The sequence below is a fragment of the Muscardinus avellanarius genome (genome assembly GCF_963383645.1).
Source record: "Muscardinus avellanarius genome assembly, chromosome: 12".
NCBI classification, from domain to species: Eukaryota; Metazoa; Chordata; class Mammalia; order Rodentia; family Gliridae; genus Muscardinus; species Muscardinus avellanarius.
Window position 1 is genome coordinate 10,130,399 of NC_137798.1, and position 144,179 is coordinate 10,274,577.

Genomic DNA, 144,179 nt, shown 5'->3' on the forward strand with positions numbered 1-144,179 from the left:
GACCTTGTAGAGCTGACATTTCATGGTGAGGGGCAGTGGGAAAACAGAAGATAAAAACAGACATAATAAAATAAATTATATTTTATGTTAGTAGGTGACAAGGACTAAAGAAAAAAGGGACAAAAGCCAGATAAGGGGAATTGTTTATGTGGGAAGATGAGCGGTTAATAATTAGGGTAATCTAGATAGACTTGTTGAGAAGGTGACATTTGAGCAAAGACTTGAAAGAGATAAGGGAGGGAGGTATTTTGATGTCTGGAGGACAGTCATTTAGACAGAAGGAATAGCCAATAAAAAAGTCTTAAGGCAAGAATACGCCAACCATATCTGAGGAAGTCTGAGAGGCCAGTGGTGAATCTGCTAGTGTGGCCACAGAGAGACAACGTGATCCAAGAATCATAGGAACACAGCTTCTGTGTGGTGGTGTAGACCAGTGCTTCTTAAACTGTTGAGTGCAGCCGGGCGTGGTGGCGCACGCTTGTAATCCCCGCGCTTGGGAGGCGGAGACAGGAGGATCGCGTAGGATGGAAGCCAGCCGTGCTGGCTTAAGAGACCCTGTTTCCAAATAAAAAATATAAAACAGGTCTGGAAGTGTAGCCCGGAGGTAGAAGGTCTTCCAGGAACCCCAGTACCACCACCAATAATAATAATTAACAAATAAATAAATAAACTGTCAAGTGCATATAAATGAAAATTCATATCCACTTGATCTAGGGATGAGCTTCTGCATCTATCACAAGTTTCTTTCTTTCTTTCTTTTTCTTTTTTTCAGTACTGGGAAGGAACCCAGGGGCATTGTGCCTCTGAGCTACACCCCCAGCCCTGTTATTTTAGTTTTTTTAATTTTTGAAACAAGGTCTCACTGAGTTGTGAAGGGCCTTGCTAAGGACGGTCTGTGAACTGTGATCCTCTGGTCTCAGTCTCCCAAATGCTTCCGATGCATCAGAGGTTGCATGTGACCAAAGAGGCAAACACAGTAATGCTAACTTGTCTGAGCCTAGGAGCTAGAAAGCCAGTGGCCATCCACCGAAGTGGGTTGCGGGGGGCGGTAACTAGAAATGAAACAGGCTTTGGAATTTGGTTATGAGCCCTGTTTGGCTGCAAAACATTCAATATTTCTAAGTAGACAGAGTCTGGGCACTAAGAGAGAACTGGGCCGGAAACATAGATGTGGGAGTTCTTGACATAAGATATTTAAAGCCACGAAATTGGATGAGATTGCCCAGAAAGTGAATTTAGATGGAAAAAAAAAAAACCAAAAAACCAGTCCAGTAACAGCCCTGTAGCACTCGGCCAGGCTTATCTCTTGGAGTTTCACTAGTTCCTGTAGGAAATAGAAAGAAAGCCTGGAAAGAGAATTCTTTCTCAAGCTTGGCTGGCAGCAGTGCCTGAGGTGTTTGGAAGCTTCTCCCCAAGCCTTCAGCAATGGCTTGAAGACAAATGCAGAGTGGGTGCAAAGCTGTGCTTTCCTGCCCTCTGGAATCTCACCTTCTGTGGTGCTGTTTCATTCAGCAGCATGGATGACCATGTAAATAGTCAACATTTTTATTAGGTCCAGAACAAGCATTCAGTTAAGATAGCAGCACAAACACTCATTACTTCATTCATAAACAATGAGCATTCAAATGTGTAAGTACTGGCCTAAATAATTCAGAAGTCACAGAGAAGAGTCTTCTATGGATCGTACCTGTTCTTGTTGCTACAGTACACTGAACAGCTGAGCTTAGTTTGATATCCTTTGAGAAAAGCTAACTGCCTTCCCGATCCTTACTGTGCCTCCTGAAATCCATCTTGGTTCAATCAGCGAATCTTCTTATTCCATCTAGCCAAGCCTCTGGTGAAGATTTATCCCTTTGCTATGATTTTTCTCCGTCTCCTACCCTGCTAATGGGACTTTGGGTTGGTATATTTTCTTAAAATACATACTTGCCTCAGTTCTACCCATGCCTAAGGCCAGTTACAGTTCCTAAGACCTCCCAGAGAGGACAAATTTGTAGGCCTTATTTAAAACCAGAGCTGGTTAGTGGTTAGTTCTTGACTCAAGAAAACTGGTATAAAAGAGAGTTTCATCCCCAGACCCGCAAAAAAAAAAAAAAAAAAAAAAGATTGTATGATAAATGAATCAGGGTATTTATGAGAATATATATTTTGAGAATACATGTTTTGATGTATATTTTGAGAATATATATTTTGAGAACACACGTTTCGATGTATACACAGAAATGGGCTATCAGTAGCATGAACACTAGCATGCAACTTATAGATACATGATACATATATCGTAGATACAAGAGAGGGTCGTTTTCTCAGGGGAGAAGACTGCCAACCTATAATAACCAACACAGGTTAAGCATGTGCCTCATAACTTTCTCATTTCTATTAATAGCCCACTCTGGGTCTCTCATCCATGAATTCATCTATACATTCTCCAAAGCTATTGACATTTTAGAATGTACCACCTCCTGGGGGTAATGACACAGCATTTTATGCATCGATGGAAAGTGACCATAAGAGAGGCGTCTGTCAAGACCTGCCTCCATTCCTGCTCTGATAGCCCTCCTCTTCCCACTGCAGGGTACACAGTCCTCTCACCTGTAGACTGAGCCCTTCCCCAGGCTCTGTGAATAAGCCTGTCTTTAACCACAAGGATTTTAAAAGGTCTCCTTCAACATTCAGGTGACTCATGAGCAAGTCACCATAGCCACCAGTTCTGTTAAGACTCCATGACCCGCTTCTATAATCGCACTTCTCCTCTCTTCCCACTTTGCACCCCAGTTCTGGCAGCATAACCATTTTTTTATATATTCATGGCCCCAATTTGGGAACCTGCCCAGAACTCATGGCCTTCTAGGAATAGTTCTTGCCTATTTCTTCTAAAGCCTGCATGATGAGAAACTGTACCCTGATGTCTGAAATTTCCAGTGTCTTTCAAGGCCGTCCATCAGCACACGTCTCTGTGCCATGTTCCTACATTTCTGTGCTCCACCCACTGTCAGGACTGCATAGCTCTTCACGATCTGACCCTCCACACTCATTGCTTGCTGGGTCCACCTGTTGTTGATGGCTTAACTGGATGGATACCGTGGGCGATACATGGATATTTGCTTCGTCATGGGCGCACGTGCAAAAGAAAGAAACGACATTATCTGGGCCGCTACATACTCTTCCGTAGAGCACCCAGCTTTAAGCACTCTCAGTTAAAGAGGGTACCGTAATGCAGTGGAAGAGATATCCATTACTCCGCAACGTGAGTGGTACCTCCTGAAATTGTGCTTGTAACAACCCCGATGCTAACCTCCTCCTGATATCCTGACGATACAGCTCAATGATTGTGCTTGCAGCTTCTCAAGTGGCTATCGGCATATGCATTGAAGTTCAGCACTGAAGTGGGCAGATGTTGACGCAAAGCCCGATAAATGTTAATTATACCCTGAAAGAAGGTCAGATTCAAAGGGAAAAGATGAGGCAGTGTGCCTACCTCGAACACGGATAAAGTGACATAATTTAACAGCATACAAAAACCTTTCCCTAATTATAGTAAACAACAATGTATTGTATATATTAAAATAGTTAGAAGAGAGCCAGGCATGGTGGCGCATGCTTGTAACCCCAGTACTTAGAAGGCCAAAACAGGAGGATCTGGGTTCATGGCCAGCCTCAGCTACTTAGTGAGGCCCTCTGCAACTTAGTGAGACCCTGTTTCAAAATAAAGAATAAAAAATCGGGTTGGGGTATAGTTCAGAGGTAGAATGCCCCTGGTTTCAAACCCCAGTACCACACACACACACACACACACAAATAGTTAGAAGAAAAGATTTTGTGTGTTCCCAATGCAAACAGATGATAAATGTTTGAGATGACGGGTATGCTAATTGCCCTGGTCTCATTATTATGCAGTGTATACATGTGTAAAGCAACACACTGTATACCTCTAATATGTACAACGATTACATGTCGATTTTACAAAAGGCTTTTCTAAATAAAGTAGGAGGCCAGGATAACTGCCGTCCTGGACAGATGGCTTAATCCTAAATAACGACACAATGCATACTTCAGATCGCAGCAGCTCCTGTGGCACCTGTGTGGCCTGAGATGTGCCAAAGGCCGATCTTGCCCTCAGTCAGCTCCTCCTCCCACTAGCAGAGATCCTGAACGCCGCACCACTAAAGCCAAGATTTAGGATCCGTTGAATCGCAGCCCTATTCAGCCTCCTCGCTTTCTCTTCTACCCCTTCCCAGCAAATTTTATCTTGGCCTATTAAGTATTCGTCTCAACACAAATCAGCATTATTGGCTTGATGAGTCACAGACAAGTTCCTGAAGGGCTGTATTCAGGCCAGATGTGCGGGGGTAGGAGGGAAGAGACTCTAATGTCAAGATACAGGGGCCACCTAACCGGTTTGGCAGTGTGGGATAGGGGCAACAGAGTGAGAGGCAGGAGATGTGGGATCAGGCAAATTTTTTTTTTTTTTTTTGGTGCTACTGGGGTTCCTGGAAACTCTTCTATCTCCGGGCTACACTCCCAGACCTATTTTATATTATTTTTATATGGAAACAGGGTCTCTTAAGCCAGCGAGGCTGGCTTCAAACCTGCGCGATCCTCCTGTCTCCACATCCCAAGCGCTGGGATTACAAGCGTGCGCCACCACGCCCGGCCTGGAATCAGGCAATTTTGACCTCACTGTGCAGTCTTGGTCAAGCCATGTGGTCTCCCCTTCAGTTGTAAACGTGAGGAAATCAGTGCAGACAATTTTGGAGGCACTTTCCACAGCTCCGATTGCATTTTCTGCACAGAGCAAAGTAGTAGTGATTTTTGGGCTGCAGGAGAACAGTTAGTTCACTGATACTACTGGAATTTGCAATAAGGATGAAAAAATGCCCCAAACCACCTCTACCTCCTCCACATTCTTCCCAAAGCAGCTCTGAAAGTAGTGGCAAGCTCAGTTGCAAAGCAGAAGCTCGGATAACAGGAGGGCAATTTCGCAGGTGGGTTTCACAGGCACCATTTAAAACTTTAAAGCTTTACACATTGGCCTCCCTTTAGAAGGTGGTACTTGTGAATGCGTGTTATACACCCATGTGTCTCTCTCATAATTAGATTATGCTGTCCTAGATTAATTCTAGTAAAGTATTAATACCACATTAATCTGAGTCATAAAAGTATCGATGGATCTTCTTCGGCCCTCTAAGAACCAAGTGCCATCTGGCAGGTGGCATGAGGAGGCGTGAGGTTTGTAGACGAGTCTCCTGCTCCTATTCAAGGAGATGCAGCTTCGTCCTTCTGGGAGCACTGGCTCCCATCACCCTTCAAGGTTGGCTCAGGTCCCGTTTCTCCATAACCAGCCCCTATGAAGCCTGCTCAGAGTCCCTTCTTCCTGACTTCCTGTGACATTTACTGCTGCACCTCGTCCTGTGCCTCTGCGTTCTGGCCATTTTATTTCATTTCACTAATCATCTCCTCTATGCAAGGCCTGAAATCCCATCTAGATGGAAAACTCCATCAGACTACGATTCCATGGTGCATTTCACTTTTATCTCTGCAAAGGGCCCGGCACTGGAGCCCGGCGAACATCTTGTGCTCAACAAACACACATTAAACAGAATTCATTTCACAGACTTTGAGAATCTACTCCGGCCTAGGTTGGGAGGTATGAAAATGGATTATAGAATCTCTGTCTTAAAGCCTTAATAATGGGAAAGGGAAGAAAGCGATGTTTACAATAGCACTAAGGCACGCATAAAGGACAAACTATTTTGTAATGGTAGAGGAAGGCTGTATGTTCCAAATGATAGACCAAGGCAGGGGTTTTCAAACTTCAGTGACCATGAGAATCATCCGTAGGACACGTCTTGCGGGCCCCACCTCCAGAACGTCCTATTCAGTTTCAACATGGCCTGAAATCCTTCCTGTCTCACTAGTTCCAGGGTGATGATGATACCATCAGTTTAGGGCGCTACTTTGAAAACCACTTGGCCTAAGGAACAAATGGGCCCAGAACAATAAATAGCATCTCGGCAGCTATTTTTATCATCTTCTTTTCAAGGGGTGGGGGAAGGACATTGCCATGTAAATATATAAATAAGAGCCACTATGTTGGTGCACGCTTGTAATCCCAGCCCTTGGGAGGTTGAGACAGGAGGATCTAGATTCACGGCCAGCCTCAGCTACTTAGTGAGGCCCTCTGCAACTTAGTGAAACCCTGTTTCAAAATAAAGAATAAAAAATAGGGCTGGGGGTGTAGCTCAGAGGTAGAATGCCCCTGGGTTCCATCCCCAGCTCCACAACAAAAAATATTAAATATAAATAAAAATGCAGGGACAGAAAGCACCATAATGCTTGAGGACGCTGAGGACCCGGATGGAGAACTTAGCATGCAGGAATGCAGGGCCATTTTGGGGGAGCCTTCAGTGTGCAGGAGACTTAGGAGGATGCAGAGAACATAGAGAATGCTGTAGACGGGAGGCAACGGCAAGATGGACTAGGGGACCAGATAATTAAGTCACTGTCCCAAGCTGTCTTTATTAAGAGGAAACCAAAATAGAGCTGAGACATGTGTTCTTCCAAAAGCTGCTCCATATCTCCATATGTTTCTGGAGTTCATCTGAGTAAGCAGGACAAAGGCCACTGTGCTGGGCCGTGGGAGTCGACTGTTAATATATTCTCTCTCTCTCTCTCTCTCTCTCTCTCTCTCTCTCTCTCTCTCTCTCACACACACACACACACACACACACACACACATGTTCTAGCATTCAGCACATGCTCCCTTGCACACTCTCTGGAAGGAGTATGTAGCTCTGCCATTTAGATTTAGCCCAGCCCTAAATGTGTGAATGCAGAAGCCTTACCAAACACACATGGTGGTATGGTTCTCTCAGCTACTCTCAGGGACTGTCCCGGATGAAACCTAATCTACAAAACGGGGCTGAAGGGGGGAAAAATAGTATCAAACCCACTAGTTGGATCATATTTGAAAAGAAGGTGGGAGAGAGAGAGAGAGAGAGAGAGAGAGAGAGAGAGAGAGAGAGAGAGAGAAATAGAGAGATTGATTCAGCTTTGCTTCTCAAAATAAAAATAACAGCAGGTAATATATAGTACCAGGAGCTATTCTAAACATGATATATTATTTCATCCTCATAAAGGAATAATTATCATTTTTTATTTCACAGATGAGACAACCCAGACACAGAGAAGTCAAGAAATGTGACAAAGTCACACAGCTACTAAAAGGTGGAGCCAGGATTGGAATGCAGAAGGAACGAAAAGCAGGATTTCTATGTTTAACCACCATACTAGGGTTTGCACTTTCAGCTGGATAAGGATCCTGAGGTTATGCATGCGTTTGAAAAGTAAAGTTTTAGCCAGGCATGGTAGTACACATTTTTAATCCCAGCATTTGGGAGGCTGAAACAGGAGGATAGCTTCAGTTATTTAGTGAGGCCCTTTGCAACTCAGTGAGTCCCTGATTCCAAATAAAGAATAAAAAATAGGGCTGGGGGTGTAGCTCAGAGATAGAATATGCCTGGGTTCCATCCCCAGTACCACAAAAAAGGAAAAAAAAAATAAAGTTATCATTTGTGGAGCCCCTCTTTCCTGCTGTCTACCTTCTTCCCTTTCTTCTTCTCTGCCAAATTGTTGGGAAACTATATGCCAAGCACTATGTACATCGTAGATTGAAGCTGTTTTTAAAAAGTTGGGCAAAGAAAATGTTCTAAGCAGGGAAATGATTCTAGCAGTGAATTATATATGTGGCCAGTACATAAGGTCTTCAGAAAGATCAAACCACTCCACGGGGCGACCCTCTTGAAGTGCAGCTTTGGCTACGCTTGCAACTTAATAAAATTCTAGGACCTCATCCCCGGCCTCATTTAGTTTCCTATCACAAACCATACCGAACCTTTTTGCAATTCCAAATAGCATTCAAAACCCCCAGGCAAAAGACAGTGTAAAGAGGGCTTTTATATAGTTTGGGGGAAAAAAAATCTTAAAACACATTCATCTGAAGCCTTCTTTCAATTCTCCCATGAAATGCTAACCTTTATTTGCAGTTTGTGCGATTCATGTCGAAAGCTTACTGTAGCCCGAGGTTTAAACCAGAGAGATTCTGACTTGGTCCTGAGGCGGGTACCTTTGTAGCTGTCTAATCTCTTTCTCAGAAGGTTGGGGGCTTTTAAGAGAGGTTGTGATGCTCCCCGCGGAGGATTTTCTGGCATTTCACAGGCAGGAAGGCATGATGGTGATATTAGGAACTGAAGTTTAAATCTCTTTGCATTTGGCTTAATTGCCCTTATTGGCCTAATTGCAGGTACAGGGCTCAAAGAGAATGCATGTCACCTGCCATCTGTAGCCGGGAGGTACTTGAATCAAACCAAATCTGTTCAGGATACAAAAGACACGGGAGCATCTGCGGATGCCTGAAGTGACTTCACACACCCAGAGCCTTTTAATAAGCCTGAGACAGGCCTGAATTTATTTAAATGTCTAATTCTAAATGTACGTATGCCTGGTAGTAATGTTTACCATCTGTCTGACACTGCCTGTTGAGGTAATTGTCAAGCTCCAGTATGACATATGGCGCACATATTTGGACCTTAAATATAACAGCCTTGGCATGAAACAATTGGAAACCAAGATTTAATCTTTGGTATCATTCAAGTTGGAGTTGAACAAACAGACAGTTCTGGGCTATTACTGTTTTCTTCCTTTAGGATAAATACTCCTCCGCCAGCAGGCCTGGTTTCCAAGCACGCCTTTTCGTCACTCAGCTCTGTCACAGAGGAACCTCACTGGAATGGCAATTTTGAGGTGGAGGACAGCATCGTGACAAATATGGTGGGGTCAGTGGAAGGAGAGAATAAAGAGAAGTGAATGACAGCTTCCAGGATCCCCCTAATGCCCTGGGGGCGGGGGGGAGGCACATGGCTCCCAGAGACGAGAACAACACCCTTTTCAAGTTATTTTGGTGAAATGATAGAGACCTGGAGAGTGACAAATATCTCGGGCACTTTCTCTCTCTCTCTCTCTCTCTCTCTCTCTCTCTCTCTCTCTCTCTCTCTCTCTCTCTCTCTTTTTCTTTAAATACTAGCAGCACTGTAGCATTAGATACAGCTGTGTAGATGCCTCGAGCCTGACTTGAAAGACCTACTTTATGCTCGGATTAGAGGATGAGTACAGCTATTGTGGTCGCAGTCGCTGTCTGGATCTAAAGTGATGTAAATATGGCAACAGGAATAATACAGCTCTTGCAGTAATGTAGTGAAGAATGTGGTCAAGGCGCTTCTCAACGGGCAGGGCTTGTCGTTATACGTGGCACTCCATACAATAATAGCTTCCAGGATAAAGTCAACACAGACACTCTCTCTCTAACCCTGCTTCTGTTCCCGGATATGCTGCTTTTTCCTTTACCAATGGAGTCAGTGGAAAATTCTGAAGGGTGAGCAAGATAGTCAATAATTTTGCCTGTGTGCTTGTGTGTGTGTATGTGCGCGTGCAGGTGTGTTCGTGCACATGAAGCCTTAGACGGTTTTGGGAGTCTAGAAGACTAAAACAGCAATCTACTAGGTCAGTCGCCAAGGTAATTCAGCCTTGGATTTTCCCCCATTCCTGAAATGACGACTTGATTCCACGCTTTGGTATCCTGCCAAGTTCTGTGTTTAAGTCTCCAGCTTAACATGTCCTCTGCTCCTAATTAGCAACCAAGCTAAATTTAGCAAAGGTTTCTCTGGTGCCATCGCAGTCACAAAATGATTCTCATGTCTCACATGAAGGCAGGCTCCTTGATGGACCTAGGAGAAGACAAAACAAACCTGATGGTGCCTCTCTGGGAACTGATGACCTGGGATGCTAAGAATTTTTGAGGAGAAGGGATGCAATTGGCCGCTGAGTATATGTTTAAATTCTGATATGGGAAATTTCCTCCCTGGAGGCCCAGAGTATACAGTGCAGCTGTTCAGGGTTACACTCTCAGTGAGGCCTGGCCCAGGGGAAGCAGTAGGAAGAGGGGTGAGATTGGTTCTCATGATTCTCAGCTCTGTTGTGATTCCCACTGGTGTCTGATCCTGTCTTTTTTTTTTCCTCTGGTATAGTCACCAACATATGCAAGTCCCCTTGTACACTGACACCATTATCTCCTGAAATCCTATATACATGGAGTCTGGGTGGCCCTGCCCTTAGCCCATAGCCTTGCATCCTGATCAGCACCTCCACCCTCCAGTGCTTCCCCCTAACTCCCTATTACTTTTATTTTTTAAAATTTCGAACCTACAGAGGAGCTTCAAAAAATAATACGGTGAACAAGGAACAGGTGTCCATCCCTCCCGGGCAGTCATCAGAGATCAGCCGTCTCGCCATATTTACTTCAGTTTTTCTCTTTGTTATTTAAAAGGGTGTGAGTGTGTATGTACACAACTGCCTATGTAATCTTTTGTTTTTATTACTGAACAATGGGAGAGTCAGGCATCCAGACTCTTTCCTTGCACATATGTCCTGGGAACAAGAACATTACCTAGATAACCACGGTGGCCATCATCACAGCCTGGGGGCTTTAACATCGATGCTACATGGGTAGCCAGAACACGGTCATCACACACATGGCCCATAATGCCCTTCATCAGTCTTTTATCCAGAACACTGGTGTGTATGGGAGCTCTGGGCCAGTTGTTGGCAACAAAGGTACCCACTGCTTGCAAATGGATTGTGCTGTCAAGTTTTCTTCTCCATGAATGTTTTTGCACATTCCTAGATGTGGTTATGGCAGAAGATATTCTCTTTGCTTAACAGATGTGGAGCAAAGATGCCACCGGATGCCCGACAGGGAGGACACACAGCTTCCTGCGGGCAGGCCCAAGTGAGGGCAGCACACGCCCCCAGTACTCAGTCTGAGGCCAGAAGAGGAGCTGGGCCAGAAGAGCACGTGTATGGTCCTTTCTCTTCCCTTCTTCTTAGGTCTCTCTCTCTCTCTCTCTCTCTCTCTCTCTCTCTCTCTCTCTCTCTCTCTCTCTGTTTCTCTGTCTCTCTCACTCTCTGTCTTTATATATCTCTCTGCTTCTGTCTGTCTGTCTGTCTCTCTCTCTCTCTCTCTGCCATAAATCTATCCCCTTCTGCACTCCTGGCTGACCTGTCACTCCAGCAAACAGCTCCATTGAGCCATGGTCGTCCTGCTCTCCACCCACGAGCAGGCTGCATCTCTCCAGGCCGAGATGATGGGAACGAGGCAAATTCTCCTACGACGGGCAAGTCTTTTCTTTTCACGCCTCTTCTGTTTTCCCATGGAGGAGAGGTAATTTTCACTCCCCGCCACACAATGAGAAAAAAAACCCACGGAGACGGCTCCCACAGCCACTGTCCTGTGGCTGGTAAATTTGGAGAGCAGATCTGAGCATGCCCAGCAGAGCCCTTCCTCTTTGCTTCCAAACTGCCTGAGAAGACACACGTACTTTCTCAAATCCTTGCACATGTGTGTGTGTATGTATACATGTGTGTGTGTGTATGCATGTGTGCATACCTGTGGTGAGTGCAGTTAGGGGGATAAGTTCAACTTAGCGTGTTAACGTGCTTGTTTTGTGGCACATCGAAGCCACGTGACATTCTTTAGTTAGCGTTATCAAATATAAAGCTGCTATTTTGATGTTTATCTGCCTGTTGCCTGCAATTCCCTGTTTTTTTTTTTTTTTTTTTTAATCTTAGGAGGGCAAAACGGTCTTATTTATTGGCTTACTGAATCTCACTTTTCCATCAGAGCCTTACCCCAAAGAGAGCAATACAGTTTTCCTACCTCGCTCACACCAGGAGGAAAGAGTTCTATGTTGGCTCTGAACTGTTCCCTCTTCCAAAAAAGAGGGTCTGTCCTCACCGACCCTGCTCTGCCCAGACAGCCCTGAGATGTCCCTATTGTCAGAACTGTCCCGGCAACCAGGCAGTCTGGTTGAGTCCTGACTAACTCATGTGTCTGGAGTCTCCATTCAGTAGGTGGGTAGAGAGGCCCAGGATTTTGGTAAGCAGGTGCAGACATAAAAAGGGATGGGGAGAGACCCCTTTAAAAACTCTTGGGAAGCCAGTGTGGAGGTACATGCTTGTAATCCCAGCATTGGGGAGGCTGAGACAGGAGGATTGCAGTTTGTAGCCAGCCTCAGCTACTTAGTGAGGCCCTCTGCAACTCAGTGAGACCCTGTTTCAAAATAAAGAATAAAAATAGGGTTGGGGGTGTAGCTCGGAGGTAGAATGCCCCTGGGTTCAATCCCCAGTACCACACACACACACACACACACACACACACACACACACACACACACAACCTCTGAAAAAGGCAAACCTGGCTGATGCTGTGGGCCACGCTCTGTCTGTCTCTGGCCTCGAAATGGAAAGCTTCTGGGCCTCACGGGGAGGAGGGCTTCATGCCTAGCTGCCAAAATTGAATGATCCTGCTCGGGAGACTGAACCTCAGGGTCCCCGCCCAGGGCCTCTGGAGGCACCCAGGCTTCTTTACCAGGAGATGACTGGAGCTGTCTTTTCTAAAACAAAGCCTATTATTCAAATGCAGAGAAAAATGACCTGTTGCTAGTTGGGGTTGGGGTAAGGGTGTGGGATAAAATTTAAGTGGCAGTAAATAACAAAGATTAGAGTCTCTTGGGCTTTTTCTTACATCACTAAGACTCTAAATTATTCTGAGTAATGTTTGGTTCTTTTTTTTTTTTTTCTCTTGGGGTACTGGGGATGGAACCCAGGGGCATTCTACCTCTGAGCTACACCCCCAGCCCTAATTTTTTATTCTTTATTTTGAAACAGGGTCTCACTGAGTTGCAAAGGACCTCACTAAGTAGCTGAGGTTGTCCGCGAACCGGGATCCTCCTGTCTCAGCCTCCCGAATGCTGGGATGACAAGAGTGCACCACCACGCCCGGGTCTAGGTGAAATACACTTTGAATGGCACCTGCCATTCGTAGATGCTCAGGAATGTAGGCATGCTTCTCCCTGGTGACAAGCACACTTAAGCAAGGGCTGAACAATACTTCTGGACTTCAGAAGGATGTTTGTCCTTTTGGGAAGTTTACTTGTATGGCAGCAGCAACCATGGCTTAGAAAGAAGCAGGATCATGTGCTGGAGGAGAAGCCAAAACACTGATCAGCAGAAGACCTGGGTTCTAGTCCTTGTATGCATTATTTACTAGCCCCATGACTTCAAGTGCCTGTTCTACTCAATTCAAAAAGGATAGTATAGAGCAACAGAAATATTACTGTCTTCCTGTCCTTTCAACAGCAAGGCTCAATATAGAATACAATTTCAAATGCCAGTGGCCACCTGTCTGTTTCAGAGGCTCCTCCTTCAGGATGGCTACTCTGTAGGAAGATGGTCCTGATTCTATTCTGTGGACACTCATAAAAAGACAGCATAGATGTCTCTCTGACATAAAAACTAGGACAAGAATAGGTTCAAATGTCCCATATCTGGACAAATGCCATCAGCTTCTAATAAATAAGATATTCACACATTTGGAGTTAGTCTGAGTCTAGAATAAAACACCCGGGATCTATACTCTTAGGATAGTTCTTGGTATCCATGGTCATAGACACAGCTAGTCTTATACTCTGACATTCATTTATTATAATTTAGTATATTCAGCCAGGCATGGCGGCACATGTTTGTAATCCTGGTACTTGGGAGGCGGACAGGAAAATTGCAGATCTTGGTCAGCCTCAGCAACTTAGTGAGACCGTTTTTCAAAATATATAAATAAAAAGGGGTGGGTGGGAGAGGTGTAGCTCAGAGGTAGAATGCCCCTGGGTTTAAGCCCTAGGACTGCAATAATAATAATAATAATAATAATAATAATAATAATAATAACAAAATCACTATATTCATTCCCTCAGCGTTTAGCAAGTGGCGGAGGCTACATAATGCAGATCTATCTTCACAGAAGTTCTTAAGTACTATTTATAATTGCCATCTTAAAGATATGGGAACGGCAACTTGTCCCAGCTTATCCAGCTAATGATCAGCAGGCATCCTCCAAAGATCTCCCTACTTTGAGTTCACCACAGATAACGCCACACTTTCTATAAGCCGTAGAGCTGGTGTGGCCCCGCTCACTCCAGGTTTCTATAAGCCGTAGAGCTGGTGTGGCCCCGCTCAGCTCACTCTAGGCTTCTTTTTGGTGAAGATGAATTGACATGTGGGATGAAACATCAGCATGATAAATGGTGGCGTGCTTGCATATTACTTCAAAGAAAACGAACATGGAGAGAAACAGTTCCTCTCCCCCAACAGGTAGCTCAGCAGAGGAATATTTGAATTCTATCTCAGTATTTTCTACCACATATCGCTAAAGGTCAAATTATCCTTAGACATCGAACACACGGTTGGAGTTCCCAGAATTTGGTTGATGCAGATTTTTGTATTATTTTACTTTAACAAAGCAAGTGTAAGATCGTGTACAGTTCATAAAATAGAAACTAGTTGAGGTAGAAGGGACTGTTTGGGCTCTTAAGGCCTATCGACACAAAGAATGAATGTAATGACTGTACTTTGCTGCTATTTGCATCAAGTTTCAAGGTAAAAAAAAATACAAAATGAATTCAGAGTTTGAAAAACAATGAGAATGGGAGGGGCATCACAAACTTCTGTTGGTTTTTATGTAATTAATAAACATGTTTTTTCTGTCTTAGACATAATAGTTTGGATCACAGGACTCAGGAAGATAGAAGTGGAAACACTATTAACAAATGGAGGTAAAAAGCCGGGCGTGGTGGCACAGGCTTGTAATTCCAGCATTCGGGAGGCTGAGACAGGAGGATCTCAGTTTGCAGACAGCCTCAGCTACTTAGGAGGCCCTTTACAACTCAGTGAGACCCTGTTTCAAAACAAAGAATAAAAAAATAGGGCTAGGAATGTAGCTCAAAGGTAGAATGCCCCTGGGTTCCATCCCCAGTACCGCAAAAAATTAAAAAAAGAATAAAATACGTGGAGGTAGTGTTAGAAGATATTTTGTGTCCCACTGAACATTATGGTGGTTTCAAAGAGTTTGAAAATCTGCTACAAATAAAGTTCCATTCCCTGGGGTCTAAGGAACCATCTTTCAAAGACGAAGTGACATGTTGCTGCCATATTCACATGGTTTGGGTCACAGACTTCACCAATTACTGTATAGTCTTTGGTATTTTGGCCTCATATCATTTTTATACCATTTTCACCTCAGGCCCGAGATGGGAGGATAGTATCTTTCTTTCCATGTGGCCATATCCAGGAAGCCGTTACACTTAGCAAGCGGTTGAGGTTAGTGGGCCTAAACAAAGCAATACAAATGATGCCGCTGGTGCTGGAGTCCCAGAGAAGCCCACTCTCTGTAGTGTACTTTTAAATCACAGAATTTATGTCCTCTCTCTCCTTTCTGTGGTCAACGAGATGGGTCAAAGGCATTTAATCAAACCCTTATAGAGAGATGGGTCCCATCACCATGCAACGTGACTGTCTAATTTGTCCTCTGTCGAAAAATATATTTGGGGAAAACAGTCGAATATAAGTGTGATGTCTTTTTTACGGTCACTGCTGAAATATGCGCACGGCACAGATTTGCTAGGCTCATTATTTCATCTGTCGCTGGGTAAATATTGAAATTGTTCTACATGTGGATGCTAAATACTGAGGGAACACAGGGCGATGTCTCCCTTATTCCATTCTGAGTTCAGCTAGCTAAAGCCAAAATCACCTTCTGGTCTCTGAACCAGAATAATTGATAATCACAAAGGCAATGCAATAATGGAAAGGTCTGCAGGCCAGATGCCTGATTGCTATTGGAGAAATAATGATGTAAGTGAAGCTTAGAGTCAAACAAAAATTAAAATAAAACAACTCCTCCAGCCAGTAGAGGGTGCCAAAATTTACAATGCTTGGCCAAGTTTGGGCTTTATGGACAGCTTGCTAATTGCTTTGTCAATTAATGTAAGTGATGTAATTTAATTTCTTTTATGGCATCACAGAGTGGTTTATTAAAGAACTCATCTTCAGCTCCTTGGATCTGGATGACCAGCTCATTTGTCAATGCTACTTACAATTTCCAGGCACCCTTTTGCTGACTTCCCCAATCTTTCCAACAAAGGAAAGGAGACAGTTGATGCCACGTATTAATCAAGTACAGCTAGAGGGCTGAACTAGACTCTAGTTCTGGAACTTAAACCTGAACTTGTAAAGTAAGAAGTCAGAATGGCGTCTCATTTGCAAGAGATTGGAGAAAAATCTACTTTTCATCTCACCTAGCATATTGTAACTTTTTGCTATAAGGTAAAGCACTGTTCAATCGTACCATACTCTCTTATGTATAATTTCTTTCCGTGTATTTGTTTTAGAAGCTGAGAAAGAAATAACACATAAGATAAGGAAGGGAAGTGGAGAACTAGCAAGGAACTCTATGGGAATAGAAAATTCTATCTCCATAAATAATTCTAGTTAGTGATATGTCTCCAAGCACTTAGAGAGATCCTTGTTGAGTCTCAAGCCTGGGGTCCTGGAAGCTAAAGTTCCAATGCAGATTAAAGAGCTGTTCAAAGTGCCTTATCTGATGAAGAAACACCTTATTCCTTGAATTCCCCATTTGCCCAGGTGCAGACATTAATTTTTTGCATAAATATTTTCTTGAAATCCCCAGATCAATACTCCCTTATATTGCATAAAAGCAATCATAAATGAGTGAATTAGAATTATTTATACAAAATAATATACCTGTTTACAGTATAGAAACTGAGGCCTAAGTGTTGACTTTTGCAAAATAAGACCAAAATGAATGTTTAGTAATGGTTCAAGATTATTTCATCTTGGTGGGCATGGCGGTGCATGCCTGTAATTCCAGTACTTGGGAGGCTTAGAATGGAGGATTACAGGTTTGCGGCCAGCCTCAACAACTTAAAAAGGCCCTATTTCAAATTTGTAAAAAAAGCAGGAGTCTGGAAGTATAGCTTGGAGGTAGAACTGGGTTCAGTCCTCAGTACCAAAAATCAATTAAACAAACAGAAAAAGGTTTTCTCATCTCTATAGAATATCTACATGTAAGCAAATTTATAATATCTAACACTGACATGTGGGCAAACTTAACTTTCATTTTATTTATGTGCTTTTACTGGTGCATTATAGTCTTACACCATAATGTAAATCATGTCAACAATGATATACATGCACACAGCATTGCCCCCCCGCCCCGGTCTCCCCATTTCCCTCCCTCCCAATACAGAGTACCAAGATTGATGTTGGTTTATTCACATGTATACACATGGTTGATGGTAGTATTTTCATTTATTAACTTCAGTCTTCCTCCTCCCCTACCCTTCTTCCTTGGCTCTACTGAGATTCTCCTCTATTATCTGGAGTTCCTCTTTTATTCCAATTATTCCCTAGCTTTCATAAACCAGAGAACACATATAACCCTTCACTTTTTGTGATCGGCCAATCTCATTTAAGATAATAATATCCAGGTTCTTTCATCTTTTTGCGTATGGCATAATTTTGTTCTCCTTTCTTGCTGAGTAGAATTCCATTGTTTGTATTTCCCATAATTCTGTAATCCATTCACCTATTGATGGACACTTGCGTTGGTTCCATAGTTTGGCTGTTATGAATTTTGCTGTTATGAACATGCATATAATATTGTATGCATATATTATTGTAGTTCTCTGCTTTCAGCCTCTTTGGAGAGATACCCAGGAGTGGTATAGCCGAATCATATGGTGGATCCATTCCCTATTTTCTAGGGATTCTCCACACTGATCTCCATAGCAGCTGAACTAGTTTGCGATCCCACTAACAATGTTCCTATTTCCCCATCTCCTCGCCAACATTTATTATTTGACTTCTTGATGATTGCCATTCTAATTGGGGTTAGATCTCAGTGTAGTTTTGACTTGCATCTCCCTGATGGCTAATGATGTTGAACATCTTTTCATGTATCTATTGGCCATTTGTGTCTCTTCTTCTGTGAAATGTCTATTCAATTCAGTTGCCCATTTCTTAATTGGGCTATGTGTTTTGCTAGTGTAAAGTCTTTTAAGTTATTTGTATATTCTAGATATTAGTCTTCTGTCAGAGGGATAGCTATTCCCCTCCTGTAAGCTTTCTCTTTATACTCTTGATGATTTCCTTTGATCTTTTATACCAACTCACTTACAAATTACTGTTTTAATTTGCAGAGCTTTGGAGGGAGGTCTTATTGAGGAAGTTACATATATGTAATTTGTTACATACATATAACTTGTGCCTATATGTTACCTATATGTAACCTGTGCCTATTTGTTGGAGTGTTGAACCATATATGGAATATGTAATTTACATATATGTAACCTGTGCCTATATGTTGGAGTGTTGAACCTATGCCCTCCTCTAATAGTTTTACAATCTCTGGTCTAACTTCTAGGTCGTTGATCCATCTCGAGTAGATTCCTGTGCAGCACGAGAGGTAAGAATTTATTTCCATTTTTCTACAAATGGATAGCCAGTTTTCCCAATATCATTTGTTTAAAAGGTTGTCTTTTTTCCAGTGCATGTATTCCCCTTGTTGAAGATCAATCAACTAAGAGTGGGTAGATTTGTTTCTGTATCTTTTCTCCAGTTCCATTGGTCTATGTACCTGTTTTTGTACCAATACTATGCTGTTTTAATTAGTAAAGCTTTGTAACATAATTTGAAGTTAGGAATTGCAATGTTTCCTGCATGATTCCTATTGCAGAGAGTTGCTCTGGCTGTTCTGGATATTTTTGTTTCTCCATATGAAATTTGTGGCTGAATTTTTAGGACTATAAAGGATGACATTGGTATTTTGATAGAGACTGCATTGTTTCTGTAGATCATTTTTGATCGAATGTCCATTTTGATAGTATTTATTCTGCCTATCCACGAGCAAGGGAGACCTTTGTATCTTCTAAGATGTTCTTTGATTTCTTTCTTCAATAGTTTGTAATTTTCATTGTAGAGGGTTTTCAGCTTTTTGGTTAGGTTTATTCCTAGGTATTGTATTGGCTTTGAGGTTATTTTGAATGAAACTGTTCTCTGTATTTCTCTGTGGGTTCATGGTGGACATATAGAAAAGCTACTAAATTTTTTTGGGGGGAGTTGATTTTGTATCCCACTACTTTGATGAATTGATTAAACTGCTCTAGTTATCTTTTCACTGATTTTTTTTGCATATCTGGATATAGGATCATGTCATCTTCAAATAAAGATAATTTAATTCCTTTTTTTCCAATTCAAATACTTTTCATATTCATCTCTTGTCTTATTGCTCTGGAAAGAGTCTCAAGGACCATATTGAAAAGGAGTGGTGATAGTGAGCATCCTTGTCTTGTTCCTGATTTTAGAGGGAATTCTTGCAGTTTTTCCCCATTCAATATGATGTTGGGTTTGGGTTTACTGAATATTGCCTTTGAGGTATTGAGATATGTTTCTTCTATCCCAATTTTCTGCAGTGCTTTTTAACATGAACGGGTGTTGGATTTTGTCAAATGCTTTTCCAGTGTCTATTGAAATGATCATGTGAATTTTGTTCTTAGTACTATTTATGTGGTGAATAACAGGTATTCATACATGTATGTTGAACCAGCCTTGCTTTCCTAAGATAAAACCAACTTGGTCATGGTATACAATTTTCTTGCTGTGGTTTTAAATGTGCATGGATAGTATTTTCTTTAAAATTTTTGCATCTATGTTCATTAATGATATTGGTCTGTAATTTTCTTTTCTTGAGGTAATTTTATTTGATTTTGGTATTAATGTAATATTGACCTCATAGGAGTTTGAAAGAATTCCATCTCTTTCAATTTCATAGAATAACGTATGAAGTATTGGGTTAAGTTCTTCTTGAGAAGTTTTGTAGAATTAAGCTGGAAATCTGTCTGGACCTGGCTTTCCTTTGATGGCATAACTTTTATTGCTTTTTTATTTCTTGTTTTTTATTGGTTGGTTTAGGTTTTCTATATATTCTTGGTTCAGTTTAGGTAGGTAGTATGTGTTTAGAAATCTATCAATTTCTTCCATGTTTTACAGTTTATTAGAATACAAAATTTCAAAATAGCTTCTGGTGATTCTCTGAACTTCTGCACTGTTTGTGGTGGTATCAACTTTTTCATTTCTAATTTTAATAATTTGGTTTGATTCTTTTTTCTTCTTTTGATTAGATTGGCTAGGAATTTGTCAGTCTTGTTAGTCTTTAAAAAAAAACCCAGCTTTTTTATTTGTTGGTTCTTTGTATTGTTTTTATTCTCTATTTTATTTATTTATGCTCTGATTTTAATTATTTTCTGTCTTCAGCTAGCTTTAAGATTAGATTGTTCCTGTTTTTCTAGGTCTTTGAGGTGTGTCATTAGGTTGTTTATTTGGTGACATTCTATTTTTCTTTTATGGGCACTCAGTACTATAAATTTCCCTCTGAACACTTTCTTCAAAGTGTCCCATAGATTTTAGTATGTTGTGTCTCTATTTTTGTTTGTTTTGAGGAATCTTTTAATTTCTCCCCTTATTTATGTTCTGATCCATTCCTCACTCAGAAGTCTCCATATATTTAATTTTTTTGTCTTCCTGTTGTTGATTTCTACTTTCATTTTGTTGTGATTTGAAAAGATGCTGGGAATTATATTACATCTTTTAAATTTGTTGGTGCTTGCTTTCTGGCTTAGGACATGGTATATTTTGGAGATGATCCCATGGGAAGCTGAGAAAAATATGTATTTGGCTGTTGCTGGTTGAAATATCCTGTGTATGTCTATTAGTATCATTTGGTTTATAGTGTTCTTTAGGTCTGAAGAGTCTTTACTAATTTTTTACCTTAAAGATCAATCTAGTGCTGTGAATGGTGTGTTTACATCTCTGAATATTTTGTATTTGGGTTTATTTGAGACCTGAAGTCTCAAGGTTTTTGTTTTACAAATGTGGGTATACCCATATTTGGGGTGTAAATGTTTACTGCATTATATCTTCCTGCTCAATTTTTTCTTTTATTAATGACTAGTGCCCTGCTTTGTCTCTTCTAATGTGTTTCAGCTTAAAGTCTGTTTTGGTAGATACCCCTGCTTGTTTTCCATCTCCATTTGTAGGGTATATCTTTTTCCATCCTTTCACCTTTAACCTATGAATATCTTTGGCTTTGAGTTTTTTGCAAGCAGCATATAGTTGGATTATACTTTTAAATACACATTGCCAGTCTATGTCTTTTAATTGGAAAGTTAAGCCCTTTGATGTTTAGTGTTATTATTGAAATATAATGTTTTTCCTGTCATTTTGTGTTCTATATTCTGTTTGATGTAGTATTATTTCTCCTTTGCTTAATTGCCCATCTGGTGGAATTCACCTCTTCTCTGGTTCTGGAATTTGCTTCTTTTTTCTTCTTTATGATTTATTTTTAAAGTATTTTCTCTAGTGTTGGCTTGGTTGTAATGATTTTTTTAAATTTCTGCTTATCTTGGAATTTCTTATTTCTCCATCAATTTTGAATTATAATTTTGCTCGATATAGCAGCCTTGATTGGAATTTGTTTTCTTTCAGCATCTGGAATACTTCATACCAGTCCTTCTTGGCATTCAAAAATTGAGTTGTGAAGTCTAAGGTGATTTTTATTGTTTTGTCCCTAAAAATCATCTGTTTTTGCTCTCACAACTTTTAAGATTTTTTTTCTTGGCCTCTATGTTAGTCATTGTGATTATGACTATAATCAATGTTAGACATTGAGATCATGATTATAACATGGGGAGGTCTTTCTTTGACCTTGTCTTAGTGGGTGTTCTGAATGTCTCCAGCAAATAGATGTCCAAGTCTTGTTCTATTTTTGGAAAAGTTTCTAAAATTACCTGAAGAGGTTTCTGATATTCTTGGCTTGTGCTTCTATCCCTTCTTCAATACATTTTATTCATAAGTTAGGACATTTCATGTTGTCTCATAATTGTTGGATTCTTAGGTTATGTTGTTGTCATGTCTTCTGTATACTGTTGACTGCTTTCAATTTTGAATGAACAATATTTCAAGAATGATAACCTGTTTTCCATGTGGTCTAGCCTGCTGGAAATTTTTTTATTGTTGTCTTCAATTCATTTATTGACTTCTCCATTTTATTCAAAGCCTTTTTTTTTCTTAAAGACTCAGTTACCTTCTTTATTTCTGTATGCTTACTTTGAGACCTTTCATCATATTGAAAATAAAAATTTGGAATTCTCCTTCTTGCATTTTTTTGTAGATCAGTATTGGTGATCTTCTTTGTTGTTGAGTTGTGTGAGTTTATTGTTTCTTCAGAGTTCCTCATTCTCATATTTCCAAAGTTCTCAGATTTGTGTTTCTATTGTTTTGGTATCTTCTTTGTGTGTGAGTCCTGTGTTTATTTTGTTATCACTTTATAATAAAGTCTATGATGGGTCCATATTTACCCCTATCAATCAGACTCAAATACTCAAAGTTGTGAATTTGTCCCCAAGAGCCTCCTTAACTAAATATAGTTCTTAGTGTGGGTAACTAAGAGTCTCTGATTGCCTATAGGCCACTGTGCTGTCCTGGACTAAACTCCACAAGACCAGAGGCTATGACACTATTCAGGGCCTGCAGACTGCTGGTTGGGACTTAGTGTACCACAGAGACCACTGCTGCTCTGTGGATTGTAGGCCCATGATATTGCAGTGCTGATTTTTGGCTTCTATGACCAGTGGGCTTAGGCTCAGCAAAGCAACAAAACTTATTATCTGGCTTGCTGAACTTTGATGGGCCTTGGGACATCACTCTAGATCTGCTTGTTATGGTCACATGAGGTACTTTCAGTTGCTAGCTTACATGCATGCCAAGTAAAAACTCTGTTTGTGGAGAGAGTATTGAATTGTAAGCTTTTGGCTATGATCAAATGATATTCTGTCCTGGCTTCTTGGTTCAGTCTGGTGGAAATGGTGTTACTGCCTCTCTCCCCTCAAGCCCCAAGGTCTGGCAGGGAAAAACTGCACAGTTCCAAGCCACGGTCTTGGGCATTTCAGTTCCTCTGCCCAAGTGACACCACCCAGTAGGCTGAGATATTTCTTTCTGGCACCATGAGTCAGTGTCCAATGGGTGATCCTTAGAGACTCTAAAAGGACCCCAAGAATTGTGGACTGCAGTTTCCTTCCATCTCTCTCTAGGGGCTGTTTATTAATTCACCTTTCTGCTGTGTCTGATAGTAGTCCCCACTCCTGTCTCCATAGGGGTGGTTTGTAAGATCTCAGGCCCACCAGGGGTCTATTTCCTTACCCCCAAGTCCTTTTGGCCTGTATTGTCTGGCTTCGTCCACTGGAAATGGATTTTTAGCTTACGTTGTTGCTGGGTGCTGCTCCAGTTGGCTGCTTGAAGGGATGGGTTCAGCGGCTGCCACAGTGTCCAGTGGGTTTGTCTGTTCTGCTGGCTCCCTGTGGAGAGTGAGGTGAAATTCCACTCTCCTTCATTGATGGTCTGTAGTTTTCAGCCTCACAATAATCGAGTTTCTTCCTGGAGGTCTCTGAAAGCTGCAGCACTGGCAGCAGCCAGCTCCTCCACCATGGCCTGATCCAGATGAGGCTGCACTGCTCTGTTCCCCAGGTGGTTTTGTGGAACATTTTACAGGTCTCTGCTCTTTTTTCTAGTTCTGGTTCTGCTTCTTTTCAACTTTTATTTTTGTTGTTGTTGAGTTTTTCATTGCTCTTCTTCCCTTGTCAAGAAACAGCCTTCCTGGTGTTCAAGTTGCACGTCTTTAGAGCACCTGAATCCTGCTATCTCCATCCAAGTCACCATCATACCCTCTACCAAATTTAACTTTCAGAATGTAAATCTGAACCAGCTAACTCTGCTTAATGAAGATATGAGAGAAATTGTTTGATTTTTTTTAGACATGGCAGAAGAAACTCTTTCACGTAGGTTTAGGAAGAGAACAGAAGTGACAAGTTATCAAGGTATTTATATACTACACCCCGGTCCCACATCATACTGATTATGTCCAATGCTCGTGAGTGAGACCTGAGCACTGCCATTTTCCGAAAGGCTTTAAGCATTTCTCCTAACTACTAAACCATTGAAATGAAATCCTGGACAGAAGGCTGTTTAGGGCAGTGGAGAAGAAAATTACAATGATGACTATTTTATTAAAATTGGATAATATTGCTTCAATTTTATCATTTGGTATAGAAGTATGAAATATACTCATATGCTTTGATTAATGCCTAGTTGAAATTATTTTAAATTATATGAGTGCATGTAATAAAGTCACAATTATTAGGCATAGAAACATGTAATTTAGGGAATGTCAGCAGATGTTGGTATCTTTTATTTTTCCCATTTATAATTTGGCTGCCCGATTATATTTGGTGATGTTTGTTGAATAGCTTCAGACAAAATGAAAATGTAGTGTGTGAGGGCAGAGTGGCTTCTAACCAGAAAAAAAAAAAGACCCTCTTCTCTTCATAGGCAGGGACATCCTGCTAGTGTCCTGTGTAATCACCTATGAACCTGGCTAAGAAAATGATCTCAGGATAACTGCAGAACCGGATATTATTGCAGCATACAAAGGAATTTTGGTGAGGGGAGAGTTGGGGATGATCATGAGTCGGTCACTACTCTTTAAATAGCCCTGGTGATGTCAAGAACCTCGTGGGTAGAAATATTGGCATTCCCTCTTTTCACTTGACACTGGGGGGAGAGGGCAGAATCATGATCTACTGGAACGATCATTCGTGCCATCATCTGTGAGCCTGGTGCTCTATGGCAGGGAAAATAACAGGCTATAAACACATGATTTACCTGTAAAAGCTTTAGAACTGCAATTTCAAACCTTCTGGACATAGATTTATCTTTTATTTAAGAAGCCTTTGTTTCCATCAAAGAAACCATAAGCAATTTATAGATGCAATTGAAACCCAAGTCTCAGAAAAGATACAATCCTGAGAAATAATATGTGACCTAAAATCATGTAACTGAAGTAACGTATTAAAATTGTCTTAAACCGATCTGGAAAGCATGAGCTAGCCACCATATTTTTGAAGCCATATATTTAAGGCAAAGTATCATGCCATTAATAGTCCTATTCAAAATTTGCTATGAGTTTCAATTTGATAGGACTATAAATAAATGCATCTCTGATTAATTTTTGCTACAAACAACCTCAGTTTTACCTTCCGTCTTGAGATGGCTTTACCTGACTTTGCAGGTAGACTGTGGAAGCTACACAGAGTCAGGGAGAGGAAGCCGGGGGTCCTTCCGGGTGAATGAGCCTATGGAGGAGTACAGGAGCTGGGACAGAAAGACTATTTCTGGGGATAAATAAGAGAACTAGAGAGGCTGAGAGACTTGGTTTTAAGTCTTGGCCATGCTCTCAGCCCTACCATTTATGAGTTGTTCAGTCTTGACCAAATTTCTTAATCCTTTTAACCTTTAGTCTCTCTATATGAAAATAATACATAAAATCTCATAAAATAATTTTAGAGACTGAATTTAAAAAATGATATAAATAAAATGAGAGGCAAAGTGTACAGAAAGTACACAAAATGTGGCAACAACAACAACTTAGGTAATTATTATTAGCTGGTCTTTACTGAGTTACTTGAGAGAATAACTAAGTATAATTTAATAAAGTTTGTCTGTACAAAACACAGCATATGGTATATACATTTGACAATTCAAAGAGCAGAAGGACTACAAATTCACCTGGAATATTTACTACGAGGCCCTTAACTTCTAGCCCAAACTCAAGGCTGCTCTCTTCCCTGTCCTTATCATGATCCTCCTGACTGGTCACTAGGGCTCCTGATACTTCTTTGTGGTGGCTTTTTAGGAGGATGATATTAATATCTTTGAGGTGTTTTCCCAGGAGCCCCCCAAAGTATATATTTCATACATTACAAACACAATTTTTGAGTTAGCCTTTGATAATATGTCTTCCAAATTGGTGAAATTCTATCCATTTTCATAATTTGAGGCAGCATAGAGGTAGAAACCCACCTTTCTTGGCATTAATTGAGAATACTGTTATCTGCTAAATAATTCTAATTATCTATAAACCAGGAGGAGTCAAACTCCTGTGATACCGCATTCTAAAATAAGGTTCAATACTATGGATATGCAAATAAGGTGACCTAACTGAGGGCATGGGAAGGGAAAGAGGGAAATTATCTAATGCACATGAGTATATTTACAAACATATCAATGTCAATCACTAAGCCAAACATGAGAAGAAGGAAGGCGAGGGAATGGGGCGGGAATTGGTGAAGGGCTAAACGGGTGATATGCATGTATGCCTCTGCCATTGTGTACTCCATTAAGATGTATGACTACAATGCACCAATAAAATTTTAAAAATAAATAAAATAAGGTTTAAGAAAGGGCCTCAGTATCTCACCCAAAGATACCCACTTTACGGCCTTGAGACAAGAGTTTGGTAATTTAAAGTATTTATTAAAATGACAGAAAGATACAGGAAATGGGCTAAGAGCTACACGAAAGGGCATAAGAAGTATAAAAATCAAATTTATCTATTTTAGTCTTGTTTCACGCTGGTCCATAACTCATAGTCCTTATGATAGACAGGAGATATATGTTACTTTGGTAAGAGCGGGTATATGTTTTACTGTCCCCAATGATAAGTCTTAGGAATCTAGAATGATAACCACAAGGTAGAAATCTAGGCTATGGCTAGATTATTCTTTTTATTTTTATGGAACAATATGGTCTTAAGGTGCTGTTGTGGGAAGTGAAGTTGTTAACATCGGATGGATCAAATATGCAGACAATAACCGCCACGTCTTGGAGCCTGTACTGTTTTGACTAGCAGTGGGGATAAATCATGCTTTAGTGGTACCGAGTCATACTTTGAGACAATAATCTGACCACAGTGAACAAACTGATAAAAAGCAAGAAGGAGATTTATTATGCGATGGTTCCTATGGGAAGCCTTGAAATCCTGATGGATTGTTTGCCTAAAAAAGATGAAGATAACCTCTGCGGAGGTAGAACCTACTGAAAGCAAAAAAAGTCCAAGAAAGGAATTATGAGAAAGAGAGATGGACGATTCTAAGGCTTCAACAGTAACTGAAAGAGTGGTACTACAGTTACCAAAACTAAAAGATAGTAGTTATTGCAGAAGATGGATTTAATTTTATACTGGGTGAATGTGCTGGGAGAGCTACCATGGAATTGGTTAGGATGCTTATCAGGAGGCTGCAGATATATATAAATACTTAAGAGTCAACTATTGAGATATATTTTCCACCAAGAGAATAGATTAATCTACAGAGAGATATTTAGGGAAGGAAGTATGATTAATAAGAGAATTAAAAAACAAGACAGAATGTAGAAATTTAAAAAGGAACAAAAAAACAGTGTCAAGGTGATATGGAGATATATATATATATATGGTTGAAGGACAGCGAAGGGTATAGATTTTGTTTGGGAAGGAAGAAATAAAACATCAACCCAGGGAAGTGACAGCTGGAACAAAGCACTGTGTGTGTATTTGTGTGGGGACACAGTATATAAATTACACTGAGAATGCCAAAGTAAGGGATGGTTTATGGAGCGAGGGATTAATATACACAGTAAAAAATAGAGCAAATGTAGGGGGAAAAAAAAGGATGGATTTTGGCAAGCAATAGAACCCCTTCTTCCTCACAGACAGAAGAGATGGAAAATGAAGGATATGGTAGAAAATTAAGGGGCCTGTGTCAGGTACGAGGGAATCTGTTAAGAGAGTGAAAAAAAGAGAGAATGGCCTGTTTAAAATCCTTGTTGAGATTTGGGCTGATGCCCACTAGTGGTTAGTTGAGGGACTGCAGTGCATCTCTGCTGGTCCCAGTGAGGAAGGATAGACCAAAGTATTGCTGCTCTGTAAAGGTTTTCTCAAGCATCTTTTAGTACCACAGAAGTCAAAGCATCCAAAGGTTGGCTATATTAGAGACCAACTAAGTGGACGGGTGGAAGGTTGAGTCGGTGAGAAATTATTGTTATCCTAACTGGGATGTTAGATTTTCTATAAAGGGAGACAGAGAAGAAAGAAAAAAAGGGGGGGGGGCAGAGGAGAGAAAATGAGAAGCCAAGTAACTGAGAAAATATTAAGGATAAACATCCGATTTAGGAGAATGGTGGGGTAGAAGATTGCTATCAAGGGTAAATTAGGATTTTATCAGTGATGATAAGAACGAAGGTGTGACCAAGGCATTGGTGTCCAAGGTAGAAAGAAAACATTGTTTCTAGAACTGAAAAACAGTGTGCATTAATTTTAGGGAGAGGAGTTAACTCATAGTAGTGAGGATAACTAAGCACTAGGTTTCCAAAGTCATTGAAGACATGGGGAATTCTGGTGGGTTTCAATAAGATAGAGGTGATTATATAGAGGCACAATGGGGAAATGTGTCAAAAACACAATTTCCACTGAGTGACTCAGTGGATGGATGGCCCTGTGTCAAGAACACCAGCACTCTCAGAGACAACAAAGTATGGCTCAGGTTTAATAATGAAAATCATCAGACAGCTTCATCTTTGACCAGCCAGAGAAAATATTGAATCTGAAAGTATAATAAATTAGCTCCAATGTTCCATTAGGATTCATTAGCATCAGTAATCAGAAACCTAAAAAAGAAGTTTAATGGAAAAATGGAGGTGGGTCCCCAGTGTTTTCATTATACTCCATTTTCTAGTGAACATTGTTTCTCTTTCCCTTGGAGAATTTCCTTTAGGGGACCAAGTGAAAAATGTGTCTATAAAAGAAATATTGATTAGTTTAACAATCTCATTAAATTTGATTAACCTTTTAAGAGTATTAGGTGGATCTTTAAACTATACAAAGCTCGGTGATACTTGTATGTTCAATGAAGGGCACCTTTTAAACACTTAGAAATTTATGAGAATTGGGTATTTCTAAGGCTAAAAGTTGGCATTCAAAAATTTCAACCATATATCATTCTTTTTATCATCCTTTTTATTTTCTAGTTTCTTAGAAGTAAAAATAACTTGATAATTGAATATATATATATATAGTTTGGTGGTACTGGGAATGGAACCATTCTACCTCCAGGCTACACTCCCAGATCTATTTCTATATTTTTTTATTTGGAAACTTTTTTTTTTGGTGGTACTGGGGTTCCTGGAAACCCTACTACTTCTGGGCTACACTCCCAGACCTATTTTACATTATTTTTATTTAGAAACAGGGTCTCTTAAGCCAGTGTGGCTGGCTTCGAACCTGTGTGATCCTCCTGTCTCCACCTCCCAAGCGTGGGGATTATAAGCATGTGCCACCATGTCTGTTGTAAAAATATTTATTTAAAGAGTAATATACCAAACTAAGCTAGAAGAGAGGCCAATAAAATATAGAAAGGTTTAAAAGCACCCAGCCACACATATATTCACATACACATATATCCACACTAAAAAGTCTTAGAACCTTCCTTCTTCCTAGAACCATTCTTCTTTTCTGTATTTACCTTTTCAAAATTCTATAACATTGCATTTGAAATTTTACAGATTAATTTATAAGAGTCTTAATATAGATGACAAAGGATTGAGTAGGGAAAAATACTAAAATTTAGCCTTGCATGATGGCACTCACCTGTAATCTCAGTACTTGGGAGGATGAGACAGGAGGTTCACAGATTCAGTGCCAGAAGAAATTCAGAAATAAAAAAGTTTATGAGAAAAAATGGGGGTCTGTGGGTATACCTTGGAGGTAGAATGCCTCTGGGCTCAATTCCTGGTGACAGGAAGAAATAATTTACCCCTGAACCAGGTGTGGTGACATGCTTATAATGCTTATAAGCTTGGACAACTTAGTGAGACCCTGTCTCAAAAAGAAATTTAATAATAGGCTGAGGGTAGAGCACTTGCCTAGCATGTATAAGGCCCTAGGTTCAAGAAAAGAAAAGAAAAGAAAAAGAAAGAAAGAAAGAAAGAAAGAAAGAAAGAAAGAAAGAAAGAAAGAAAGAATTACCCCCTGAGTTTCAATTTGCTGACCCTTTCTGTACATTCTCAGTTAGGAAAGTAAGTTTATAGGTACTGAATTAATCAAATCAATGCTTCAAGTCTCAAGGCATAAATGGGTGTTGAGAGAATAGAACTTGTCAATAAATAGAGAATTAAAGAATTTGCTGTCTTTTAAAAAATGATAATTTATGGTACGGCAATCTAAACAATTTTCCAGAACGTAGAATTGCAAGAATGGTTGTTCTTTGCAGAACTCCTTTAATCATTCATTGCCGTAAGGATAGTTTTTAATTTTTCATTTTCCCATTTGGAACAGACTTTTAAGACGAAAATGGTAAAGCATCAGAAACTTAGTCCCTCATGTAGCTGACCTTTTTAAAATTCAGTATTTTTATTGACTGTCCACTGTATTTTCTTCCCTTGAGATACTGGTATGATAATCAAAGTGTGGGAATAGTCAAACATTATAAAACTCCAGAGCCAAATGCTCCTTCCATAAGCAGCTGTATTCCTCTTCCAATAATTAGTAGTGATTTTGATTGATTGCAAATATAAATACCAGAAATCAAACAGACAGCTTTGTATCAATGTATAGAATAACCCACACACTAGCATACTTATTGTGCATATTTTCAATGTACCATAGGGATAAGGCAAAAATAAATAAAAAGAATCCAAGTATTATAATTTTTTGTGTGTGCTATTGGGGATGGAACCCAGGGGCATTCTACCTCTGAGCTACATCCCAGCCCTATTTTTTTTTTTTATTCTTTATTTTGAAACAGGATCTCATGAGGACAGCTGAGTCTATCCGTGAACCGTGATCCTCCTGTCTCTGCCTACCAAATGCTGGGATTAAAAGTGTGCACCACCACGCCCAGCTGTATTATGAATTTTAATAGATAATCCTAAACACATCAATAGCTTTGCTAAATAAATATAGTAATTATTCACTGGTCATATACATTGATAACTTTTCATATTATATATTAATAAATATGTCCAAAATACATAAGAATTAACAAAAATTCTTTCACAGTCTGATTTTTGGTGTGCAAGAATGTTTGACATGTTCCATATGTGTGACCTTGATACTGCTTAGAAAAAAATTTAAGGCATTTAAAATTCCTTTGGTGCTGGGTGTGGTGGCACACGCTTGTAATCCCAGCATTCAGGAGTCAGAGACCGGAGGATCACGGCTCACAAACAGCCTCAGCTACTTAGCGAGGCCATTTGCAACTCAGTGAGACCCTGTTTCAAAAAATACAAAGACTAAAAAATAGGGCTGGGGGTGTAGCTCAGATGTAGAATGCCCCTGGATTCCATCCCCAATACTGAAAAACAAAAACAAAACAAAAAACAGAAAAACAACTTCTTTGGTTACTCTTCGTCAGCTGTTTTAGGAACTGCAGTGATGTCTATAATACACATTTTCACTTTCTGCATGGTCGAAGGAATTCATGTGCTGTGTCCAATTTTAAGGTAGAGGATTAAGATTACAATCCTAGAATATGGAAAGCGATGGCTATCCAAGGAACACCGTTGCTGTTTATAGTAATTTGCACTATTGACTGTTTGACAGACATTTGTGAATGATGAATTAGGAGAGACCAAGATGAGGGTCAGGCCACTGTGATAACTCAGAGTCCGCTCTGTCGACTGTAGATGGGTCTGAACCAGCAAGCACTTGGGTACTCCAAACACTTCCAAGCGGGCAGCTTCTTTGCTTATTGGAATGAAACTGACTTTGAAATATATCTAAATATGTGAAACATCATCCTGGCTGGCTTTTTCTTTTGTCTTTATGGAGGCTTTCATGTGGCATAAATTGAGGATGTGATTTTCCATTGCAGACTTTACTCAAGTTGAAGCTTTGGAACTTCCCTTGTTTCCAACGGTCTGGCCATGAATTTTATAGGTTTTCCCATGAAAGTATCAAACTCCGAGAATGGACTCTTGTTAGCGGGTGTCTCCCACTGATGCGCCCCCATTCCCATTACACATTGCCAAGCTTGGAGGATGAGAACCTCCTATGGGGAATTGGGGCTTCGCTGGACATTTGAATAATTTGATTATGATGGTGTTTCGTACACTAACAGCTCAATGTCTGTTCTGTGGCCAGTCCTTTTTCATTTGAAATCCGTATTAGTTTTGTTCTATTTCAGCCTGACCTGTTGGATGCCAAGAGTAAGTTCCTGCTTTCTTTTCTTGCATCCTTTGCTCAGAGGACTGGGCTAATAAGTAGGAAGGAATTTAACATCCCAGGACTCTTCAAAAGTGTCCTACGTGCCAATATCTAAGCCAAGGTTGGAACTAAGACAACTATCAAAAATATAGCAAAATGTGACGACTCCACTTCCTTTGTGGTTCTGGGAGTCAAACCCAGGACTTTTATTCGTGCTATTCTCTACCACTGAGCTACAACCCCAGTCATTACCTTCTCTCTCTCTCTCTCTCTCTCTCTCTCTCTCTCTCTCTCTCTCTCTCTCTCTCTCTCCCTCCCTCCCTCCCTCCCTCTCTCTCTCTTTATTACTTTTTATTGTGAACTTGTTGTAACTCTGTGCTGCTTGCATTTGAGAGGCATCAGTTAAATTTATGGCTACAATAAGAACTCTCATAGCCTGGCACTGTAAGCTACCTAGGAAAACATAGATGGATATAGAATATGGCACTCCAAATTTCATCGTCAAAGTATATTTTTAAAATGCATTTAAATTCTTTCCAGAGTTTTAGAAAAGTTTCAAAGAAACAAAGCCACATTCAGGTTCTCAAGAGTTGTTTTTCAAAACATCTTTATATGCTGGTTGGATATATTTAAAAATATGGGCAGGGCTATGTAATAAATACACACATTTTAAGATCCTGGCCAAAGATCAATTGTTCAGAAATCTGGAACGAGCAATTTGTATATTTGCCTCATAAATGTACATTTCCTTCCTTCATGGACTGGAAGTGGGAGAGAACTTTTAAAGTATTAATCACTTTTTTTTTTATTTTTACTCCCTTTGCCAGGAATTGGAGAGATGATTCTATATTTCAGTAATGTGGCTCTGTGGTATCTTACAGAAAGCAACTCTGTTTTTTCTCCCTCTCTCCTAAGTTAGTCTAATTTACATTTATCTGGTTTTCAGTTTAATTTGGAACTTCTCGTTTGCTCTGGTTAACTTCATATAAGAGCATTTGGATTATTACTAATTAGGCTTCTCTTATCCTTCTGTAGCAAAGGTTACCTACCTGCTTCCTTCCTTTAGGATTAATTGCCTTTAACCACAAGAACAACAACAAACTGCCTTAACTACCTTTACTTTCTCAAACACCAAACAAGAAATTACATGCTCTTAAAATTCTACATCTTTCAGGACCCTAAACTCTGAAGCTTCATGCACCGGACTTGTTATTGTTATCCACCATTTAACTAGCCCAAGAACTGACTGTAACAGAGAGTAGAAGCCAAATGCCTAAGTTTATGAATTGATTTAACCAGTGGGCTTCCTTTTCTAGCTGCTCTCTGCTCCAGGGAGAAACAATCAGCAGTTATACAAATGGAGAATAATTAGGACTCTGATAAAAGCAAGGATGAATGAGAATTCTTTGGCAGAAGTTAGTAACTAAACTCATATATTTTTTAGGTATATTCCCATATACATCATCAAGTATACAGACTTAGATCAATTCTAGTCTTTGTTAGTATAATTCACTTAGGCATGGCCCGTTTTTTTTTAAATCTTATTTTGATTAAAAAATGCAACTAACTCATCACCAATTCAAAAACTAAAAACACTACTATTCGCTTATATTTATTAATGAGAAACTCATCATTAGTTCCATTCCTCTAATAAGTAAGCACTGTCTTTAATTTTTCATTTATAATTATCTTACTTTGTGTGTGTATTTGTGTGCGTATGTGGTACCGGAGACTGAATCCAATGGCATTCTACCACTGACCTACACCCGCAGCCCTATTTCATTTTTTTAATTTAAAACTGGGTCTCACTAAGTTGTAGAGGACCTCTCTAAGTTGCTGAGGCTGGTCTCAAACCTGTGATCCTCCAATCTCAGTCTCCCAAATACTGGGATGACAGGCCTGAGCCACCATGCCTGGCTTATAATTTCCTTACTTTTTAAAGGACTTATCAGTTTTTATAAATACACGTATGAATAAAATATTGCTTATTTTTGTCTATTTTTTTTTACATTTGTGATAAGAAAGCTTTACTTTATGCAGTCTTCTGGCACTTGCTTTTCCCACCCCAAATCTTGTTGCTGAGAGTGACCTGCTGTTCTGTTTTATCATCTGTTATATTCCATTGTGAGGATCAATCACAAGTGACTTATCCACTCTATCAGTCTCTTATCAAAAGTCCTCTTCATCGTTTCTCTTTGTAAGGTTACTTGGCGATTGGGAAATGGAGGGTGAAGGTATTGCGGGGTAGTAGTGGAATGAGTAGAAAGATTAGAACATTTTGTTATTTTACTGTTAGAAAATTGTTGACTAAGCCTCCTAATAGTACTTATATGCAAATTTTCATCCCCATATGTATGTGTGGTTGCATAGTGTATGTGAATGTCCCACTCTATGAAATAAAGCAAGATGATTTCCAAGATTTGCTTCTGTTTATATTTCTATTCATGATTTTTAAAGAGCCTCAATAAACTGTATCTTCTTAGCACTCCATTTGGTCAGATTTCTTTTTTTTTTTTCCTAGTCAAAAGAGTATAAAATAATATTGTGAATTTGGATGGGTGGTACATATTTTCAAGTGTTGTTTGACTAAATGTATTAAAATTTTTTCTACAATGCCTACTGAGTTTTTAACTCTATTTTATTGTGTCATTTGTGTTTACTTGATTTGTAGAATATTTTAAAATTCTGAATACAAATTCTCTGTCATTTGTGTGTTCTAAAAGTCTTAGCTCAACAGTTTTTGGATTGACTTTTCATTTTTTAAAAGGTGTCATAAAGAAGATAAAGGTTATTTTGTGGTAGTGAGGATTGAACTCAGGCATATTATACCTCCAAGTTATGCTGTCAGCCTGCTTTATTTTTTTTATTTTGAAACAGGGTTTTATTAAGTTGCCTCAATGAGTATCTGAGGCTGGCCTTGAACCAGCAACTGGGACTCTGTCTCAGTCTTCCAAGCATTGGGATTATTGCCGTGTGCCTGGCAAAAATAATTTTTAGCTAAAGTCAAATTTACCAGTAAGTTATTTTGTAGTTATAAGTTTTCAAATGAAGTTGAAGAAATAGTGATTACTCACTATATGCATGGTTATTCCAGACCCTGGAGAAACAAAAATGAAAACAGAAACAAGTCCTTTCTCCCAAGCTCAAAATCTAGGGAGAAAGACAAACAAATAAATAAGCGTAAAATAGTGTGATATTTACTATAATAGAGTCAGGAAAAACTGACAACAACTAGAGAAGCTTCATAGGAACTGCTGAAATGTTTAAACCACGACTTAAAAATTGTAGGAAAGAAATTTGATCATCGTGTCCCAAGGCCTAGAGATATAAGAAACTATAGTGATGATTGTGAAAGTAAAATTTCACTTAACACAGCAAGTGGTAAGACTGAAGGAAGTGGAGCCATTAGAGCCTGCAGCCCCCAAACCCCAGGTCTCACTCTGCTAGGCCATGCATTGTGAAGGAAGGTAGGTTATGGGGACTTCTTGGATGCTTTAGTCACTGCTGCAGTTCTAATACAGTGAATACTTCTTAGACATTTGCCAAATATGTGAGTAAGTGACTGAATCAGAAGAAAAAGGAGGCCCTGTATAAGTTTCTTAAGGGATTGAATCAGTATTAGTTTCTTAAGGCTGCTATAACAAAGCACCGCAAACTTGGTGCCGTAAACCACCAGAAACTTGTTCTCTCTTGGTTCCAGAAACTGGAAACTTGACATCAATAGCTTGCTCCTTCCCTTCAAAGATTCAGGAAGATATCCTTGCTTGTGTCTCTTAGCTTCTGGCGACTCCCTATGCTGCTTGGCTTTTTCACTCCAATCTCTGTCTCATCTTTACATCCTCCCACCCCCTCCAGGTTTCTCCTTAACTTATAAGGACCTTGGCATTGGATTTAGGGTCCTCCCAGGTAATCCAGGATGATTTCATCGCAGGCTGCTTTCCTTCAATGTATCTGCAAAGATATTTTTTTTCCCTTTTAATAAGGTCACATTCACAGGTGCTGGGGGTTAGGACTTGGATGTATCTTATTGGGATTCACAATTCAATTCACTGTAGTAAGTGGCACTCTTCCATTCTAGGGTAAAATATGAATCCCTTAAAATAGCCTACTGGTTCTTCAGGATCTGAGCACTGTCTCACTCTGTTTCCATCTTAACTACCTCTTCTTCATTAACTGCATTCTTCTTTTAGAATTTCCTACAGGCCTGCTTTTTCATGATTTTTTGTGTATTGGGTCCTCCTCCTCTTTCTCTACCTAATCCCATCTCTCCTCTAGTCTCAGGTTCTCTCCTCTGATCCTCAAATAAAAATCATTCTACTCTTGTCTTGTGCATTTAAATGCTATAAAGTTACTTTCACTAAATACCATAAAGTTACATCCAACACTTTTCAGAAAAAGTCAATATCTCATAGTATTTACATATTGTGGAATTCTATGCAGTAGTTTTTTAAAAAAAAGTGTTGGGCTATATACATTGACATGAAAAGACTTCCAAGAGTGTTAAAAGACAAAAGCTAGTTGAAAATCATATGTATAACACGACTCCATTTACTTATAAAAGACCCAAGCCACACATGTTACGAGGTTTCATGTATATATGGTAACACATAAAAAGAAAACTGGAATAATGTATCCCAACTGTGAGAAGGACAGGGCGAGTAATGAGGGGAAGAAAGGGTCTTTTATGTTTCCTAGGGATATTTCTGTACTCTTCTGACCAAGCGCAAAGAAAATATTGTGTATTGCTTGTGTAACAAAAATAGTATTGACAGAAATAAAATGGAATTAAAACAGTATGACTGATTCTAGGATGTACAGACTAACAGAACAGGATAGAAAATCCAGAAATAGGTATATGTTTATCAGAAATTTAGTATTTTATGGAAGTAGCCTCTCCTCTCAAATCAGCCAAGAGAGGACAACTATTCACTAAACAGTGCGGAGACTCATGACTAGCAATTTAGTGGTGGGGTCTTGGGAAAATCAGACAATAGACTCCTGCTTCAAACCGCCCTCCAAAAACCAGAATCAGAAAAGAGATAAACATAAAGATAAAAACTATACAAATATTAGAAGAATATACAAGGTGATATGTTTTATAACATTGGAGTTGAAATAACCTTCATAAGCAACACAGACTAGATGACCACTGTTGGATAATTGCTTCAGAAACATACTTGCATGTGTGCATACAGATGTATTTATAGGATGTTCAGTTAATAATTATAATCTAGAATTAGAACCTAAACAGGCATAGGGTCATAGATCTTAACTGAGGCGTGATATTCAGCAAACAAAGGAATGAAGTAGATTCATATTTAGTGGCATGAGAAAGTTTTTAAGATATGTTAAGTTATTAAGATATGTTAAGATATGTTAAGAAAATTATAAAATAATACATATGATATAATCTTGTGCTTTTAAATAGGGAAACCATATACCTATGCATATATGCATAGATTATATATGCACACACACATATATATATATATATATATATATACACATGTATGTAAATATGCACAAATTTGTATGCACATATACATGTACTCTAAATGTGTGGATAAGGGATGGAAAAACTAATTTTTTTATGTTGGTAGCTCTCTTGGAAGGAGTGGGGAAGAAGGAATAATTAGAGAATTAGAGATTAGAAACCAATTCCTTTATTCTGTAGGAAACTAGTCTTCCCACAGTCGCTAGGGCGTATGTGTGGATGCCATTTATAGTACCTACTCTCTTGCAGATGAATTGGTAAGGACGTGACCGAAGATGGCTCAGTCATGTCGACCCTGAGATTTAAACGTGAATACTGGGAGGGGAAAGCATCTTTGTATTTTAGGGGCACTGCCAGAGTAATTAGACTACAGCTGTCTGAAGCCATGTTCACAACCCTTGCCTTCCCACACAAGGAGGAAATGAGGGGGAGAAAGAGAAAAGGAAAGGAGGGGAGGAGAAGAGAGGAGAGGATAGTAAAGGAGAGAAAAAAAGTTTGCAAAGAAGAAAACATTTGAGTTTTTACATCTAATTATATTTGACTGGCCATTTTTTTTGTTTGTTTTTTTGTTTGGTACTGGGACTGGAACCCGTGGGCATTCTGCCTCCAACCTACAACCCCAACCCTAGCTTTTAATTTTTATTTTGAAACAGGGTCTCCCTGAGTTGCAGAGGGCCTCACTGTAGGTCAGGCTGTCCACGAACCATGATCCTCCAGTCTCAGCCTCCCGAATGCTGGGATTACAAGTGTGCGCCACCACGCCCGGCTTGACTGGTCATGTTTAAAAGCCAGCCCCATCTTTGGATTGTCCAAGTTGTATTAACCAATAAATTCACTTTCCTTAATTTGTATTAGCTTCTGTTGCTTGCAACTGAAAGTCTTACCTAGGCTCTTTCATTTAGATTCCTTTTGTATATTGTTTGATAGTCTCCACATAAAGAATATATTCATGTGTCACCTGCATGAAAAGACCACACTTTGACTTCAATATTTATCTGTGTGCTTCTTTAACACTGCTTTGCTCTACTAGACTTGAGGGAATGGGACAGTATAAAAACGGAATCCTTACCTAGCTTATAGAAGTTACTCAGTGAATATTCATTTAAAACAGTTTTGTGCTACAGTTTTTGTTTAAAGCCATATTCATAGCTTGACTATGGGATTTTTAAGACATGGAAGGCCTAACGAAGGTGGCGAGCTTGTGAAAGAGAAATTATGAAAGACCTTTTAAGCCATGCCATGTATCTGTTGTCTCTCAAAGAGAGTTTTCTAAGGTCAGAAATTCATTAGAATGGAGTTGTACTCTCCCCTCCTTTGGCCAGGTGGAGAATCTGATGTCATCAGGGTGCATATGAGGCCAAGTCTGCAGATGTGATTCTTCACGTGGCCTGTTTCCTTCATTTTCACGCACGTCCAGCTGTCTGGCAACCTTGTACTTGAGCTCATAATGAGAACGGGTGAGAGGGTGCCTCTGAGCTGGCACAGATGCACAAAGAGATCAACATGCTGTTGGGAGGCGTGGCATCTTCCCTTCATCCACAGGAGGCAATTGCCTACACATAAGACCTTGGTCTCCAGTGCCTTCCCACCCGCAGCATCAACAGCACAAGTCCAGTCTTCGTGAAACCTACGTAAGTTCTTTCCTTGTTCCTTCTTGTGGTCCACATCTGTTTGTTTTCTTGACATTAGCTGCACATTACAAATTCACTCGGTACACGGATGGAAAATATTAGTGGGAACATTGACTGCAGCTGTCCCTTTCATAGTCTGATATTGTTTGAACTCTGCTTGTATACTTTTTGCACGCTCTAGCTAAAAATGAGTTCTTATGCCTGATCACAGGGGATGAAAAGTTCCATTTTCCCAATAGCCATGATTCTGGATAGCAGCTCGCTTTGGTCCTCAGTATATACCCTTGACATATCCCCTAACCGTACCCTATTACCTGGTCCTGCTGCCCTGACTCAGCTTAAGCCAAAGAGTTTCTTTGGTAATCTTGTCCTTTAATTATCTACACGGACATAGTCCAATCGCACAGACTTGTGATGACCAGTGTCATTGGCTCTGTGAGATGAATCTTCTTGGTTCCTTTTGGAAAATAACGTTGCTTTATGGTATCATGTTTATAGTAAGGAAAAAGTTCACAAAGTTGGGCGCACTACAGAAAGCCCTGCCACAACGCCTGGCTTCATGAAATGTGGCATCTACGTCAACGGCACTGTGGCTCAATGTCCACCTGCATGCTCACGAAAGAGTTAACTACCAGCTTGCTTCCGTTTTCTTCCCATTTGTCTCAGTGTCTCATTATTTCTAGACAGTGGTCAAACTAACCCAATTTAATGACGTCATTCTAGGAAGCTGGACACATGATATAATTGAGCCTGACATAATTCTCTTTGGGCTATGTTTGGTATGACTCTTTTTGGTATAGATTTAATTGTAATTAAGCCAGAGCATTTCACCCGCTGCAAAATATTTTATTAGGTACTCAATCTTGGTGACCTTCATTTTGCGAGGGGGTGATTATGTTTCTATTTAATTATGGTCACTTTGTGTTTATTCTTTCTTCCCAAATATTAACCACTTCTCCAAAATTAGACCGTGTTTAAAAACCCTGCAGAGCATGAATATGACCAAAACATGTCAGTGTGACTTATTCCTTTAAGGAGGACTGAGAAATATCGATCTGTCCTTTGCCTGCCTTGCAGGTCATGAGGACTCAGATTTTGACCACATATGTGATCATCTTCAACTGAGTCATGGCGATACAAATAAGGCATTTATATCAGTGAGAATTTAGTGGATCAACCTCTTTTTTTTTTAGCATCAAAGCTGCAGCCGTATAAATTCCAATTTGAAGTGCTCTCAAAAATGAATATTCATGAGTAGTCATAAATCATCGCATTATTCTAATTCTAGAAGGTACTGGTCCACTGTGATATGCTATAGCCATCCCTGTGTAGCTTTAGGATAAATGGGAAAGGATAACCTTGTAAATCAGCCGACTGGAGTTGGGATTTATCCCTCAGGAAAACACGTGGTAGTCACGCTCTTCCCCCGGCCCCCGAACTGCACAATTTGAAATTGTTCTTTAATTGGCTATTTTCACTACAGTGATATAGTTCAGATTGTATTTTTTTTATCATTTATTGTTAAGTCATGGGGAATAGAATAAAAAGCACGCAGTCTATACAAAGTTGTAGTCTTTGCTCCTTTCTTGAATGCAATTATGAAATTAGAGATTACTGGGGTCTTTAAACCTGATTGGGTTCCATCATTTTTATGTCTACATTTCTACAGCTCAAATGATTCAGACAAGGGAATGAAACATTAAACCCAGCGTCTATCGAGTAATAGTATATTATATGTTTGTGAAAGATTCCAACATTATTGGAAATGAAATGATGAACAAGGATCCTAAATGGCTGTGTGGTCTTTGCAACAAAATATTTAATCAAAACCTCTTCCCACTACTGCTCTTGGTGCGGGGATCTCTAATGATGCTACGTAGGAAGTCATCCTAAAATACTGCGGAAGTACCCTCACGTTGTTACTGTTGGTGCAGGAATTTTATGGTGCTATGCAGGAAGTGTCCCTGAATGACTGTTGATGGAGCAGGGGTATTTAATGGTGCGACACAGGAAGTAGCTCTGCACTGTTACTGCCGAGATAATGTCAGAGTACTGAACAACAGGGAATGCTTTCAGCATGAAGCCAGGCAGAAGATAACTCTTACTGCCAAGAAGAGACTGCAAATGCTCTTCCTGCTGCCAGAGTAGGCTTAGCATGCTACAAAACACACAGAAAATGCTGCTTGTGGCATAAAGCGTGGAGAGAGCTCTCCTGTGTGAGCAAAGTTTCAGGGCCAGGCCATTTGTGAGGTTTGCTAGCAGAGCAGACAGTTAGCAATTTGATGGACTCGAAAATAACGACAACAAGACCCACATTGCTGCAAAGCTTCAAGTGAAGTGGACTTTAAGCTGTTGCATATAGGGAGCTATGTTCATCGATTTTTTTTTTTTTTTTTTTTTTTTTTTGGTGCTGAGACCAAAATGCCCAAGGAGAATGACTTAGAAAGTTTATTTGGACTCATAGTTTCAGAGGTTCAGCCCATGGTTGGCTGGCTTCAAGGCATTGATACCATTGCATGGTAAAGGAAAGCCTGGCAGCCTAGAGGCAGAGTGAGGGTGAAGGGAGAAAAGATGGATACAGTCCCCAGGGCCGCACCCCATGTGCCCCACTTTTGTAAGCTTATGCCCCACCTCTGAATCTTGCTGCACTGGAGACCAAACTTAAAACGCGTGAATTCTAGGGGCATACTCCAGATCCTAACTATAGCAAACTCCCAAGAATGCACACAAGGGCCCTGAAATCAGAAACTTACATCCTGAAATAAAGGACATTTTCAACAAACCAAAAATTCTCCAGGAAACAAGAGGAAAAAAAAAAGAGAAGAGTTGAGACTGAGCCAGCAAAGACACCATTTGTCACCATGACACTTAAGAGACTGTCACAAATCCTTACTGAGAAGGGCATTAGGATGAAAAAAATGAGCTCCACTAAGTGATGCTCATGGTCATTCCACAGTGAATGTAGTTCCTTGGTAACCGTACAGTAAAATCTCCATATTGTAATTCTCTTATAGTAGAGATAAGTTTAATCCCTCAACAAATCCTTCCATGGTCTTTGAAAAGTTCTGAATTAAAAATTGCTTCCAGGTATAGAAATAAATTTGAATGGACTCTATACTTGACTGTTAGTTAAGAGTGCTGTCCTGAGTGGAAAATAGCAAGAAAATGGCCCTATGCGTCCTTTGTAATATAAAATTTCTTAATGAAAGAAACACAGAATGCAATGAGCTCAACTCTTCCTCCTTTTCAAGCAGGACAGGCTTGGACATTTTTTCCCTTTTCCTTCCTTCCTTCATTCCTTCATTCCTTCATTCCTTCTTCCTTTTTGTGGTACTAGGGTTCCTGGAAGCCCTTCTACCTCTGGGCTATACTCCCAGACCTATTTCATATTTTTATTTAGAAACAGGGTCTCTTAAGTCAGCACGGCTGGCTTCAAACCTGCACGATCCACCTGTGTCCGCCTACCAAGCTCGGGGATTACAAGCATGCACCACCGCGCCCGGACCCTTTAGTTTTTTTTCTTTTTTCTCTTTTCTCCTCTCTTTCTCCCTCCTTCCTTCATCCCTCTCTTTCTCCTTCCTTCCTTCCTTCCTTCCTTCCTTCCTTCCTTCCTTCCTTCCTTCCTTTGTGTTGTAATTTATCCCAGGGGCATTCTTCCTCTGAGCTATACCCCCAGCCTCTTTCATCTTATTTATTTATTTATTTATTTATTTATTTATTTATTTATTTATTTATGTTGCTGGGGATAAAACCCAGAGGCTTTACTACCTCCAGGCTACACTCCTAGATCTATTTTATATATTTTTTGGAAACAAAGTCTCACTAAGCTGCTGAGGCTGGCTTCGAACCTGTGTGATTCTCCTGTCTCAGCCTCCCAAGTACTCGGATGACAAGTGTGCACCACCATGCTTGGATTTCATCTTTTTTTATTTTATAACAGGGTCTCACTAAGTTACTCAAGACCTTATTAAGTTATTCAAGACCTCACTAAGTTGCTGGCCTCAAACCTGTGCTTTCTGTGTCAGACTCCCAAGTACTGGGATTTTAGGTGGGCTCCACTACACCTATTTTTTTCTTTCCTTTCCTAAAGGTGACAAGATCAGAACAAGGTTTAAGATGAACAATCCCTGTCTTCTTTAAAGTCCAGGCATGGCTGGGCGTAGTGGCGCACGCTTGTAATCCCTGCGCTTGGGAGGTGGAGACAGGAGGATCGCGCTGGTTCGAAGCCAGCCTCGCTGGTTTAAGAGACCCTGTTTCCAAATAAAAATATAAAAAATAGGTCTGGAAGTGTAGCCCGAAGGTAGAAGGGCTTCCAGGAACCCCAGTACCACCAAAAAGTTAAAAAAAATAAAGTCCAAGCACGTAGCTCAATAACCTGAAGGGTCTATGGCTAGTGAATCTCTAAGATCAGAGGTAAGGAAATCTATTACTGTTTCTTAAGTTGTATAGAGTTATCCTAGCAAATATTCTTCCAATAGATCAAATTATGAAGATTTAAAGGAGCCAGGCATGGTGGCACACACTTGTAATCCCAGTACTTGGGAGGCTGAGGCAAGAGGATCAAAGGTTCCTGGCTAGCTTCAACAACTTAATGAGGCCCTCTGCAACCTAGTGAAAACCTGTTTTAAAATAAAAGAATAAAAATTAAAGCAGGGGTATAGCTTAGAGGTAGAATGTCCTGGGGCTCCATCCCCAGTACCACACACACACACACACACACACACACACACACACACACACACACAATGATAAATGAATAATTCCAAATTCCCCTATGCTTTTCAAATTCCTGATCAATGTTTTTGCTATAAAGTTTTCTTTTACTGAATTTTCTTCTAATATATACATATATTATCATTTTTCTAATGATATATAGACATATACAGTATGTATACTTTCAATATAGTATCCATACTTTTATAACATCATACTCTCTATAATAAAAATGTTTAATTTTATATATATATATATTGATACCTATAGTGATATATATATGTACAAATTTTTGGCAATAGGTCAAATGTTGAAGATTTATAAATTTTACCTATTGCAAAAGATATATATATATATATACACATATATATGTATATATATGTGTGTATATACACATACATATATAATATACACATATACATTATACATATATATTTATATATCTTCTGACAATATGTAAAAATTATAATTATAAATCTTCATATATATACACACACACAAGAGAGAGAGAGAGAGAGAGAGAGAGAGAGAGAGAGAGAGAGAGAAGGAGGGAGAATGTGTGTGTATGCTGGTCACTGTTGGAATTTATATCCACACAAGCATAAATATCTATGTATATTTAGTTTTCTGATGTATCTCAAATACTCAACAGTAGTGCCTTTTTTTTTGTAGTAATGGGGATTGAATCCAGGAGCATTCTACCTTCGAGCTACACCCCCAGCCTTTAAAAAAAAATTATTTTGAAACAAGCTCTTACTAAATTATGAAGGGCCTAACTAAGCAGCTGAGGCTGGCCACGAACCTGTAATCCTCCTGTCTCAACCTTCCAAGTACTGGGATTACAAGTGTGCACCACCATGTCCAGCTCAGAAGTGCCTTGTACAGAGTAACTTCTCAATCTCTGACTTTCAAATACATGTTGAAAGTGTTGATCAAGTAGTTATTGTTCCTAATATCTCCGCCTTTCTCTAAGCCATTTCTGTCTAGTTAGCTATTTTTCCACTGACTTAAGCCTAGTGGATCAATAAGTAACATCACCTTTTCATCAAAACAAGAATCCCTCTCTTATTTCACTGTTATATTTGTGGAACAACTCTGTAGTTCCTTGGGTTTCTATGTTTCAGTCATTTTCTGTTCATAAATTTCTTATCCCCTAAGCACATGTCATTTTAGTAGAATAGCCTGCGTCTGCCTCTTACATAACGGCTCCTGTCCTATCACTTCTGCCTGTTACAACATAGTTCAGGCATCATCTTGCCGGCCAATTCAAGTTGGTCAGTGGAAGTATCTGAGGGATTGTGTTAAGGAGCTTCTGGTGCAATTCTGAAGGCACTCTGTATTTGAGTAGTGATGCCTGTCCTGGAAGACGCAATGAAGTTATAACGTCATCTTTAGCCAAACTCTTCATCAGTTCATACATTTAACATAGCAAACTCCTTCATGGTGCCCAAGGTTTAGTTTGTTCCCCTCTTTAATACAAAAATCTTATAGCTATCTTCCTAAAAAATATTTGTATCACATTCCCCTTCCCCTCTCAATAATTCATAATGACTCCCTATTGTCATCATGTCAAGACATATCTTTAATCTAAAATCTAGATTCATTGATTAGTGGACTCACATTCTCAAGATTTAATTCTCTGTTTTCCTTACACAGAATCCTTGCTCTGGTCAAAGGAGTTGCCTGTTTTTCTTGCAGGCTTTGCTCAACCCTCTCCATGTGTCTTACGCAATACTGCATGCGGTCCCTGAGATGGCTGCCCTCCGTTTCCTTGCTAAATACTTCTCTAATCTCCCTAAAAAATAAAAATAAAAAACTCTCTATGGCTAGCCACACTTCCACTGAATCCCTCCTTAGGGCTTCTATGCTCAGCTTTAATTTTTTCACTTGTTTTTGTATATAAAAAGTAGAGCTATATCTTAGACATTTAGGGCTGAACTATACATAATATGCATCTCTGTTCCTCTCTAGCAGTAGGGTTAGGGTCTTCCATATATAGGGAAATAATCCATCCTGATTACAGACTAAGCCACAAGTGCCTTTCCCTTTTCTCCTTCTGTTCAGAGAACTGCAGACACTTAGTCATGGAGCTCCACGTACTTGTGAGTTGGAGGTGACCGGCCTGGGCAGTGCCCCAACTTCAGGGCTGGGCGTCTAGAAACCAACGGGCTGTGAATTAAAACAGGCTTGTATTCATCAACCTTGAATACTTGGAAATACTCAGTTAAGGCCAGTTGGAGAGGAATCATGGGAAATATCCCACTGCAAATAATTGGAGCTCAGGTGTCTCAAAAAGCTCGAGAGTTTAAAACGTCTTTCTCAAATCCATCCAAACTCTTTTCAGTTCTGCCAAAGGTACTTATTCTCTTCATACACTTAAGCACAGAGCCACTTTGTAGCCGTAAAAGGGGGCAGCTGTGGAGTGCAGGATGACAAAGCCCAGGCTGCCCATGATTTTCGAATCTGAAAACTGGAAGTGCTTTGTGGCTGCTCACTCCAAAAGGGCTCTCTGAATCTTATCTAAACTGCCCTCATCCACTGGAGATCTGCTTTTTTCCCCCAGCCCGACCAAGAAAGCTATTATGGATCTGAGCCTTTAAAGAATCATTCAGAAGGTATGGAGCGCCTTCGATATGATAGCCATGATTTAAGGCTCAGGAAATTTATAGTAGATAGTTCCTTATGGGATTTTTTTACACAATTAATTATGACACTACTATAATTAGACAATATTATTTCAGTGGTGTAGATCTAAGATAAAATTTGGAACAAAGAGCAATGAGAAAGTTCACAAACGTACATTTGGAACAGACTGAAGGATGTCAGAAGGGTTTTCTGGAAGAGGTGCTATTCAAACTGGGTCTTTACATCTAAGTAGGAGCTCACTAGGTCAAGGAAGATGGCTGGATCAGGGAAACGTGTTTAAGTTATACTTTCATTAAGAAACTATAAGGAGAAGACGAGACTCATCTCTTCAAGGATCTTACAGTATTATTGAAGAGATAAAATGAACCTTAAAATAAATAATAAATAAATAAATAAATAAATAAATAAATAAATAAATAAATAGAGATGGCAATGGTTCTGATAATAGTGGCAGACGCAGGAGGAAAGGGTGCATATTAGGCCAGGTGTGTCAATTAATGTGACATGTTAAGTGAATCTTGACATAAAGGCAGAATTTTCACATAGAATAATACTGGAGTAGCACAAGCCAGGAAGGGAGATGGAAAGGCTTCGGGGAATGAGCAGAACACATGAAGAATGCCACTGAGATTGAAATGGTGGATGTTTGCAGGAGAACCATGGGCCATGAGTTTCAAAAGACAAGCTGGATCCAGCTCTAAGTCACCTCAACTGTTAGGAGAAGGTGATCGGACTTTGTCTCATGGACAATGGAGAGCCACTTGTTTTTAAGTGGGACAGTTGTATGATCTGAGTCAGGCATTTTATGTGGGAGGTAACCATGGGAGAGGAGAAGTCTATCAAATACGTTAAAGCTAGAAAGAGACAGGACTGAGGGAGCTGTTTGGGAAGTTGCTGATTTCTTCTAGGTGAGGATAACAAAGGGCACAATAATGCACTGAATGGAAGAAAATCAAGAATTCAAAACACGCCACAGTGCGTGATCAGCAGAACTGCACACCGCTTACATTTATATTTAGATGTATTTTCATGTGGAGGGAGAGCCTCTCTTTTTATTTCTGCAAACTTCTGGCTGCAAATGACCCACAGACCTGGTATATTGTCCACACTCACTTAAAAATAAAAGAGTTCTCATCTTGTTCAGCCCAAAGGGCTGGTTTCCAAATTACTACTCGAAAACCTCAATTTCTTTTACAGAGATAACACAAATAAGAATCCCTCTGCCTTTTGTAAGAAAAGCTCCTAGAGTTGTTCCGATAAGACAATAAAACATATAATGTATAAAAGACAGTGTGAGTGTGGTGGTTGTACATTTACTAGTGCTATATTTTGTATAAGTCTTGAGTATTGCTCTAAGTGCTCATGTGTTGGGAGCTTGGTCCAAGTGTGTTGTGAAGGCAATGAGATTTTTAAAAGATAGGGCCTAGCAGAAGGCAACCAGGTCATGGAGGCGCCGTGCCCTCAGAATAGATTAATGCTGGTCTTCTGTGCTCCTTCTCTCAGAGTTCTTATAAACCAAGATCACCCCATGCACTTAACCTCTCCTACTGATGGCCAGTTTCCTTTCTGCTTGTCCACCCTGTTATGACACAGATATAAGAACCCTCACCAGGATGTCCCATGCTCTTGAACCTCTAGAACTGTAAATGAAATAAACCTCTTTTCTCTGTAAAGTACCCAGTCTAGTATTTTTTTGTTATGGCAACACAGAACAGACTCATACAATGAGTATTTTGAGGGAATTTTCTCTATATCAGTGATTGGCTGTAGGATTCACAGCAAGTCAATCTTAATAACTGAAATAAGATTCTTGGCACTGAGCATCATGTCTGCCTCTCTTTGAACGTGGCATACAGAGACGGCTTGGGGTTGGGTGTCTGAATGAGGGATTAAGGAGGAGTCTACCCACCAAGTGACTCTCAGATCCGTGGATCTGTACTGAGTATGGCGGAAGCTATGAACATTTCTAAAATGGAGCTCTTATCACCCAGGAGTTCATAACATATCTGGTAACATCTCACACAAACGCACGTATGTGCACACATACACACACATGCACACACATACTTGCTATATAGTGACCATTGATCAAGATCAACAGGGCTCAAAAATACGGTCCTTGCTTTGAAATAAGTAGGAGTGAAGAAAGGCTTCTGTGTTCATCATTCCCTTTGTGTCTGCTGCCGTCAACCCTCCTCGAATCTCTGACTAAGCCGCCATGTCTTAAAGCCTCACTGTGGTTCCGGCTCCCTTGCTTGCAGCCCCCACTGTCCCAACACCGTTCATAACTCTTTGTTCCTCCTGACAGCTTTCATGGTTTCATCTGGTGATCTGATATCACAAAGGTCTAATATCCAACCATTCCCGCCAGCACCACTCTTTCTTGATGGATATTTTCAGCACTTAAAGATGAACCATACTGTAGACAAGAACTTCATACTCTGTGGTTACCCTTTGTTGACATTTCCAACAAGTTAATTGTCTGTTTGCCTTTCTATAATTACCTTAATTATATGCCATTAGTGACCACTAATAAATGCAAGTGCGTTTGATTTCCACAGACCTCACTTTCTCTGGCCATCTGCAGAACTCTGTTAAATCCTTTGCATTTGATCAAAATGGAGAGCAAAGAAAACAAGTAAGTTTGCATTTAACCTTTGGGGCCAAAGTGAAAAATAAAAGAAAATTCATGAATGGGGTAATGGTTTTCCCCTGCTCCTAACAACGAACAGCCTTGCCTTGACAGTGGTTACACAGTTATGCCATGTCCTCATTTATAAGACAGCAAAAGTTAAAGAGGTGGAGAAATAAAAGCTACCTAATTGCTGCTATTATCTCAACTCAAGGAGAGAATTGCCGGGTGATATTATGACGATCGAAACACCATTGAAGATTTTATTGATGGAACACTTTAGCTCTAACTTCAAGCCACAGAAAATGAAGGTCATAATTCCAGTTTTTATGAGCACCTGATTGGGCATCTACATGGAAAGAACCGGGGTATGAGGAGACCACACCAATATTCTCCCTGCTACAGTTTTCTAGATTACGTCTCTGGTATCTCACACAGACCACTTTATCCACTATTTTCTTTTGGGCAGCTTTACCAAAAAAGTCAACTGCAAGCCTGAGAAAATCACTTGTACAAAGAAAGGCTAGTTAGCTGCCCTTAATCTGTCACTCCATCAAATAAAGAGGAAAAGAACGGCCAAAAAGTCAAATTTGGGGGCTGTTGGCTATTTAGAAACTTTCAACATGATACTTTTCCTTACTAAAACATTACGCATTAAATGTCCTTCTAATGATAGCGATGTTTTTCTCTAAATTTAAAATAATGATTTTAATTCCTTACGACTGGAATCTGTGATTTGAATGTGTTCTTGTAGGGAACGTGGGTTACTCTGGGTCATTCATAATCTTTCCCTGCTGTGCACTACTGGCAACACTTGGCAGGGCTCTGGCCAGAGCTAGGCAGGTAGGTCCTCTGTAGTTATAGAAGGGCATTTAATTAATTAATTAATTTATTTATTTATTTATTTGATTTGCATGTGTGGTGTTGGGGATTGAGCCCAGAAGCATTCTACATCTGAGCTACACCTCCAGCTCTATTTTTTATTCTTTATTTTGAAACAGGGTCTCACTAAGTTGCATAAGGCTTCACTAAATCGCTGAGGCTGGCCACGAACCGCAGTCCTCGTGTCTCAGCCTCCCGAGAGAATTTTTTTTTTGGTGGTACTGGGGTTCCTGGAAACCCTTCAACCTCCAGGCTACACTCTCAGACACCTATTTTTTATATTTTTATTTGGAAACAGGGTCTCTTAAGCCAGCGCGGTGGCTTTGAACCTGCGCGATCCTGTCTCCACCTCCCAAGCGCAGGGATTACAAGCGTGCGCCACCACGCCCGGCCCAAGAGAATTTTAATGTGTCCAAAATGGATGGCTCCATCCAAGTCAACCCAAGAAGATGGTGTCAGTGGACCAGGTGTTTGTCATTTCACACTCTGACCAGGGTATACGCACAGGACTGAGCAGAATCTACACATGGCTGCTGGCATGAGTTTAGATGATATTTAAAAACCTTGTCTTTTCAAAGGAAACAAGCAGACCAACAAAGATCCAACACCATGTAATGCAGGAAGAGGAAATCCTTTCCTGAAACTTTGAAGCCATCTAACTTGTGTCTCTAGCCAAAACCTTTTCATGAAATAAAATCACATTTTTGTGAAAAAATATATTCCACATTATGAAAGGTCAGCTTGTGACTCACCAACCTTGTTCATACACCATGAACCTTTAATCATGCGATATGGTCTTTGTACATGACTATCAAGTATTATTGACTCCTTTTCTTCCCCCAACACCAACACATTTTTGGATGAAAGATTTGTACTTAAACATATGACCTGCCCAAGGCCTCTCAGAAAAGGAGGAAGGTTGATAGCATCCTAAGAAGATGAGTGGATCAAAGTTAGGTCTAAACACCAAGACATGGAGGAAAAAGTTCTTAGGCTAGGGGGAATAGAATGTGTTCATGGAAGGAAAGATCCCTGACTGATTAAGTCAGACAGCATGCTCGAGGTGTGTTAGCACCAGGCTGTCTTCACTTTCCTTCACAGTGTTGTTTTCTAAAACAATTTCAGGTTTTCATTAGAGGAGACAGCAGAATAAACAGGGCTCTAAGCTGGGTATAGATGGTAGAAGAAAGAGTATAAAATTCTAAGTTGTTCTAAGCTCTACCATTGATTTGTGTTAATTGAACTTGGATATAATGTATATCAACTTATTAATATAATACAATAAGTTTATCTCCTTTTATCAAATACAAATTTATATGTTAAAATTGCAAAAATAATTTAGAATTCCCTGCAAGGGAAACTTCCCAGTTAGCAAGATAAAGTTCTTCTTGACTGGATTCTAACTAATTTTTTCAGTTCCTGTCTCTACCAGTCTTCCCACGAAATCAATGCTTCAACTAATCACCAACATGAAGCAGAGCTAAGTGAATAAATAAATGAATGAATAAAGTATGAACATATCAAATATAAAGTCATTTCCTGTCTTCTTGCCTCTGCCTAGAGTACAGAAAACATACCCAGGTCTCCTTTCAAGATCTAGAATAAATTTCACCTCGCCTGGGGCACCGGTTTCCCTTGTCACCATCTTTGTACAAACTCCATCGTATAGTCCCTCCGTTCATCAGTTACTCAAAACAACTCAAGGGTAGTGTTGCTGTGTTCTTTCTTTGGCTAGCCAGGGCTGTTTTTCTGAAGTTCTATTGGTGCATTATGATTATATATAATAATGAAACCCGGGTGATACATCCGTATATACCCATGGTGTATTTGAGTCTATTTTCCCCCTGTAATTACCTTTTCCCTGCCTCTATCCCTTTCCATTATACTACTGGTTAATAAAGAGACAATAAATAAAAGAACACAGAGGCATCCTTAGGCTGTTACAAAGGAGATAACTGAAGGGAATCAAACACATAGCCCCAAACTTGGGAGGTGGGAGTCATTTTTTAAAAAAATTTGTGGACAGATACTGATCTAACATCATGTTTTTAGACTTAATGTCAAACCAAATGATTAAGTTCTAAGAGGATTTGGCTTAGAGTAACTCGGGATGCTGTCGACTTTCTTGACTGTCACTTTCCACCTCAGTTTGAACTCTGCCCTGCCATCCTTACCCACGACCGCAAGCTTTTCTATAATGATTCAAATCATGAACACCTGTTAAATGCTGGAATACGGACGGGGTATATGGGGCTTTTCAGCTAGTGTTTGGATTGTCTACACAAACAAAGGAAGTGATTAAGGACCCAAGATATACAAAAGTGAAAATCAGATAGGCAGAAAAGGATTCTACAGTCAGAGTCCTTGGGTTTAAACACAGTTTTCAAAATATTCTGTGTGACAGTGTCTAGTGGTTCTGGCCTTTATTTTCCTCATCTAAAAAATGGAGATAATACCGCATTCATTTGTTGAAGCAATATAAATGAGGCTGCACATATAAATAACTTAGCATAGACCTGGGCATACAAATATATTGGCAATCATTACAATTATAATTTGGGAATTTTTAGCTTAGGTAAAAATTATTCAGCAAATATTCATTGAATATATGCAGCCTGATTTGTGCTTATATTAGTGAGGCGAGGCTCCATTATTCAAGTCACAAATTGGGCCCTGAGTCGCAGTGACTTAAAAGCAAGAAAGCTTATCTCTTCCTCATGCTTCACATCCCATGCGGGGTCAGGAGAGATTCTGTTGCACAGAGTCAGTCATGGATCCAAATTGATGGAGATGCTCTCAGTCTGTAGTTGGGCCAGAAAGCCTATCTGTAGATTACCATGAAGTCATGCCATAAAGTCATGAACAACTGCCTCTGGGCATCCACTGTGCCTGGAACTGATCCACACATTACTTCTGTTCCCAGGTCACTGTTCAGAATTCATCCCAGTGCCCTTCCCAATCACAAGGAGGATCAGGAATAGAATGGGACAGGGGTCGTCTGCTGAACATTATTGGCTTTGCCTCAATACTCTGTTAAGCACTGAGTAGGAGGATGGTTAGGACTTAGTGTCTCTTTGCCTGTAGCAGCCTGTGTAAGTATTAAATGCTTTTAATCAACCCAGTACCTACCAGAGAGAAGCTACATAAAAGAACATTTCATTGAGATGACACAAGTCTCTGAGAAGATTCATGTTTTAAGATAACATTTTAAGTTGGGCGTGGTGGCGCACACTTGTAATCCCAGTACTTGGGAGGCTGAGACAGGAGGATCACAGTTCGAGGACAGCCTCAGGTACATAGTAAGGCCCTCTGAAACTTACCAAGACTCTTTTTCAAAATAAAGAATAAAAAAAATCAAGCTGGGGGTGTAGCTCAGTAGTAGAATGCCCCTGAGTTCAATACCCAGCACCATAAAAAAGAACATTTTGAACTGAATGTAACATTTGCAGTATATATATTTTAAATATATGATATATATTAATATTTATAACATATATTTCTAAATTTGACACTCTATGCCACATGGTTCTTGTGCAGTAAAGTTTATAATTGCTTAGAAATAAAAAAAATGTAGTTTGTTTATCCTAATTCCATGGGAAAATAGAAAAGGGCTTCCTAGTATTGGACAAACATTTTAGGACTAATTAGGCCATTTATTCCTCCATCGACTTTGCTAAATTGAAAGGGGGGAGGTTTCTGGCTAAGTCATTCTGATCCCAGTGGTGGTGGGGGAGGGTTTGTCTTCCTCGGGGCTCAGTCGGAAGGAGCCTGTCTCAGGCAGCCCTCAGCTTCCTCCAGGCTCAAGTTACTCCTGGAGCCCCAAAGCAAGATGACAGACAGACAGGAACTAAGCCAGAATTCTTGGCCTTCTACTCTGCCTCATGAGCCAGAGAAAGGAGGCTACCTTCTCAGGTCCAGCCAGCTAGGAATTAAGCCTCCTCTTGCTTTCCTCTTCTTATGCCTTTGCTAGACAGCCTTGGACAGCCTCTGCAGGCTTCTGTCCCGACTCTCTTGGCCAGCTGGGAAGGCACAACCTCCCCACACTACCAGGAACTTGCCAGCAACTTTCCTCGCACGCACAAGCCAGAATTGGGAGGTTACAAAGCCACCATTGCACATTGTCCACTGTGAGATATTTTCAGAGGCCAAGGGGAGGGGGAAAGGTTTCTGGGTTAAAAGAAAAAAAGAAAGAAAGAAAGAAAGAAAGAAAGAAAGAAAGAAAGAAAGGAAGAAAGAAAGAAGAAAAATGGCAAATTTCTAGCAATAAGGTTGTAGCTTTTTATAGTTTTCTGATGATCAAATCAAACCTTTTTCTTTCAGGCAGTCTGGGAGACATGTTTCTGTAATTTGTCCAGAGCTACATTTCATTAGCTTTAACTTTTTGAGTATTAGCCCCAATTCTCTAATGCCTGAAAATTTCAAGTTGATACTCTATGAAGAAGCATGAATGTTGGTACCAAATCTCTGTTTTACATACAGATGTCCCAGGGAATAACTAAAAAGCAGCCATAGATTTCCTTCTTTCAGACTGTTTAATGGGCCCCAGGAGACTCGAGCATGATTACTGGATTCCACCTGTGATGGAGAACTTTTCCAAGGTTGGTCTTGGTGTCTCTCAGCCCAGGGACCTCCCTGGCTCAGCCACAGACCAGCTCAAGATGCCAGCTCTCTGATTTGGCTTCTTAAGGGTCTGTTGAACTCCACAAGTCTAAGATCTTATCCCGCACAAGTATTGGGCCAGAATCAAAGTCTCTTCTGTAGTGGCCCAGGGGAAAGGCCTAGTGAGCAGCAGGTATTTTAAAGCTCCAACGCAGTGTGAGACCACCTCTCCTTCCCAAGCAAGCCTGTCTGCCTCCTGCTCTCATTCTTCTCCCTGTGCCCTAGGCTGCCAAAGGACTAGCAAAGTAATTTTTGCCACGGGCTGACCCTGTCTCCTCCCTCCACCTCCTGTGACTCTTACAGGATTGGGGCACCCATCTAACTTCATTCACTTAGAGCTTAAGTGCTAGGCTTCAGACAAGGCAAAAACATACTCTTAAGCTCTTTTCCAGGAAAAGTACATCTTCATTTACTCAACTGTCTATACAACTACAAGCAACCGGGAAAGTGTCCCTTGACACATTCAAGCTATGAACGTGGTTGGCCCTCCTACTTTAGACTGCAGAGTTCAGTTCCCATTATGAGACCAACATACTCCACTGTAACTACTTGAAGACCCCTTCTTTCCCTCGCTCTCCTTATATATATATGTGTGGTTTACTTATTTCCCAATTGCATTTTATCATATCAATGCTGTTGATACTTCCTAAGTGAAGAATCTGAAGGTCATAAGAAACCAAGACATCCAGATCACAAGATCAATGTCACACACATTGTAAAAGATGGAGTCAAGCTGGGCTGGGTGTGATGGTGCACGCTTGTAATCCCCGCACTTGGGAGGCAGAGACAGGAGGATCGCACAGGTTTGAAGTCAGCCTCGCTGGTGTAAGAGACCCTGTTTCCAAATAAAAATATAAAAAATAGGTCTGGGAGTGTAGCCTGGAGGTAGAAGGGTTTGCAGGAACCCCGATATGACAAACACACACACACACGCACGCACACACACACACACACACACACACACACACACAAAGACAGAGTCAAGGTTGACTCCAGGTTTCTGGCTACAAAGTCCCAGTTCCTTCTACTATATCAAAAGATTCACATTCCTGCAATCCAATGCTGGGGCCATTTTAGATGGTAAAAGAGAACAGCATTGTTAGAAGACAGATACTACTCTGGAATCCTCATTATTTTTTCAGGTTTACTTTTTGTTCGTTTGTTTGATTGTTTACCAGTTTGGCTTTCAGAAGAGATTTTCCTTGAAGAGAAGTAAAGTTGGAACATAGTATACTAGTTGGCTTTCTATTTCAGGCTTCCTACTTTGAAAAAAATAAGAACTAACAGAGCCATACATAACTGTCAAGGTATCTTCTACGGATGAAATTACCCAGTGATCTTGTGTTAATTGCCATGATTATCATATTAACTTACTAGGCAATCAGAGACGATACCCTAGACTCCTTTGTGGTTCTAATTTTGTTTCGTAGGCCAAAAAAATTAATTGGGAAGTATGAGATTCCCTGAATTTCTGACTCCTTTAAGATCTTTTCTGTTGGGGAGAAATATCAAATTTCCCCCACTCTTGTGGTTTGGAAAAGATGGTCTGATAATTAGGACAAGTGAACTTGTTTTTAATCCTAATCCTGATGAGAGTTAGCAAAGTGAACTTGGGCAAGATGTGTCATTTCTTGGGTGGCAGTTTTTTAAAATGCCATCCATCGCCGGGCGTGGTGGCGCAGGTTTGTAATCCCCGCACTTGGGAGGCGGAGACAGGAGCATCGTGCAGGTTCAAAGCCAGCTGTGCTGGCTTAAGAGACCCTGTTTCCAAATAAAAATATAAAAAAAAAGGTCTGGGAGTGTAGCCTGGAGGTAGAAGGGCTTCCAGGAACCCCAGTACCACACACAAAAAAAATGCCATCTATCTTTTCCATGTTCTGATTTCTCTTTACACTAGGGCATATAAAAACAGACAGAGTTTTAGATCCCACCCTACTGTCTGTTTCAGTGACACTTTGGTCTCTTGAAGGATGAGGATGGACCAAGCAAGGACAAGATAACGTGGCCTCAAGGTTCAGCTGTCTTTGGAAGCACCGTATTAGTCACGGTCACCTTCTGGCTGCTTGACAATTTCAGTTTTGTTTTTATTTTATTTTTATTTATTTATTTTTTTGGTGGTACTGGGGTTCCTGGAAGCCCTTCTACCTCCGGGCTACATTCCCAGACCTATTTTATACTCTTTTATATTTGAAAACAGGGTCTCTTAAGCCAGCGTGGCTGGCTTCCTTGTCTCCGCCTTCCAAATGTGGGGATTACAAGCGTGTGCCACCATGCCCGGCTCAGTTTTGTTTTTACAACAGTAAAATATTTGTGTCCCATTTCTCTTCTTTTCCTTTTTATTCTCTTGTTTTCTTTTCTCTCCTCATTTTTCTCCCTTCTTTTAATTTTTCATCTGTCTTCTAGGATTCTTCTCTCTCTGTCTCTCTGTGCACCCCTCCCCACAACCACCTACTCAATGCTCAGAGTATGTGTGTAGCCAGGCAGACCTCTGCCCACCTGACACTGTTAATTTCGAAAATTATCTTCCTTTTTCCTTTTGTTAACCTCGGATGTTACCCCTGAGACTTTGACAATCACGTCTAGCATCCTTTATAGAAAGACACCTTCTAATTAAACACAAAGAAGAAAAGCAGGTGGGAAGTGTACCTACTCCCTCTTTCCTACTGCATCTAATGGCGAGCCAATCTTTTTCTGAGAACTAACCTTTCAGTCTGTGCAGACACAGTTATGAAGGGTCATGTGGGTTATACAACTGTAGTCTTTTTAATAAAATCCTTAGGACACAGAAGCCGAAAATATTAGGAGAATCACTTAATGCGTTGTATGTAGGCTTAAGCAAGGTGTATATCAGAGCTTGATTTCTAGCAGTAACAATTTAAAAATATTGATATAATTTAATCCTGAATCAGAAAGTCCTATCTTTGGTGTAGGGGGAGAAATAAGAATTTTTAGCATGCTAGAATCTTGGAGATACCTCTCTAGGGGCTAACAGACTCAAAGGGTACTAAGTCAAGACAATAATGGTGACAGGTACGATGGTCTTACAGGGTGCGCACAGGCATCTACAGTTACCATGAAATCCACTCAGTCACTCTACAGGAGAACAGCAGGAGGAAGAACACTTCTTGCTGTGTTAACCCTGTTCCCTCCAATACCAACCCAGCCAAATAATTACTTGTTCCAGTCAGTTAGCAGCATTTCTTTGCCATTTGACTGTTTTTCCTATCAGTTGCCCACAATCAAGAGTATTTCTCTCTATAGATACCACACAACTTGCCCTACTGTATGGAATGCCAGCCAGTCATGGCGATGACAGTAGGTATATGTGAAAGAACATAGTAGACACCGAATAAAATTTGGAAACATCCCACGAAAGCCGTTCTGTGTCGGCACACGAAAAACTGACCTAGATTCTTATTCGGTGTGCTGTAAGCTGTGCCTTTATTATTTATTTTTCTCCTATTATGCTTTTCTAAGCTGACAACGAGGTCTTTAAAAAGAATAAGATCACTTGAATTTTCATCTGCACTAAATTGAGAATCCCTTCTGAAACGCTTAGTCAAGCATATCTAACACCAGTTTGATGCAAAAATCCAGATTATGTTAAGTAGCTCCCTATGAAGACTGGATCTTCCAGGTTCAGACTTAAATGGAATACGAGTATCATTCCATACAAAAGAGGCATTATAACAAAAACAAAACAAAACAAAACAAACTCATGCCTTACTGTTAGGAGTCTTGGGCTTCTCAGAGGTTCCAAGCTGCCAATCTATGACCAAGAAATCCAAGTCTCTGCATTCTATGAGAAATGGGGAAAAGAAAGAAAAAAGATATTGGGATGGTCATAAATGTAGTGAAATACAAAATACATTGCGTGCAGATTACTAAAGAGAACAAAATAAATTGAAGTTAAGATTCATAATTCCATTTTATCTAAGCAATTCCAGGCCTGCAACCAAGAGGATTTCTTTTACGGAGCTTAACAAAGCCTAGGGCAGGCTCACTCTGGGTACACACAATGGTGACAGGTGAAATGAAAGGGGAAAGGAGGGACCCCAGGGACACAGCAGCGACCTTGTGTCCCTGTCAGTGATTCCTCCGAGATCATGGAACAAGTTCTAGGGTGGCCAAAGTGTGTCTCTAACCTTTGTTAATGTGCTCTGTGGTTGTCTGGTGCTGGGGTTTTAAACCCAGGGGCATTCTGGCTCCAAGCTATATCCCCCAGACCTTTTTATTTTTTATTTTGAAACAGGGTCTCACTAAGTTGCTGTGGGTATTGCTAAAATGCTGAGACTGGCCTTGAACATGCAATTCTCCTGTCTCAGCCTCCCCAGTACTGGGATAACAGACTTGTATCACAAAGCCCTGCTATATTAATGTGTCTTTAAATTAACTTTGATATTGGCAGGTAATGACTCATCTATAATTTATTAACAGGATTTTGTTTCCCTGTTATTTATATTTACGTTTTCTGTTTACCCCATGTTACAGGCATCTCCATATCTTTACATAGAGTACAGATAAAAATTTTACATATCGCAGGCATGGTGCCGCATGCTTGTAATCCCAGCATTTGGGAGGCTGAGATAGGAGGATCATGGTTTGCCAACAGCCTCAGCTACTTAGTGAGGCCCTTTGCAACTCAGAGAGACCTTGTTTTGAAATCAAGAATCAAAAATAGGGCTGGGGGTATAGCTCGGAGGTAGAATGTCCCTGGGTTCCATCCCAGTACTGCAAAAAAAAAAAAAAAAAGCATATATATATATATGACTGGAGGTGTAGCTTGGAGGTAGAATGCCTCTGGGTTCCATCCCCAATACTGCAAAAAATACAAATATATATGTATGTATAAATATATAATTATATAATTTATATATATATTTATATATAATATATATATATAATTTGTATATATAAATTATATATAATTTATATAAATATAAATATATATATAATAAAAAGGGCTGGAGGTGTAGCTTGGAGGTAGAATGCCTCTGGGTTCCATCCCCAATACTGCAAAAAATATAAATATATATGTATGTATAAATATATAATTATATAATTTATATATATTTATATATAATTTATATATATATAATTTGTATATATAAATTATATATAATTTATATAAATATAATTTGTATATAATATATATAAATTACATATAATTTATATAAATATAAATATATATATATATAATAAAAAGGGCTGGAGGTGTAGCTTGGAGGTAGAATGCCTCTGGGTTCCATCCCCAGTACCATCCCCCCCAAAATGCTTATAAAGTGATTTTAAATTTAAATGAACACACTGAACAAAATGCTTAAGCAAATAATGTGTTTAGATATATCACTGTAGAAAAATTATAAAGGTAATAGTGAGTGAGGTGAGGTCACGATGGATATGAACAGGAGCAATCATCACTGATGAGAGACCGGGAGCTACGTGAGGAGTTTTGCTGCTGTCAACCTTCCCTCCAACACCTAGCGTCATGGGTAGCAGCGATAATCTAGGTATCTGAGGTATAAGTTGCTATCAGGCACGGGACAGGGCTCGTCTCTTATTGTAATTCCATTATCTAACACAGGTCCTTAATCTACCAGAACTTTCTGAATACTTGTTGAATGTATAAGTCAACAGATTTAAGCATCCTGACTTAAAATTTCTAGAAGGAAAAATGTAAAAAATCCCTAAACACTGTATTGATGTTCTCCCTGCATCCCGTTGCCCCGATATCTTTAAAAAGTAGTTTTAAAAGTCTGGGTCTAGACACTGGTGTTTTAAGGTGGATGATTTCCATGGTGGTGTGGTGGTTTAGACACTAAGGGCAGGCACTGCCTGTAGAAAAATTTTAAAATAATAAAGTTGATCTGCTTTTGACTACCACTAAGTACTGGCAACTCTCAATTGTTTCAGTAATAAAACACACCTCCTGTCTACAAGATAGCTCCTACTTCTCCCTACTTTGTACAACACTGGGTTTTTAAAAGGTGTGCTATTTCTCTAAGGCAGGTAGGAAATTTTGCCAGTATGAAACTGGGCAGTGAAACATTTTCTGTACCCAGAAACCCCGAGAGTTCTAGGTGGATGGAAAGAAACATCTAGAACCTTTCTACATAGAGAATCCCAAGGAGTCCTGGCTGCCCTGTGTCTTGGTGAGGGATGTGGCGCCGCCCAGAAGGGATGGAGCATGCATGTCTACCAAGAGTGGGCAAGTTTATGTGAGTTTTTCAAACCTTGATACTGGATATTGATAGTTTCTTCCTTTTTTCTTTTTCTTCCTTCCTTCCTTTCTTCCTATTTCTCTCTCGCTCTCTTTCTTTCCCTTTTTCTTTCTATAATTCTTTTTTCTTTTATCTTTTGGTAATAGAAGCTGTGCCCAGGGGCATTCTACCTCCAAGCTACAATCCTAGCACTTTTTTATTTTTTATTTTTGGGGCTGGCCTTCACCCTGAGATCTTTTTGCCTCAGTCTCCCAAGTACTGGAATTATAGGCGTGTACCACCATGCCTGGCTTGATCTGTGCTTTCTTGGTATCTTGGTTGAGAAAGTAACCACAGAGAAGGGCTGCCTTAGTACTCACACAGCCTGTCAGCAGCACTGCGTGTGAAATGAGGGTCCGTAGGTGGTCTTGTGGGAACCTGGAGTCAGTACTCGGGATACCTCTGTGGTGGAGCTGCTCGTGTCACACCCAGTGCCCCTCTGCCGGGGTCAGCATCTTGGCTGGCTGTGGCTGCGCTGACCGGTCTCCCTTCTCAGATACCACACTGCTCACTAAAGCAAGTGTATGAGCCTGATGATAACTGACTTCTCACTGTCGCCTCCTTGCTGGGCTGCTGCTAAGGGTTTAACTCACTTATTTCCAGACCATTTTAGTCTCTGGTTACAATTAAAGAAAACTGGTAGACTATTTTCTACTAGTGCTGTTAACTCCAGACAAATTCTGATATCATATACTGTACAGACAAAAATCCCTCGAAACTCCCAATGATGGAATTCACTTTCAGCTGCATTCACTTTTACACACACACACACACACACACACACACACACACACACACACACAGGACTCAAACAGATCTTGAAACTAACTTGAGTGTGCTGCGCTTTCAATGAGGCAGTTAGGTAGAGCGGAGTAAGTAAACAGTGGCTGCCCCGTTATTTACATGACATGTGTCGCAGCCCACGCTTCACCAAGCACTGTGACATTCACTGTCTCATCTGAACCTCTCAGCCCTGTCGGCGTGATTATTTCAGTAATACAGATGGGGAAAAGCACGAGGCCCACAGAAGCAAGGAAACTTTCCCCAGAGCACAGAGCTCAGAAGCATCCAACCCTTTCTTCTTTCTACTACTTAGTCCAGTAGGCATATCTACTAAATTGCACCAATGCTCTGGTTTGGGTCTTAGGGGAACAAATATCCACTGTGATACAAAACTCTGGCAATTTTCTCTTGGAATGCTGGTAAGGAAAGAAAAGAAGCAGTGTGCTAATCCCAAGCAAATGTCACGACGTGTCAAAGGATGTGATGGGGAGGGAAACAAGGTCACTCCCGTTTCATTTCTTATATATCCAGATCCACGCTTACAAGTTTATCCCTAATTCAACAGCCAGGTTATTTTTCCATCTCCTTCCTTTGCTTCTGAATTTGCCGTTTAACACTTTAAAATCAACTTTTCCTACCAATTTGCCAACCGTTTGGAGTGTCAGCCATCAACTGTTCAATGAGAACACACTGGGCATATGGCCTTTTCTCAAATTACCTTCTCTAGGTTGAATTTTCCAGCAGCACCAGCAAAATCCCCTACGTATTTATGTCATAACCACTTTAATTCCTTTGGTCCCACTCGGAACTAAAGAGTGTCCTTCTACAGTGATTTCAGGGGCTGGGGATCATTACTAGTTTATGCAACAGAAATTACAATAACTGGAGAAATGTGGAGATTTTGATCAGAAAGTACATAATGTCAGTTATATACAAATAAACTCTGGATTTCATGATATTAAAAAATGGATATTATTCATTATTTATTTATTTTTTGTACCAGGGATGTAACTCAGGGGCATTCTATCTCTGAGCTACACACCTAGCCCTATTTTTTATTCTTTATTTTGAAACAGGGTCTCACTGAGTTGCAGAGGGCCTCACTAAGTAGCTGAGGTTGTCTGTGAACCCAGATCCTCCTGTCTCAGCCTCCGAAGTGCTGGGATTACAAGCGTGTGCAACCACACCTGGCTGAATATTATACTTTAAATTTGATGAAAGAGGCTGGGCATGGTGGCACACACTTGTAATCCCAGTACTTGGGAGGCCAAGACTGGAAGATGGCATTTTTCCAACAGCCTCAGCTACTTTGCAAGGCCCTTTGCAACTCAGGGAGACCCCATTTCAAAAAATAAAAAGACTAACAAATAGGACCAGGTTTGTAGCTCAGAGGTAGAATGCCCCTGGGTTCTATCCCTAATACCGCAAAAAAAAAAAAAAAAATTAAATAAATAAATAAATTTTGATGAAAGAGTAGATATTAAGTGTTTTTCAACTTAAAGTAGTAAGTATGTAAGGTGATGTATATGTTAAGTAACTTGACTGTACTAATCATTTCATAATATATATTAAAACATCACTTTGTATATTTAATTATGTATGGTTTTTATTTTTCAGTTATACCCCTTATAAATCTAGAGGGAACAAAAGTATGTTATTTTCCTTATCTTATTTTTGTCATGAAAAGTGACAAATAGAAACATTTTTGAATTGGAAAAAAACACAGCAGTTTCCTTTGAAAAACTTTTTTTTTTTTTTTTTTGTCTTTTTTGGAACCGGGGATCGAACCCAGAGCTCCACAATGCAAAGCAGGCGCTTTGCTACTGAGCTACATCCCGGCCCTTTGAAAAACTATTCAACATATTGTGAAATTGGCAAGACTCGTCGTGGGTTTAGAACATAAAATCAGGGACCTTTCTCCTTTATAAGTTACAACAGACCTTAGCACAAGTGGCAACGTTGCAAAGCAAGTGTTTAGGCAGTAAGAATTTTATCTGGTACATAGATGATTACTTAGACACATATGTGAGCATAAAGGGAGCTATTTAGGAGCTATTATTAGTAACCCGGCAACTGAGTGTGGGAGAAGTTAAAGTTCTAGGCCAAGTTTAAATTATTATGATCTTATGAGACATATTTCCATTTTTCCTTGTACAATAGAAATTCAGAAATGCATATACTGATTACCTACTCTGTGCAAAGCAGGCAGAAGACCTTCCAGAAGAAGGCCTTGTGTTTACTGAGCACTTACTGTATTTGAGTTGCTGAGAAACGCATGCATACTTCTGTGTTTTGAGTGACAGGGGGCGGAAAAGAGTCTAGCTTGAGGCTTTTACTCATCACTGGGATTCCTATGTGTCTGGAAAACTTGTGGAATTCTCGGGTTACCTGCAGAGCTTAAGAGTTTGCTGTTAAGATGGGCATGGTGGTGCACAGGTGTGATCCCAGCACGAGGGAGGAGGAGACAGGAAAATATTGCAAGTTCAAAGCCAACTTCAGCAACTTAGAGAGGCTCTCAGGAACCTTGTGAGACCCTGTTTTAAGACAAAAAATAAAATAAAAAGGGGAAAAAGGGATGTGGGTATAACTCAGATGTAGAATGCTCCTGTGCTCAAACTCTAGTACCACACCACACACACACACACACACTGTGTTTTCTAATGAGAGTACTGATTCGTAGAAAACCACGTAGTCCCTGATAGTATCTCATTTATCCCCGGGTGGGGCAGTCCATAGGAATGTTACCTCAATTTGTATTCTGACTTAACTTTACATGGACCCACACCCTTGGTACTGGTGTATTAAAGAGGTATTTAAATTAAAGAGGGGAGTATCCATTTTGGCAAAAGTGCAGGGCAGCTTTTGCACATAGAAGACTGAAGAGAACACACCACTTTAACTAAACCTTCATGGCTTAAGCAGATCGCTCATATTGCAGTGGAGGCTGCCATGGCCTGCTGTGGGAGTGTACCAGCCACTCCTCAAACCAAGAGTCACAGAGTAGGAAAAGCAGCGGGGCCACGAGATGCAATGCTGTCAGGTCTGCGAGCATTGGGAGGCAAGGCCTGTTATGGACCTGGGTGCCAGGAGCCAGTCACTTGGCAAACGCAAAGACAACAGGTATCACCAAGAGCCCTGGAAGCAGGATGAGGGGGTCATGTTAGATTTCATATCATAACTGATGCATTTATTTTCTGTTGTTGTGGAACTGGGGATGGATCCCAGGGGGCATTCTACCTCCGAGCTACACCTCCAACCCTATTTTTTATTCTTTATTTTGAAACAGGGTCTCGCTGAGTTGCAGAGGGCCTCACTAAGTAGCTGAGGCTGTCCGTGAACAGCGATCCTCCTGTCTCAGCATCCCGAATGCTGGGATACAAGTGTGTGCCACCATGCCCGGCCTGATATATTTCATATGAGACACTTCAGTATAGAGGGTTGCAGGGGCTCAATTTATTACAATAGCATCCAGGGAGAAAGTTCTTACCATTTGTGTGATCCTGCAAATCTTGTTCTCCATGGAAAGCGCATTTTACTTTTTCTTTCCAAACAGCAGACAATGAAACTTTATTGTCCTCATCCTACTATGGCTGAGAAACAACAGAATTCTCTTCCTAGCTAGATGGGGTCTCACGTAGCTGTCATCTCAGTACTTGGGAGGTTGAAAGAGGAGGATGGGAAGTCTGAGGCTAGCACACGGTAACGTAGCAAGATCCTGTCCCAAAATTCAAAAGGGTTGAGGATGTAGACTGGAGGAAGAGTGTCCTTGGTTCAATCCTTAATACTACACATATAGAAGGAGGAGGAGGGAGAGGAAGAGGAGGAGAAGGAACAGGAGGAAGAGGAGGAGGAGGAGGAAGAAGAAGAGGAGGAGGAAAAGGATGAGGAAGAGGAAAAAGAGGAAGAGGAGGAGGAGGAGAGAAGTGGAGAAGAAAAAAGGAGGGGGAGAAGGAAGAGGAGGAGGAGGAGGAGGAAAAAGAATGGAAAAAAGGAATCTTTTCCTATCTTTTCCTCAGGTCACTCTGAGTTAAATGGTGACCTCCAAAGAGTGCCATCCAAGTCCTCATCCCCACGATCTGTAGAATTTAGCAAAAGACGCAACTGAGTTAAGGAGGAGCCCTTTCTGTATTACCCAGGTGGACTCTAAAGACAACTGCATATATCCTTGGAGGAGTGAAGCGAAGGGATTATGGGGTACATCATCGAGGGAAAGATACACAAGTGAGGGGCACAGATCGGAGTGATACAGAAACAAGTCAAGGTATGGTTGGAGATTCAGGACCAAGGGGAGGGAAGGTAAAATCTCTTCCTAAGGACGTGTGAGGAAGCACAACTCTGCCAACAAATTGATTTCACATCTCTGGCTACCAGAACAAATGTCTGTTTTAAACCACCAGGCCTCTGATAATTGATTACCACAGCCATAGGAAAGAAATGCGGTCATACATCTAGCAAGAGGAGGAGATGAGATTCTCATCTACACTTTCCATCCTTCAGATCCGCTCTTTCGGGCCCCTCTGGGGGGCCTCCCTGATATGATATCACCACCTGCTGCAGCCAGGCAGCTAGTGAGCCTGCCCTGTGGTTCACGCAGTCTCTGCTGAAATTGCCATCGCCTCTTATTTGGAAATGCACTGCAGAAGGAGGGATTTTAAAGACTTAACCTGTTTTCCTTTGTACATTAAGAACTACTGGATCAGAGCCAGGCGTGGTGGCGCACGCTTGTAACTGCAGCATCTGGGAGGTTGAGACAGGAGGGTTGTGGTTCAAGGACAGCCTCAGTTACTTAGTGAGGTCCTTTGCAACTCAGTGAGACCGTTTCAAAATAAAGAATAAAAAAAAAAATAGGCCTGGGGGTGTCACGCAAAGGTAGGATGTTCCTGGGTTCCATCCCCAATACCACAAAAAAGTATATTAAATCGGCTGGGATTTGGGTGAGACTGTTAGGCAGCCAGGATTATCCGTGGCAGTTGGGTGAAGAGAACTTCTGGGCTGAGATGACCAAAGAAAAGCTTATGGAGAAGAAGGATTTGAATTGTCAAGGAGGGTATAGGAACTTGGATTGTTGGGAAGAACCGGGCAGAATATTGTCAGGTCTCTGCAGGTTTTAAAGACCATTTAAGCCCCATGCAGGGCACAGTGTGTGATGTGTGCATGTATGCCTCCACCATCTTGAACTCCATTAAGATGTATGACTCCAATGCACCAATTAAAAAAAAAAATTAAACAAAAGAGAAAATCTTGTACCACAACAAAAAACGTAATTAATGCAGATCCTGGTTGTTTCTGCCATTGCTGTTGTGGATTGTTATTATCCCTTCTGGAATCTGAGGTATTCTTGTTTACTTACTGCAGATCTTTCTCTTATAAAATAAAAAAAAAGTTCTTCCCACATTCAAGTTCATTACTGAATTGGTTTTATGGCTGCCTGTCTTTATGCTCAGACATTTTCTTTCTGTCCACGTGCCTCTTTCAAAGCCAGCTGTTTTGCTAAGGGATTCAATGAATTACAAGCTCTTCCAGGAGCAGGCCAAGAAGGGAGGCTGGGTTCTTAAACAACAGGCTTTAGCTCTACTTTGGTTTCTCCCCCCTCATCCAAGGTGAATTACATAATCTTTACAAGAGATAAAATTACCTGCACTCTTGCCTAACCTTAATAAGGAGCAAGAGAAGGACTTTTATCTATTCATTACAAACAGAGTAATCACAATTTGCTATGGCTCACAGAAATAGAGAAAACACAGTAATAAGAAACCACTACAACTAATGTGGTTTTCATTTTATCTGAAAATCCAAAGAACTTGGTAGTTTTAATTCTAGTTCATTACAGTCAACAACTTTATCTCTGATGCCAGAGAAGCAAGAAATATGTGTATGTCCAGGATAGTAACAGCATTGTTCCGGATCGATACTTGCAAGGACTGCAGGAAAGAGAGGCTCAGTTTTCTCAGAAACATGTCTATATTTCTCACCTGGGTGTAGGGGGCCAAAATGGACATTTGGGGTGTAGCGCTGGCCCTCGGTCATCACTCACAAGGCAGCATAGGTACTGTTTGCCTCTACGTAAGGCACGGCGCTAAAGACTGCGAGAATAAAACAAGGTTTCAAGCATCATCATTGCCTTGAAATTCAAGCTGAGATGTAATGTCCTAAATTTTGAATAATAGCCCCAAACAATGGAAACAAAACGAATCCAAAGAGTTCAAGACAACAAAAATAGCACAAGGCAGGACACATTTAATTATCAATAATTGCTACAGGATGTTATAGGAAGAGAGAGAGCATACCCTGTCGGGGTGGTCTGGAAAAGAGCCCCATGACATCACCCGGATAAGAGAAGAATCACGCTAGATGGATGCGAGGGAATCAACATGGATGCGGGGAGTCACCAATTGGTACTTATGAAAGCTTACTGATGACATATTCTATGTGATCTGGGAAGGCACAAGGTCTGTCTTGCTCGTGTGGCAGGATCAGATCCAGTGCACGCTGGCTCCAACAGAGGCACATCTGTAGCGCTCGTCTTCCTCAGGCTATGAATGTGAGCACACACACACAGAAACGTACTCAGGGCTCGTGTCTTTTGCCAACGTGTCCTCTGAGTGCAAGTTCCAGTGCTGTGGATTTATTCCTTCGGGACTGTTTGTGTGTTTGCATTGGCCTCGGCCCATCCTTCTGAAATTAACATATGAGGACCAGATTTTTCTGTTCCCAACTGAGTGACTCATGCAAGGGCAGAAAGCAATTACGTTTCCAGAGAGAAGCTTTCCCCAATATCCTGTGCTCCTCCCTTCAACAGTAAGACTTTTCTATTGGGTATTATTATTATCATCACCACTAATTTTAATGCTGAGAAGACTTTGGCTCCGTGCTATCTGTAATACTTTCATAAAACAATCAAATCTGACAGACAAACCTTAGATCTTCCAGATTCGACTTAATCATTTGTCAACAAATACTGTGGATTGCCTGCTGCATGCTAAGGTAATGTTTCCCTCACGGCAAGCGCACAGGGTTGGGAGGTCTGGGGTCTTGAAGCTTCCCTTCAAGAGTGAGTGCAGTGGGGGATGTTGGGGGGGGCTGCGATTACAGACAAGTACCTACCAAACAGAGGCAATTCCAGATTGTGGGGCATCTACCATACAGAAGCAATGAGACATAACGGCCACCAAAGACCTCTGAGAAGGTCAGATTTGAGGTAAAAATTGGACGAAGGCAAGAAATGCAAAGAGCCAACCGAAGGTGGTCCAGACTGAGAGGAAACCAGGTTCAAAGGCCCTGGGGGTGGAAACGAGCTTATTTAGGGAGCCATAAGAAACCGGGTAGGGCCAGACCAGAATGAGAGAAGGGGCGTGCTCAAAGAAACCAAGAGGAAACAGGCAGGAGTTGGACCATCTGGGGCCTTGTGAGCCATGAAAAGAGCTCAATATGCCATTTTAGAGCAAATATCAACAGTGATTTCTCAAGATCAAGACATATTTAGTTGAATTAATTTCTAGGTCATTCTATCTGTTGTTGTATATGGGGACACTTACTGGTAAGAAACGTGTTAAGTACTTAGGAATGATATTTACCAAAAATACAATGTTTACTCAGTCTGGGAATTTGTTATTTATACAGTTTGAGATCTTATCGTGGCTTACATAAAAAATCAGGAAGATTTTATTGTATGTGGCAATACTCTATCTCCCTTCAGCGGTATCATTTGCACAAGTTCGGAAAACAAAGGAAAAAATTTCAATCATATCAATATAACAAGTTATCTGCATTAAGTTGGCTTCCTTCCTTTTTATACCCCACACTTAAACACACAGAATCATGATGTAATTTTAATTATGGCAAAATATGTGTTTGAAAGCACAATTATAGTGGAATACTTACTATTTTGCAAGTTTGATCATAGGCAGGAGGATTTCTCAGGCAACCCTAAATAAACCTGGCTAACCCAGTTTTATTGATCACCGCCTGCAATGATCCCCTCCACCCCCATGGCTAAAATCTTCACTTCTTATCAAAATTGGCCTTTCATGATAAAAAAAAAAGACTTGAGAGAAAAAGTAATTTCTGATAAGCAGTAATGAGCCTTAGTCCTTCTTACTGAGCTCCCTGGATATAAAAGTAAGATCCAAAGTAATTTCTAAATGATTTTTGAGAATCCACAGGAGGAGAATTCCTTCTCTTCACTGAGTGTCATTTGGCTGTAAATGAGGAAACACAGCTGTGGGGCAGCTAATTAGAAGACTTTAACCTCACCTAACTATGTCTTAACAAAACCTAGAAAACAGGCATTTTTCTCAGTCTCTGTATAAGAATTTAAAACTCCTTGACTCGGGGATTTGAATATAGGGAACTAGAGAGCTTAAAAGGTCAATGGAGGTGTTAGTGGAATTGATTTTTAGGAATGGATTTTATTCCATAAATTCGTGTGCTATTTAGGAAATTGAAGCAGGAGAGCTAAATACGGTGTGTTCTAAACACTCCTCACTCCACATTCTCCCCGGGATAGCTATCTCTGTTATCACTACAGAGATGAAATCATTTTAATAGAATTTAATAGATTTTCCACCAGAAACTCTTAAAAGAGTCTAGTATGGGCTGAAGTGGAAGGCTGCAGGGAAAAAGAGGATGAAGGCTATTGTTTGTTTTGCAGTAATTTGAAAGTTTCCATTGCGGTATCAGAACATCTCAAATTTATTATGTTCAATGCAGAATTTTGGTCTGCTGCCCCCCACTCTCCAATCCTTTGTCTTTTTGCCAGACACTCAATACAGAACCAAGCTATGTCTGTCTGTCTGTCTGTCTGTCTGTCTGTCTGTCTCTCTCTCTCTCTCTCTCTCTTTCTCCTTTTCTTTCTTGTTTCTTCTCTCCCCCCCCCCCCGCCCCCCGTATAGAAAATAGAGCCCAAGCGCATTTTACCCCTGAGCTACACATCCAGGCTGATTTTATTTTGAAACAGGGTCTTGTTGAAGCTGGCCTCAAACAGCAATCCTACTGTCTGAGTCTCCTGAGTACTGGGATTACAGGTGCCACCATGACTGGCTAATCTACGTCTTTTATTGATTTTCTTATTTATCTCAACCCAACCCCCATTCAGTATTCAATTTATCTTCACGTCAGTCTACAAAGGATGCCACATGGCTGTGAGCAAGAGGTTGGTGGGCTGCGATCTCAGCTGAAGGCTCAAATGGAAAGACTCTGATTCCAAGCTCATTCGGGTTTTTGGCAGAGGTCAATTTCTTTGACTGAGGGACCTGGCCCTACTGGCCGTTGACTGAGAGCTACTCTCAAGTCCCAGAAACCACTGTATAAGTGGGATTTTACCTCATGCAACACAATGATTGGAGATGCAGCCTGTCATCTTTGTCTTTTAACAAAACTGCATCAGCATCATAGAACTGACCATCTACCACCTTTCCGATGGTTAGTTGGTCAGGAACAAGTCACAGACCCCAACCGTATTTCGAGTGAGGGGAACACAGAGACCTGGACAAACGAGGTGGAATTATTGGGATTTGCCTCACCTACATTTATTAATATTCTTTACTATAGTTTTTGTTTTATTGATTTATCTTTTTGTTTCATAACTTCTTTTCTTTACTTTCTTTTTTTTTTAAAAAATTTCTGGTATGAGAGATTGAGCCCAGTCTATACCTGAGCTGCACTCCTAGCCAGATTTTATTTTTTCTTTTGAAAGAGAGTCTTACTAAGTTTTTGAGGCTGGCCTCAAACTTGTGATTTTTTAAAATATATTTCAGTTTCTCTATCCTCTCTCTCTCTCTCTCTCTCTCTCTCTCTCTCTTTCTCTCTCTCTCCCTCTCCTCTCTCTCTCTCTCTCTCTCTCTCTCTCTCTTTCTCTCTCTCTCTCTCTCTCTCTCTCTCTCCTTTCTTGGTAGATTTTGTAAATTGCTTCTGTCCACCTAGTTTCTTTAGGTGGAGGCTTAGGCCATTCATTAGTATATTGGTATATTTTGAATCTCTTTTTAAATTAGGCAACCAGTTTTATGGCCTTAATACTGTCTACTTTGGTCAATGTTCCAAGAGCAATTGAAAAGAATATGCATTCTTCTATGGTTGATGAAGTCCGATGCCAACTAGACCTTTAAGTCTTATGTAAATTAACTTTAAAGATACCAGTCCTCTATCTTCTGGCTTGTTCTGTTCCCAATGAGAAACTGACATCTGCAGTCACTAGCACCCTTTCACCCCCCATATTTACTGTGTCTTTTTTTCTTTTGGCTACATCTAAAATTTTCTTTTCATAACTAGTTTTAAATAATTTGATTACAATACGTACTGGTTTCATTTTCTTTCTGTTTCTCAGCCTGGGATTTACTGAATTTCTTGGATCTTTGGGTTTATAATCTTCACTGAATTAGTAAGTTTTCACCCATCATTTTCTCAAATATTTTCTCTATCCTCCACTTTTGCGGATTCCAGTATCAGATATATGAGTTTTCTTGAAAAGTTCCTGTGTTTTATTTTGTTTGGATTCTATTGCTATCTCTTTTAATTTGCTAATCCTTACATATATAATGTCTGAACTTCTGAAAATCTCACTCATCTTATGTAGTTTTAAATCTCAGAAAATTATTTTTCATCTCTATAAGTTTGCTTTAGGTATTTTAAAACATTATGTATCTCTCCTTAGCATGTTCATGCTCTATATTTCTTGAACATATAAAAATATATTTATAATGCTGTTTAAATATCATTTTACCTATGTCTTTTCTGAATAATTTGTAGTGATTTTTACACTAATAATTGTTGGATTTTCCTGCTACTTCACATGTATAAGCACACTTTAATAGGGGCTTAATATTTAAATTATATGTTTTTTGAAAATATAATTGTATAATTTATATATTTGTATATTCTTTTAAATATGCCAGGCATGGTGGTGTATGCTTATAATCCTAGTACTTGGGAGGCTGAGGTGGGAGGATCTCAAGTTCAAGGTCAACTTCAGAAACCTAGTAAAATCTTCAAAATAAAAATTAGAATAGAACCAGGGGTATAGCTTGGAGGTGGAATGCCTCAGGTTCTATACCTTATACCATAAAAAACAAATAAATAAAATAAATATGTTTGGGCTGTGTTTTGAAGCTCAAATAATTTTTTTGGTAAGCTTTGCAAGATTTGCCTATAAAGTTTCATTATAGGGGACCAGAGTAGTCTTTAGGTCTAACTTTTGGTTGCTACTAAGGCCATACAGTTCTGAGTACTTCACCCAATGCCCTGCGTATTATAAAGGTTTTCCCTTTGGCTAAAAGAAACAGAAATTATTATCAGCCCTGCGTGGCCTCTTGGGACGGTTTCCATTACCCCTTTACTGGTTCTTTCTAAAGATGTAAGTGTGGGCAGCTTCTTTGCACGTTTGTGCTGATGATGAAGCAGGAGAAAAATTGAAGAGATAATTCTGGATGTCTCAAAGGCTCTCTCTTTCAGTAGCTCTTTCTTCTCCAGTACTCTGACCTGAAAATGCTAGCCATTCTGATGTTCTTGGTTTCTCAAATCTATCTCCTAGGTGCTGGGAGACCCCTGGGATTGAGATTCTCCTACCTGTAGAAGCTCTTGAGGCCGGGAGCTGAGATGGTGCAGAAATGGCCTCATTGGTCTCCTCTTGTTCATATCTTAACCTTGTTTTTTTTTTCTTTTTACATGTTATTTGTTTCAAGTGAGTACAAAAATGTAACATCATTTTCTTCCTCATTACTATGTGTAGAAGAAAGCAGAGTTCTTTAATCTTTTCATTTGTGCCTTTCCTGCTATTATTGGCAGTTTGCTTAACTCTACAGACTCTTCTAAGAATGTTGTTATCCATGTAATCCATGTAATAGTATGAATTCAACAATTAATTCATAAAAAGGATATATATTATTCTGAAACAAATGTACTAAGATATGCTTTAAATAATTATGTTACTATGATATGTGTGCTTCTTTATTAAAATTCTAAAATTTCTAGCAAGAGACTTAATAATTACAAAAATTTGAAGCAGTGTTGAACACACATTAGACTTCCAGGTATTTGCAATAACTGTATGTGCTATGAAAATATTTGTAATTTCTATTAGTGACAAAAATCACAAGAACAGCTAATCCTGCTGAGCTCCAAATCTTGCATTTATAGTTGCAAGAAAATCAAGTTTTAATTAAAGCCTAGTGAAAATGAAGATGTAATTTTTCTATCTAGGTTCACGGGCTTCTGGACATCCTTGAACATTATGGAGGTCCATGTTCCCCATGATAAGAGATACTTTTGTAGAGGAGCCTGCTGATTCTTCAGTTTGGGGATGAAGTCGTGTTTCACAGAATGTTCTGGTTCCAATACCTTGTTTGCTAAAGCGTTTTAAATCTGCATTGTTAAAATGAGGTCCTAAAGAACAGTAAGAACAACTGAGATGACTGGCAAACCTCTTACTTTTGAGTTTGGCATCCAGCAAGTGCACAATAACTATAATAACATTAGCTATTAATAATAATCACCATAGGATAGAGAAACCATTTGAGGGTGGCAAATCTCATATTGTATGAGGATGTCTTCTTAAGTAAACTCAATAAGGTATTTTCCTTTTGCAAATTTTAGGAAAATCTTTGACTCTATGAACCCATTTCCAGGATCTATCCCTGGGTCTTGAAGCTACCCGGGCAAGCGAGGATTCCTGAAATTTCATCTTCATTAACTTGATGATCTATCTCCTGGGGAAATTGTTCCCTATTTCCCAGCAGCAGGTGTGTCAGAGTGAACCAGAGGCAGAGAGCATCTCTCGGGAAGAAAGAGGTCCTGTCACTGTTATTCCTTACTCTATTCTCATCGCCCAGTTAAAATAAAAGCACACAGTCAATGCTTCATGATGGTGAGTGTAAACAGCACATGATTGGACAGCACAGATTGGTTTTCCAAGCATCTTTTGGAAAAAATTAAGTAAAAAAGGAGAAAAAAGAAAGTACTGACTCTAGGCGTTGCTACACACTTTAGACTTTTAACTACTAAGTCAAATATTTTCTCATGCTTTGGCTGGGAAAAGAGGGAGTCTGAGTGGCTGACGGAGTGATCTGCTGCTTCTATGTGCCTTTCCCACCGCTCCTACTTATTCTTGTCACCCCTTCCCCTATTTTCCACCCTCGCCCTTCCCACTCCTAGTGTCTGATTCCTATCGCTCTTTGTTTTCAACTATGGTGTCTAGAACCAAACACTTCATTACTGAGCCTTTCCATGTACCAGGTAACAGGCTGCTTTCTAGCTGTATGATCTCACAGTCCTTACTAATCCCCTGATATTGTTATAACTATCTTCTATGCTAGAGTCAGAAAATGGTGCTCATACAATCCAAATGATGTGTCCAGTGTCATGGAGTGAATGCATTGTGGAGCCGAGATCCAAACTGAGGTATTTGGACTCCAGCAAGCAGGCTTAACGCACTTACTTTACATAACATCTAAGAGAGGCTTCATATAGAGAGCACCAGATGTTATAAGGGGTCACTCAATAGCAAAAAGACTTCAGGACTCACAGGAAGATAAATAAAAAGTTAGCATATTAGAGACTGAGATAAATGACAATCTTTTCATATAGGCACCAGTGTGTCTCATGATTAAATAATGAAGAAGTTCTACGTGTGTGGATGATCAACTCTCAACATGAGAAATCCTTAGCTCACAGTGGTTTAGGTGGATCTATCTTAAAGCCCCATCTCAAGATAGATCCTTGCTTTCTTGGTTGGTGGTTTCCATGTTATGTTAGGCTGCCCTCGTGGGTAGCAACCTGTCTATCGCTCCAGATATTTGCTTAGCAAAACATTTTCAGTACACATTTGTGGAATAATGAAATTGTATTCTGGTATAAAAGCAGGAGGTTAAAGGAGGGGTCATCAAAAATGACAAGTTGCAAAATTACCTTAGAGATTAAGCACCATTGGGGAAGAGGGGAAAGAGGTTTTACTCTAAAAATGACTATTCCCAAGAATCCAGTTACCAAAATGAGACCATAAATTCTTAAAGTGTATCATTAACTCTAAGAAGGCAGAGATTCCTATCCTTTGATTTATTCTTGGATCTAAATAGCACATAACCTGGTATGTATCTACAAGTCTGTCCATAAATGTGCATTGAGTGTGTGAAAAAGTAATGCATCATTTGGATATATTTTCCACGGTCTGCATGACTTTCCTTGTGTTATGTAGAACACTTTCTGGATGGCAGAATGCTTTTGCTGATCTATTCTTGAGTTCTATGAAGCAACGGCAGCCACGCTCTTGGGGAGATCATAGGTCCATGGCCCAAGAGGGCATCAATCAGGAATGAGCTCTGTAAATACCATGGATTCTCTGAGCCTCACATGAGGAAGGACCCTATTTGTAAGGTGTTTGTTTGGGATGGCTCTATCTTGCGGCTTCATCCGCAGTAACTTTCAAGTCGGTATGATATATCAGAAATTCAGGCCCTAGGATGAGACTTGCATGGTCTCTTGTTTCCCCTTTTATGACTTTTTTTTTAAAAAAAGAATTGCTAGAAGTAGTTCCTATAATAAAGCAAGATGTTTAGAAACTGATCAAACAGGTGATATTTGATTCTGCCTCTTTTTGGACTAGGCTATTTTTTTAGTTCATAGCATAAAACCTAAAAACTTGTAGGCTTGCTGTTACTTAAAATTGGACTCTACTCTGAACTTGAAATACAGATAGATCCTCAGTACCATCCCCAGCTGTTTTTCTCAGTAGGATACAACGTCGTTTTAGGCCCATAATGAACTCAGACATTTTAATAGCTGATTTGAACCTTTCAGGCCACTGTTGTTATAACCTCTGCTGACACATTGTGGATTATTATGTGGGGCTTAGCATCGTTGATTTACCTTGTTCATATCTGTTCTTTAAATGATAGAAATTGTCACTTTCATTTAAAACACATTTGTTGAAATGGCACTTCTTTTCCCCCTAAAGGGCACGTAAGTCATTCTTATTTAAAATAAATTAATTAAATTTATCTTCCTCATTTGCCTCCACATGACCTTTTGGGAACTTGGAAATTAAATTTTCTCCTAATATTTTACTTTTCAGCTTGGCAAACATTGATGCTATTTTAGATTCTGAACAAAGTTGAAAAAGCACAGATTTCTTTTTAAAAATTACTCTAGCTTTGGAACAAAAAAGTGATAATGTTTCTGGAAATGTATCTGTTATAGTATGAGCTTTAGTTTTTCCTTTCAAATGATTACAAACTAGAGGGTAATGATGAACATAAAAAATAATGAGATCATAAAAATCAACTGAAACAAACAAATTAAAAGACACTCATGGGAATGATTTCAACTGTAAATATACTCATTTAAAAATGGAAAAAATGTTTATGTTGCTCTTTCACAAATACCATTATTCATTGTTGACAAACATAATACATTACTGAACAGAAATTAAAATATCCATTTTGGAGGAGGCCAAATTAAAACGTTTATTAATGGTAATAATACAAAATAAAGATCTCCAAAATGTTCCTAAAAGAAGAAATAAATCAAACAGAATTTGCTACTTATAACTTAAAGTGTTTTTCATACTTGATCACACAATTACATAATAGAAGTATTCTGTGAGATTTAGAAAATACTATTTGAAAAATAATACAAAACAGAAACTAACTTTTCTTATTAAAAGTCAATAATGAATATTTTTTCCTTAAAATATCAGTATTTTTATGCAAGAAGAAATAATTCCCTGATTAAGCATCTCTAACACAAAAATTTTAAACCCCAAATGTTCCAGAATTCAAAATTGTTTGAACTCTGATGTGAGGCTAAAAGTAGAAAATTCCACATCTGGCCTCATGCAATGGTTGTAGTCAAAATGCAAGCTCCCTAAAAGTATCACACAAAATCTCCTTCGCACTGTGTGTACGAGAGACATGAATGAACACTGTGTTTAAGAGTTGGCTCTGTGAGATAACCAAATAGTTATATGTGAATATTTCACATCGCTATTTCACATCGCTGGTTCCGAGCATTTCAAATAAGGGAAAGTAATACATATTATACTAATTATACACTCTAAAACCCTAATTGCATACCTTATAGTTTATACTCTTACATACATCTTAAAGAGTCAGATGAGGCAAGTTCTTCTCCTCCTCCTCCTCCTCCTCCTCCTCCTCCTCCTCCTCCTCCTCCTTCTTCTTCTTCTTCTTCTTCTTCTTCCTCTTCCTCCTCCTCCTCCTCCTCCTCCTCCTCCTCCTCCTCCTCCTCTTCTTCTTCTTCTTCTTCTTCTTCTTCTTCTTCTTCTTCTTCTTCTTCTTCTCCTTCTCCTTCTCCTTCTCCTTCTCCTTCTCCTTCTCCTTCTCCTTCTTTTTCTTGTGGTACTGAGGGTAGAACCCAGGTGCTTTCTACACCCAGGCTATACTCCCAGACCAATTTTATATTTTATTTGGAAACAGGGTCTCACTAAGTTGCTGAGAGCCTCACTAAGTAGCTGAGGTTGGCTTCGAACCTGTGCGATCCTCGTATCTCAGCCTCCCAAGCACTGGGATTACAAACATGCCACACCATGCCTGGCTTCTTATTCTTATACTTAAAGATCAAAAGTAGAGTTAGACAAGAGAAAAACTTACCCATGCTAGTGTTAAGGCTGGGGTTTGAATACAAGTCATATTCTGTGGTAGCCACTTTTCAGCTGACCAGGAAATGTGCCCTTCTTCAATTCTGCAGACGCTACGAGGACAGTTTTCTATATAATTTAATGAACTTAGAGGGCTCCCTTGAATGAACTATTTCTTTTATTTGCCTTGTCATAATTATCATTGTGACCATTTCATTAATGTAGTGCTTGCTGCTACAGAGAACTCAGAAGAAGGATGAGAATTAAGTCCTGGCCCAAGTCTGCAGGAACTGAGCTAGCCAGGAAAGAAGTAGTGGCAGGTGTCTCTATCTACACAAACTAAGGGTACCATTACGGAGCACAAGTGGCCTTCAATAAAAGTTGTGATGAACTGGAAACTCTTGTGAATAATGAACAACTGAGTTTTTATTTCTTGTCCTAAATCAACTCTATTAATGTATAACTTACAAACAATAAAAATATCTCTTTTCAGCATACTGTTGAATGACTACTATAAACAAGATCAAGATTTTTCTATCACCCCTTCCCCAATTTCCTCCAAGTTTCTCTCAGTCAATCTCTTCTCTGATGCTTGACTCATATGGCGACAGACAGATCCAGCAGGGTTTAGGTCATTTGGAAAGTACAAATGAAATGATGAGAAGCAAGGGAGGTCTTAGATGAATTCAACTGTTAGAATTCTAAGCTATGAACCTAAATAAAAATTTCATACAGGAAAGTATGCAATCGCATTTCTTCCCCCCTGGTCTTTTTCTCTTTCCCGACTCTGCATTCCATCACTGACCTCGGGCTCATGTATCGTTGGTACCTATGGAATGCACATGGCACCTGAAAAGCCCTGTGCTGCTGGTGGGCTGCTATCTGGACCATCCTGGATGTCTGTGCATCTTGGCCAAGATTCTACTCAAGCTCTTCTTCACCTTTTGAGGCTCAGATGTCACTCTGAGAAAGCTTTAGATTCTCTCCCCAGTAGCATGCACGCCAATAAATAATGATGTTTCTAATCTGAGGTGATTCACAAAGCCCCTGATGACTATCCCTGGGAACTCCAGGTTATCCTTGGTGTTTAGGATAAAATCCTTGCCATAATTTACACATTTTTCTGTATCCATGCAGGTGACAGGTCAGGAAGTTCAGGGAGAAATATTTCATACCAGATAAAAGAAAACAGCAAAGCCTTCACATCACCCCTATTAAGCCCTATATTAGCACTTTCACAGAAAAGCTTTGTTTTATTTTTACTTTTTACAACACTTTGTCCATTGAAGATGGAGATTTTCCACCACTTTACATAAGAAAAGATGGCTCTGGGGAAGGGAATGATTTGTGATCTGGACAAAAGAGTGTAGCAGAGGCGGAAGAGAACATGGGTAGTTCAGGGGCCCCTTGGTCGTCTTCTTACCTAGTCACTATGGATGTAATGCCCAGGAGGTCTCAAACCTCTCTAGGTATCTCCAATCTGTTTGTCTTTCAAATTGAAAGAGATTAGATTGGATTGTGTCTTCAGACACAATATTCTAAGATTTCATGCCTCATATCACCCTTTCTTTTTTATAGCCAGATCTCTTGAGGTGACCGTATAAGATATACAGTATATATAAGATATAAAGTCATAGTATAAGATAAAAAGCATCTGGAATTTGGAAAGCCCATAAAACTGAGAAGTGACCTCAAATGTCAGTGGCCAGAAGGAGCCAGATACTGAAAAGAGAGCCAAGCTCCTTTAAGACATTCTCTCATGGACAGTCCCTTCCATAGGGACTGTCAGACAAACAGTTGCCTGCATTAGTGATCAACTGGCTTTAACACACCAGCAGGGTGCCATGGGTTTTCAAGGACTACAGTGACTTTGGGAGGTGTGGTGGTGATGTCGTGGCCAACGTACTGGGCTGAGGTGGAGGGGGTTGTGTTGAGTGTTAGGGCTCAATATCATTTAGTACCTCAATCCATCAATAGATCAACCGATCAATAAGTCAATAAAACACATGTGCCTTGCATAGTTAGTATGCACTAAAAACTATAATAAAATTTGGTGGGGAAAATATTTCATGAATTAATGCATGAAAAGAAATAAATTCGATTATATTATCTGGGCCCCAAAGAGAGAAAACATGGAATAAATTAGATATTTTGGTTGATTTGAAATGGGAGTATCTGGTTCATTAATACCTTTATAAGGTGAGCCCACCTTGAAAGGTTTTATGCCTGTTCATTGAGCACTGAACTAATTCTATTTGCTTCACTTTTAGTCTTATTTTATTTTTTATTTTTTGGTGGTACTGAGGTTCCTGGAAGCCCTTCTACCTCCGGGCTACACTCCCAGACCTATTTTTCCATTTTTATTTGGAAACAGGGTCTCCTAAGCCAGTGCGCGTGGCTGGCTTCAAACCTGCGCTATCCTCCTGTCTCTGCCTCCCAAGCGCAGGGATTACAAGCGTGCGCCACCACGCCCGGCTTAGTCTTATTTTTTTAAGACAATTAAAACCATGCCATTCATCCCCTATGTACAAAAGGTCAGCCACTTCTCAAAATAACTCGCACTGGCTTCATGCTTGTACAAACGCTGATGTGTCTCTAGGAATCTCTCTAATTCTTTGTAACATATTAAAATAAGTACTCTGGGAGAGCTAAATACATAACTTGTCATCTAAATATGCATTTGGAGACTTCTAATACATATTTTAAATATGCATTTAGGGATTTTCTTCCAAGGAAGAGAGAGCTTTATAATAACTTCTTCAGAAAGAGTATGCTCTATTAGATTATATGTGTTTGGTCTCTTTAAAAATTCATGATATTTTCCTAATAGACCAGGATGTCTAATAAGAGATAGTAACGAGATACTGCTAGTCACACGTGGGTGGAGAGTCTCAGATTTCAAATATGATTCAAAGCCCTTTTCTTTATTATAATTAGGTATGTGCTGGGAGTTCAAGGTACTTTGTTTTTTTTTTTTCTTCTTATAAATAATGCAGTACAGTTGCTCACATGTCAGCTCATAAATGGGCAAATACAATGGACATAAAGTGGGTCATCCAGGTTCAAAGCAATTTGTGAAAGGAAACCTTCCCACAATTCCAGGGCGGGGCTGGAACCTGCCTTTAGATGCAGGCAGCGGAACAAGGAGAGTTCCTACATAGAATCCCGCAACCATTCCCCAGTCAGACCCCCTTGGCTCAGAGCGCATACACCTCATGAATACCTCCAGCAATGGACACTGATGTCGTTTGGTTATGTAACCCTCAGCAAAGCAGTCTTCGTAAACCTATCCCTAGCATATTTACTTTTTAACTCTTTTACTACAAAAGTTCAATGTTGGTAAAACCTAACCCATGATTCGTTTTTAAATGAAATGTGAGTATAAGTGCTACGACTGTGCCCATATTTCAGTCCATCACCGTGTTCCTGGATTTGAGAAGTCAGCCTGGACAGGGAAGCAAGTTCACACACTGTATCCTGTCCACGACATTTCTTGTTTCATCAGTATCTCTTCAAAACATACACAGAGGGGGATCCAAGCCTACGGGCACAGCCGCGGTACTGCCCTTTGATGACTACTGAACAGCTATGCACAGGGGAAGAGAGTGAGTTATCATATCTGTTTGCTAGAATGAGCTTCCAGATGGATGGTGAACCAGAACTCCCAGAAAGCTTTGGCCAGAGTAGAAGGATGGAGAAGATTTTCCACAGCCTTCTGCTTAAGGCACTGGCAGGGCTGCTCCTGATTAAAGAAGACCAGAGTCTCCTCCCTGGAAGACGGTGCCCATCTTTGTGGCTTATTCAGGCAGGACAGGCTCCTTATCAGTGAAGGTTCTCTTGGAAACAAGACAAAATTCAGAAACAGGACACTCAGTTCAATTCTACTTGCTTCTCTCTCTGCAACCTTATCTCCTCTCTGATAGCACCGAATCTCCAGGGCCCGCATTTCTTTTTCCTTACAATACTAAGGCTCTGCTACCAGGAATACAGTATAATAAAAAGATTCATCTCTCAGTTTATTTCGCAATACCACTGAGCGCTGGTCAGGTTGGCCAACACAGGATTGATCAGGCAATACTCATCTGAGGCCTCTCTGCTTAAAGTGTGCCCTACCTCCAATGGCCTATGAGTCAATCACTAGTCCTCCCATGTACTGGGGAGGCTGTGCTGCAGATCACCAAAGCCGCTAAGCAGAACCTCTGTCCATGGGCTGGCCAAGATCAACTCAGTGCAGATCGTACTGAGATTATTTTCTGGAAAATACTAACTTATTGTATTCACAAAGGCAAGAATAGAGATTAGAGTTTGTGCTACACTGGGATGAATGCCTGGGTTAAGGAGTGTGTAGAAAGTCCAGAAACACAGGAGAGAGGTAAGTAACTGCAGAGGCAGCATGAAAAATCAGCAAAGCACCTTGCAGTGAGCTAACGGCAATACATTTATTGGCAAGCCTAGCCTCTACGGGCCCCCAAATCCCAGTGTAATTGGATGGCTTCACCAGTTTCTCTCAGTGTGTCTAATTGTTTTATCCTCACCCTTTAAAGATAACATCTGGGCACATTCTTCTGGAGGAAGAAATGTTCTATGAAGCTTGGAAAGGATTTGTGTTGGGGAGCATTCTACCTGCTAAGTGGACGTTGGCTTTAGAATACCAGCTACATTGCCAGGTTATTAATTCATCAAATATTCATTAAGGAGTTTCTTTGAGCCAGGAATCATACCAGAGACCAGATGTAAATAAAGCCCAGGCTGTGCCTACAAAAATTTTGCAGTAATTTGATAGAAGTTTCTCTGTCTAAAGACAGATCTACATGATTAGATAAGCTAGCTAAGATGGTAGGAGGGGTCGACCTTCCTGAAAGGAGACACCTTGCCACACCTCGCTGGGGGAAGGACCTTACAAGGACTTTTACTATGTCAGAATTATGTAAACAAGATGGAGGTCACGGGTATAAAAAGTCGGTCCACATGCTATATCTTTGGGTGGTGAATTGGCTCGGACCACACCCCACCATGCCATTTGCATGGGGCTGTAACTATCTTCTGTATTTCTATCTTTTTAATAAACTTATTTAAATCTTTAAAAAAGAAGATAAATAATAAATGCAGGATGAGAGAGAGAGAGAGAGAGATAGAGAGAGAGAGAGAGAGAGAGAGAGAGAGAGAGGTGCTCAGTTAGAGATGTAAGCCATGTTTGGTAGACGTAAACACGGAGGATTCATTATACACAACAGCTCAAAAGAAGATGCTAGCACGTTAATGTGGGTGAGATATTCCCCTGAGGGAAACAATATGCCAAAAAAGTCATCAATGAAGAAGTGTGTTGTAGCTCAGCAGGGTTACAGCATGGGCGATATGTGCACAGTCAGCCGGAGAACCGGGTCAGAGATGTGGTAAGGAAAAGACCGAGCCATGCTAAGACTTCCCGAAGGATCTTGAGGAAGGGAATGTCATCTTATGAGAGATCAGGACTGTTGACCTCCTTATGTTTTTGCTGACCATTTCAAAACAAGAGCTCTCACGCTGACTAAGACACACGTGCCAAGCGGTATTTCCACTTGCGGCACTGTGTACGTGAGGTAGGTGGTGGTGTGATTTGTAATCTCAAGCACACTAGCTGTCACCCTATTGCCTCCCTCCTTAATGAGTTTCAAGCACAGCAGGGCAGATTTTTTATAAAGGTAATAATGAACAAGGGAAATAGCTGTGTGTGGTGGCCCGCACCTCTAATCCCAGTACTTTGGAGGCTGAGATAGGAAGATTGTAGGTTTGAGTCCAGCCTCAGCAACCTAAGGAGACCCTCTTTCAAAATAAAAATAAAAAAGGGTGGCCGGGCATGGTGGCGCACGCTTGTAATCCCAGCATTCGGGAGGCTGAGACAGGAGGATCGTGGTTCGCGGACAGCCTCAGCTACTTTGTGGGGCCCTCCATAATTTAGTGAGACCCTGTTTCCAAATAAAGAATAGGGCTGGGGGGGTAGCCCCTGGGTTCCATCCCCAATACTATAAAAATACATACATACATACATACATACATACATACATACATATCAAAAGGGCTGAGAGGTGTAGCTCAGAGGTAAAATGCCCTGGATTCAACCCCCAAATAAAAAATAAGCCATTTATACAATTCACTCCTGAATTACTACCAACACCCTGTCCTTATCAGATGGGGGCCTGCCAGGGGGTTATGACAATTAGTAGCCACCATTGTGTTAGACACATATATTTGCTAGTAACTCCTCTTAAAAATATCCTAAACATTCATTTCATTAGTTAAGAATCTAGAATATACACACAATTCTCTATGTGGTATATGCATTTAACTTAGCAATACAAGTTCAGAAGATAAGAATATGTACACTAAGACAAAGATATTTCTGCTTATCCCTGGGACCTGCGGGGAACAGAGACTTCCATGCGAGCACCCAGTGGTGTAGGTGAGCACCCCCAAAGCTAGGTGCTCTTTCTCCCAACGGCCCCACAGAGGTGGAGGAGGAGTCACCTCTTTCCTGGGTGCCCCAGTTGCCCCCTCATCCACTGATCAAGGGAGTGGGTGGGGGACCGGCTGTCAGTGAGAAGCGACCAGCAAGCCGGATCATCCAGGAACAGATGCACAATTCCAAGAAAAGAAGTGGGTGAGAGATGGAGGAAATTTGCATGCAGGAAAGAAAGCTGTTGTGCACAGCTATTTATTTTCTCTTGCACAAGGTTTACACATTTTCCTTGAGGGGGAAGGAGAGAGGTGATCCTTCCGCACTGCTTGTGGGTCTGAGGTATTTTTAGGTTTCTCTTTCTTCCAGACGGCTTTGTGTTGCTAGCATGGGGCTGATGTAATTGTCAGGGGTGAGCCTCCTCGCCCTTTGAACATAACCTTTGAAAAGTGGTGATATTTGTCACATATATGGAGCCTGAACAGAGTTCATGAACACATGCTGAGGGGGAGGAGGACATGCCTTGACTTCTGAAATGCCATCTGTTTTTTTTTTTTCTTATGTTGAAATTTGAACCAGAATAGTAAAAATTAAAAAGTGGGAAAAATACACTTGCTGAACTGAAAGTAATCGAAACACCCTACAAAAAGGCTCAATAATAGGTCACAGGAAAGAAGGAATAGTATGCTACAGAAAAAACTAATAGTAAGGAAAATTTTATGTGAAGTCTACAAATGTAGGATACAAGCTGGTACACCCCATACAGTGTGTGAACAGATGCAGATATGGTTAATCCCTGAGTAGGAATAGGTTAAAATGAAAACAATTGCCATATGACTGTACTATGAGTGTTTTACTTCTTTTTCTATAATTTTCAACAAGTTTTCTTTAGTAACAGTAACATAGAATAATGAAAATACCATAACAAAAGTTTAATTTTTTTTTTTTTTTGCGGTACTGGGAATGGAATCCAGGAGCCTTCTACCTCTGAGTGACAACTCCAGACCTATTTTATGTTTTATTTGGAAACAAGGTCTCACTAAGTTGCTAAGATCCTCACTAAACTGCTGAGGCTGGCTTCGAACTTGTCATCCTCCTGTCTTAGTCTCCTAAGTACTGGGATTACAAGCATGCACCACCATGCCCAGCTTAAATAATATCTAAGGCACTGAAATAGAAATTTAGTCCCACCCAAAGAAACTTTGTTCTTTTTTCCCAGTAATAAAAAACCAAAAACCGGTCCAGCTCATTCTAAAGACAACCAAGCATTTTGCCCATTATCTGTGAAATGACATGTAGCTCTGGTCCTCACAGGATGCTCAAAGCAGAGTGTGCCTACATCCTCGGAAGCTTATCCCAGAATCCCGTGCCTTATATGAGCTTAGTTAAAGAGAACCAGCGGACCCCAAGGTATCAGCTCGTCTGCTTGTTAGCACTTTGTGGAAGGTATAAAATCTCACATCTCCACTGAAAACATCCTTGCCCGTGCCAGCAGGCTTACACTCTCTGCCAGCCCAGCTCCCAATACTACTCATGTGAGAGGCAAGACCTACTTGAGTTGTTAGTGACCCTGTGATTTGATGGTAAACTCCATGAGACACTCTTCTTCTTTTCATGAGTTACTCCTCACACATCCTGCAGGCAGTCAACAGGCACTGGGAGAAGGCTGTGGACGCATTTATTGTCTGGGTACACTGAGCCACATTAAAGCCGGAGCAGACCACCAGGAACTGGGGCTGACTCTGAAAACTCGGTGAGGCTTTGGCTGAGATTCTGACCACATCCCCCAAACACTGCGACTCTCTACTAAGTCAGGCATTTGATATCACCCTTATTTGCAATCTTTGCTTTATTTTGGCTTGGCAATGGTAAGCTGCTAGTAGATATCCTAAGAAGACAGTTTTTCATGGTAGGTGGTCATAACTGATTAATGTCTTCCAATCATCTGTCATGAGAATATACCCCTGTACCATCAAAAAGCTGAAGAACTGCTGAGCGTGGTGGCACACGCTTGTAATCCCAGTGCTTGGGGGCTGAGGCAGGAGGATAATCGCACAGGTTAGAAGCCAGCCTCGGCTACTTAGTGAGGCTCTCTCTTAGTGAGACCCTGTATAGCCTGGAGGTAGAAAGCCCCTTGGTTCCACCCCCAGTACTGCAAAACAAACAAAAACCAAACAAACAAACAAAAAAACAAAAAACTTCTAAAATTGCTAAGATTTGATGATGATATATCTTGAGGAAATCTTTATAACTTTTCTTTAGGAGTTTATATTAATTTATATTAACATTCTCTAGTATTTTCCAGTTATTTATTACTGTATAAAAATAACCCCAAAATATCCTGAGATACTTGAAGCAGTAAGTATTTGTATGCCAGCTTTCTTTGTGTGTGTGTGTGGTACTAGGAATTGAACCCAGGGGCATTTTACCTCAAAGTTCCACCCCCAGCCCTAAATTTTTATTTTTTATTTTGAAACATGGTCTCACTAAGTGACAGAGGGCCTCACTAAGTAGCTGAGGTTGGCCACAAACCTACAATACTTCTGTTTTAGCCTCCTGAGGACTGGGATTACAAGCGTGTGCCACCACGCCTGGCTTGTCTGCCAAGTTTCTGAGAGCCAGGAATTGGGGAAAGACTTGGCTGGGTGGTTCTTACTGAGGTCACTAATGAGGCTGCAGCTGGATGGTGGCTGGGGCTGGGTAGCATGCACGAGAACAGCCGGACACTGAGGAGCATCACTGTCTGTTCCTGTGGTGTGATAACCTGTGTCTGGTCACTCCGCGCGGGCTAGTTGGGCTTCCTTGCAGCATGGCATCTTAGAGCAGTCAGGCTGTTTAAATAGCAGACAAAGACTTTATCTACACTCGCTGAGCAAAGTAGAAGCCTCACTGGTTTTTAAAACTCCACTTCTAAATTGGTTTCCCTGTTCTTTATGGGCTAACTCAGTCATAAAGTCTTTCCAGCTTTCAGGAACAGGCCATACGGATCCTCCCCTCAATAAGAGGAGTATCAGGATGGGAGAGGTATTTTGACTCTTTCTTGAAAATATCAAGTGTCACAGGGTTGTATCTACCACTGCCTTTTGTGTGACTTGAGATCGCTTTCATCTGCTAAACTGGAACACAGTGGTTTTCTACCATGACTGGCACAAGGAAGCTAATTCTCTAGTGGACTCTTCTGTAATCATCTGAAACTACTCCTGGTTAAAGAAGGAATCAGCCTACCTGTTTTCATTCTGGAGAATGATATTTGATACACGTACCTATGCCTTAGAAGGAAGGGAAGGAGAGAGTAATACTCTAGTCTATTTGGAATTTTTAGGGATTTATAAGTTCGAGGGCTCTGCTGTGTATCAGCAGGGTTTTCTTTATTTCTTCTTTTTTGTGTGTGTGCATGGTACTAGGGATAGAACCCAGGGGCATTCTACTTCTGAGCTACACCTTCAGCCCTGTTTTTTATTCTCTTTATTTTGAAACGGGGTCTCACTGAGTTGAAGAAGGCCTCACTAAGTAGTATAAGTAGTAGCTGAGGCTGTTCATGAACTGCGAAGCTCCTGTCTCGCCTCCTAAATGCTGGGATTATGAGCATGCACCACCATGCCAGCTCAGTTTTCTCTATTTCTTAGCAAAGCTTTTAGTATATGGAAAATCAACACCTTTGATTGAAAAGGTGACTCTTATGTCGCAGCTGAGAAGGGGTCTATTTCTGATTTTTGACCTGGATGATAACTGCTATGTAGACATGATTAGCAATTTCTACTCTGGAAGATACCTAGTAACCCAAACAATGTCCACAGAATATTTAGAATTTTCAACTATGGGTAAAAGACTTGAATGGAAATATTGTCATTGAATCACGAATACAACGTTTGCTAGTCATTCAACTATGGGTAGAACTTCCACGGGGGGTGGAGAATATGAATATGTGTGTGTGTGTGTGTGTGTGTGTGTGTGTGTGTGTGTGTGTTTAATTGTGGTGGTCACTATTGAAAACATTGTCCTTATTTGGATGATAAGGAAAGAAAAAGGCCCAAAGACATCGAGTGTCATAGGTGGCAGAAAACTGTAATAAGGACTCAGGATCTCCAACTACAAGCTAAGACTCCTTTCTACTTAAGACTAAAGAACAGGAATACAATATTCTGCACCTTCAGAGACATGCAAGAGGCAGCCAAGTTTCCACTTCATGCACATTATAGAAGGTATCCTTCCAAAGGAGGGATAGAGCCCGCTCTCCCTCACAGGAGAAGGGTAAAAGGGGAGTTTATGAGCTCGATATGTCTCAATGACTGCCAAGTAGGTCACGAACCTTGGAAACACTAGTAAGTCTCAGAATTTAATATGTAGCTTATAAAGCATATTATTCATGGATTTAAAAGACTTGAATGGAAATATTGTCATTGAATCATGAACACAGGGTTTGCTAGTCATTCCGAATCTCTTTTCAAGACATTTACTCTAATTATAATAAACAGAATAAAATCAGGATGAATGTCAGCTGCTTTTATAATGCTAGAAATCGTGCATGGCGAGGGAGGTGCGGAGAACTCACTGGAAAGTGCACACAATTTGTGAGTTGAAAATCTGGCTAATTATCTCTTTGGGTTAGAATAATATCAATAATATACTCAGGAACTCAGGTCCTAAGTGATGTCTCAGTGTAGAGCTGTATCAGCTTCCCCCCTGCCCCTCCCCCGCCACTCTCCATCCATCCTGACCTAAAAACCATATGGAAATCAGCCATAAGTAAACTGCACATGCTTTCTCTGCTCTACTCCTTGGATGGAAAGAATATCAACAGATATTCAATTATATTGTGGTTTGGAAGTTATTCAAATCAACCTTGTTACAAATATAAAGCCAATTGGGTATGATTCCATGAAACATTTCAGTATAGGGAATCTTCTAAGGCCAGTTATTTTCAGTCAACTGGGATCTGTTATTGCCAAAAATTCCTGCAACATCTATGGTTGAAAAGACAGCTGTGCATTTTGAAACTCCTGCCCATAAACATTTAAAAGACAAATGGTATATCAAGCTCTTGTATAAATGACACTGTGTCTACATTCCTCTACGGCAATAAACATATCATTTGTCTTGCTTGTTGTAACAGGAATATTTTATTTTACCATTTTTCGCTACACCTTGTTCTCCCTCCTAACTTACATTTTCCTCCCTGAATTTTGTCCATTTTAGTCTCTTTCCAAAATTATTTTCTTCTCTGTTTGTCTTTCACTTTCCAGATTTATTTTTAAATTAATTGGAAAATACCAGGTGAAGAATGTTTTTTTTTTATTTGGGGGGGGAGATATAAATGATTGTCCAGGAACTAGACACTTTGTCTAGAAAACCACAGAGAACATGTGGCCAAATTAGAGAAGATGGCTCATATATACATCAGAAGGACTGAAAGAAACTTACAGAGAAACAAATAGTATTAGGCAAAATGAGCATCTGAAACCCAACAGGACACTGTTTAAGATTAATTTCCTAAGACCACCATGAAAAGGTTAAGTGTCAAGCAAAGTGTCACGAGATCATGGCATTTCAGAGACAAGAGAAGCGAATTACACATGAGGTATGACACACAGATGAATTCGGTTGCAGTGTTTAGTCTCCTAAAAGTCAAGAGAAAAAAAAAAAGATAAATGTGAGTCCTGGTAGCGGATGTTCCAGCAGGTTCCATTAAAATATGTCACAATTCTCATCTTATTTTTCTCGGTCCGTTTTTATGTGCTAAGCTACCCAAAGGCATGTATTCTAAATTGCTTGGGCGTCCTTCCTGCCAGTGTTTTCCATCCCAGCAACCTGGTGCATTTCGTATTAATCAATAGGAAGTCCTCTGAGCTCATCCATGACCTGGCCTACTTTTCTATTTCCTCTTTTTGAGCGCAGCCTGTCCCGTCTTAGACATCATTCAACATCATTTCCTTGACTTCAGTTTCAGGACCACTATACATTTGCCTTTCGAATTTGATGTCCCTCGGGGTCATTCTTAAAAAATGACTCCCAGCCGGATGTGGTGGTAAACACTTGTAATCCTCGTACTTGAAGCTGAGATGGGAAGATCATGGTTAGCAGACAGCCTTAGCTACTTAGTGAGGCCCTTTGCAACTTAGGGAGACCTTGTCTCAAAATAAAGAATACGAAATTGGATGTTTTGCCTAATATGCAGCAGCAAGGGAGAAAATGAGTCATAGGAAGAACTCTAGACGAAGAAGGAGATACTATAGATGAGCAAATAAAGTGACCTGAGAGGATGGGAGGGAGGAAGAGGGAAATTCTCTAATGCACATGATGTACGTTCACAAACATCAATGTCAATCACTAAGCCAAACATGAGAAGGAGGGAGGGGGACTTGGGGAAGGGCCAATTGGGTGATGTGTGCATGTATGCCTCCACTATCTTGTACCTCATTAATATGTATGACTACAATGCACCAATAAAATTTAAAAAAACAAATAAAAAATAGGGCTTGGGTATAGCCTGGAGGTAGACTGCCCCTGGGTTCTAGCCCAGTACTGCAAAAAAAAAAAAAAAAAAAAATACTCTCATCCCCCACTTGCACGTTGCATGGATGGCTGTTCCTTTCTGAGCTGAGCTGGGGGGTCCTGCATTCTTTCTTCAGTGTTCTGTTTCTTTGCAGCCCACGATTCCCGCTTATCCACTCAACACACACACTAGCACATGACTCTCCCAGTGGAATCTTCAGCCCAATATTTCTTCCTAACTAAAGCTCACTGTTACACAGATTTTTTTGGACCAGTGTCAGTGAAATATAACCATGGCCAAGATCATTAAAAAAAACTCCTATCCCGAGTTTGCTGCAAATATTCACTTTCATGATAATTTTGTTTGGTTTTATGGATGGTGGAGCTAATCTCTAGCCTCCTGGGTCCTTACTCATTGGGAGGCCATATTTAAGGGCCTTCTTTCCTTTCTTCATTCTGCCAGGTCAGTATCTTTCCCTGTCCCTTGTATATCTTAGAATGTCTCTTCATTTGTTTCTAAAACCACTGTCTCCATCCAACTTTATTTTTTTTTCCGGTACTGGGAATGAAACCCAGAAGCATTCTAACTCTGAGCTCCACCCACTAGCCCAGTTTTTTGTTCTTTATTTTGAAACAGGGTCTCACTGAGTTGCAGAGGGCCTCACAAAGTAGCTGAGGCTGTGTGCAAACCGCGATCCTCCTATCTCAGCCTCCCGAACGCTGGGATTACAAGCGTGCACCACCACGCCCGGCTTCATCCAAACTTGAATATGAGTATGGCAGCCCTAGCATATCCCCTTCCTGCCTTCCTGGTTTCTCTCCCTCCCTTTCTTTTCTAACTTCAATCTGACCTCATGTTAGTACCTCCCCAGACTCACCATAAAGTGGGTGCTTCAGGTTTGTTGGAGGCCAATGTTTCCTGTCGCTTGAGACTCTATCTCGGATGTGCTGTATTCTTTCCTCATTTTCCTTAATACCTAAAGTGCTTTCTCATATGAAACAGTCCCTCCTTTGTGTTCAGATCCCTGGTGGCAATTGTGATCTCCTGAAAATCATTTTAGTAGTACCCTCTAAACTCACAGGCAGAAATTAGGTATGAAATGTTGGGTCGTGAGAATAGCATCGGCACTTGGTCAATAATACGTCGTCTGCTTTCAACTCTGCCTCAGCAGAGGGAATGGGAAATCTTGCCCATGGGAAAGGCTATAATGAAAAGATGCGCCTCAGCCAAGAGGATATTATAGATCATATCGTCACTTGGGTCACGTGCTAGATTCTATGAAGCAGAGTTGGCGCATCCAGGGAAGGAAGTACGTCCGAAATTAGAGTGTTGGCGCAGGGCAGGCCAAATGTATCAGTTGTTTCTAGCAACTATATAAACAGAAGCATAGCATCTTGAGTAGCTTATAATTAAATACTTCTAGAGACCTGAACTGTATAAATACAGAGACTGTGAGCATTCCGTTTATGTAGGTTTTTCTTTGAATAGGAATGATCTGACTCACAAACATGACATATGTACGCAAACAACTCACTTCTTGGTACATAGCGATTGTTTGATTAGAAAAAGAAAGCATTGCTAATGCAACAATTTCCTGGTTATATGCTTGAATTAACTGGTATACGGCTCTAATTATAACATGGAAATAATAGAAGGTGATTCCCTTCTTTTTCCATGGAACAGAACTCAGAAATTAAAAATTTACAAATATTTTAGTCCCCCAGTGGTCTTCGGCTTCTTTACGTTGGCGCTCAAATAATTTTCTTTCTCTATCTTCTCTTCCCTGAAATGTCATCCAGACACTTGATTTACTTATTGTAAATCAAGTGCCGGGATGTGGCACCTTATCAAACCCATTCCTTCACTCTATATTTATAGTGTGTCTACGGTGCGTCACACACAGCTCTGGGCATTTTAAATAAACAGGAAGCCAAATGAGACAAAGTCTTCTCCCATGAGGAGTTTACATTCTAATGGGGACCGGGAGTAGACAAAAAATGAAATAAGGAGAAAGAAAGAGAGGATGAAGTCCAAAGAGCGTGGTAGGTCTTAGTAAGGTGACATTTGAGCATACTTGAAAGGAGGGAAGGAGTTAACTATGTGTGAAAAGATCATACCCAGCAGAACAACAGCAGGTGCAAAAGTCCTGGGACAGGGCCATGCTAGGTGATTTCAGGGAATATCAAAGAGACTGGTATAACTGGAGGATAGTGAGCACGGGTGGGGTATTTTAGGAGAGGAGAGGATGGAGATAAGGAAGAGTCAACTATCTTAGGACAGAATAGGTTGTAAAAATTTTTATTTTTACTGTGTATGAGATGAAAACCTGCTATGAGATTCTGAGTTGAAAAATAAACAGCTGGGCGTGGTGGCGCACGCTTGTAATCCCAGCATTTGGGAGGCTGAGACCTGAGGATCCTGGTTCGCAGACAGCCTCAGGTACTTAGTGAGGCCCTCTGCAGCTCAGTGAGACCCTGTTTCAAAATAAAGAATAAAAAATAGGGCAGGGGCTGTAGCAAGGAGGTCAAATGCCCCTGGGTTCCAACCCCACCCATATCTGCAAAAAAAAAAAAGAAAGAAAAATAACATGATCTAATACGTATGTTTTATAAGCATATATGTTTTATATATTATATTGTATGGTATATATTACATGATATGTTTTATAAACATATGTGTGTGTGTATTTTTTTTTTTTTTTGCAAAGGCCTTACTAAGTAGCTGAGGCCGACCATGAACCTATGATTCTCCTTTCTCAACATTCCAAGTACTGGGATTACACCGTGTGCCACCACACCTGGCTTAAATATTTTAAGAGATCACAGGCTATGGAATTCAGAGATTCTTGGGGACCAAGAAAGGAAGCATAGACATAACTTAGAAGGCTCCTGTGTCGAGACATGATGTACCAGAGTGGCAGCGATGAAGGTGGAGAGAAGTATTCCAATTGAGGATGCAGTGTGAATACAAGGTCAACAATATTATCCAACAGAGCAGAGGCAGGATATGAAAGAAGACAGGAGAATTCTAATAAATTGGGTCTAAGCAATCAAGATGGGGAAGACTGCAAATTGAATAAAATTTGAGGGGAAGAACTTTAGAATATGTGAAGTTGAACAATTCATCCATACAACTAAATCTGGAAACAGCTGGATCTCGGAAGTCCTAGGAATGAGACTGCATTTATAGTCTGCCTCTCCTTCCTCTGAGATCCTGTCAGAGGCTTCAGTTACGGCAAAGGCAGTAGGTAAGAAAGAATAGCTACAACAAGCTCGTGGATAACAAGTTTCAGGAGGTTATTTTTGGTACTTTAAGGAAAATTGCAGAGAGATAGAGAAAAATGAAGAGAGAGAGAGAGACAGACAGAGAGACAGAGACAGACAGATAGACAGACAGGGCAAATTGAAGAAACACTAAGCCCAGAGTCTTAATTCTACCTCACTCCTAGGAAAAAGAAAATTCAAAATTACAGCAAGTTAGCTGAGTCATCCTTCCCAGGCTATGACTCAGACAAATTAGTGCTGACCAGGCCTCTGGGAAGAGGAAATAAGAGTGATTGGAAGCCAGCCTGGAAGGACAGTTTTCAAGGTGAGAGAGATCCCTTTTTTTTAATAGTTAAACTAACCAGACACTACTTAGATTCTCCGCTAATTCCAGACTGTTTGGGGTGGGGATAACAAGGGATGGAAAAAGGGAATTAAAATGATATAGAAAAATGTTCTAAGATAAATTTACACAATTTATTTTGGTCAGAATGGAGCTTAGTACTTCAAACTTTTCTGACACACTCATAGATGGCTAATAATTTTGATTGTCTTCCATTCAATAGTACGTCTTTGTTATTGATTTCTAAGGATTCTGGATGTGTTAAAGATGGAGGTCAATCATAATAAGATGTGATCCTCGCCCCTCAGCATCCTTGTGGACTTTCCAAGACTGAAGAAGGTTAGATGTTCATTCCATAATTTTAATGGACGTGTAACATGGTTTGGAAAGGGCAAAAGACAGTAGCTGGCTCTCCAGATGTTTGTCTGTATTGCTGAGTAGAAACTCCTCTTTTAGAGTGAAGAATGAAGTCTTCATTTCAGTGCTAATATAGACAGAGAGCCAAACGATTGATTTTTAATGTTGATACCAAGTGAAAATTTTTTTTTCTCTCAAAGCATTTTATCATTGGATTCAAAAGATTAAATTTCCACTTTAAATATTTAGAGTAAGCCGAAAGTGCCTGTAATCTCAGTATTTGGGAGGCTGAGACAGAAGGATCACAGATTCAAAGCCAGCCTCAGAAACTTAGCAAGATAATTGAGAGCCAGCCTGGAAGGACAGAATCTAATCTAAGGTGAGAGAGATCCTTTAGCAAGCTGCTGAGACCCTGTTTCAAAATAAAAATAAAATAAAATAAAACAGGGCTGGAGGCGTAGCTCAGAGAGAAAACGTCCCTGTGTTCAATCCTCAATACCAAAAAATTTAAAGCAAGATAAAAATAAAGCAAATATTAATCACTTTGGTAAAGCATCACAAATGGTATTTATATTAGTGATGTTGGTTTAACAGTGACATGGTGACAAACCCCAAATCTCAGCACCTTAGTATCTGTCACACTTTTCTTTCCCTCTATATTTAATATGGTAGCGGCTCCTTTCTATAGTCGCTCTGTCTCTGCAGGATTTAAGAGACTGGTACCAGGAGCATGAGATTCTTACTGCCACAGACTGAACGTAGCTGGGAAATAGAAGGACTATGTAAGGAACATTTGTCTTTTTCACACTGTCTTTGTGGTTCCTTAATACTATAAATAGAGATAGGGTCTTAGTGATCCCAACATGCTTCTTGTCAACGGAAAACCAATTAAGAAAGGCTCTCTAAACGCTTTCTTTTTCTTCCTTTTCATAGCACTGGGGTTTGAACCAAGTACCTTAGGCTGCTAATGTCCTTGATCTCTCTACCCCTAGATCTTTTCTGAACTCTTAACAAAAGTGAGAAATTGATCCTCTTGATCAGTTTCTGTCAGTCAGTAGAACATGTACTCAGAGAGAGCCCAGTATGAATCTTTTGTGTGTGTGTGTGGTACTAGGGATGGAACCCAGGGGCATTCTACCTCCAAGCTACACCCCCAGCTCTATTTTTATTTTTTATTTTGAAACAAGGTCTCACTGAGTTGCAAAGGGCCTCACTAAGTAGTTGATGCTATCCGTGAACCTTGATTCACTTGTCTCAGCCTCTCGAATGCTGGGATTACAAGTGTGCACCACCACGCCCAACCCCTGTATGAATCTTACATCTCTCAAGGACTAAGATAGAATAAACCAAATAAAACCCAGCATTCCTGAGCACCAGTGGGCAGCTGCTTCTGACTTTCCTTAGCTTAAGGGCTCAGAAGGAAATGACTTCGGCTGATGGGGTAGGGAGCCAGATACAACCAGGCTTGCCATATACAATTTACTGCTTCTCATCGGGGCTTTTGACAAGAGAGTCCAGGACACGAGGTGAACACAAATTTTATCACAGAGGTTGGTGGCAGAGAGAAGGGACAGCATGTGTTATGTTACTAACAGTGTGAAGGACTATGGGATCAGAGAAGGACGGGTGTTTTACAAGTCAAGCTCCTTCTACGGTAGCAACCTCCCAGACATTTCAGCCTGTTGTTTAGAGTGTTTCCTTCACCATTTAGAAAAATGGTCTTTTCAAGTATGATCTTTCAAAAAAAAGGCTGGTTTCCCATCACCTACTACTGACCCCCAGTCTAAAGAACAAGCCAAATTTCAAAAAGGGACTGAAACCTGAAGCCAATGTGATGTTTCCAGCATGTTTAAGTTGAAAATCATGGATGTGTTAAAGATGGAGGTCAATCATAATAAGATGTGATCCTTGCCCCTCAGCATCCTTGTGGACTTCCCAAGACTGAAGAAGGTTAGATGTTCGTTCCATAATCTTAATGGACGTGTAACATGGTTTGGAATGGGCAAAAGACAGCAGCTGGCTCTCCAGATGTTTGCCCGTATTACTGAGTAGAAACTCCTCTTTTAAAGTGAAGAATGAAGTCTTTGTTTCAGTGCTGATATAGACAGAGAGCCAAAAAATTGATTTTTAATGTTGATACCAAGTGAATTTTTTTCATTTTTCGATGAATATTTAGTCAGCTGATTTATTTTTTAATATCTATCTTCTTTCCTTAGGATCAAGATAAAGCTGTCAAAGAAATGCAGTTCATGATGTGTGTGTGTGTGTGTGTGTGTGTGTGTGTGTGTGTGTGTGTGTATGAGAGAGAGATGAGCTGTGTTTAGTCCCTCTGAAAGGTCAAAGCAGGCCCCTTTCTCTTCCCATCTGGCCTATTTCTTACAAAGCACTCTGATATAGACACATGTATTCCTCGTGTGTACTAGGTCTCGTCCTTGGACTCCTGGTGGATTCATCAATGGCCCTCACGTGTGACTCAGAGGGAGCTCTGCCACGTGGGAACCGCACATTCTCCATTTGTAGAATGGCTTCTATATGCCAAACATTATTTCTGCACTGTGTACAATATAAAGTTGCTTCAAACACAGACCTGACTCACTACTGCTTCAGTCCAACAGTCTATCACTTCCTGGAATCCATTTTTCTCAAGACAGAGAAGAAAAAAAATAAAAAGAAGAGTTCTGTTTATGTATCACTGTTGGTAAAAGCAATCCAAACAAGGAAAACAGGAGAAAACTGTGAGGACGGCACAGAGCTAGAAAAGAGACAGAGGGATGGAGGTATTTATATTAGTGATGTTGGTTTAACAGTGACATGGTGACAAACCATGGATGGAGGGAGGAGAAAGTATCTGCGTTGCTTCAGAGCTGGGAATTTGCTCCTATTGCTCTGTTCACCTTGTCATTGGCCTGTGGTGCGGTAGTGTATTCCAATAAGCATAGTCCAGGGTACACTCATTTCAACAGGATTAAACTCTGCTCCCCAAATGGCTGCCTGCTGGTAATCGATTATTTGATATTTATCAGTAGGCTTGAAAAGACAGTTATCTTGTTCCTCTCTTTCTCCTTCAGCCCTCCAATCAAATCATCCTGCCCAATTTTATTGCCCATCATTTTGATTTCCTATTACCACTGCCACACTCGTGGTGGAGAGCCCATTGTTTTGCACCTAGATTGTTGTCTTGTTTTCATTTGGCTTTCTCGCTTTTCATCCCCACACTACTAGCTATGATTTTAACTGATTTTGTTGGGATGTTGAGATTTAGTGAGATGCTAACTTTTGTGACATGTTGCTACCGAGCTTAACGTTCAGTGTTTTGAGTTCATTGCTGAAGGCTCATCTCCTAGTTTCCATAAAGAAAGCCAGACATGGTGGTGCAAGCCTGTAATCCTAGTACTTGAGAGGCTAAGATGGGAGGATCTGAAGGAACACAGGTTCAAGGACAGTGTCAGTAACCTAGGGAGACTCTCTTCAACCTATTGAAACCCTGTGTATTTTTTGTTGTTGTTGTTTTTAAAGGCTGGGGATACAGCTCAAAGGCAAATTGCCCCTAGGTTCAATTCCTAGTATCACGCGCACACACGCATACACACACACACACACACACACACACACACAACACAAAACAAAAACATAAAAACAAGCATTAATGGGTCTCTGGATAGATTATGGCTCTCACCATACTGGTGATCTCTTCCCCTTCATCTCGCCCACACCTTATAATTAACTTGATTCAAACTTCTAAGTCATGTTTTCCATCTGTCCTATTATGCTTTGGAAAGAGACTAAGAAAAGCCCAGGCCGTCCAAGGTTTTAGTGACTTGTTTCTATGTGTAAATCAGTTACCTCCCTCCGTGTCAACCTTGTTGTTTCATTGCTGTTATTACACACAGAAATCTCTATTGTTTAGAAGACATATTTTATAATGATATATACTTGGTTATATGTCTAATAGGCAAATACATGGATATATGTCTAAAGATAAATGTGAAACCTTTTATTAGTATTCCAGTAATGCAAGTAACTGAAGAGCCTAATTCAAGCTTATGTTTGCATTGTCCAGAAAAGAGCTTAGTAGAAGAAATTAAGAGTATAATTAAGAAGGAAGTGGCAAAGTCTAAAAAGACCCCATCGTATTTATCGCAATTGGTAATTATAGCTGTAGTTTATTTATAGCTTCCGCATCGTGATATACCAGTTTCCCAGCATTTAGTAGAGCAGCTGGTACCAGGGCTCAGTACATTTTGTGGGATGAATCAGCTTTTTTTTAAAAGCACCCTACAAATATTGGAAGAATCCACTCACCAACAATAGGTGAATCATTTCCCAATCTCTTTTTAAAAAGAAACAAAAAAGGGCTCATTACATTTTTGATGAATCACTGCTCTCCTAGATGGTTTCAAGGACTTACATTTGATCTTTCAGATTTTTAGCTTTTCTAAGCTGAATTATTTTCGTTTTGAAAACTATAGTGGTTCCCCCGAGAGATGCCCGGACCAAGACATAATTTGAAGTGGTCAGGGTATTAGAGTGGCTTTTTCATCTCAAGTGTGGTTACACGGTCTCTTCAGCACATCGCTCATTATTCCTCCTCTCAGACCGAGCCAAGTGAACTCCTCCGCCATTCTTTTTTGCATTTTTGGATGGTATCATACTAATTCTATAACTGTGTATATACGCACAAAATGCACAGACATATAAATGTGTGTCTCCGTGTATGTATTTGGAGAAAGAGAAAAAAAAAAACAGAGTAAGAGAGGGAAGAAAAGGAATCAGAAAACTCTCAGATTTTAATAAGAAAATAAAAATCCCCCTCTAAGATTTAGCTAGTATAAAGACAAATCACTCTCCACTTTTTTCTTTTGGCTCATATTTATAAGTCATGCTTATTTGGGGAAACGCTTCTTGTCTTCTCTATCTCTTTTTTTTCCATGTTGTAAAGAGAGAAAATGTAGCTGGACATGGCAGGACTCACCTGTAATCCCAGTATTCGGGTGTCTGAGATGGGAAGGTTGCAGGTTCAAGGCCAGCCTCAGAAACTTAGTGAAGCAACTTATTGAGCCCCTGTTTCAAAATAAAAAATAAAATAGGGCTGGAGGTGTAGCTCAGAGGTAGAACACCCCAGGGTGCGATCCCCAGTTTCAGTCACAAACGATCTAATGATCTAATATGTGAGCGCACACACATACACAAAGATAGGAGATATAAGATGCATGATTACAATGTAATAATAAATAAAAATATAAAGATCAAATCTATGCATTTTATAGAGTGAAAACTGGCTCTCCTGCCAGTTGTGTCAGTGAGGGCATTAACAGGTCTGAAGCCATTCTTGAGTCTTCTCATTCATTAGTGATTTTGTGAGTGTACATCTCCTCTTAAAGAAGAGCACATCTTTTAGGGTTCTGTGGCCTCACACCTTGCTTAAAGCCTGGAATATCACCACAGTGCTGCCATGTATTATTGCTGGTGGTTGGAAGAATGGATATTTAGAAGAAAAAAAAGGAGCCATTGATATATTTAACACATTTCAAGACTGTCCCCATGAATGTAAAGTCTTATGCATACACAGAAGACACTTATGACAAAAATAAGGGGCTTATTTACTATTATGATCCTTGTTTCAGCAGCGACACTAAGATATCTTTCAGTCACATACGATGGGTCTTGATGTCAGAGACCTTCTGCGCCACACTGGATCTAAGGCTACACTGTACATTTCCTTTGTACCCATGGATGAATGGGACACATTCAAACCAGATCACACAAGCAGAGTTTTTGTGGGTGGCCTTGGGATCGAGGCCAGCATGATTCACTCATGTGTTCAGACCGCACCTCCAAGGTCAATGGCAAAACAGTGTCCCTGGTATCCACCCTATCTGCAGCCCTCAGAGGCCTCCCTGCCAACCAGGAAGCTGTGGTCAGTGGGCAGCTTGGGCACTGTGGGAGGATATGTAGGAAGAGGGGCAGATACAAAACTATGTTCTTAAGCAGAATAAAGAACAAGGGGTACAGATTCGAGGTTGAAGCCCTTGAGTCTACAAGCAAAGCTTGGAAGGGAGGGGGAGAGTGTTTATACTGTGGTGTTATGTTCAAAGGATAATTTGAAATGTTAATTTAAAGGCAATTATTTTAAATAGATTTCATTTATGTTCCTAATTGTTTTAAGTTTGATATATATATATGAGTAACAATATCCAACTTAATAGCAAAGCTAGAGAAAACAAAGATCTTAAGATTTGCATTGCCAGATACAGTGGCACACACCTGTAATACCAGTTCTTAGGGGCTGAGACAGGAGGATCAAAGGTTTGAGGTCAGCCATGGCAATTTAATAGGAAACTCAGCAACTTACCAAGATTCTGTTTCAGAATCAAAAATAAAAAGTGCTGGGAGTGTAGCTCAGAAGAAAAACATCCCTGGATTCAATATCACTCTCACAAAAGAGAAGCCAGGCATGGTGGCTCACACTTGTAATCCCAGTACTTGGGGAGGCTGAGACAGAAGGATTATGGTTTGTGGCCAGCATCAGCTACTTAAGCCCTCCACAACTTAGTGAGACCCTGTTTTAAAATAGGAATTAAAAAAATAGGAATAAAAATATTAGGCCTGAGGGTGTCGCTCAGAGGTAGAATGCCCCTGGGTTCAATCCCAAGCATCACACACACACACAAAAAATAAATAAAAGAGGCTATGAACCTAGCAAGTTTCAACCATGTGGGCTTCAAAGGGGAGGGGGTAAAAATTTAATTCAACCAAGATGATGACAAGAATCATATTTTGAGAGTCTAATGTACTAAACTACTAACCATATTTTGAGAGTCTAAATACTCAATGAAAGGTCATTGAGTCGTTAATGACTATAAAAATGGCCGCCACCCATTACCCGGAGGACTGGCTGGCATGGCTTGCCTTGAGAGAGACATCCATGTCTGGGACTCCTGGCCAGCTGAGCTTCGCTGGTCTGAGGTCAGAGAGCTTGCATGTACAGTTCAGCACCCCCACCCCAAACTCAACAGAAGCTACACTGATGAACTGGCAACGGGCTGGTGGGGACTGGGTAGGGATGATAGCACCTGACCTGGTCTTGGTAATCTCTCCATGAGATGCTATTCACTCTTTTTCTATGCTTTCTTTTCTATCTTGCAAATGTTGCCATTTTACAGATAGCAAATGTATAACATCTTTATACATTTGGGGATGTCTATATCTTGTTCTTTTTTTTTTTTTTTTGCGGCACTAGAGGTGGAACCCAGGGGCATTCTACCTCCAAGCTACACACCCAGCCCTATTTTTTATTCTTTATTTGGAAATAGGGTCTCACTGAGTTGCAAAGGGCCTCACTAAGTAGCTGAGGCTGTCCTCGAACTGTGATCCTCCTGTCTCGGTCTCCCAAGTACTGGGATTCCAAGCTCCTACACAGACCTTTCTTACACAGACCCCTGTACCCCCTTAGCATTTCCAGGCTTAGATGCTGGATTATCCTGCCATTCAGGAGACCCAGCTCACATTAGTCTGCTCTGTCTCTTGTTTCTGCCCTTCCATTTCCCTTAATAAAAAAAAAAAGACATATTTTAATTTGGAGAGGCATGATTAACTTGTTTGTCCCAGTATAAAAGCTTTTAGCCTGATTAGATGCCAAAGAAATGAAACCCTGCCTGGGTGGTAACGGCCCATAAAAAATATACACCAAGCAGCGAGAAAGTGAGAAAGTTTAGGCAATCCTGCAAGTAGAAATGGGCCCAAGGCAAACTGTGAGTGCTTACCTCTCCTGTGCTAGAAGAAGGGCATTCTCTTGCTTTTTTCTCTAGAGCATGGAAAATGGGAGTCAATATCAAGGGTGGCTGGTGCACTGCCTTTTTTTTTTTTTTTTTTTTTTTTTTTGTAGATTGGAGAATGAACAACCCAGGGGTTATTTTGCCTCCATGCTACACTCCAACACCCCCTCCCCCTTTCATTTTTATTTTGAAACAGCATATCACTAGGCTTCTGAGGATCTTTGCTATGCTGCTGAGGCTGTCCTCAAATTGGTCTTCCTTGAGTCTCAGCCTCTCAAGTCCTAGGATTCTAGGCACGTGCCACCACACCCAACCACAATATACTTTTATTCCTTTCCCTTGATTCTGGTGCCTTGGGCACTCAAGGGCATGGGTACCCAAGTGGCTGGACAATGGAACAGAAGATACAGAAACAAATCCACACACTTATAACCAACTGATTTTCGACAAAGGTGCCAAAAATATACGATGGAGAAAAGACAGCCTTTTCAACAAATGGCGTTGGGAAAACTGGTTATCCAATTGTAAAAAATTGGAATTAAATCCCTAACTCTCACCTTTCACAAAAGTCAACTCAAGATGGATCAAATACCTGAAAGTTACAAAAGAGACTTTCAAATGACTAGAGCAGTCCATGACTCAACAACTCCAACATACAGGCTCAGGTAGACACTTCCAGCTGAGCGATGGGTGGATGTATGCCTCTCCCGTCTTCTCCTCCATTAAGATGCATGACTACAATGCACCAATAAAAAATTAAAAAACAAGACCACAAAAGCTTAGGAAATTAAAACCAGAATTAATAAATGGGATGATGTTAAACTAAAAAGGTACTGTTCATCAAAAGAAACCATCAAGAGTCTAAAGAGAGAGCCTACAGGATGGGAGAAGATCTTAGTCAGCTACTCCTCTGATAGAGGACTAATATCTAGAATATACAAATTACTTAAAAGACTTAACATTAAGAATTAAATAACCCAGCAGGGTGTAGTGGCACACACTTGTAATTCCTGGACTTGTGAGGCTTAGGCAGGCAGATTGAAAGTTCACCATCAGCCTCAGCTACTTAGCAAAGCCCTCGACGACTCAGTGAGATCGTGTTTCAAAATAAAGAATTAAAAATAGCGCTCAGAGGTCATAGCTCAGAGGTAGAATGCCCCTGGGTTCCAACCCCAGTACCTAAAAAAATTAAATAAACCAATCAGAAAATGGGCAATTGCACTAGACACATCACAAAAGAAGAAATGCAAATGGCCAATAAATATATGAATAAATGTTCAATATCATTAGCAATCAGAAAGATGCAAATCAAAGCTACGCTGAGATTTTATCTAACCCCAGCCAGAATGGTAATCATCAAGAAGTCAAACAACAGTAAATGCGGGTGAGGATGTGGGGAAAGAGGAACTCTTCTACACTACTGGTAGGATTGCAAATTAGTGAGACTGCTACAGAGATTCAGTGTGGAGATTCCTCAGAGAACTGGGAATAGATCCACCATATGATTCAGCTAGACCACACCTAGATATCTTTCCAAAGGAACTGAAATCAGAATATTATAGTAACACATGCACAGCCATGTTTATAACGGCATAATTCACAATAAGCAAATTATGGAACCAACCTAGGTGTCCATCAACAGATGAACGCATTACAATATTATGGGATATATGCACAATGGAATTCTACTCAGCAATATAGGAGAACAAAATAATGTTATTTGCAGGAAAATGGATTTTCCTGGAGATCATTCTGTTAAGTGAAAGTAGCCAGTGACAGAACGTAAAAGGGTCATATGTTTTTCTCATATGTTTGAGCTAGGAACTAATTGGGATACAACAGGGACTTTAAATATTGGAGGAGAAACCCCAGTGGAACGAGAGACGTTGATTCATATCTGTTTATACCATATATAAATGCCAATCTCAATATCATGTATGAGGAAGGGGGAGATGGGGATGGACCCTGGGGGAATCTACCAAATGCTGTATGCATGTGTGTCAGTATCACTATTTACTGCAGTATACTGTGAGAGTCTTATATTATAATGCAACAATACAATTATAATGAAAGAAAAATAATTACAGTGCACCAAATAACAGTTTAGAAACAATATAAAAATAAGAGAAACTTAGCACCGGTGGTCATTCAGTCACTACCAAATCCCCTAAGTTCAGTTTCCTAGTCAGTGGGGAGGGTCACCTAGGTTGGTCACAAACATCTGAGAGCTTCCGAGAAAAATCATAGACACACCGTTAAAAAAAAATAAAGAAAAAGAAATAAAGCAACCTTGAACCATTTTAATTATCCATGGACTTTGGCAAGACAGAGTCTGTGGCTTTGACCACACATACAATGAGGGTGGGTTTAGTAGAGTCCCATCTTTCCTAATATGTGCCTTCTGGGTGGTTGTTTTCTGTATATCCAAGTGCCTATGGCCAACACAATCTTGCCAGTGTTCTAAGGCCTTATCATGAAATATGCAATAGAGTCACAATGTGATATTTAAAAAGATATCGCCAACCTAAGTCAAATAAAATCCCTCTTGACAATTCACATGGATGAATAGATTTTTTCTGAAAAATAAATAAATAAATAAATGTATGATAGTTTCACCTAAAAAAAAAAAGAAAAAAATATTCTCTGGTAAGAAAGAAAGCAAAAAGAAATATTGAATTGTTATCTTTAAGTCATCAGCAGCTTGGTATCAGACAAATGAAACTGTTGTGTGAGATTATCATTGTTAATTTTGGATAAATTGCTATAATACTAGATGTCAACCACTAAGCCAAGCATGAGAAGGAAGGATGGGGAGGGAACAGGGTGGGGATCAGGTAGGGGCTAACTGGGTGATATGTGCATGTATGTCTACAAAAGTTTTTTTTTTTTATCCCATTATGATGTATGAATACAGTGCACCAATTAAAAAAATAAAATAAATAAAAAATAAAGGACTGGCTAGATTGGATGTTCTATGACCTCTTGGGGCTTCATTGAAGTTCTGTATGTAATACTACTAATGCCTAACATTTTGCTGATTTCCCAAACCTTTATCTAATCCTTACAAGCATGCTGTGAAGAAAGCACACCAATGTACAAGAGAGTGGAAGGAAGTTAAGCAACTTAACTGTGGTCACACAGGTGGTGAGGAACAGAACCAGGAACTGGCCAGCTCCTGAATTCTATTGGTGATCCTCAATCTGTCTACACTGCATCGCTGGGGCTATCTCCCTGCGAGTGACTTATTTCTGGGAGTTGGGCAGGACCCAGGCTCACAAACCCTCTGCAGGAAGACTCACACTCATAACTTGTCCTGGTCTTAGCAGGTGGATGCCCTATTTTATTAGGACTTCCTTCCTTCTTTCTTTCCTTCCTTCCTTCTTTCCTTCCTTCCTTCCTTCCTTCCTTTTTTCCTTCTTTTCTTCCTTCCTTCTTCTCTGTCCTTTCCTTCCATTTTCTTTTCTCTTTATCTAATATATATAGCACATCTGTGTTGAGTATCTGATTAACTACTATATACAATGCACATAAATATCAAGTCAAGAGAAGAAAAAATATCATAGATAACCCTCTTACCCACTTTTAAGGGCCAGTTCAAGGCCAAATTTGCACTTAAAGACTTTTCTGCCTCTCTATTTCTAAACTTCTCTTGTTCTTGTAATTACAATGTGCAGTTGTAACTAGACATCTTTTGGTATTCTGCAAAGTTGGAATTGATTGATGTCTGTTTATACCAGATGTTCTTATTAGCTCCACCATGAGGATTAAGGCCTTTAACATGCACACAACATACTATTTCTATATTTCAAGGTGCTGGGTATATATTATATGCTAAATAAACTCTCGTGGCTGATTTATTGGTACTTCTTTGTCATTATTGCAATATAAATGGATAGCTAGACTCTTTTACACCCAAATTCACCTATTTATTGTGGTTATTAATAAGGCTCTCTTCTGTCTTTTACTAGATTTTTAAAAAGATAAATCACTTGTATAACATGATGAAACACCTGAATTTTGGACCTTTATCTGGGGACCTACCTATTTCAAAGTAATTTGTTTGAAAACATTTTTTAATTAATTAAGTATTTAATTAATTACTTTTTATTTTTTGTCGTGCTGGGGTTGGAACTAAGGAGGTTTTCTACCTCTGGGTTATACTCCCAGACCTATTTTATATTGGAAACAGGGTCTTACTAAGTTGCTGAGAGCCTCACTAAGTAGCTGAGGCTGGCTTTGAACCTGTGCGATCCTCCTGTCTCAGCCTCCCAAGCACTGGGATTACAAGTGTGCGCAACCATGCCTGGCTAAAATCATTTTTTTTTATTATCTTGTTCCGTGTACCACATATCATTTCTCTGTTTCCTAAGAAGAATATATAATTTCTCTCAGCATCCTCATAGAGGGTTGGTAAAAAAAAAATAGCAAATTAGAGAGGGAGTTAGAAGTAAGAATTTGTTCACTGTTTCTGGAACATAGCATAGTTAATAATAATGATGGTAATAATAAATACCATAAATGAGAACACTTCATGGTTTACAAAACGTTTATAAAGCACGTTTATAAAAGAGTTTAGAGTTTGGATTCAGCATCCACCTCCGAATTGAAGAAAGAAACAATAGTCCCACTCTACAGAAAATTTAAATAGCATCTCTAAAGTCCTTGATGTACCAAAGGGCAGACAGGTATTTAACAGAGTCTTCTAATGTCACATTCAGTATTTTTTTCAAATGTGTACCATTCTCTCCTTTTTTTAAAAAAATAAATTCATTTATGTTATAAAGAACAATAACACAGAGATCAATATTTCCTGAAGCATTCAAACAGGATGTTATAAAATGAGACAGGAAGAAAAGAAGCACAAGTTTAGGAAATGGTAGGTTAGAACACATTAAAACACAATGATTCTCGGAGTACTTAACCTGAGTCGTGGATTCTTGCAAACTGAGATTCTATGGGGAGTGCAGGTTTCCCAAGCCTCACACCATGGATTGTGGGTTGTGAAGGATGCAGCAGGTGTATGTGCAGTGTTTCTCAAACTTAGTGACCGAGGAAGCATTATATTGGAAGACATTGCTTTTAATTTGTGTCCCACATTTGAGACAACAATGATTTCCGTCAATGCCTGTTCCTCTCTGTTAAAGTGGTTCATATTGGGGATAATTGCAATGTCATGTCTTTAAATTAAATGGAAGGATGCTATCACTAAAAATGGATCTTACCTCAATGCCATCACAAAAGAAAATGCAAATATGTCTTATTACACCCTACTGGCATTTGAAATTGCATTTGATACCTGACTTATTAATTCCTTTTTATAATAGTTTAACCCACATAAAGAAGCATGTGATTTTCTACCATTTAAACCCTATCAGTAAAATGATCATTATGTCTTTTTAACTGAAAATATTCTCTTCAGATTTATGACTAGAATCTGACAGAAAAAACTATGCAATTTATACAGCTCATTGCCACAATGGTAACAAGAATAAAAAAAAAATCACGGCAGCTCTTAAGATATTACAAAACATATTCAAAACTAGTCCTTTCTAGTGTTGGACTGCTCTTGGGGAAAACAAATTTGGTATTATGTATCTGTGTGAAAGAGAATTTGAGTTTCTATATGCTGTAGGAAGTACACATCAGGAATATGCTTTTATATGTTAAAGAAAATGTTTATAAAAGCTCAAAATCTATATTCAAATATTTTTTTCTGTGTCCCCATGCTTTTTAACTACTTTTGGAGAAGAGGATTTTATGAGCAATGGTCCTAGGCGCCCATCCTTCTCTATATAAAGACCACATCCTCATATGTCCCCATCTCCCTCCCCAGTAAAAGCAGAAGAGAGTTGGTTCCATGAATCCCAGTACTTTCACGCAGGGCACTGATTATGTGAACTGAATCCACCGTATTTCACTTCACATAAAAAACTCCGCAGGTTGTTGTTTTAAAACAGGCAATCATTAGACAACGCTATCAAACAAAATTGGAAAAATAACTTTTAAAACTTTTCTACTCAACTACTCAAAGTCCTAAGTAATACAAAATCTGCATGTATATATATATATATATATATATATATATATATATATATATACACATGTTATAAAATGAGACAGGAAGAAAAGAAGCACAAGTTTAGGAAATGGTATATATATATATATATATATATATTAGGGAAAGGCTTTCAGGTGAGCCAAGTAGACACAAAGTGCATATTTATTAGTATATATAGAATAATGAAGGCGTCTCTTAAAGGATCTTTCCCCCAATTATTATGAAACACCTGCCAATAGCTAATAAACACACAAAAATCTCCAGCAGAGAATGATTAAAAGTAATTAGAACACAGGTGTTTATTGGGCTGGGAAATTAGAAGGGAGACTTTAGATTATACACTGAAGAGAAGAAATCTATTCACAGCCCCCAAGTGTCCTTGGATTTTGCAAAATCTTAGAAATGGAAAAACAGGTTTCTTTACCATTCAAGTTCAGTGAAGTGTGGTGCTTCAAAAAGAAGGAGCCAAATACCAAACCACATCAGTACTATGTTAAGGGATAACGTGCTAAAGCACCATACAATGAATTATCGTTCTTCCTGTGGGGGCCCTAATAAGCCCATCAGGCGTGGAGGCCAAAGTAGAGGTTAAAGATAAGATTTGTATAGGTTATCAGATTTTTTCCACCAATGTCTGTAGGACCCAGGTCTTGTTTTTCTACCAAGTTTCAGAAGCCCTAGCACTTGTCTGGCAGCAAATCCTCAATGCACTGTCAGAAAATGAATGGAAGAAGAAGCAGATGAAAACACAGAGAATGGTATCTCCCATTCTTATTCTGAACATATTTTTCCAAGTAATTCTCAACAGATAAATTCTAATTTGACCGAGGCTTATGAAAGATCAAAAATTTATTTAATTAAAATCTGTTTAATTTCAGTAGGAATGATCTGTAGAGGCAATTAAAAGCACACTGCTCTCTGCCTTTTTAAAATTAATTTCCTTTTTTCTTCTATTTAAAGTGTGTACAATAGTTCGTATTTCTGTCTGTACTCCAAATCCCTTTCTATATATTTCCATAGCAGACATTTATTTTTTAATTCCCAGCAGAAATTAGAGGTATTGGTAAATAGTCATTAATTATTTTTCTAGACACGGGATCTAAAAAAAAACTTTCTCTTTTTTTTAAAAATTATTGGTACAATGTGATCGTTCATCCTAGTAAGATTTAAAGTACTGATTCATAGAAGCCCACATCTCTCTTTTTCTTTCACTTTTTATTTTTCATGTGTATGATACTAGAGATTAAACTCAAGGGCATTCTACCTCTGAGCTACACCCCAGCCCTATTTTATTTTATTTTAACTTTGAAACAGAGTCTCACTAAGTTGCTGAGGCTGGCCTCAAACCTGCTATCCTCTTCCTCTCTCAGCCTTCCAATTACTGGAATTCTAGATGCACACCACTGTGTCAGACACACTATCTCTCTCTATTTTTATTTTTTTTCTTTTTGGTGGCACTGAGGTTCCTGGAAGCCCTTCTACCTCCTGGCTACACTCCCAGACCTATTTTTATATATTTATTTGGAAACAGGGTCTCTTAAGCCAGCACGGCTGGCTTCGAACCTGCTTGATCCTCCTGTCTGCCCGGCCACACTATATCTCTTTATCTCTTATAGTGTTTCCCTCTGCACCCCACCTGACTAGCCTCCTCCTTTCTCCCTGTCCATACCGGTGAGTTCATAACATTGAACATAACCAATAGACCAAACATAACATTGTTTAGTCTCTTTCCTTCCTCAAGCTTCCTTTGTTTCCTCCTTTTTCTTCCTCTTTTTCTTCCTCTTTTTCTTTCTCCTCCTTTTCTTCCTCTCCCCAACCCACCCACTATTTTACCAGTCTCACCCCATATTTTCACAAAGTTTCTTATTTTCTTTCTAGCTTCCATAGACAAGAGAAGAAACAAAGACAAAAACAAACAAAAAACTTGCCTTTCTGAGACTGGCTGGTCTCGCTTAACACACTGTTCTCTAGTTTCATCCATTTTCCTGCAAATGGCACAATTTTGTTCTTTTCATCTCAGTTAAACCCCACCGTGTGTAGACACCGCGCGTTCTTTTTCTACTCATCTGTTGGCAGACACTTAGGTTGGATCCATAATTTGGCTCTTGTGAGTTGTGACGCTATACACTCAGATCTCACGTATCACTAGAGTATGCTGACTAATTCTTTTGGAAAGTTGCTGGGAAGTGGAAGAGTTGAGTCATATGGTAGTTTAATTCCTAGTCTTCTGAAGAACCTCCATACTGACCTTCATAGTGGCTGCACTAATTTACAATCCTACCAACAGTGTGTTAGGGTTCCTATTTCCCACACCTTTGCCCCCATTTTACCATCACTTGTACTCTTGATGATTGCCATTCTAACTAGAGTTAGATGGAATCTCAGTGTGGTTTTGAATTGAAATTCCCTGATCGCTACAAATGTTGAACACTTTTTCTTATATTTGTTGGCCATTTGTGTTTCTTCTTTTGAGAAATGTCTATTCAATTCAGTTGCCGACTTTTTGATTGGGTTGTGTGTTATTTTGCTGTTAAGGTCTTAGAGTTCTTTATATATTTAGATATTGGTCCTATCAAAACAGGACGGTTGAGCCAGGTTTGGTGGCGTACACTGGTAATCCCAGCATTCAGGAGGGAGAGACAGGAGGATCGTGGTTCGCGGATAGCCTCAGCTACTTAGCGAGGCCCTTTGCAACTCAGTGAGACCCTGTTTCACAAAATATAAAGACTAATAAAATAGAACTGGGTGTGTAGCTTAGAGGTAGAATGCCCCTGGGTTCCATCCCCAGTACTGTAAACAAAACAAAACAAAAACCAGGATGCTTGAATGTACTTTGCTACTTAGTAGAGTTATTCTCTTGGCAGATCCAATGAATAACCTGACAATTTATTGATTCTATACATGCTGTGCACCAATTGTTGCTTTAGACGGTATTTCCCTCCTCAGACCTTCACTGGTTTCCTTTTTTAAGCTTTATTAGAGTTGCAGCCTGGTGTGGTGGTGCATGCCTATAATCCCAGTACTTGGGAGGCTGAGACAGGAAGGTCACAGGTTCAAGGACAGCCTAAGCAAGCAGTGAAACTCTCAGCAACCTAGTGAGACCCTGTTTCAAAACAAAAAGCAAAATCGGGCTAGAGGTATAGCTTGAAGATAGAATGCCTCTGAATTCCATCCCCAGTAAAACAGAATCATCCTATGAGAATATTTATTTCTATTATAAATAAACAGAGAATTATATACCTTTTCTGTTAATTATGAACAGATTCTGCAGCATTCCTATAAGGGTGAGTATTATTGTTTTGGGGGAAGGGGATCATTTAAAATCCAAAGCATAGTTTTGGTCTCTTTCCAATACCATGACAAAGTTCTGAGACTGGCTAGTTTATAATAGCCAGTTATATAACTCATATAATTTCTCAGAGTTCTGGAAGCAGGGAAGGATGAATATTAATGTTTTAAGTGACTTTTGTTTTATTTAATGCTCAAAACAAAAACAGCTCTTGGAAACAAAACTGCCAAATTCCAGTTGTTTTTAGACATACTCCCCCCACCCTTATGCGCACACAAACACCTGTCCTGGTAAAACAACATTGAACGAATAAAATTAGAGCTTGCTTCCTGGATCCCCTAAGTCTGGAGAAAAATCCATACTTTAATTTGTAACTGCAGTGGAGAATATTTCCTATATATCAAGACACGCTATACTCTATCTAAAACATGAAGTATAATTTTTCACTTGAGGGAAAAAAATTGATTCCTCTATCCGGTGGATTTATAGTTACTTTTTATTTAGCATGCTGTCTAAAGGCTTAATTGTAGTATTTGTTTCTTTGATGATGACAAGGACGTTCATTAGACAAGGTCCCAGGTGTCCTATCATGTGTAGTATTAGATATGCTTAGGCTGATTCAGAACAATTGTTAGCATTGAAAGAATTTTTGTAATGAGAAAGGTTACTTGCTAACAATCCTTTTTTTTTTTGTGGTTGAGGATGGCTAACAAGGAGTAATGGTAAAGATTACTTTTCAATGGAGGTAGTCCAAGTTCTAGGCAGCTATATGGCTCCAAAATACACACATGTACTTATAAAACCCACTTTTGGCTGCAAAGGAGGGGCAAAGAGGTTGTTCTCTCTTAGCTAAGTGTTCTTTTGCTGAAGGCTAGAGGTAAATGTTCCCTGAGCAGAAGAGGTGTGTCCCGTGATTCTATAATGCTTGGGGTACCACACACATCATCACCGGGGCAAAGTCTACGGAGGGCACAGGAACTCCGTTTGCAGGCCCTTGTTTTAGCAAAGGACCAGAACTCACCTCTTTGTTTATACATCCTTGTTAATGGTCCTTTTTTAGCCCAAGGGTCTTTTTGTCTTACTCTTACCAATCTGTTTTTGAGGGTTAGCCTTCTGTTTCAATTGAGTTATTTTGATGATAATGTTTCCTTTAAGATGATTATTTGTTTAAAGTTCAAGTTAATAAAAATAAACTTATCCCATTAAAAATATTCTGGGGAGCAGAACAACATTTCGGGATGTTAATTGCTTGGCTTACCAGTCACCCATGAAACATATGCCGAAAATGTTCTGAAAGGTTCCAAAATGTCTCTTGCAGCTATAAAGCTATAAATCTTTTACAGGTACAATTACGTGGAAACCAAAATAAGAAAAAGTGCATCCAACATCTGGAGTCAGATGGTTTACTGAAATAAAATTACAAAATTAAATTTAAATGAACTTAATTAAAAAGGGGAGGGGAACCTGATTTAATATGGACATCCATCATGTCCTCATTGAAGCCTCTCTCAGCCCTGGATAAAAGACGATCAAGTCTGAATACAAAGGTTGAATAAAGACTCTAAAGAGTCTAATGGAGTGTGAAAAGATGGCCAAAGAGACGCAGCAGGCAGAAGATATTCACATTTTCTCTCTGCTGTTTTAATGACATGGAATATCCAATTGTTTTGAAAAGATAGCACCACTTAAGAAACTGAGCTTGGAAACTTATCAGTTTCAACTCTCTCTACTCTTTGGAATTTCATTATATTCACTGAAAGATAATGATTATTAAGTTCAGTTTTTTAATTCTACAATAGCTTATCCAAAATTCTAACAGTGACAGGGAACGTCCAAATAGGAAAGTATTAGTTTCAAAACAACTGCCCTTTATTTATTTATTTTTCCCTCTTGAAGACAAAGAAATAACCATAAAATGGATCCTTTTAACATTGTAGGGTTGAATTCTTGCTGTTCAGTGGCCATTTTCCATGTTCCTAAGTTTTAGGTGGTTTTGTGCTCTGCCTCTGTGCTGAGGTTTAAAGCAGGTTAAGAAATAAGATTAGCTGGGTGTAGTGGTGCATGCCTGTAGTCTCAGTACTGGAGGGAGGCTGTAACAGGAGAATCAAAGGTTCAAAGGTAGCCTCAGCAATTTAGTAAGACCCTTAGCAACATAGTGAGACTACTTCAAACTAAAATATAAAAGAGGGAGGGGGAAGAAAATGGCGACTGTGGTATGTAGCACATCTCATTAGCTTTAAGAAAACAAAATCAACTACTGTGAAGGGAGCTCCTTGACAAGAAAAACAAGACAGCAAAGAAAATTACAAACAAAAAAACAAAAAAAGGAGCATGGTGGAATAAAATCCAATGCTCAGAATTCACAATCCACAGCAAAGAGCCTGAGCGCATGATTGACCTGGTATGGCAGCCTGCACCATCTTGGACCACTTACCCAAACCACGACCTCTGGCCCCGCAGCCCCAAGAAATTCCACCAAGTAAACCAAGAACTTAAAGTGCAGAAAGTGGCGGCAGAGCTCTAACATCTTAAGCAACCAGCACCATGCTTCAGGGACGGAGAAAAAGATCCAAAAGCTCATGTGCTAGCCAGAAGCCAGTGCTCGCAGTGGTACACTGTGCCCTCCAGAGACCCAGGCCCACAGGACAGTAAGGTAACTGTGTTTCTCAGTGGAAACTGCCCAGAGAAGCCATAGGAACCCTGCTGGACTAAGATCTGGCGGCCCAATCCACAGGTGGTCAGGTTAGACCCTACAGACACAGGAAAGGCCCATAGTGCTCAGGGTGCAGCACCTGCACAGGGTCACTGGGGTTGCTCCGAGATTATACTGGACACTCTTGGCTGGTGCAGATCCAGGGCAGGAAGGCAGGAGGAGGTGTAGAGCCCACGGCCAGACAGTGCCCAGCCCAGATCCTGAAAGCACAGACCCAAGAGCTGAAGAGTGCAGAACCCAGGCCCAGAAAGCTTAGAGGCAAGTGCCTAAAAGTGCAGAGCTCAGGGCTGGAAAGGGCAGAGCCCAGCACAAGAAAATTCAGAACCCTGAGCTTACATGGACTCATGTGCAGTGACACACATTGCCCTGACACCTGAGCATGAAGCTTTCAGAGGTGAGAGAGGAGCCCCAACACTCATAAAGTGGGTCCAAAAGTTGACAATAGGTTATGGAGCAAATGAGAGATATTGGAATATACTAAGGAATCTACTACAATGAGCAGACATTACATGAGCCCTACATGTGTAAATTAGCAGTACTGCTTTTTTTTCTTTCTCACTGTCACTAGTTTTTATTTTTTGTTTTTTTTTGTTTTTGTTTTTGATTTACTCTTACAATTGTTTGATTTTGTTGCTTGTTTTGTCATTATATGCATGTTTGCTTGCTCCCTCCCCCGTTCATTTTACAAGATTCCTCCCTTTATCCTATTTACTCTCTTCTCTCAAAACTTTTTTTCCTTACTGTATCTCCTTGCTTCACATTCAAGATATTTCATATCTCTATACCTAAATACTCTACACTGACTACAAGGATCCTACTATATCACCATCTCTCATTTCAACCAGATACTATCTTATTATACTCAAATTCTTACTCAACTTAATCATATCCTCTACCCTACTCTTGTGCCCATCACTCCAGCTCCTCCCCTCTCACCTGTCTCTCACAATTGAAAACACTACTTACCTGTGCATGAAACTTCTGACACCTCTAAAACCCTACTGCTAAGACTGGATCAGATGGGTGATCCACAGGAAAGGACAACCAGACAATAAAGATAAATGAACCACAGCTGATAGAGGGAAGCACTCAACAGCCCACACATCAAGGTTTGAAAAATGAATAGGTCACAAACTATTCTGCCCACACCACTGAGCTGACGTTTTATAAAGATAATGGCAGAAAGAACACCTAACCTTAACACCTGAAGCCCATCAACACCACCATAACAGCAAGCAGAAGGCACCCCAGAGCAACTCAATTTGATGCTCTACAGGTAGAGCAACAGTGGAGGGGTGGTAGATATAGTCTTTAGGGTTAATATCAAAGTGTGAGAAATAGCTGGAACCATCTCCCCCAATAAAACCAGCACACAGCAGAAATAATTAAAACCAGAGCAGAAAAAAGTGAAATAGAAAATAAAAAATAATACAAAGGATCAACGAAACAAAAAGCTGTTTCTTTGAAAAGATTAATAAAATTGACAACTCCCTGACCAACCTAACCAAAAGAAAGAGAGAATTAACTCAGTTTATTAAAACCAGAAATGGAAAATGAGACATCACCACAGACAGTGGGGAAATTCAAAGGATTATCAGAAACTATTTTGAAAATTGATACATCAATAGACTGGAAAACATGCAAGAAATGGATATATTTTTAAGCACATATAATTTACCTAAGTTGAAGCAAGAGGACATAGCAAGCATAAACCAATTGAAAGCAAGCAAAGAAACAGAAATGGCAATAAAATTCTGCCATCAAAGAAAAGCCCAGGCCCCGATGGGTTTCCAGCTGAATTCTATAAAATTTTCAGAGAAGAACTAATCCCAATACATTACAAATTGTTCTCAAAAATTGAAAGAGATGGAATTCTTTCAAACTCTTTCTACAAGGCCAATATAACATTAATACCAAAACCAAATAAAGATAACTCAAGGAAAGAAAATTACAGACCAATATCTTTGATGAACATAGATACAAAAATTCTAAACAAAATGCTAGCTATACACATTCAAAACCATATTCAGAGCTGGATGTGGTGGCACATGCTTGTAATCCCAGCATTCAGGAGCCTGAGACCGGAGGATCTCAGTTTGTGGACAGCCTCAGCTACTTAGTGAGGTCCTTTGCAACTCAGTGAGACCGGGTTTCAAAATAAAGAATAAAAAAAAGGGCAGGGGGTGTAGCTCAGAGGTTGAATGATCCTGGGTTCCATCCCCAGACCCGCAAACAAACAAACAAACAAAAACATATTAATAGAATTGTACACCACGACCAAATTGGTTTCATCCCAGAAAAGCAAGGCTAGTTCAACATAAGCAAATCAATACATGTTATTCACTACATAAATAGAACTGAGAACAAAAAACCACATCATCATAGCAATAGATGCTAAAAAAGCATAGACAAAATCCAATTCCCATTCATGTTTAAAAACACTGCAGAAAATTGAAATAGATGTAATGTATCTCAGCATCATTAAGGCAATATACAATAAACCCAAAGCCAACATAATAATGAATGGGGAAAAACTGCAAGAATTCCCTCTAAAATCAGGAACGAGACAAGGATGCCCACTATTACCACTCCTTTTCAATAGAGTCCTCAAGTATCTTGTCACAGCAATAAGACAAGAGAAGGATATCAAAGGAATTCAAATAGAAAAAGAGAAATTAAAATTATTTTTGTTTGCAGATTACATGATCCTTTATCTAGAAGACTGCAAAATACTTAACCAAAAGACTACTGCAGCTGATTAACCAATTCAGCAAAGTGGCAGGGCAGAATATCAACCTAAAGAAATTAGTTGCTTTTCTATATGCCAACAATAAATCTGAAGAAATAAATAATTCCACTCACAATAACCTCAAAACCAATAAAATACCTAGGAATAAATCTAACCAAAGATGATGTAAAAGACCTTTACAATTAAAACTATAAAACATTAAAGAAAGAAGTTGGAGAAAACCTTGGTAGATTGAAAGATCTACCTTGCTCATGGATAAGCAGAATAAATATCATCATAATGGCCATTCTGCCAAATGTAATCTACAGATTCAATGCAATTCCCATCAAAATACGATAGATGACCTTCATAGACCTAGAAAAATTAGTCATTAATTTCATATCGAGAAAGAAAAGACCCAGAATAGCCAAAGTAATTTTCAGCAATAAGAACCATGCAGGAGGCATCATAATAGCTGACTTCAAATGATACTACAGAACAATAGTAGTAAAAAACAGCATGTTATTGACACAATAATAGGCACACAGACCAGTGGAACAGAATAGAAGATACAGAAACAAGCCCACACACTTTTGGTCAATTGATCTTTGACAAAGGGGCCAAACTTGTACACTGGAGAAAAGACAGCCTTTTCAACAAATGGTGCTGGAAGAACTGGCTATGCATTCATAGAAAGATGGAACTAAGTCTTTACCTCTCACCATGCAAAAGAATCAAATCAAGATGAATCAAAAACATGGACATCAGACCAGAGACTGTGAAGCTATTAGAGGAGGGCATAGGCTCAACACTCCAACATATAGGCACAGGCTGTAACTTTATCAACAAGACCTCCAAAGCGCAAGAAATTAAAACAAGAATTAACAAGTGGATGCATCAAACTAAAAAGTTTCTGCTCATCAAAGGAAACCATCAAAATCTGAAGAGAAAGCCTACAGAATAGGAAAAGATCTTTACCAGCCACCACGGTGATAGAGGGCTAATATCCAGAATATACAAAGAGCTCAAAAGACTTCACACTAGGACAACAAATAACCCAGTTCAGAAATGGGAAACTGAATTGAATAGACACTTAACAAAAGAAGAGACACAAATGGCCAATAGATACATGAAAAGATATTCTATATCATTAGCCATCAGGGAGACGCAAATCAAAACCCCAATCAGAGTGACAAGCATAATGAAGTCAAATAACAGCAAATGCTGGTGAAGATGTGCAGAAATAGGAACTCTTTTACACTGCTGGTGGGAGTGCAAACTAGTTCAGCCACTATGGAGATCAGTGTGGAGATTCCTTAGCAAACTGGGAATGGATCCACCACATGAACAAGCTATACCACTACTGGATATCTTTCCAAAGGGGCAGAAATCAGAGAACTACAGTAACATATGCATACCCATGTTCATAGCAGCACAATTTGCAATAACTGAAATATGGAACCAACCTACGTCTCCATCAACAGATAAATGGATTACAGAATTATGGGAAATATACACACTGGAATTCTACTCCGCAATATAAAAGAACAAAATTATGTCATTTGCAGGAAAATGGAAAGACTTGGAGAATATTATGTCAAGTGAGATTAACCAAGCACAGAATGAGAATTAACATATGTTTTCTCTAATATGCTCAAGCTAGGGAGTATTAGGGATACCAGAGAGATTCCAGATAATGGAGGGAAACCTCAGCAAAGCCAGGAAGGGAGGGGAGGAAGAAGGCTGAGGTTCATAAATGGAAAAGCTTCATGTGACTATGTGTATACATGTGAATATAACATTGTTAACCTGGGCATACAGTGTTGGGAGGGAGGGAAAAGGGGAAAGGGGGGAGAGGGTGCCAAGTACTATTCCATTGTCAACATTATCCACATTAAGATGTGAGACTATAGTGCACCAGTAAAAAAGAAAAAAGAAAATAGGGCTGGAAGTGTAGCTCAGAGGCAGAACAACTCTGGGTTCAACCCCCCTCAAAAAAAATAAAAGAAAAAGAAATAAAATTACACACTATAAAACTATATAACTAGGGCCAGCGTGGTGGTGCACGTTTATAATCCTAGCATTCAAGAGGCTGAGACAGGAGGATTGCAATTGGCGGCCAGGCTCAGCTTCTACTTAGTGAGACCCTTTGCAACTCAGTGAGACCGTGTTTCAAAATAAAGAGTGAAAAAATTGGGCTGAGTGTGTAGCTCAGAGGTAGAATGCTCTTGGGTTCAATCCCCAGTACTGCTATATATATATATATATATATATATATATATATATATATGTATATTCCATAATTATATAAAAACAAAATAATTTTATTTTATTAAATTGATTGATGGCAAGACAGTCAAATGCTGTTTTGTCCCCTGGTAGTCTAATACAGGTGGACATTGCTAGAAGTTGAATTTATGAAAACTTTATAGTATCAGTTGATACTCAGATTCCTAACATCTCATCTTTCCCTTCAACTCTAAATATTAAGCTTTTGTCACAGTGCCACTGGTACCTTTCGCTCAGATCACTTAACTGAATGATAGGATGCTAACACCCTGCATCCCATATGCAAAGCTAACATCATATGGCACACACTCATTGGTGCTCAAAGGAATGGCAATAAATTCTTAAGCAGAAAAATGGAGCAAAAAGTTGAGAAAGCCACAGAAACACAACCTAGCAGACAGGAAAACTGACCCGGCACCTGAAGCCAAAACCACAAACTAGATGAACACAAAGAACATTAGCATGCATCTACTGTGCACCTATTATCTAATTGTTCTGAGCACTTCCAAATGCATTAGAGCAACCCTATGATGAAAAAGCAGAGCATAATAGAGCACTTTTGTAACTTTTTCAACATTATATAATTGGTAAGTAGAAAAAGTCTGAATTTTTTATTTTTTTAAATTTTTTATTGGTGCATTGTAATCATATATCTTAATCTGGTACAAGACGGTGGAGGCATACATGCACATATCAATCATTTAGCCTTACCCAATTCCTGCCCCATTCCCTCCCCTCTCTCTCCTTCTCATGTTTGGCTTAGTGATTGACATTTATATGTTTGTTAATGTACATCATATGCATTAGGGAATTTTCTCTTTCCCCTTCCCATTCCCTCAGGTTGACTTGTTTGCTCATCTATAGTATCTCCTTTTTGCCTAGAGTTCCTCCTATGACACATTTTCTCACTAGCTTCCAAATATTAGGGAGAGCATCCTATTTCTTTTTTTTTTTTGATTGACTAATATCACTTAGCATACTGTTCTCCAGTTCCATCCATTTTCCCATAAATGACATAATTGTGTTTTTCTTTTTTAAAACTTTTTATTGGTGCATTATATTCACACATCATATTGGGGTAAAAAACTTGTGTGTACATACATGTACACATCACCGATTTAACCCCTACCCAATTCCCACCCTATTCCCTCCCCATCCCTCCTTCCCTTGCTTGGCTTAGTGGTTGACTTCGATATGTTTAAGTACATTGTGTGTTTTAGAGAATTTCCTTCTTCCCCCCTCCCATCCCCTCATTTAGATTGTCTTGTTTGCTGCTCTATAGGATTTCCTTTTTCATCTAGAGTTCCTCCTATGACCCATTTCTCCTTAGCTTTCACATATTAGGGAAATCATCCAATTTCTTATTTTTTTGTGACTGACTAATCTCGCTTAGTATAATGTCCTCCAGTTCCATCCATTGCCCTGAAAATGATGTAATTCTGTTTTTCTTTATGGCTGAGTAAAATACCATTGTGCACATATCCCCAAATTTTGGAATCCATTCATCTGTTGAAGAGCTTCTGCTCAGCAAAGGAAACTGTCAAGAACCTCCACTGAGAGCTATCAGAATGGAAGAAGATTTTTGCCACCTACACCTCCGATAGAGGACTAATATCTAGAATACACCGAAAACTCAAGAAACTCAGTACTAAGAAAACAAATAACCTAATAAAAAATGGGCACATGAACTAAATAGACACTTCACAAAAGAACAAATTCAAATGGCCAATAAATGCATGAAAAAATGCTCAACATCACTGGCAATCAGAGAGATGCAAATCAAAACTACCCCAAGATTTCACCTAACTTCAACTAGAATGGCAACCCTTCAAAACACAAACATAATCCCAGCATTCGGGAAGCAGAGATGGGAGGATCATGGTTCCTGGACAACTCTGCTACTTAGTGAGGCCCTTTGCAACTTAGTGAGACCATTTCTAAAATTAAAAAAAGATTAAAAATAATAGGTCTGGGGGTGTAGCTTAGAGGTACAATCCCCTGGGTTCCATCCCCAGTATGGCAAAAGAAAGAAAGGAAGAAAGGAAGAAAGAAAGAGAAAGAAAGGAAGAAGAAAAGAGAAAGAAAAGAAACACAAACAATAACAAATGCTGGCAAGGATGTGGAGAAGTAGGAATTCTAATTCATTGTTGGTGGGATTGCAAATTAGTGCAACCACTTTCGAAAACAGTATGGAGGATCCTCAGAAGAATGGGAACAAACCTACCATATGACCCAGCAATATCACTTCTGGGTATCTACCTAAAAGAATGGAAACCAAACTACCAAACTAATGCATGCATATCTATGTTCATAGCTGCACAATTCACCATAGCCAAACTATGGAACCAGCCAAGATGTCCATCAACAGAAAAAGCCTGAATTTAAACACCAGTCCTTCAATGCCACATCTCGTGTTCTTTCTCCTACATCACAACTTTCTCCAAGAGCTGCAGGTGGGGGGAACCAAGTTAAAGGAGATTGGGGAGTATAATACGATTGAATGTTGTCTTGAAATGGGGACAGAGAACTAATCATCAGTAGAGAAGAAAATGAATAATGAATAATTTCAACTGTTAAGAATAGTTCATTCATCTAAATTATATGTTCTTTGCTGACTCATAGCATTCACTTACCATGAAAAGTACAAAAATATTACACCTTGAAATCTTTCTACTGTCTACATTGTAAGAAAAAGAAGCAAATGGTAATTTTATGGTTTATAACAACCCTGATCGTACCGATGGTCTGTGTCGCTAATTGTGATCCTGATTTTATTCACATCTATTTTATGTGTGCACTTCTTTTTTTTTTTTCCCTCTAGAGAACTGAATAGCTGCCCCTTAGGCCACAAACAGAAAACAGTTTTACTTTTCAGATATGGTGGGTTTGACATTTTAGATTTCCTTGCAATTTGCATCGTACACTTTAGTGCCCTGGAGTGTCTGATCATTACACCTGTAGGCATATTACCATTTCTTTCAAAACAATTTTGGTTTCAGAAGTGGCTTCAATGGAATGAGGAAAAGCCGAGTGTTATTTATGATGGGGCTGCTGTTTTCAAGTGAGTTCCGCAAAGGCAGGGGCTAGAGGAGAGTCACTAGAGTTTATAAAGCACATGCGTGCACCTAGCTCAGGATCCCCATTAAAGACGAGCAAAATGGGGGCAACCGGTATTTTGGAGCAAGCATAGAGAAGACAATGAGCTGCCCCCTGGTGAAGAGGAGAGAAGGCAGTCTGTGGACAGTCACAACTTCACTCATCGTACCCAAGAATGACACCGAATAGGGAAGGGGGAAAAGAATTTACAAACAGGGAAAGGGTCATGGAATACAACAATTTCTCCAGTGGGTCTTCATGTGATGAGCCAGATCATAGGGCCTCCTGCTAATCAAAGGAAGCCAAAGGAAGTTAAATGGTCCTTTGGCTGAAGATGGACCCAACTGACTATGAAATGAAGAATTCACACGGAGCCAGGATGCTCAGGGGAAGATGACTCAGTTGAAAGCCACTATCTGACTCAAGTTCAGAAAGAATCCCTGCATTCTGTTGTCCTTCTTTTCTCTTTTTTCTTTTCTTCTCTTTTCTCCTTTCTTTCTTTCTTTTTCTTTCTTTCTTTCTTTCTTTCTTTCTTCCTTCCTTCCTTCCTTCCTTCCCTCTTTCTTTCTCTCTTTCTTTCTTTCTTTCTTCCTTCCTTCCCTCTTTCTTTCTTTCTCTTTCTTTCTTTCTCTCTTTCTTTCTTTCTTTGCAGTACTGGGGATGGAACCCAGGGGCATTCTACCTCTGAGCTACACCCCCAGCCCTATATTTTTTATTCTTTATTTTGAAACAGATCTCACTGAATTGCCAAGGGCCTCTCTAGGTAGCTGAGGCTGTCCACGGACTGTGAGCCTTTGGTCTCCACCTCCCGAATGCTGGGATTACAAGCATGTGCCGCCATCCCCAGCTCCTTCTTTCAAAGGACAACCCTCTTCTCACCTGAGAAAGAACCCTCTGTGGGGCTGGAAAGGTTTACCTTGCCACTCCCAAACCTTGCAGGTAAATGTTCTTCCCCTGGACACTCACAGCATTATCACCACCGTGAGCTCTGGAGCCGAGGGAAGTTATCATTGCCTTCTCTGAATCAGTCATAACATCTGCCTGGACTTCCAGACAGACCATCTTCTCTCCTTTTCTCCAAACCCAGAATGGCCTTTTACTGATCTTGTGCCTTAGTTCCTGAAAACTTTCACTGTAACCCCCTGGGGCTTGGATCAATCACCAGTAAACTTGTTCACTCCCAACGCTCTTTGTAAACTTTTCTTTTCAGCCTTTTTGGCATCAGCTGAAATCCAGCTTTCATGAGCAACACTGATTTCCACTGAAGCTCTTTCAACAGGCCACTTTACTCTGCTCAGTTCTGCTTAGCAAACAGCCTAGAAGCTGTGGTAGGCATCTGCCTTCCTCCTCTTTGCCACGTCTAGACTGTCCCCCTTCTGCCTCCATAAAAACCCAGCTGTTTATTTCATGCCACTGGGCTGTCTCGTCCCACACTGATGCTGGGGTTTCTTTTATCATTCTCCAGTTCATTCCACCTCTGTTCATTGGAGACTCCAGCACCTGCCTCATGATCACTCCGAAATGACTCCTGTTTAGATTTTGGCTATTTTCACATCCAATGGCATGAGCCTTCAGCATCCAACTTCTCTGTTCCTGCCCTACTTCTGTTCCTGAGATTTCTTTAGGCACTCACTTCTTTTCACACCCTTGACCTTCTGGTTATCAATACCTGCAGCTCCTACAGAACCTCAATTTCAAATATTCCTTTCTCTGATTACGACTCTGTTTCCTGGTCACGCCCTCTACTACCCTATAATTATAATTCCTATAATTTGATAACCCGTCAAGGTCCTAAAATCTACTCTATTTGTATCCCTAAGCCATAACAATCTCCCTTCTTTCTTTTCCAGGTCAAATTCATGAATGAACACTCTATTTTATCTTAATGCCTTTGTTGTTGAGTTAACTTTCCTGGTAAAAAGGCAACTCTTCTGTCAGGGGACTACTTTCTGCCTGCTCTCATGCGGCTTAATGTGCCTGACATTTGACAGATAATCAGAACATAATCTCCATGTATACTGTCACTGCCACATCTGCCCACCCATCCACATCTCTCCTGTTCCTAAAGACAAGTTCTTCCTCTCTTGGTCAAGGTCGCTTCTTCATCCAGATAGAGGCTCTTATCTTTTCCTCGCTTGCCAAAAGTTCAAGTTGCCTCCTACCGTGGTCTACCTCTGGTGCTTTTCCCTGCCACTCCATAGGTCAACTCCTACTCTGTTACAGTCTCAATGTCTTGGGTTACCCCTCCCCAATTTATATGTTGAAATCCTTACCCCCAAAGTGACAGTATTACAAGGTGGAACTTTTTGGAGGCGATGAAGTCATGAGAGTAGAGTTCTCAAGGGTACTTCTCCCCTTATAAAAGCAACCCCAGAGAGCTAATTTGCACGCCCCACATCTTAGACCATGAGAAACTTGTCTGTGAACCAGGCAGGATGTGGGCTCTCACCAGACAATGAATTTGCCAGTGCCTTCATCTTGAACTTCCCCGATTCTTGAACTATGAGAAATACATTTATTTGATTCACTAGCCACTCAGTTGGTGGTGTTTTGTTATAGCAACCCAAAGCAGACTAAGACACACTCAACCTGGCAGCCAAAATGATCCTTGTCCAAACAAAAGTCAGGTCAATCATGCTCCTTCACAATTCAAACCTCTCCAGTGGCTTCCCATTTCACCAAGTAAGAGCCAAGATCTTCACGGGGTCAAGATCCTTTATGATCTGGCTCCACATTACCTGTGTGACCTCATCTCCTGCCATCTTTCCCTCTTTGACACATACCCAGCCCAAATAGCTTCTTTGCTGTATTTCAAATATCCTGGGCACTCTCTTGACTCAGGATATTCACTCTTGCTCTGCTCTCTGCCTAGAACAACCTTTTCCTAGATACAGGTGTGTCTTGCACCCTCCCTTTTACCTTTCAAGTCCTTTTTTTAGAAGGGATCTACATAGAAAATTGTTACCAGGCCATCCTATTCAACCTCTGTCCCCATGTTGCCAACTCAATTTTTCATCTTTTGGGCTTATCTACATATAAAATATAAAAATGGATATATAAAATGGATAGATACTATTTATTTTAGATATTTTTTCTTGTCTGTCAATCTTCTCTTCCACTAGAAGATAACTTCTACAAAGGCAGAATTTTCATCTGTTTGATTTATTGCAGTATCACCAATATAAAAAAACAATACCCTGTACAAAAGTCAACTCACGATGGATCAAAGACTTGGAAATTAAACCAGAGACTTTGAAGCTCCTTGAAGAGAGCATAGGTCCAACACTACAACACATAGGCACAGACAAACATTTCCTCAACAAGACCCCAAAGGCACAGCAAATTAAAAGGAGAATCAATACATGGGATTGCATGAAACTGAAGAGCTTCTGTTCAGCGAAGGAAACTATCAAGAATCTCAATCGAGAGCCAACAGAATGGGAGAAGATTTTTGCCACCTACACCACTGATAGAGGACTAATATCTAGAATATACAGAGAACTCAAGAAACTCAACACTAAGAAAACAAAACATCCAATAACAAAATGGGCAAATGAACTAAATAGACACTTCACAAAAGAAGAAATTCAAATGGCCAATAAATGCATGAAAAAATGCTCAACATCACTGGCAATCAGAGAGATGCAAATCAAAACTACCCTGAGATTTCACCTAACTCCAACTAGAATGGCCATCATTCAAAACACAAACAACAACAGATGCTGGCGAGGATGTGGAGAAGTGGGAACTCTAAGACATTGTTGGTGGGATTGCAAATTAGTGCAACCACTTTGGAAAACAGTATGGAGAATCCTCAGAAGAATGGGAACAAATCTACCATTTGATCCGGCAATACCACTGTTGGGTATCTACCCAAAAGAAAAGAAACCAAATTACCAAACTAATCCATGTGTATCTATGTTCATAGCTGCACAATTCACCATAGCCATACTATGGAACCAGCCAAGATGTCCATCAACAGACGAATGGATTACAAAACTGTGGGATATGTACACAATGGAATTTTACTCAGCCATCAAAAAAAACTCAATTACATCATTTTCAGGGAAATGGATGGAACTGGAGGACATTATGCTAAGTGAGATTAGTCAGGCACAAAAAATAAGAAATCAGATGCTTTCCCTAATATGTGAGAGTTAGGGAGAAATGGGTCATAGGAGGAACTCTTGGAAGAGGATCAGTAACTTTTAACTCTGTTTACATTGTCTTTGGATATACAATTTTTTTTATTTTTTAGGGAGTTTATTTACCCTTTTGTTGCCTATGCCATTGAAATCATATCCAAGAAATCACTTCCAATTTCAATGTTGTGAGGTTTTATGACCCAGATTTTCTTCTAAAAGCTTATAGTATTAAGATTTATATTTAGGTCTTTTATCTATTTTGAGTTAATATTTGTATATGTGTTAAGTAAGGGTCCAATTTTATTCTTTTCCATGTAATTATTATTTTTCAACAATATTTAATTAAAAGACTAGTATTTCCTCCACCAAAAATTCATGGAAACCTTGTCAAAAATAACTTGACAATGTATGGAAGAATTTATCTCTAGGCTTTTATTTAGCTCCAATGGTTTATATATCTGCCTTTAGAACAGTACTACACTGTTTCAATTATTGTAGCTTTATATGGTTTGAAATCAGAAAATATACATCTTCTAGCTTTGTTCTTCTTTGAGATTGTTTTGGGTATCTAGTGTCCATATTCCATATCAGGATATATTTTTTCTGAAAAATAAATAAATAAATGTATGATAGTTTTACCTAAAAAAAAAAAAGAAAAAAATAGTCTCTGGTAAGAAAGAAAGCAAAAAGAAATATTGAAATGTTATCTTTAAGGCATCAAGAGTTTGGTACCAGACAAATGAAACTGTTATGTGAGATTATCAATGTTAATATTGTATAAATTGCTATAATACTAGATGTCAACCACTAAGCCAAGCATGGGAAGGAGGGATGGGGAGGGAATGGGGTGGGGATCGGGTAGGGGCTAACTGGGCGATATGTGCATGTATGTCTACAAAAGTATTTTCTTTATACCACTATAATGTATGAATACATTGCACCAATAAAAAATAAATTAATAAAAAAAAATAAAAAAAAAATTAAATATGCTAAAAAAAAAAAAATACCTAGGCCAGGTATAGTGGAATACACTTGTAATCTCAGTATTTGGGAGGCTGAGACAGGAGGATTGTGGCTCATGGACAGCCTCAGCTACTTATTGAGGCCCTTTGTAACTCAGTGAGACCCTGTTTCAAAATAAAGAATAAAAAATAGGGCTAGGGGTATAGCTCAGAGGTAGAATGTTTCTGGGTTCCATCTCCAGTACCGCAAAACAAAACAAAACTAAAAGAAAAACCTGACAGTGCCTAGCTATGATTGATAAATATTTGTTCACTGAATGAATCAACAAAAAATAGATGCATGGATATTTAGGGAAAGAGAAAACATAAAGTTATATTTCAAATGGAAAATTAATATTTAGAGATACCTATTTTTATTCTGAGATCTCTTTATGAAATGAATATTTTAGGGGATACAGATACAATAGTTTGTCATGGTAGCACCTGACAATATGGCTATATTCTCAATGAATTGTCACAATAGTACGAAGAACAAAAGCAAATATAATTGTCACTCCTTAAGGAAATAGGTTTTTGGTATATCTAATTGGTATGCCCTTTGAGGTAACCTCTAAGAGTTTCACATTTAATGATGTTGTCTTCCTACAAATCATATTCTCTCTCTCTCTCTCTCTCTCTCTCTCTCTCTCTCTCTCTCTCACACACACACACACACACACACACACACACACACACACTATAAGCCAACAGATTCTAAAGGTAAAGCACATAATCCCTGAATGGAAAATAAGAACGTGTCTTCCTGCCCGAGGTTAGGCTGAAGTCACAGTATGCTCAAACAATTTATGTTTCTTAGCTTCTATCACCCTCTGCATTCCAAAACAACAAATATTATATTTTAAAGCTCTCATAAAATGTTTTCCAGTATCATCTTTGTGCCTTTAGATATTTAGACTTTGTGCAGATGGTTGATAAGACAACTGACATTATTAAAAACTCCTTTCTCCTCTTCCCCCTTAACTTAGAACCCTTCAGTGATGCAAAAATTCCTTTTTATCAGAGGATCCAAATCTGCCCAAATTTCCCATAAGTTAATATCCTCTAATGACTTTTTGACAGATGCAAAACTTGACAATAGAAGAAAACTAACTTTTGACTGCATTATGCCAAAAAATGTCTGAATGGTAGATGAGACGACTGTGGATATGGTGGTTCCTAGGTTCCTACTATCAGTCAGGGGTTGTTTAGATCAGCTGCAAAGTAAAAGTAGGTGACTGGAATAAAAGATACCTGAAGTTTTCTGGAGTTTCACTGAAATTTTAATGAAAATGGTGGATGTTTGGGAGACTCTAAACTTCTATCAGTTCCGGTCACTTCATGATCCTGTTTCTGAGAAGGGTCTTAGAGTTCTTTTTGCTGATTATATCTCACCTTTAGTTTGGCTTTGGGGAGAAGGTGAATTGGCAGTCAATGACTAAAAAGAGAAAGTGCCTTTTGAGTTGGGAGGACTATAAATAAAACTGTTTCACTGAGTTCTTAGTAGCATGATCTGCTATGATGACTCCAAACTAATTTTCCAGCTAATTGGGTCAGTTAAAAATCACATGGAAAGCTGGATAAAGCATCTTAGGACAACATTTCCCCCTACTTAACTTTATTCTTATCTTAATTCTCTTTCATTATTCTCCCAGATTAGTCTCAGAGTTTTGTGACCCAAAGAATGTTCAACTTAGGTCTAATAAGAAGGTAGAATAGACCATGGCTAGACTTAAAGAACCCGTTATTGATTTTGTTCTATTGGGAGAATAGATTTGTCGAAAATAGGTGAATGTCAATAGTCCGAGGAGGTATAAATGATGATCCTGTGTGTTTGGGGTTATGAGACTGAGGAAGGGTGTCATGGGAGGATGGGAGTGCAGGCAGGAAAGAATCTTCACAATAGTGACCTTGGGATCGTGTGAAAATTTTATCCCTAAAAAAAAGAAATGCCATTTACTATGTCAGCCAGTTTCTCTGACCCACATCCATTATGCTAACATTCCCCTCTAGCACTCTGGATAAAACTTGGGATCACTATGCTTAACTTCATCCATTATTCACAGTCTTTGATTGTTTCTAACATTAGTGCATGAACTGAGAGGTCTGGAAGAGTTTCCATGTTGTGGGTAATTGTTGGGATTTCCTGTTTATTATTTAGGCTATGTTTTCTAACAACTACAGCTTTATCCTTTACGGGCTTCCAATCAACAATTCTTTGTAGGTGCAAAGACTATGGTATATTCGAGCGAATTGTATTTTTTGACCCAGGACATCCTCCCGCCCCAATGCGTATTGATTGTCCACGACATTTATAATGAAATGAATCAGGGAATAAACTCGGCTGTGGGGGTGTATTTGTCTTACAGATCAAACACTTAAAGCAGGATTTATGGAAGCCCAGGGCTGTGGGTCAATAGCTAAAAAAGAAAAAAATAATAATCCTGAATTGTAAACAAGCAAAGGACTTTCTGAGCCGTGAAGGAGAGGAGAAAGGAGCCTTGGACCGGGTGAAGCAGATAAGGGTCGTGAAGATAGGTAGGATGTGTTTGGTAAAAAGTTTTCACCTGAAAGGAATTAGAAGGAAGGAGGTCTGAGAAAGATGGTTTCACTTCAAGGATCAACCGGAGGCCCTTTCCTTCCCATTTTACCGATAAGGGTTGTTTTGTACGCATTTCTCACACATTCTCCCTCTTCTGCAGTAATTCTATGATGCAGAAATTGCGATCAGTGCAGCATAAACATCAGGGACAGATTCAGATGCAAGCCAGGGACAGTTATAATTATTAACTTTTGTGGCTATCATGGTTTAATGAGAAAATCAAAGTATATTACAGAGTTTCTCAGAGCAACTGCAAACCTCTGTTCATTGTGAAGACATAGTCTAGATCCATGAAGATTTTTTTTTTTGCATAACATTCAAATCAGACAAGTGCATGGTGACTCCTATGCGATGATTTTAAATTGTTTAAAGTGTTTCACATTTATTATTTTGTCTTTGATGTGAGTTTGTAAAGGATCCGAATAAGTATTAAACTTTATTTTACAAAGTTAAATTCAAGGGCCAAAATGTAAGTGACAAGAAAAATCTCAGAGTGGAAATAAATGAAATGTTCTCTAGCTAATTCAGCTCTGGTTTTAGGATTGGGATAGAGACTCATCGATTTCTAACTCAGCGCTCTTCCATTCTACATAAGTGTATTTTTTTTCCCAAATAAGCCAACCCAGCAGATAGTATCTACTGCTGAGTAGGACAGGATTCAGTGTTGTCTTTAATTCTCTAGAATAGAGATAAGGAGCTCCAGGCTACTTTCAAGAAAAACTTCCATATCCTCCAAGACACAAATCAATTTAGCATGATGGGCTGGGTTTCTCTGGTAGTTCTTCATTCTTGATAATAAAATGAATCTGATAGATAGATAGAAGATAAATAGATGGATAAGTGGATAGATGACTTTTATGGTCCAGAAGTGAGTTTTGGACTACTTTCATAGAGAATGATAATTTCATTAAGACCAAGCACATGCTTGTTTATTTTACTTTTTGATTTTTCTTCCTTATGTTCTTAGCCATTGGGATTTTAAAAAGCCCTATGCATTTTAACTCTGTCACCTTTGATATTCTAAGATTTAGACTCTTTAGTTAGGATGTTCTTTTAAATTCTATGTATACATGAGGAAACCAATAATTTATGAATGAGAGTTAGGGTTTTGTGGTAGCTTCTAGAAAGCACATCTGAGTCACAAAGTGAAAGATGAAACTCAAGTGCAAAGTTATTTAATTTTCAAGAGGGATGTCATATTCGGATAAAAGAAAGTATAATGGAACATCTAGCCACGTTTATAGGTGTAAAAGTGTGAAGTTGTATTGCCGGTTCCAGGTGTCAGTTTAAGTAACGCATCTTTCAAGCTATTTTACAATCACTCATTCATTGTTCAATAAATAGAGGTTGAGAAATAAGCTGTTAAACTAAAAGCTACTGCAAAAATATAAGTTAATAAAGGAGTGGGGCTATTTGGGAGGAGTATAGTTAGTAGACTAACTATGAAGGCTGAATTGCCAAAATACGCCTTAAAAAATTCACAGACACAAAGCCATGTCCAGGATTCGAGGACAGAAAAGCAAGATGGCTGAGAGTCACATTTTGTTTAATGTACCAGGGCCTGGCTACAAGGCCACAGGAATATGGGAGCTCAGAAATATATCAGAAATTTATGAAAATGTGCTAGACTTCAGGAAACAGACTATGTATGCCAAATATAGCCTCACCCTATGAACAGCTGGCTCAACTTGAAGCTGATAATGTAAAATAATGGGTATTCTTTCTGAATTTAACCTATTAAGTTCAGGATCCAAAGACTCCACTGAAGTCTAGACGGTCTCCTTTGATTCTGTTTTACCACATCATAGTGAAGTTTATTCTTTATAACAGAAATATGTCCAGACACTGTGATTTCTTCCATAAAAGGAGTAAATATTTAATTATTACTGTTTCCAATATTCTGTCTTGGCTTCGGATCTAAGAGCAGATATATGTGTGTGTGCCCATGTATATAAACACACCCATACACGCAGAAGTGGAAGACTGCTCTCTTCAAAATGACTTTGCAATAGCACAATTTGCCGTCCATCTGCCAATCTCTTCACCATTAGAAGCCTCTTTTTAGGTAATGGCACACAGATGTCCCTCTGTTGGCAGTCCGCGTACACTGTGGAGGTGCGTGGCATGAGCATCGGGCATTGGTCTGCCCATACAATCGCTTAATTAACCACAGATTTGGTGCCTTTAGAACGCGATCTTGGGATCCATGTTAAGGGCACTACTGCCCCCTATAGAATTAAAAAAGGTCACTTCCCCGACCTCTGAGCTACATCCCCAGCTTTATTTTTTATTTTGAAATGGTCTTGCTAAATTTCTGTGAACTGCTGGCCTCAAACCTGATATCCACCTGTCTCAGCCTCCCAAGTCCTGAGATTATAGGTGTGTACCACCATGCCTGGCTCTCCCTACTGACATTAAACTTTGTATTCCCCTGTACTTGGATAACAATATTCTCTCTGAATACAAACAGTTTCATTCCCCAAAGTGGAAACTATTTCCTCCAGGTGGTCCCATTCTAGAAAAACAAAGAAATCTAAATATTAATTAGTTTCCTTAGTTTTACCCACCACAACAATACTATGCTCGGTATTTATGGGTTATGGATTTCTCTTATGTTTACCATGGTTTTGCAAAGTAATTGAAGAGAGACCTGTATTAGTAAAAAAAAATATTATACCTAAACAATTTCATTTTCACATCTAGTGTAAAAAGCCAGAAATATTTAATGTTCTATATTGTTATATCTTTAAATCTTACCACTGCAGGCAAATGTGAAAATCCTTAAATTGCTGGCCTCAGTGTTCCCATGTCAACTGGCATATATTCAGTTTGGAGAGCCTGCCAAAAGTCAAAGGAAAACATTTATGAGACAGGGCCTGATGGATGATTATTTTAATCCTGGATGTCCCGCACTGCCGGCAAGCTTGGTTTATGAATGCCTGCTGCTGCCTTAATGATAAGACCTCTTACACACAGCTGAATGCAGTGTACAATGGATTTTTTCCCCCTGTCCTAACTAAGAGACTGATTATTGATCTCCACCTGGATGTTCCTTTGGAGAAGAGGCCACTCATGAATAAGAGCAGAAAAAATAAGGTACAATGCATAGGTGGTTTTAATAAACTGCAGTAGGGACACAGTGTCCGTAGGGGAAAAGGTAGCCAATTTCATTTTAAAGAAACATGTGCTTGGTTGTAAAGTCCCTGGGTGTGCTATGTGGTCTATATCCAGGAGTTGGGGGCAACTGGGCTTTGGCTGAGTGCTGGGACAGGGGAGCCTAGCATCCCCAGGGCTCCGCCCTAACTCCTCTACATGGGAGCTCCCAAGCTCTGGGAGCTGCAGTGGACTGATCTTGTTCCAACCACCTTCCTGCAGTGGAGGGATCTAAACCCCGAAGCCGCTACGTGAACACAAGGAAGACGAGCCATGGGGACACTTGGAAATCCAAACCCTGAAGCTAGGAAGGCAAAAAGTAGGTGAACTGTTATCACTAGAAGCTCTCTGGGGGTGCTGGAAAAACCTGAGAAGCCTTAGGTCAAGAATGGACAGTTTGCCAGCAACACGCAACTGACTCTGGGATCGCTCAGACACACTCTGAGGTTCCGGATCATCCGTTGGTTAGAGAGTGCATGGGTTGTATATTTTGAATGCATCTAAGTAGCACGGAAGCTTGGTTCAAAGTAACAAACATTTATATTTACATCTAAAACACTTAGATAATATAGATATGTATAAATATTTATATATTCATAGGTATACCATATAGTCAAATATCCATATATATCATATATATATGGATAAGCCCATATGTATTTGTATCTCTATATATGAATAGAGGTATGCTATATATATCAATGAATATATGTATGAGGACATACCTATGAATACCTCTCTCTCTAAAATATATGTATCTTTTTAAATATCATGTTATGTATATATATATATATATATATATATGTATATGTACATGATCTAAGGTGTTTTAAAATCAGGAAATGTTGAACTTAGTCTTTCTTAGGTTTTTATTCTACCAGTATATATTTATCTTGGCTTCTGTGGTTGCTAAAAGGAAGCATACATTTGGTATGCCTTTTGCCTTGGCTAAGGTACTTTTTGAAATAATACACTAGCTATTTCTACATTTAAAAAATAAATCAGCGCCGTGGGGACAGTTTTTCCTTGGCAGAAATGCACGCGACTGTGACTATTAAGACAAGAGTCTGTACTGAGAAAGTACCCAGAAAGCCAGGGCCACAGAAAATGAGTCCTTAGAACCTCAGTCATCCCCACCCTGGCTGCTGCTGCACCACAGCCCTCATCTCCTTGTATTTCAGTGGAGAGAGAAAATATTTTATGTTTGAAAAACAGAAGCATACGCAGTTTAGCAGCATACTAGTAATGTTTTTCCAGAAGACTGAATCACGCATTACTTTAATATTTCAGAGACAAAAATCATCATCATCATCATCATCATCATTTAGGACAGTATCATTAGGTTAATATTATCATTGAGAATGAAAATATGTGGATGAGGATGGCAGTTTTTATGTGTGAGTATACATAAGAACTACTTGGAGAGTTGTAAAGAATGTAGATATTTTATACTTATACAGGTGCCCTAAAATTATACATCATAGTGAGATTCAGAGCAATACATTCTCACATACGTCTGTTTCTTCTGCCTTTTCCCTGCACCCAACCTACTCTCCCTCAACTCCTGTACATGTTACTGACATTCCTAGTGGTATCTCACATATGAACATAACAGTATTTGAATAGGTTCCTTCCTCAATCTTCATTTTCCCATTTAATCGAAGAGGCAAAGGACCTCTATAACAAAAATTATAGAACGCTGAAGAAAGGCGTTGCAGATCTTAGAAGACGGGAAGACCCCCCATGTTCTTGCAAGACAGAATAAAATATTGTCAAAATGGCCATTCTATCAAAAGTGATTTCCAAGCCAGGTATAGTGGTGCACGTTTGTAATCCCAGCATTTGGGAGGCTGAGACAGGAGGATCGCGCTTCATGTACAGCCTCAGCTATGTAGTGAGGCTCTTTGCAACTCAGTGAGACTGTTTCAAAATAAAGAACAAAAAATAGGGCTAGAGGTGTAGCTCAGAGGTAGAATGTCCCTGGATTCCATCCCCAGTACCGCAAAAAGAAAAAAACAGTGATTTCCATTAGGAGGCTGAGACAGAAGGATCATGGTTTGTGGACAGCCTCAGCTACTCAGTGAGGCCCTCGCAACTCAGTGAGACCCTGTTTCAAAATAAAGAGTAAAAAATAGGGCTGGGGGTGTAGCTCAGAGGTAGAATGTCCCTGGGTCCCAAACCTAGTGATTTCCAGATTCAGTACAACTCCTATCAAAATACCAATGCCATTCTTCACAGAGCTAGAAAAATCAGTCCTAAGATTCATATTGTAGAACAAAAGACCCAGAATAGCCAAAGCAATTCTGAGTAATAAGAACAGTGCTGTAGGTACCACTATGCCTGATTTCAACTTATACTACAAAGCCACAGTAACAAAATATCATTCTTCCTTCCTACCTACTAAAGAGTCTGGAACAGTAGATCTAGGGTTGGATCCAGGACTAGTATTTTCAAGAACAGGTTATTCTAAAATACCTAGTCCAAAGAGTCAGTTCAAGAACTAATTAGTAAAGACCACCTTTAGACCCAGTTAATGAAAAAGGCTTTTCTGTGCTAGCCTACCCCTTGTTGTATTATCTGGCTGTGGCTGACATAAGTTGAACACTGAATATAGCAAAAGTATTTTTAAGAGGAGCAACAGCTGTGATAGTTAAAAAGAAAACAGGTTTATAAAAATCAGAAACTTCCATTAATAGGCCAATGAGTAAATTTTGGAGGTCAGATATAAACCCAAGCTTGTCCCAGTTGTGTTTGACACAAATGAAGGTATTTGTTCAAAGATGCCAGAGGCACGTTTACCACCACATACGATATTTTAAATGATGAGATGCGTGGCTCCAAAGTCTTCTTTGAGTAATCAACTGTTGCAAAAGGATTTTTAACCCCTCCACCTTTGTTTATGCAGTAGGTGTAGAAACACACAGGAATGTGTCTGCATGTGTGATCCATTTGCTGGCACTCCCAGGGGGTCCAGAACATTCATCCTATGTTTGTTGGAGACTCTGATTCATGCAGGGTTAGCAGCCTTGGATTGGTGCTCTGAGCATGTCCAGTCTAATCTCAGCTCTGCTTTTAACTGGCTTTGTGGCCTTTGACAAATGGCTCTGTCTCTCTAGTTTTTTTTTTTTGTTTGTTTGTTTGTTGTTTTGTTTTGTTCTTTGGGCAGTGCCGGGGAGTGAACCCAGGGCTTCATGCATGCTAAGAAAACACTCAACCACTGACACTCGTCCACAGTTCAGGCTGGATGGTATTTATGTTCGGTATTATGAGAGATCAAAAATTGAATCAAATTTTGAATCGAGTATCAATTCACTCTTTCAGCACAGTTAAGTTTAGAAAGCTCTATTCCCAGCCGGCACTTTAACTCCTTGGCCATGGGAGCATTTTGGGCAGGATTTTCCTTTCTTGGCTGGGAGAGGGTACAATGTGTCCTTTGGGGTTCTCTCCCAGATTTTCTCAAGGAGAGAACAGATGCCAAGATCCCCAGAGAATTGTGCTCCCACACTCACAGCTGTACAACAGGCAAGAAAAAGTGATGTACAAATGCTTAAACAAATAATCACCATTCGCAAAAGCACTCCGGGATGTCTTCAGAAAGTGTTCCAGGAAAACTGCTATTACAAAAAATTATATATATATATACACACACACATATATATATAAATACATATATGTACCTATATATGTATATATACATATATATATACATATATGTATTTATATATGTATATATACATATATAAATACATATATGTATATATATGTATATATACATATATATAAATACATATATGTACCTATATATGTATATATACATATATAGGTACATATATGTATATATAATTTTTATAGAAGAGAACATATATATGTATGTGTGTATATATATAAATACATATATGTATATATAATTTTTTATAGAAGAGAACATATATATATGTATGTATGTGTGTGTATATATATATATATATATATATATGTGTGTGTGTGTGTGTGTGTGTGTGTGTGTGTGTGTGTGTGTTCTCTTTTCCTGGATCCTCCTGCTGTCTGTACACACAGACATTAATATTTTAGGTATATCACTGATCTTCATTTATTTATCAAAGTTTAACCTTGGGCACGTCCACCTGGAAAACATAACAAGAATCATGCAGATTCCTGTCCGGTGGGAAACAGTGGCTTCCTCTAAGGTCTGCTGCATCCTGTCCCTGTGTCCTGGGAGCCCGGAAGAGGCACAGACTCCCCAAAGAGAGGCTCATCCTTCCTTTCTGTTGCTCTCTTTCAAATATGCAGACACAGCTCGGGAGAGTCTCTGTTCTCTTGGCAAAAATCGGGTTATCCCACTCGCTTCTGGTAAGTCTGGGAAAGCAGCAGACTGTGTGTCTTTCTTCCGTCTGTCAATACTTATTTGCTTATCAAAATCTTACTTATCCCATAACACCTAGATCAAATTTCCTCTTCTTAATCCCCCAGTCCTGTGTTATCACACCTACACAAGGATGTGCGGAGAAACCTTATTTGTTCGTCTCTTTTGACACTGCGAGTGGAGGAATCCTAAACCTCTGCTAGTGTACAGGATTATAGACACTTTGGCTTAACATTATTTGGGAGCTAGAGAAAAAGTGATCTAGAAAGAAGCCAGAGTGATTGCTAATGAATCACTACAAATCAGAGGGAAGGAGGGTACATTTTTTGTTAAGTTTTTGTTCGGCGCTATGTTCTTTGTAAGATATTTGAAATATATGATTCCATCTATTTTTCAGAAGGTCCCGCTCAATAGATATATTATTAGCCCTCATTTACCAATGCAGTAAGCAAGTCTCAGAGAGAATAAGTAACTAAAACCAGGTAAAACAGCTACCAGTGGTGGTTGGCAGGTGTGCGGTTTCATCCCACGCCTGTTAAGGATGCAAGTCCCTGACAAAGGTGTCCTTATCCACCACCCCTGTCGACTTCCACTCCAGGTTACAGGAATGGAAAGAGGAGGTGTGAAAATTTACTGATAAAGGGGATTTGGGCATCTTCAGTGATAAACAGCAGGTCCCTGACAACTTGGTTAGGAGCTCAATCTACTGCCCTACTTCTAAGATCCATCCTCCCTCCTCTACTAAGTTCAGGGAGGAGAGAGGAAATCATGAAGGCACTGTGTCTGTGGGAAAGAAAGCCTTGATGACTGGCAGAATCTAAGCACCCGAGACCCGGGCTGGAGATCTATCAGATGGGCTTTGTCAATCATGTGAAATCTTTAAGCCCCAGGAGTGATAACAGCTCAGTAGTTGTGAACAGTAAACAACTGCCTTATCCTTATCCACACCACTTTCACAGGGCAGAAAGCACCTCCCCATTCATATTTCCAAATGTTATCTGCCTGACACACATACCAGGTGCCCGGCAGATTTTCCCACCAAGAAGGTGGACAGGAGTTGGGCTTGATGGATGAGTGAATCTGCAGCTCTGCTGATCAGAAGCTATTCCATATCTACTTCAGGGGAAGCTTTTCTAAATATGCTTGCAACAATGACAGCCTAAGTACTTTCAGAATAATGATAATGGCCATACTTTGTTTGGTTATTTGGAGTTGTTTGCCTTAAAAAGATTCTTTACATATATTTTCTCAATTTCCACAAAAACTATCTGAAGTGGATAGGTCAGGACAGTGTGTGTGTGTGTGTGTGTGTGTGTGTGTGTGTGTGTGTGTGTGTTTACTAATGGCTATGTTTACATTTTACTTTTCCAGTGTTACTGATATGTGATTGACAAAATGAAAATTCAGAATATATAATGTCATGTTCTGATATGCATTACCCCTTGATATCCATGGAGGATTGGTTCTAGCGCTCCCTACAGCGAGAAAAACCTGCAGATGATCCTCAAAACCCAGAGATATATGACATAATATTTTTATATATCCTACTTATATGTTCCAATTTATTTTAAATCATCTCTAACTTACTTATAATACTTAATACATTGCAAATGGTATGTAAATAGCTGTTATACTGTGTTGCTTAGGAAGCAGTGACAAGAAAAAAAAATTTGTACCTGTTCAGCACAGAAGCAATTCCTTATTCAAATATTTTTAGTCCTTGGTTGGTTGAACTCATGGGGTTGAAACATGTGGATGTGGAAGATTGAGTGTCTACTGTAAAATGAGTCCCCCAATTGAACATATTAGCATATTCATTACTTCATGTAGAGTTACCTGTTGTACATTATGTATGTGTACGTGTGCATGTGTGTGTGCATGTGTGAGTGTGTGTATGCGTGTGTGTAAAGTTCAAACACTTGAGAGTCCTCCTCTTTTGGAAAATTTCAAATATACAGTACATCCTTATTAACTGCATTTACCATATTGCACGTTAGGTCTCCAGTATTTATCTTATAACTGAAGGTTTGTAACCTCTGGTTAATATCTCTCCCTTTCTACCATTCTACTCTCTGTTACTATAAGTTTGATGTTTTTAGATTCCTCATCTAAGTGAGATCATGCAGTCTCTGTCTGTTTCTGGCTTTTTTTCACTTAGTAAAATGTCCACAAGTTTCATCCATGTTGTTGCAAATGGCAGGATTTCCTTATTATTCTTTCAAAGATCTAATGATTGATATTCACATGTACATAGTACATAAATATACACACATTTTCTCCACCCATTTATCTGCCAATGAGCACTGGTTCAACACTAGAAGTAAAGAAACTGGAGCTATATGAAATGTCCAAAATAACATGTCACGGTGTAAAAATGACTTGTGCTTCTCAAGGGCTTCTTGGAGCACGCACCACTGTGACGGTTATGTGTGTTTTCTCACTTAAGTATTTGTAACCACATCACAAAGTGGGTATTATCATATTTATAAAAATAAGGTATCTAAGGATTAAAAAGGGTAAAATTATTTGTGTAACATCACACAAGTTAATAGTAGAGTTGGTATTCAAATCCAAGTTAAAGATGAGTAGTAGCACAGTCCCAGCCAAAATCTGTCCTTGTGTCTAAATAATGCCATGTCTTTCCAAAGGAGTCACCTATCCCCTAAGCAGGGAACTCTCCAGCCTGCCATGCCTTCCCGTTCTATGACATTCCATCACATCTATGTGACCCTCTGTAATAGGGAACATGAAAGTCACTGGAAGCTTCGGGTCACAGTTCTTTCATATTGCTCTTTAGAATCATAGTACTTTCATATCACTCTTCATAAATTCAGGCAAGCCGGGAGTGGTGGTGCACGTTTGCAATCCCAGCATTCGGGAGGATGAGTCAAGAGGATCACAGTTCAAGGCCAGCCTCAGCTACTTAGTGAGGCCCTCTGCAACTCAGTGAGACCCTGTTTCAAACTAAAGAATAAAAAATAGGGCTGGGGGTGTAGCTCGGAAATAGAATGCCCCTGGGTTCCATCCACAGTATCACAAAATCAATACACAAACAAACAAATAAGTAAATAAACATAAGTGTAGACAAAATTATCTATACCAGAGTCACCCAGTGACCTGATTTTCTTTCCCTCATTGTGTTTCTAGAGGCTGAGTTGTTCTGCTTTTTGCAGTTTCCCCAGGAGTCGCTGAGGGTCACTTGCTTTCTGAAGTGCAAAGCTGAACCTAACACCCATGTGCACACACACAACCATCCGCTCACTCTCTCAGAAACAGAAAGAGTAAAGCGAAGAGAAAGGATAGGTTCAAGTGATCTCTTTTCAAAGAACAGTCCTCAGGTCTCCCTGCGCTGGTGGGTGTGTAAGTATGTGTGGGACTTCTGAATCGTTCTAGGGCATGTGTCTCTGCATACATATGCATAATGTCCTTTTCACGCTTTGGAGCTACCAGATGCCTGGTTCTGCTTAGAAGGGGTTTGTTAACCCACTTGAAATCATGAGGATTCATAATTCATTTATGCAAGCCACAAACCCCTCTAGATGACATCTCCCACGCTAAAGAATCATTGAGAGAGAGATGCAATAAAGCCCAAAATGACGATGAAATATGAGCAGCCTAGCAGTTTCTCGGCAGCCTCGGGCTAGATGAGGGAATTATTCAAGTCAAGAAAAGAGGCCAGCCTTCCGGCAACCTAAGAAGCGAAAACAAAGGAATCAGGAACCGCATAGGTGTCAAGGACCAGTTGTGTTGCCATGGGGAAGACCCTGCGGCATTTGCTAATTTCATAGTACAGATATGGTCCCGATCCTAGGCCCTGCTGGATGGTTAGTGCCTAGACGAGGTACTCTTTCACGTGATATCGAAAATAACTTACCACTCGGGCAGTGACATGAAGTGATATTGAAGAATACACGTGCACATAAGAGAGGAGAGAGAAGGAAGACGGACCCAAGCTGAGGTCTTGAGGCCCTGACCCTGCCCGAGGTAGGACTTTGCGACAGGCTTTCGGTTGTGTAACAGGTGCCAGGATCTATCCCCTCGCTGACCAAATTCTTTCCCACTGGTTTTCAAAATTTTGATTTGAAACACCAGGCTCGTGCCATCTCCTTCCGCTTCCTTACGGGCCCTGTTAATAACACCAAGCAGGTGATGACCTGGCCCTGCACGAACACGCCCTCCCTTTGCAGCTGCTGCTGTGCGATGCTCCTTGTGTCTCCAAAAACACTTCACTTTGCCTTGGCTTTTCTCTTCTGTTCTATCCCCCTTGCTCACTCCTCCACCCGGCACGTTTCTTACTCCTCCTTCTGAAAAAACAGCTGCTACTTGACCAGCTGGGCAAGGATGCTCTCATGGTACTTTGCACACATCTCTACTTGACCACTTAGCTCCCTCCACCAGAATTGTTTTGGACATGTTTCAGCCTCTTTGAAACTGTGGGTTTCTAGAAAACAGCAGACATGTTTCCAAATGTACCTTTTTAAAAAATCTTTTACACTTAGCAGAGTGCCTGATTCATATAAACTTAATAAATACCTGGTGGACTGAAAAAAAGGAATAAATGACTCACTTATTTTTCTTGCAATTCCTCTTAGCAAGATAGCTTGTGACCCTTCCTTATTCTTTGAGGATATTGAGGAAGACAAAATTGTAGAAGGCAACAGGTCAGAGCGCTGGCTTGGTGTCTTTCTCTAGGAATCTACCCTTCTGGGCAACTTCTTCCTACTATTATCAACACCCCTCTGTATGATGGAAGGGTTCTCTGGGGTCATAATATTAAAGCCCCCCAAGACAGACAGTGTTGTATACTGCAAAGAGCTGGGGCTTTGAAATCATATAGTCCTGGACTCAAACCCAGGCACAGTCACGGCCACCGCAGCAGGAACAAGGTTCAGAATGGAGCTGAAACTCAGATCCCTCCTTGGTAAAATGAGAACACGTACACTGAAAGGCGACTGAGAAGGGAAAATGGACTTGTGACTGTCAAGAGCGTATCTCATTGTAGGTTCTCAACAATTGATATTTATTTTATATTTCCTGCCTTCATTCCTTCTACTTCTAGACTTTTACAAGTTTGTTTCTTCTTCTGGAATCGGGATAATTGTTGGTAAGAAGGCCAGAAGGGAGTCCATATACCAATATCATCTGGGGACATTTTCTGAGCTGTAGCCCCCTGTTATTTCTCAAGAAATAGGCCTGTCGTGTAAGATCACTAATATAATATGGGTGGCTGTGTTTTCTTTGTTTGGAGTCATGAGATACAGGGGTTGAGAATCACTTCTCTAGAACATGCTTCTGAAAGGCTTACTATGTTCATAGCCAGAGCTCTAACCAGGACCCTAAGCCTCTCACTCTGAAATTTTGCTGAACGGCTTTCTAGCTGACCTTCCTATTCAGAGGTTTTCCTCTTGTCAATCCATCCAGTAAGTAATGGCAACAATCATCTTGCGACCTTTAGAAAGGCAGGGAATCCTTCTGAGGACCTGGGTGCCTTAGTTGTCTCTAGAGGGAGAGCTAGCCACATCTCCCCTCCTGCCACGTGCCAGCTTTCCCCTTGTACCTTTGCCATGATCTTGCTTCTAACCGGAGGGCCCTTCCCATTCCAGCCCTGACTCCCCAGCCTCATCTGGGTAGCTAAGGACCATACAAGGCACACCAACCCCTCTTCCCTGCTCCTCATAACACCGATGTGCATAGCTCCCTCTGTAAG